The 139,855-nt window shown below is 47.5% G+C and overlaps 8 protein-coding genes and 1 long non-coding RNA gene across 18 annotated transcripts; 1 reads left to right on the top strand and 8 right to left on the bottom strand.

Annotated features, from left to right (window-relative positions):
- Positions 1-13,286: 13,286 nt before the first annotated feature.
- On the bottom strand, positions 13,287-19,825 carry LOC130530261 (pancreatic progenitor cell differentiation and proliferation factor B-like). Its single transcript, XM_057041289.1, has 5 exons — positions 19,643-19,825; positions 18,845-18,935; positions 18,460-18,537; positions 13,784-13,868; positions 13,287-13,711 (listed from the first exon to the last, which is right to left on the bottom strand). Exons 2-5 carry the CDS (start codon positions 18,897-18,899, stop codon positions 13,603-13,605), a joined length of 327 nt encoding a protein of 108 aa, XP_056897269.1. The 5' UTR covers positions 18,900-18,935; positions 19,643-19,825; the 3' UTR covers positions 13,287-13,602.
- A 1,779-nt stretch (positions 19,826-21,604) lies between these two features.
- On the bottom strand, positions 21,605-28,907 carry tpd52l2b (tpd52 like 2b). Of its 7 annotated transcripts, none has more exons than XM_057041271.1 (9): positions 28,694-28,907; positions 26,911-27,068; positions 26,150-26,298; positions 25,106-25,153; positions 24,558-24,659; positions 24,351-24,377; positions 23,484-23,528; positions 23,219-23,267; positions 21,605-22,852 (listed from the first exon to the last, which is right to left on the bottom strand). In XM_057041271.1, exons 1-9 carry the CDS (start codon positions 28,710-28,712, stop codon positions 22,766-22,768), a joined length of 684 nt encoding a protein of 227 aa, XP_056897251.1. In that variant the 5' UTR covers positions 28,713-28,907; the 3' UTR covers positions 21,605-22,765. The 7 variants fall into 7 exon arrangements, with proteins under 7 accessions (XP_056897251.1, XP_056897252.1, XP_056897253.1 ...); XM_057041272.1 differs by having other exon boundaries at positions 23,484-23,525; XM_057041273.1 differs by having other exon boundaries at positions 26,911-27,041; positions 28,694-28,885.
- Positions 28,908-29,367: 460 nt separating this feature from the next.
- Positions 29,368-40,760, bottom strand: LOC130530242 (tripartite motif-containing protein 54-like). Of its 2 annotated transcripts, none has more exons than XM_057041254.1 (12): positions 40,500-40,760; positions 37,981-38,214; positions 36,322-36,494; positions 35,484-35,661; positions 35,306-35,401; positions 33,469-33,546; positions 33,167-33,322; positions 32,878-32,900; positions 32,674-32,798; positions 32,106-32,468; positions 30,888-31,006; positions 29,368-30,457 (listed from the first exon to the last, which is right to left on the bottom strand). In XM_057041254.1, the coding sequence occupies exons 2-10, from the start codon at positions 38,170-38,172 to the stop codon at positions 32,215-32,217; spliced, it is 1,275 nt and encodes a 424-aa protein (XP_056897234.1). In that variant the 5' UTR covers positions 38,173-38,214; positions 40,500-40,760; the 3' UTR covers positions 29,368-30,457; positions 30,888-31,006; positions 32,106-32,214. The 2 variants fall into 2 exon arrangements, with proteins under 2 accessions (XP_056897234.1, XP_056897235.1); XM_057041255.1 differs by lacking the exon at positions 40,500-40,760 and adding an exon at positions 38,676-38,858.
- Positions 34,031-34,612, top strand: LOC130530272 (uncharacterized). The gene is made up of 2 exons (XR_008951784.1): positions 34,031-34,120; positions 34,500-34,612. It is a non-coding gene; the product is annotated as an uncharacterized LOC130530272 (long non-coding RNA).
- A 1,803-nt stretch (positions 40,761-42,563) lies between the features above and the next one.
- Positions 42,564-48,252, bottom strand: LOC130530247 (dnaJ homolog subfamily C member 5-like). Of its 2 annotated transcripts, none has more exons than XM_057041259.1 (5): positions 47,995-48,252; positions 45,978-46,099; positions 45,612-45,825; positions 44,408-44,579; positions 42,564-44,237 (listed from the first exon to the last, which is right to left on the bottom strand). In XM_057041259.1, exons 1-5 carry the CDS (start codon positions 48,235-48,237, stop codon positions 44,146-44,148), a joined length of 843 nt encoding a protein of 280 aa, XP_056897239.1. In that variant the 5' UTR covers positions 48,238-48,252; the 3' UTR covers positions 42,564-44,145. The 2 variants fall into 2 exon arrangements, with proteins under 2 accessions (XP_056897239.1, XP_056897240.1); XM_057041260.1 differs by having other exon boundaries at positions 45,978-46,095; positions 47,995-48,130.
- Positions 48,253-52,567: 4,315 nt separating this feature from the next.
- Positions 52,568-98,232, bottom strand: lama5 (laminin, alpha 5). Its single transcript, XM_057041291.1, has 80 exons — positions 97,793-98,232; positions 95,971-96,123; positions 87,979-88,096; positions 85,668-85,786; positions 85,117-85,287; positions 84,260-84,357; positions 83,197-83,312; positions 80,174-80,292; positions 79,887-79,977; positions 79,648-79,782; positions 79,348-79,410; positions 79,132-79,272; positions 78,819-78,956; positions 78,554-78,688; positions 78,318-78,452; positions 78,097-78,234; positions 77,961-78,013; positions 77,764-77,863; positions 77,620-77,672; positions 77,442-77,547; positions 77,266-77,365; positions 76,844-77,000; positions 75,517-75,646; positions 75,270-75,412; positions 75,079-75,182; positions 74,814-74,967; positions 74,575-74,738; positions 74,364-74,472; positions 74,116-74,213; positions 73,838-74,051; positions 73,568-73,694; positions 73,356-73,495; positions 72,829-72,944; positions 72,537-72,748; positions 71,904-72,105; positions 71,681-71,825; positions 71,447-71,587; positions 71,215-71,376; positions 70,768-70,875; positions 70,611-70,694; positions 69,317-69,547; positions 69,124-69,237; positions 68,742-68,872; positions 68,526-68,606; positions 68,056-68,270; positions 67,880-67,980; positions 67,596-67,779; positions 67,374-67,514; positions 67,139-67,290; positions 66,955-67,065; positions 66,641-66,752; positions 66,278-66,451; positions 65,981-66,177; positions 65,709-65,825; positions 65,460-65,614; positions 65,259-65,388; positions 65,077-65,179; positions 64,883-64,996; positions 63,931-64,113; positions 62,470-62,612; positions 62,194-62,373; positions 61,951-62,090; positions 61,422-61,581; positions 60,550-60,683; positions 60,297-60,462; positions 60,082-60,216; positions 58,306-58,457; positions 58,095-58,227; positions 57,109-57,252; positions 56,896-57,026; positions 56,654-56,824; positions 55,656-55,788; positions 55,383-55,528; positions 54,929-55,121; positions 54,221-54,358; positions 53,986-54,145; positions 53,783-53,913; positions 53,569-53,662; positions 53,371-53,490; positions 52,568-53,223 (listed from the first exon to the last, which is right to left on the bottom strand). Exons 1-80 carry the CDS (start codon positions 98,063-98,065, stop codon positions 53,075-53,077), a joined length of 11,064 nt encoding a protein of 3,687 aa, XP_056897271.1. The 5' UTR covers positions 98,066-98,232; the 3' UTR covers positions 52,568-53,074.
- Positions 98,233-100,863: 2,631 nt separating this feature from the next.
- On the bottom strand, positions 100,864-102,788 carry rps21 (ribosomal protein S21). The gene is made up of 6 exons (XM_057041290.1): positions 102,652-102,788; positions 102,260-102,342; positions 102,120-102,183; positions 101,171-101,242; positions 101,015-101,070; positions 100,864-100,911 (listed from the first exon to the last, which is right to left on the bottom strand). Exons 2-6 carry the CDS (start codon positions 102,307-102,309, stop codon positions 100,902-100,904), a joined length of 252 nt encoding a protein of 83 aa, XP_056897270.1. The 5' UTR covers positions 102,310-102,342; positions 102,652-102,788; the 3' UTR covers positions 100,864-100,901.
- A 1,883-nt stretch (positions 102,789-104,671) lies between these two features.
- LOC130530228 (cryptochrome-1-like) lies at positions 104,672-123,291 on the bottom strand. Of its 2 annotated transcripts, XM_057041233.1 has the most exons (15): positions 123,115-123,291; positions 120,615-120,778; positions 113,348-113,456; positions 113,128-113,270; positions 112,562-112,746; positions 111,930-112,018; positions 111,247-111,387; positions 110,772-111,083; positions 110,407-110,558; positions 107,847-108,049; positions 107,487-107,600; positions 107,254-107,400; positions 107,107-107,187; positions 106,905-107,026; positions 104,672-106,675 (listed from the first exon to the last, which is right to left on the bottom strand). In XM_057041233.1, the coding sequence occupies exons 2-15, from the start codon at positions 120,770-120,772 to the stop codon at positions 106,667-106,669; spliced, it is 1,965 nt and encodes a 654-aa protein (XP_056897213.1). In that variant the 5' UTR covers positions 120,773-120,778; positions 123,115-123,291; the 3' UTR covers positions 104,672-106,666. The 2 variants fall into 2 exon arrangements, with proteins under 2 accessions (XP_056897213.1, XP_056897214.1); XM_057041234.1 differs by lacking the exons at positions 120,615-120,778; positions 123,115-123,291 and adding an exon at positions 120,401-120,419.
- An 11,270-nt stretch (positions 123,292-134,561) lies between these two features.
- On the bottom strand, positions 134,562-139,553 carry tmem81 (transmembrane protein 81). Its single transcript, XM_057041292.1, has 5 exons — positions 138,584-139,553; positions 138,367-138,512; positions 138,189-138,304; positions 135,936-136,123; positions 134,562-135,860 (listed from the first exon to the last, which is right to left on the bottom strand). Exons 1-5 carry the CDS (start codon positions 138,788-138,790, stop codon positions 135,765-135,767), a joined length of 753 nt encoding a protein of 250 aa, XP_056897272.1. The 5' UTR covers positions 138,791-139,553; the 3' UTR covers positions 134,562-135,764.
- Positions 139,554-139,855: the final 302 nt, after the last annotated feature.

Raw genomic sequence — 139,855 nt, 5'->3', positions numbered from 1 at the left:
CTGGCCGAGGAGATCCTACCGTCACCTAGGCGGGACCAAGTGTATTACCTGCTGTCTGCGTGCATCCTCCTCCACACATCCATGGAATGGTGGAAGTTGAGTTTTTTTGCAGATTGCTTGGGCGTGGTTTGCTGTTATGGTCTTGCTTCCTGGTAACGTATTGCATCACTTCCTGTGTGAAATGTTTAGTTACTCCTCTGCCTCCCTTAGTGAAGGGAATAGGTGTAGAAAGTGTAGTTTATTTACGGCTATCGAGGCGAGCTTGGAGTTAGCTGGAGTTGCGTCAGGTAGCCAGGAGAAGCTAGCTGCTGCGGAGCCGCCTAGCGTAGCTTCAGCTAGCGGTCCCCCGGCAGCAGCCGGAGCAGACGGTTCGCAGGAAGCGTAGCCCAAAACAAAGGCCGAACGTTGCACCACCACCCGTTTCCCGTGGCTAACCGTTTTTCCCCACTCGGTGACACACCCGTTGAGAAACCGACCCTGGTAATTGGCGACTCTGTTTTGCGCTACGTGAAGCCGACTCCAGCGACCATAGTCAAGTGCATTCCAGGGGCCAGAGCGGGCGACAGAGAAGCAAATTTACGGCTGCTGGCGAGACGTAAACGTAAATTTGGTAAAGTTATTATTCACGTCGGACTCCGTAGCATTCTCTGGTCCCCTCCCCAATCTGGCCAGCGATGAGATGTTTAGCCGCATGTCGTCGCTTTGCCGCTGGCTGTCACGGTGGTGCCCCGAAAACCAGGTGGCCTTTATAGACAATTGGAGCACTTTTTGGGGAAAACCTGGTCTGATTAGGAGAGACGGTGTCCATCCCACACGGCATGGTGCCTCTCTCATTTCTAGTAATTTGGCTAATTTTATTAGACCCAAAGTGACCTGACAATCCAGGGTCCAGACCAGGATGCAGAGCTGTCTTACACACCTCTCTGCTGCTTCCATAGAACCCTCACCCACCAACAATAACATGTTTAACACTATAGAGGTAGTCTCTGTTCCACGGTTAAAAGTTCACCAAGCACAGAGCAGGGGAGCGGCCAATCACCATCATCTTATTAAAATTAATACCAAAGCACAAGTTGGAGGAACTAATATCACAATTAAGTGTGGACTGTTAAATATTAGATATCTTTTGTGTAAATCCCTGTTAGTGCACGACTTGATAGCGGATCATCACATTGATTTATTTTGTCTTACTGAGACCTGGCTTCAGGAGGAGGAGTATGTTAGCTTAAATGAATCTACTCCTCCTACCCATCTTAATTATCATATTCCTCTTGTTACTGGTCGAGGAGGGGGAGTGGCAGCAATCTATCACTCCAAGTTATTAATCAATCCTAGACCAAAATATGGCTCCAGTTCATTTAAAAGCCTGACTCTTGGCATCACCCATCTGAACTGGAAGGCAGAAAAGCCACTTCTGTTTGTAGTTGTATATTGGCCCCCTGCTGGGCCACATTCAGAGTTCCTGTCTGAGTTCTCTGATTTCTTATCTGACTTGGTCCTTAGAACGGACAAAGTCATTATCATTGGAGACTTTAATATCCATATGGACGTTATAAATGACAGCTTTAGAAATGGCTTCATTTCATTACTTGAGTCTTACTATCTTACTATAGCAGATGTCTTTCAGATAATGCTGTAGCTAAGTTTAAGGAAGCAATCCCTGGGATCAATCATTATAATCTTAGCCCTGCAGAGGTTGACTATTGCTGAAGGTGCAGCAACCTCACTGAGAATCACGCTTGATTCTGTTGCCCCCCAGAAAATACTAGTAAATCAGAGGAGGTGTGCCCCCTGGTATAATTCACATATCAGGACCCTCAAGCAGAAAGTGCGAAGACTGGAAAGGAAGTGGCATTCTTGTAAAATAGACAGCTATCATGTAGCCTGGAAAGACTGTCTGGTAGTTTACAAAAAGGCCCTTCGCAAAGCTAGAACAGCTTATTTTGCTTCTTTAATTAAGGAAAATAAGAGCAACCCCAGGTTTCTTTTCAGCACTCTGGCCAAATTAACTAAGAGTCACAGTGTTTTAGATCCGTGTATCCCTTCTTCTCTTAGTGGTGAAGACTTCATGAGCTTCTTCACTGATAAAGTTCTAGCTATCAGAGAGAAAGCTAACCAGGCCATCCCAACAACTGGACCATCACCAGACGTGCTGACTGTGGGAACATACAGGTTCTCCAATGAGCCCTTAAACTCCTTCAGCCCTATATATTTTTCTGAGGCGTCTTTGCTAATTCAGAAATCCAAGTCCACCACGTGTCTTTTAGATCCCATCCCAACACACCTGAAGGATGTTTTACCATTGATAGGCAGTTCTATCCTGGACCAGATCAATGGTTCTTTAGTGACAGGTTATGTACCCCGGTCCTACAAGGTGGCAGTGATTAAGCCGTTGCTTAAAAAACCATCACTGGATCCTGATGTCTTAGCAAATTATAGGCCAATATCCAACCTTCCTTTTATCTCTAAAGTTCTTGAGAAGGTGGTGGTAATTCAGTTACTGGACCACCTGCAGAGGAACAGCCTGTTTGAGATGTTTCAGTCAGGCTTTAGAACTCATCACAACACAGAAACAGCACTTCAGGTCCTCAGAGGCCTAGCTCCATCCTACTTGGAGGAGCTAGTGATACCTTACCAGCCCAATAGACCGCTCCCCTCTCAGAATGCTGGTCTACTTGTGGTTCCCAGAGTTTCTAGGAGTAGAATGGGGGCCCGAGCATTTAGCTACCAGGCCCCCAGGCTATGGAACCAGCTCCCTGTCCAGGTATGGGAGGCTGACTCCATCGCTACTTTTAAGATCAGACTTAAAACCTTCCTCTTTGAAAAAGCTTATTTTTACGAATTCTGTAGTTCCAGTTACTATCATAGACAGACAAATTATCACACTTAGGGGGTCGTCTAATCATTAGGTCACATCTTAGCTATGCTGTTATAGGCCAAGGCTGCCGGGGTCCAGAAACATGATCACCTGACAGGCCTCTGTCACCCCACTGGGTCATGGTTTCTCCTCTCCTCTCCTCTCCTCTCCTCTCCTCTCCTCTCCTCTCCTCTCCTCTCCTCTCCTCTCCTCTCCTCTCCTCTCCTCTCTCTCTACACCCACCCACCCACCCACCCAGCCGGCCATCAGCAGGAGGGTCCCCCTACATAGCCTGGTCCTGCTCAAGGTTTCTTCCTGTTAAAGGGGAGTTTTTCCTTGCCACTGTTGCTTGTCTGGGGTCAGGCCCTGGGTTTCTGGAAAGCCCCTTGAAACAATTTTGATTGCCATGTTCATTATTGTGACAACATCTTCCTACTCTAAAGAAGCCCACCTGCATCCAGGAACTCCTCTTGGTCTTAGAGGTCCATCCTGGCCTGGCAGACCCTGATAATCAACAGGTAAAAAAAAGATATTTTATATGCTACCCGGAGCATTAGGGTAAAGCCACAAGGGGAAAATGGGATCAAAACAGGAAGATTTTGAGTGATGCAAAAACTCACAGGAATCCCTGGTGTTCCTGGAAAACTTGATAATCCAGGAGGTCCCTGTCAGGAGGTAAACAATGAATAACTCAGTTGTTTTGGCCTGCAGTTTGACTTCAGGCTTTAAAATAAGGTGACGCCTGCTGGTTGGGAAAAGTACTACAAGTCATGTCAGTTCGGAAACAATTATTCCAGTACTATTTTGGCTAAATGCGTGTTTCTATAATTAGCCATGCAATTACCTGAAATATTACTGTATAGTATGACTGTGTATATATATATTACTGTAAATATTACTGCCATCGCTGCAGATTTCTGTATTCTTATATGTGAGTGCACATTGTTATAGCAAAGCTTTTGAGGAGAAATGGTCCTTTACAGGTTACAATGAAGACATTGAGGAGAAGACATTGGAAGTCTAAAAAATGCACAATATAATGCCAATAAAATCAAAATATTCCACCATTTTTGCAGCTTGAACCTGTGTCGTTCATCATGATTGTGACCTTGGCTCCTTTGACCCCACTGCAATCACATTTGGATCCCACACATCCGTGTCAAGCCTGCACCCAAACAAAGCACAAGTTGCAATTTGGATCTTTCAAAACATCAACTACGAGTGTTGGTCTTCATTGGGGCGTGAAGAAAGAAGCTGATTCTGAGGACATCTCTCTGTTTATTCCCGGTTTGTTCGGTAATGAGACACAAGAGGCTAAAGACAAACACAATTATGTCGTCACTACAACAGACAAGTGACTTTGTTCTAAACACTATTCACCCACTGATCCGGTCCTTCCTTGAAAAGATGACCACACAACAATGGAGATCATTCCTGTCTAGTTCAGCAGATGATGCCACTAAAGTTTTAGTTGCACAGTTGATTTTAGAAATTATCGCTGCTCTTTCCAAGCATCAATGAAACTACGGACGCCTTAGACTGAGGAGCATCTTCTGAGCTGGAAGTCTCTCTTCCTCAAACATTTTCGGAAGCTTTGGGAATTCCTGACGAGGTGGACAACAGCAGTTTGAAGACCCTGACAGGCATAATTCACGAGGAGGTCAAATACAACCTCATCAGTGGTGGAAAAGCTGGAGTCACCAAACATTTGACACCTGTATCCATACTAAATTCCATGACCGACCAATTTATTCACCTTTTCCAAAAGTTCTCAGTAAAGATCAAAACTTTTATTGCTCCTCGGCCATGAAAAAGCATAACTGTAAAAGGAGCCAAAAACACAGGAGATCAGTAAAATCAACGCTGAGTTGAGTGACATCATCAGTCCTCTTCTTGAAGATATTCCCAACTCTGAGGAGCTGCAAAAGGAAGTCTCTTGGGAAATTCAGAAGGTGGCAGATAAAGCAGTTTGCACTCTCTGTGGAACGAGGTTGAGAAAATCATCTGCCTTTAAAAACACAAGAAAGAAAATGCAATCAGTGTTGATAAAATATTTCGCCAAGGTTTGCCTAATGAGGACGTTGACCCACCTAAAGAAAAAACTTTCACAGGAGACTTCAGCTCTCAGTGATTCAGCAGAGTCGATACTAAATAGTCTTACATCTCAGTTTGTGGATAATAGGTACCAGAATATTAAAAGTGAGGATTCCTTCCTCCTCATGTTCAAGGATTTGTGCGAAGATAAGGTTCTGGATTTCAGCCAAGAACTGAGCGATCTCATTTACCGCCACGCATTACCAGAACCTCTACCTCGCTCAATTTTAAAATCCTCATTTGAGCAGAGCTCATTTGCGTTTCCATCACAAAGTAAAGTCCACGCAGACGTATGGAGCAAAACATGGATCTTTATAGTCTTAATGACCTGGTTTCTGACTACCCGGATAAACTCACTCACTGACCGGTTGACATTACCATTGGTGGGCAAGAGTGCATCGAGAATGATTGAGTTTTCAAGACCAAGCTCACTGAGATTGAGGATGCACTCAGTGAACAAGATCCAGAGAAGAAGAAAAAATATGTAAAATTTATTATTGAAAAGGTGGTTTTCACCGTATACTCTGATGCAAACATGGTACCAGAGACAAGAGATGAGATCATCAATAATCTGATTGAAACCGTGTGGAAATATGTCCAAGATGAGGAGTTTTACATCCGCAGGGACGTCTTCAAAAACATAAAGAAGACATTTAGGAAGAGCTTATACAAGAAGGTGGGTTCACCAGAATATGTTTTATTTTTAACCATGCATGAAGATCTAATCATTGTTGATCGAATCATGTTGGTCATCAACAAAATACTGTTGAGGTCCCAGAAAGAAAAAAATGCATTTGGCAAGATCTTCTCATTTTTGGGCAGCACAATTGACAGAATCTTCAAAAGAAAGACCAATTAGATATTTGTTGGCCCAGACTACTGTTTCACCCTCAGCCTGGAGATACCTGATGGTTATCATCTTACATATCCACAACCTCAGAAAGAGACACTACCTGACAGAAGCCGGATTTTGGTCCAACGAACCTGAGACACCTGGCAATCGATGCAGCATCACCTTGTTTTAAATGTCCTTTGTCCTTTTTACATTCTTTAAAGGATATTACAAAGTCAAAAAGTATGACTTGTTGGGGGTGGAAATGAAAGAAAAAATGCAAATCTTTTGTATTCTGTTTTGACAGACTAAATGTGACAATTACATTTTGATATTAAATACATTTAGTGATTCTCCAAATATCTCTAGGATCCTAAAGCTTACGTATGATTTTATGGACCATCCGAAAGCATTTTAGTAATCACAAAGAAATCTGGGATTTGTATTACTTCAACAAGATGTTGATAAACGGCTTGCAGACTCTGACACTCAGTACCTTTACTTGCACAATGTAAACAAGCTATGCTAAGAATTGGACTTTGGCGTCTCGCCAGAATATGTTCCCTGTTTATGGATGGTAAAAGTTGGATAACTGACAGGAATGTTGGGGTCCAGGCTTCTGGGTTGTTTTTTCCTGCTGGGGGTGCGGTGGAGCCATGCTCCGGCCACAGGCTGATGCACCTGCAGGCTATCAGCGATCAGCCGCCTACTTAAGGACTAAACTCCTGCCTACCAGTGTCAGAGTAATTTGGTGTTTTGGTGCTTTTGGAATTTTCTGGTGTATTTGGTATCTTGTGTATGGTACATTTCCCTGCTCGTTCGAGGTGTCCATGCTATCCTGCTGGACTCATGAAACGTGCAGAATCCGACTCCTGTGATGGCCCAGCGCTGGAGCTCTCTGTGCGCCCCGGAGGTTTGAACTTGTGCTTCCCTGCAATCCAGGAGGACTGCCGTTTTGGTGTTTGATGAATTAAACCTGGTTTTGGACTTTTCATCACTGCGTTCTTGCCTGCTTTCGGGTCCTGTTCAAACCCAGAACGTAACAGCTGGGCTTTGCTGTAAAAAGAGGGCCTGAGATATTGTGATTTTTTTGTGCCCCTAAACCTTTAAATCCACTTTCCGAACTTTGAATTTCTACCTAAAACTGACCCACTCTTCACACCGGTGGAACATTGTTGATGTCTATCAGGTTTCCTCTCCCTGTCCTAAGCCTAACCCTATGTCTGCAAAAGCTCTTTCAAAAACAGGAAGAAACATTGTCCTGTTATTTACTTATCTTTGTTTTCCAAGACTGCTTTTTGGATTGCAATTTCATTAATCTGGGGTGCCTTTTTTTTTCTCTTGACCTTTTTTTTTAAATTAAAATTCATATTATGTTATCCAGAAGTTGTTATAAACTTTAATAACAAAAACTGCTGTCCAAATTTCATTCTTTGGAAAACACTTTCTTCACTTTCTTCTTCATTGTAATAAAGGACATATACTGTTCATTTACAGAACCTTTGTTGCACTAACCAGCTTTTTTTAACAAAAGAAATATAGTCATCAATTAACCAGATATGATATCAATAAATAAAAGTATTGAATATTTTTATATTATAAAGCTGAGGAAAAAAGCAATAAGTTGATCTACACACAGGCGTTAGGGTTACCGGAAGAAAGGCTTTTATTTTTGCGGCCATCCTGGTTTGTGGTGCCAACTCACTTGGAATTTTCAGGGCAGATCGTTAAAACCAGCCAAACCAGTCAAACTTTTCTGTCCTTTTAGGAAGGGCCAATGCATCTCCAACCGTCCTTAGAGTATTCACAAAGCAGATATAATCCAAGGTGTTGTCCTCTGTCTGGAACCCATCATTCAGCTGGTCTTCTCCAGAGTTGTCTGGCTGGACCTCTGCAGGGTTCTCCTGAGAGACAATTGTCTCTGGTGGGACATGTTCTGGTTTTTCCAGCTGGTCCACTGCATAGTTTCTCAGCTGAATGTTCTCTACACAGGGTTCCTTTGAAGTTGCTTCTAATTCTTTCACTGTTTCCTCTTTTACAGTGAAGAACGGATGCTGCAGAGCCTCCATGGGCGTAATTCGCTGGTTGGGGTCCACCTGTAGCATGTTCTTGATGAGATCCATAAACAGGTCCAGACCAGTTGCATGTTCTTGCTGAACTAATAGCATCCCTACAACATCATCAAAACAGCTGAAGTCCTCCTCTTTTTCACTGGTCCCGTCCTCTTCTGCTGTCTTAATTGTCCACCTTGGATGATCATTTGTTCTTCTATTGAAGAATTCTTCAGTTTGCTGGCCCTTGTCCAGTACATGGTCTGGTGGCTGTCCCAAAATTTTGACTATCGAATTTATTATACTGTTACACCTGTTGTATGGAAACAGTACTGTTCCAACAGCCAGTTCGAAAGCAGTAACCCCCAAAGACCACATGTCCAAAGCCTCATTCATTTCAGACTCCAGGAGTACCTCTGGAGAGCTGTACACCTGGGTGAAAATGCAGGTCTCAAAGTCAATATTACCGGACATCTGGGCCCCACCAAAGTCCACTAACTTTACTTGCAGTGGTTTTTCATGGTGGTCCACAATCATGACATTTGCTGGTTTAATGTCCATATGTATAATCCCGATGGTTTTTAAATGGTGAAGAGCCGTAACGAGTTGTTCTGTAATGTGTCTGACCTCTGGTAGAGGGAGACACGTTTTACACGGACTCATCTCAGAAATGTAGGTGTCTAGGTCCATGTCCAGGAACTCAAAGCTTAGACAGATGTCTTCCATGTTGAAGAAAAAGCTGTTAAATCTGACCACGTGACTGGTGTTGGGATCCAGGCGCCGCAGCTGCTTCAGGATTTGGATTTCATGCTTTGCAATTTCAATGACATCAGTGCAGCTCTTCATTACCTTCACGGCCTCCATGGTTCCTGTTTCAAAGTTGCTACATTTTAAAACTTGACCAAAACTTCCTTCCCCTAGAAACTCGACCACACGGCGTTGCTTTCCTAGTAAAGTACAGCCGTCTTTTCTGGACTGGTGGACATCAACTTTGTTTGTGAACACTCCCATGTTTTTGCTGCTGAGATTTGCTTTTTTCTCTTTCTGCTGGATAAGTTTGGATACACAAACTTGATTTTTGTTTGTAGCATATGCAGACATGAAGGCTTTGTCAGCCTTTGATCAGCAGTGTCTTTGATGTAGCATTTGTGGATGAGTTTGACGATGCAACAAGCTATATATTGTTCATTATGAACAAAACTGGAGTTGTCAGGGTTTTTTTTCTTGTATTTTGGAGGCATTTTCTTTATTTTTTGTTTTACGCCATACAATTTTCTTAATCTTGAGCCTATGTTCTTTGCAAAACATGAGAAAGAGTGCTATAACAGTGCCATGACCAGCTTTGAATAATAAAGTACTAGCAGAGCTAGTTTAAAATGTCACCATTTTCTTTCACTTTGACTTCGGAACATCCAAAACAAGAGATGCACTGACAATGAGCTCTCCTTAGTGAGACTGACTGCCTTTTTTTTATTACTAGCTCTTTTTTAGCAACCACACGTTCTCTTTTCCCGTACAGTTTTCTGTTGTTTAATGTTACATTTGGTGGTACTAACCCTGCTGGAGCCTGCCCTCTAACGAATAGCCCACATCTACTTTATCTTTCTTCTTTTTTAAGTAATTAAATGTGTATATTTTGTAAAACACTATTTTGTTTTTAGTGTATTAGATCTTAAATCTGTAACAGTTCTTTGTTTCGCAATATTTTTCCAGGTTCTTTTAAATTCACACGTTGACACATTTCGCATGCAACCACACAAGCACTTATTCATTCATTTTATTACTCACTGACACACACCTCGACTCAGATATTGTACAAAGGCTTTATGAATGAAACAGTATTTTATATATAATAATTATATATTTTAAAAAAGAGGATAAAGTTTATAAAAACTAAATTTGGCTGTGGAGAAGAATGTTTGCTGTTTTCACATGAAAGGTTCAGACATTTCACCAATAAATAAAGCTAACTACTGAGCAAAGAAAGAGCCATTTTCCCTAAAACATTTGAGTCGTGTAGAATTTTAATGCCAATCAATACAAACATTTTGTATTCAATCAATCAATCTTTATTTATAAAGCGTCTGTTACAATCAAAATTGTTTCTAGGCTCTTTACAGAATTCCAAGGCCTGACCCCCAACAAGCAAGAGTGGCAAGGAAAAACTCCCCTTTAACAGGAAGAAACCTTGTGCAGGACCAGGCTATGTAGGGGGACCCTCCTGCTGATGGCCGGCTGGGTAGAGAGAGAGGAGAGGGTGGAGGACAGGTAGAGGTCCCAGCATGACCCAGTGGGGTGACAGAGGCCTGTCAGGTGATCATGTTTCGTGACCCCGGCAGCCTGGACCTATAGTAGCATAACGAAGATGTTAACCAACCTAATCCCTAACATCTAAGCTAATTCTAACGTAAAACAGAAACATACACAAAAAAAGCAGAAACAATTCTCTTCAGGAGGAAGCTATTTAAGGCCTCTTTATATATAACATTCACCATTGAACACTGGGAATACCAGGTGCTGTAAGCTTTTTGCACTCCTCCACTGGACCAGCAGAGGTCGCTAGTGCCACTTAGTGCTGCTTTTGATACAGTTGATCACAGCATCCTGTTACAGAGACTGGAACATGTGATTGGGATTAAAGGGACAGCACTAGACTGGTTTAGATCATATTTATCTGATAGATACCAGTTTGCTCATGTCCATGGTGTTCCCTCCTCATACAGTAGGGTTAGCCATGGGGTTCCTCAAGGTTCTGTACTTGGACCAATCCTCTTCACCTTGTACATGCTTCCCTTAGGGAACATTATTCGGCAGCATGGGATAAATTTTCATTGTTATGCTGATGACACTCAGCTCTATTTATCCATGAAACCAGAGGAGACAGAGAAGTTAGTGAAGCTCCAGACCTGTCTTAAAGACATAAAGTCCTGGATGTCTTCAAATTTCCTCCTCCTTAACCCAGGAAAAACTGAGGTCCTGGTGTTTGGTCCTGAACCTCTCAGGGATAGATTAGATCACATGATCACTCTAGATGGTATCTCATTAACATCTAGTCTCTCTGTGAGGAATCTAGGAGTAACTTTTGATCAAAATCTCTCCTTCAACTCACACATTAAATTAGTCTCTAGAAGTGCCTTTTTTCACCTGAGGAAAATCACAAAGATCAGGAAGCTGCTGACGCGGCATGATGCTGAAAAGTTAGTCCATGCATTTGTTACTTCCAGGCTGGACTATTGTAATTCTTTATTATCAGGGTGTCCAAACTCCTCTTTAAGAAGCCTCCAGTTGATCCAAAATGCTGCAGCCAGAGTTCTGACAGGTATTGACAAAAGAGATCACATAACTCCTGTAATGGCGTCGCTTCACTGGCTGCCCGTTAAATTTAGAATAATTTTTAAAACCCTTCTTTTGACCTACAAGGTCCTCAGAGGCCTAGCTCCATCCTACCTGGAGGAGCTAGTGACACCTCTCCTCTCCTCTCCTTTCCTCCTCCTCATCAAGCAGACTAGTTCTGATGATTCCTGTGCAGTTTTTCTGCTCCCCCCCCCCCCCAATTTATTTCCAGGTATTGCCGCCTTCGGAGCTGCATGATGACCTTCGGCCCCGCTGACCCATTGTATAGTGTATTTTTGTGTGTGTTTCTGTGCTCTGTACCTCTCCTCTCCTCTCTCTCCTCTCCTCTCTCCTCTCCTCTCTCCTCTCCTCTCTCTCTCTCCTCTCCTCTCCTCTTCCCCCTCCTCCTTCTCCTCTCCTCTCCTCTCCTCTCCTCTCCTCTCCTCTCCTCTCCTCTCTCTCCTCTCCTCTCCTCTCCTCTCTTCTCTCCCCCTCCCTCTCCAGACAAAGTAAATCCAGACAAAGTGTATAACTGTCCACTCCAGTCTGCATTGATGTCAAGTGTGGAGGAAAAACCTCACAGAGGGCCCACTTATTACACCAGTCAACATCATACACCCTCAATGGAAGATACTGTCAAACAATGTGCAGATACCAATCACACACAACTATGGCTAATGCTATTTTTTACAGGTGTGAAGTAGGGACATTTTTCAAAATCCTGAATGAATCGAAAGTGAGACACATGATTTCTCTTCTTATTCTTCTCTTCTGTCAAGTTCAACAGTTTTTCTCCAAATAACTCGTGAAAACTGTTTGTTGGCAACGTGTTCAATTCAATCAAATCCAAACGCTACGCTGCTGCATTTTTGTGTAGTACTACACATACTGTGCCACCGCTGCTGGACTGCCTTCCCTCACCTGCCTCAGCCAGTCTTTGATTCCTCTCTGATCCACTGGCATTTCACTGACAGGGGTGGACATCCTTGACTCAACCACCTTCAATGCTTTGAAAACAGCCATAGACTAGACATCAAAGTTCACTCCACCTTCTGTGAGTGCAGAATCATCACAGACTACAGGAAGCATAGAAATCTTCAGGACCTGCTGGTCCAGGCCACGGTGAACCCTGTACTGACTCCAAGACCTGGAGGCTGCGGTGATTTCTAGCTGTAGAGTCAGGTAAAAAAAATGTTTTCAATGGGGAGAGTCAGGGGAGTCCCAAAACAAGAAATGGCCTTTATTTAATCACCCGTGGTGTCTGTGGTGTGCAGTACGTGGGAGAGACCAAAAACACTCTCACCTGACACTGGTGGAAATTATACCAGTGTTGGGAGACCCACACTCCTCTAGTCCACCTTTTTTTATTACCTGACATGGGTTGCCATCCCTTCAGGTGGCCGTCGGTTCCACTGAACTCAGGTATGCGTTTGTGGGTTTGTATATAGATGTTTTGACTTCTGTGGTGCCTTATTAACATTGTATTATTAGTCTTGTATTTTTATTAGGTTGCAGTAACCTCCACCAGTCAGCAGTCTTCCCTGCTACTGTAGTTAGCTAAACCCCTGAGGGTTCGTACGATGGCTGCACTTGACCTTTTCATCGGAAGCAAATTACATGAATTATTTTTATTATTTTTATTTTACCTTGCATCATGTCTGTATTAACCTTAAACCTGTGCATGGCTGGTCTCCAGGAACCCCTCAAAGAAAGTAAAAGTTGAACCTTTAGGTGCAAATGCTAATCTGGCGTTGTGGGCATTACGTAGCTTTCTGACACCTGCCTCATAGTTCGTGGGTCATAATTCACACATATACACCCGTGGCCAACTGACCTGCAGCGGTGGACCGAGCAATGAAGGAAGTCGTGCTATTGCTGCTTTGTTTGGCTTTCCCGTCTCTCTCACTCACACACACACACACACACACTTCCATTTAGCCATTTTTCTAAACATCGTGTCAGTGAACATTGGACAAGGACAGCAGGGAGAGATGCATCACCAGAAACGTGTGAGGGACGCCCTGAGTTCTTACTTTAGGAACGAGGCAACTGTTTTTGTTGTGCTTGACAACCTCCAATTAGGTTGTTCAGTCTCAACTTTTCCTCAAGAAATGAGCCATTTCAGGTTGCAACAGTCAACTTTATTTTCAGCCACAGATGGTGAAAGTGAAGCACATTAATCAAAAGTGGAAAAATGGCCAGTTTAACATACAAACACTGTATAAATGTTAAAAAACAACAGCTCAGTAGTTACAAGTTTTTACTTTTATACATTTAAGATGGAAAAAGTTAATGAAAGATAGCATATGGCATATGGCAGCTAACTCTACAATTACAAAAGAAAAAAAAAGAAAAAAAAAAGGAAATGGGACGTCATCCCGTCACCTAGCGTTGCTCACTGATCAACCCCCCTCCCCCCACCAGTGCAGTGTTGATCAGGAGGAGGCGGGACTTCCTGCATCACTGCTCTCGCTCGCCTGACGTTGCATCACCATCTCCCTGGCAACGCAGCTGATGTTCGTCGCCGCAGCCGAGACACCCGCCCTGAAGGCCAAACGGTGTAAATTAACCTGATTTATGGGATGGATCCAGAATAAAAAGGGTCCTTGTACTCACTTCTCCTCAGTCAGCGGGCTCATCCCGGGTTGCTTCCCGAAGAAGAAGCTGGACCACCAGTGACCTGAATCCTGCTTTGGCAGCCCTGCGGAGACACCATCCATTTGGTTATTTTTAAACATCAAATTTTTAAGTAGTGTTCAAAGACTCAACTGGACTTCTCAGCTCCTCTCCAGAGCTACATGTCCTCTGCTGGTTTACTGAATGTTGTTTGTTGGTAGTTGGCATTATTAGAAGGTGGCTTCCCTCCCTCCTGACCCCATACCTGGGCACAGACCTGCGCACAGACCTGCTGCCCTCTGACCCGCTCAGCTCCAACTTTGATTGGGTGTAATTACCGTATTTTCTGGACTAAAAGTCGCTCCGGTGTTTAAGTCGCACCAACCAAAAAATGCATAATAAAGAAGAAAAATAGATACAGTGGGACCTCTACTTACGAAATTAATTGGTTCCGGAAGTTGTTTGGTAACCTGAAAATTATTTAAGTAGAGACACGTTTTCCATGTAAATGCCCTAATCCGCTCCAAGCCCCCAAAAATTCAGACATAATTCTTTTTGATAAATCACAAAAATGCATCAAAACATGTAACAAATACATGTTACAATTAGATTACCGCACAATAAATGTAGGAATTCAGTGCAAGGCTTCTCAAGGAGCAAAATGAACTTTATTACAGGAAAGCTAAGAGGAAATGAGGGGGCATTGTGATGTTTGGGAACGATAGATGGTGTAACCCAGGGCACATCAGGGTGAAGGAGCAGTACTGCAGCAAAGACATTGAACTGATAGCGGTTAGCATTCGGCCATATTACCTCCCAAGGGAATTCTCGCATGTTATCGCGATAACCGTGTACATCCCTCCATCGGCCGATGCTGCTGCTGCCTGCGAGACTGTACACACCGTAGTTTCCAAGCTTCAGACATCGCACCCCCAGTCCCTCCTCTTCATCTCTGGTGACTTTAATCATGCTTCTCTGTCCTCCACTCTCCCAACCTTCACCCAATATGTGAAATGCCACACGAGAGACAATAGAACTTCGGATTTAATGTAAGTAAACACCAAGGATGCATACACCTCCTCTCCCCTCCCCCCACTGGGCCGTTCTGATCACAACCTGGTTCATCTGTCCCCTGCATACATACCTATGGTGAATAAACAACCACCCACTAAGAGGTATGTAAGGAGCTGGTCTGAGGAGACCAGCATGGCTCTGAGGGACTGCTTCAACACTACAGACTGGGATGTGTTGACATCGACGGCCTGACAACCTGCATCACGGACTACATCAACTTCTGTGTGGAAAATACCGTGGCTACCAGGAAGGTTTGGTGTTTCCCCAACAACAAACCCTGGGTGACCCCTGATCTAAAAGCCCTGCTGAATGAGAAGAAGAGGGTTTTTAAATCTGGGGACAAGGAGGAGCTGAGGAGAGTCCAGAAGGAGCTGAGAAGGGGGATAAGGAGAGGCAAGGACAGCTACAGGAGGAAGCTGGAGGAGCACCTCAAGGGGAGCAACGCCAGGGAAGTCTGGAGAGGCCTAAAAACCATCTCAGGCCACACAAAGGACAGCGGGAGGGGCCCTGAATCTGGGGACCTGGACTGGGCAAACAAGTTGAATTCCTTTTTCAACAGATTCGACTGTGCTGCCCCTGCCTCTCCCACTCATCAAAGCCCAGACCTGACTGTGCTGTCACATCACCATCCCCCCTCTCCCCCCGTAACACCTCCGGCACCGGCAGCTCTCTCACACCACGCCACCTCCCTCCACCCCCTGCCAGATCGACCCTCACACTCCAACTCCCGTCCTTAACCACCAGGAGTCACACCTCGCCTCTCCATAACAGCTGATCAGGTGAGGAAGGAGCTGAGGAGGACCAAGACGAGGAAAGCTACTGGCCCTGATGGCATCAACTCCAGACTACTTAAGAACTGTGCAGATCAGCTCTGTGGGATACTCCTGCACATCTTCAACCTGAGCCTCAGTCTGGAGAGAGTTCCACTACTGTGGAAAACATCATGTGTGGTTCCGGTTCCTAAGACTGCGCACGCCAGGGAGCCCAACCACTTCAGGCCAGTGGCTTTAACCTCTCACCGGATGAAGACCATGGAGAGGATCGTTCTCACCCACCTCCGACAGCTGGTGGAGGCAAGATGGACCCTCTACAGTTTGCATATCGACCAGGCAGTGGTGTGGATGACGCTGTCATCTACCTGCTGCACCAGTCACTCTCACACCTAGAGGGCACCGGGAGCCCTGTGAGAGTCATGTTCTTTGACTTCTCCAGTGCCTTCAACACAATCCAGCCATCATTGCTGAGAGGGAAGATGGAGGGAGCCGGAATCGACTGTCACCTGGCTGCCTGGACCACCGACTACCTCACCAACAGACTACAGTACGTGAGGCTCCGTGACTGTGAGTCCGACGTGGTTGTCTGCAGCACGGGGGCACCACAGGGTACAGTTCTCTCTCCCTTCCTCTTCACTCTCTACACATCAGACTTCAGCCACAACTCAGACAGCTGCCACCTCCAGAAGTTCTCCGACGATACAGCCATCGTTGGACGTGTGTCTGAGGGGAACGAACTGGAATACAGGGAGGTCATCACCAACTTTGTCGCCTGGTGTGAACTGAACCATCTGCGCATCAACGCCAGCAAGACAAAGGAGGTGGTGATCGACTTCAGTAGGAAGGCTTCTCACACTGCACCCGTGAACATCCAGGGTTTGGACATTGAGATCGTGGAGGAGTACAAATACCTGGGTGTTCATCTCAACAATAAACTGGATTGGACTCATAACACAGACGCCCTGTACAAGAAGGGCCAAAGTCGTCTTCATCTGTTGAGGAGACTGAGGTCCTTTGGAGTGTGCAGGACACTGCTTAGGACTTTTTATGACTCTGTGGTGGCATTGGTGATCTTCTACGCTGTGGTCTGCTGGAGTGTGAAAGCTCAGAGAGGGACAGGAAGATACTTAACAAACTCGTCAGAAGGGCTGGCTCACTCCTGGACTGTTCTCTGGACTCCATTGAGGAGGTGGGTGAGAGGAGGATGTTAGCCAAGCTGACATCAATTATGGACACCCCCTCTCACCCCCTACACAAGACTGGTGGGACCTTAAGCAGCTCCTTCAGCAGCAGACTGTTACACCCACGGCGTAAAAACGAACGTTACCGCAGGTCATTTATCCCAACTTCTGTCAGATTGTACAACATTCACAACTCTTAATGTAGCACCTATAACCCAAGGTTGGCATATTTCTCTGCAATAACTAATCATCCTACCTCTGGAATGTCTTATTTCCACATCTCTTATTTGCACCTTCATTTTTCTTCATACTGTCCAACATTCCTTCTGTGTATAATTTTTAATTTCTGTATATACTGTATAATGTACATAGTAATGTACATAATATAAGAGTCTTTTTTTTTTTTTCTTTTAGTACTATACTGTACTGTACACCACAGGCTACCGCTGTAACGTGTAATTTGCCCAATGTGGGATCAATAAAGTTTATCCTATCCTATCGTATCCTGCAGGCTAATCTTACATTACCCGTCATTACTAGTAACGAACATTAACACTTGTGGTAACACCGCCATCTAATGGACAAACATTCAAACACCAACAATAAATCCCGGTTACGGCCATATTCTTTGGCAAGATCAACCAAACGCATCCCTTTTCATGCTTTTCTATTATTTCTTGCTTCGTTTGCGCTCTTTTTTTCTTCTTTTTCACTTTTCTCCATCACTTTCCTGGGGTCCATAGCGAATAAAAGTTAAACGAAGACAACGCTGGGATTCACACATACCTGTACATATTGACGTCCTTCCTAGCCAATGGGATGACAGGAAGATGCTAGGCAATCGCCAGTTGCAGAGCAGCTACAAGCATGTCTACGTTCGCTAAACTCCGCAAGCTGCGAGTAGCAGCAGTAGCGTATTTTTGCCTTTCGTATACTGAAATTTATTCCCCATATAAGTCGCGCCGGAGTACAAGTCGCACCCCTTGACAAACTATGAAAAAAAGTGGACTTTTACGGTAATCTATATGTAGGGGAGTTTTTCCTTGCCACTGTTGCTTGTCTGGGGTTAGGCCCTGGGGTTCTGGAAAGCTCCTTGAAACAATTTTGACTGTATAAGACGCTATATAAATAAAGATTGATTTGATGTACGTAGAATTTATGTGTTCCCTCTTTTGCTGTCTCCTCCTCTGCCCAGTCTGCCATCAGCAGGTGCCCTCCCCCACCCCAAAATGAGCCATCTTCATCCTTCTGTGAAATTAAGAAACACGAAGGGTCACCACAGCTTGTAAGAGCTCTCCTGATGAGGTGCCACTTGTGCCTGAGGATGATGGGAGTCAAAAAAAGATACTGGATGCTCGTGAGTTTTGGCGAGATTGCAAAATTCCGTCCTTTTCTGGCTGGTTCAGGGACCGGTCAGAGAGGTTTCCAACCCAACTGTTTTGACCCGGTGTGGGTGCGCTGTGGGTTCTTGTTTCTCCAGTTGTGTTGTTGTTGTGTTACTGTATTCGGTTTGACGGCTCTGTTGAATTCTGGTTGCATGGGGATTATTTTTAAAGGCTTTATGTTGGTGTTTTTATCAGTCAGTGTTTAGGGTGCAGGTTGGATTTCCCCTATGCTTGTATGACTTAACAGAAGGGATGATTTTTACCTGGGTGGTGTGGGATCACCTCGCCGCTGTACTCCGAACTGCCACATGAGCTGCTGCTGGATGTAGAGCCAATGCGCCCTGTGTTAACAGACAACAGAACACTGGCTTAGCGACACGGGTTCTAGTGGGTTGTCAACCCTAACCCAACCCTTCAACCCTAACCCAGCTCAGTGTGGAGGGGACGCGTCTGAAAAGCAGAGGCAGCGCTGGTCAATCCACAAAAAACTCGGGAGGTGTTCTGGTAGCAGTTAGCTTGGACGCTTTGGGGCAGAACTACAACTGCCACTGAAGGCATCAGTGCATTTCCAATGAGGAAAAAGCATCTTGGACCTGGTGCTATTTTTTAAAATGGAGACGCATGTGCAGCGATGGCCGCGTCACTCACTTCGGTAGTAATCGGTGGTCGCCACAAGAGACCCGCCTGCTGGAATCGCTGCCATTCCACTGCTGGTTCTTTAACACTGCAGGACAGAAACCTGCAGAAACAAACAGCAACCACAACCACATTAAATGAGAATAATGGGCAACTTTCCCATTGCAATTTAGGACCCGCTGGAAGATAAACAGTGTTTTTTGTATTGATGGATCTGATGGTTGTTGGACACTTTATGGTATATTTGTTAAAGCTCATTTTTAACTTTAAGTGTTCAAGGTTTCTCACAAAGCCATTTAATGAAAGCTCAGCTGTTCAAACACAATGAACTATAAATGTAAATATGGTAAAAATCCTCCCGCAACAATGACGTCATTCCTGTTTACATGAAGAGCTGCGATCCGACATTTTGAGGTTCTTATTTTATACCACAAATGATAAAAATCACGGTCAAAACCAAACCTCAAACCACTGGATGAAAACATGAACTATGTATGCAAGTAGACTTTACTGTGTTCTGTTTAGTTTGACGATACAAAATGGCATATTTAAGTGTACATATGTATATATAGGGTGTATATACGTATATAGGAGGGTTCTGTATACATATATATTAGAATTTATTGTGTTTTGCCGCCCTCAAAATGACATTTGTCAACAAACAATCTAATGTAGATCATTCTCACACCCACTAAAAATAAAAAATAAATAAAAACTACAGAGAATGCAGCGCTGCGGGTAACAAAAGCGCAGATGAACCGTTAGCTTCGCCGTTAGCTCGGAGAGCATCGTGATTAAAGCTCCGCTAACCTTCGAACGGCCCAGACGTGCGGATGTTCAGGCCACCAGATTCAAGCGAGTCGGCGAGGCTGCAGGGAGGGAACGCTAGGCAACGGGGCCCATTTGAACGGAAGATTTGGGTTAATGCGACCGTTTGAGGTCTCGAAGATGTCCACGACACTGTCTCTCTGTCGCTCCGAACTGGCGCTTACCCCTTTTATCACCTCGGTGACGTCAGAGGCGGGCGGGGTGTATATCACATGACTTCCTGCAGGGCCTCAGTTCTGCCTGGTGGGGTCAGGATTGCTATGCAAATGAGTGAATTATGTATTATTGTTAGCATTTACTTATTAGCCGCTCCACCTCCAAAAGATGACAAAAACCAGTACAGACCAGTGAAGGATGACTTTTAAGGGTTGTATTCCTAATAATACCGAACAAAAGACAAAGAGCCTCCACCCCAATAAAGGAGCAAGTGGTGACCAAATAGCATTTCTCAGTTTCTGTGCTTTCTGGCTGATCTTTTGGTCACTTTTGAGTGCTGGCGGTGTTTTCACTCTGTAGCGTGGGACGGAGTCTCTGACCCACACAAGTGGTTCAGGTAGTGCAGCTCATCCATCAAGGTTTGCTTTATCTGTCAGCATTGCGTCCAGAGGCTGGAGGCACTACCAGGAGACCGGCCAGTCCATCAGGAGATGTGGAGGAGGCCGTAGGAGGGCAACAACATGGACTGAATCCAGTTGAGCCCATCTGGGGCATCATGTCTGACTCCATCCACCAACGCCACGTTGCACCACAGACTGTCCAGGAGTTGGCGGATGCTTTAGTCCAGGTCTGGGAGGAGATCCCCCAGGAGGGAGGTCATGCAGGCGCGTGGAGGCCACACACACACTACCGAGCCTCATTTCGACTTGTTGAAAGGATGTTACATCAAAGTTGGATCAGCCTGTAGCATTTTTCCACTAGAATTTTGAGTGTGACTCCAAATCCAGACCTCCAGGGGTTAATAGATTGGATTTCCATTTATAATTTTTGTCTGATTTTGTTGTCAGCACATTCAACTATATAAAGAATAAAGCATTTAATCTATCTAGGACGTGTTAATTTAGTGTTCCCTTTATTTTGAGCAGTTGTATATATAAATCTACTTGTTTTATTGCACATTTCTGTACCTGATTATACGGTTGCTTCACGTTAACGTTGCTGTTAACACCTCCATCATTCTAGTCCAGGCATGGGCAAACTACGGCCCGGGGGCCACACGCGGCCCGTTAAACGTTTTAATCCGGCCCGCCAAACTTGAAAAATTAAATGAATAAACCTTGTTAATGTTATATTTTCACTGCAATTCTGGTGTTTTCCCACTAGAAAAAAGACAGTCAGGAGGAGAGTGATGGTGATATCCTGAAGGATAACAGAACTTTCAGTGCTTTCAAATAGAAATGGTTATTAATTTTTTTTAAAAAGGCACATTTTATTCATTTGATTTTAAGTGTTTTAAGACTCATTCCAAAGTCAGATATTTTGTTGTAATGCTTCTCTTCATTTTCATTTGAAATTAAAGCACATGTTTTCTCCATATCCCAAGATGTGTATTTTTTCTCCAATGAGGTGAGGTTACCAAAGCACTCCATCCATCCATCTGCTCCTGGTCCGGCCCCTTTGTCAAATGTTAGAACCCATTGTGGCCCACGAATCAAAATGTTTGCCCACCCCTGTTCTAGTCTCTCAGTGCTGATGTTGCTGTGTGGGCCTGGAATTCTTGTGTCAGGTGGGGGCACCGAGACGCTCCAGTTGTGCACGTTGCCGTCAGTGACTACTGAAGCGCACATCAAGAACACAGCTGGAGAAAATTATTTAGAAATAAGCTTATGAAAAAGCAGCTTTTTCTAAATAAAGGTCTCCTAAGTTCCCGCGTAATTCTTCTATTCGCCTGGACGTCCTGGTGGTTCCAGAAAGGTGATTCAATGAACAATGATCACTTCCTTCACGTGTGTTTAAAGAAATGCTTTATTATAACAAAACCAGAGTTTAGAAATGGTTGCTCTGCCAAATCAAATCCCTTTAGTGCCTAAAATCATCCCAAATCAATCCAAAGTTCTGCTCATGTGCTGCTCTTCATTCACCAAGACCCACAGGACATCGTCATCATCCTCCAGCAGCAACAGCAGCAGCAGCATCAAACAGTGTTTTATCAGAGAAAAATGTAACATTTGAAAGAATATTACAACATTAAGAGCCTGAAAAGAAACTTGCTGAACAGATTTTTGTAAATATTGGCAACTTTTATCTGTACAAATGATCCATTTTCTCCCAAGTTTACCCAGACGACAAAAGGAAACCAATAAAAAGGTAATAATGAAAAAAAATAAAAGTGTTTACACATGGAGCGAGCGCCCTGCGTTTAGATGAGCAGCAGGGAAAAAGATCAGCATCGTCAGCCTCTTTTGTTAGGACCTTTAATGATTTCAGCACATCAAACTTGAGTTTTGTCCATGCAACACACCTTCAGTGGGACGTTGTTGGGCGTATTCAGTTATGTCAGCTGTAACAGGAGGGTTGGAGGAAGTGAGCGATGGCACTGCGCGCGTGTGTGTGCGTGCGCGCGTGTGTGTGTGTGAGCAGGAAAAGCTGCGGGCACTGGCAGGAACTGACATGCAGCAGTGAAGCCAGGATTTCCATGGCAACATACTCCCAGATTTGTACATATCCATAAGTTATGTAAAAAGATTATGCAAAGCAGTGTAAAATAGTTCTATAGAAAATCTTTTTTTTTCTTTTACACGTCTTGATGGTGCAGAACCCATTGAAGGTGAACCCCTGCACTCATGAGCAGTACTTCCTGCTTTCTGTGAAGCTCCGCTTTCTTGGTAACGCACGCTTGCTGCGCCCCAATGTGGCTGAGCGGCAGCAGTAGGTGGCACTATGCAATTGTGTTTTATAGAAAAGCTTCTCTTTAGCTAAAGATAAAGATGATGACAGGGTAGGAACCAGGTGGGACATGGGACACGAGCGAGCCAGAAGCCACACCCTCCAGATAACGGTGTAGCGTAGGTGTGTGTGTGTGTGTGAGAGAGGGAGAGTGAATGTGTGTATGTGTGTGAGCACTCAGGTCATGTCGTCAGTCTCAGGTTGCAGGAAGAAGGAAGCGCTTCAAAAAGGCGGGTTTTCCTGAGTGGGGGTAGGCTCGGTGGGGGAGTTGGTGGCATCGCCGTTCTCCCGGGGACCGACCACCTTATGCTGGGAAACACACACGGTTAGTGATCACGGCTGTCCCGTGCTGGCAGAAGCAAATACACACATCACGCTTGCAAGCGGTGACGCCGCATCAAAGCAACAGATGAGGCCCACCTCTTCCTGTGACTGCTCAACAACGATGCATGACTCTATGCTAACCACGTGCTAATGCTAATGGCCCGTTTAATGGTGTAAACAGATAAATGAGGACGTTCTTGCGTGACAACGCTGTCAACTGCGCTGCTATAAAGTCCCACTGTTTCCTTCCAGTCTGAACGGGTCAACTTTAACATTTTCATCATTAAGTTACCAACATCCCTCAGCTGACCATAATAACCAGCCTGACACACAGCAGACAAATGAACCCACCTTCAGGTTCTCCATCTTATCTTCGAAGGTCTTGAAGGCTGCAGAGCTCCTGTAGAACACACCCACCATGTCAAACACACACAAACACCCTGAGTTCATATAAGGTTCCTCAAAGTAAACGATTCAAAAATATCACATTCAAGATTTACACACTAAACTCTAAAAATCAACAAATGAAGCTGACTTTTTGTTTACCAACACAGTATTTCAGTAATGCAGGAGAAGAATGAAATAGTGAGAGAACAGAAAGCAGGAGTCACTTTACCTCATGGCAGGCATACTTATTGAGTGTCTGATGGAATAGCTGCTACTTTGTTAGCATTAAAGAGAAGAGACAAGTATTAAAAAGCAAGCCCCCCCCACACACACACACACACACCATGTTCTCACAGCATGGTAACATTTATATCTACGGTCCCTGCACGAAAAAAGCGGGCATTTCGTCCCAAAATTAGCGATTAGCTTCTTATCAACTTCGCAAGGGAATAGTTCTAAGGCGGCTCAGCACTGGCTCCGCCTCCTGAGCAGCTCCAGCTCGCCACCTAGTTGCGCCACCGGTGTCCTCAGGCCTGACCGATGAACGACCCATAGAACATTTGTGACCCTCTCCCACCACTGACTGGAAATATTAGACAACAGTATGGGGAGGGGGGCAGGCAACAGGCAACAGCCACGCCCCTCTCAGCAGGAGGTCAGACCCGCTACTCCTGCCAACGTGGACACGCCAGAATGGCCAATGTGTTAATTATTTGATTCAATTATAATAATTATTGTCAGGCAATAGTGAAATGGACAGCATCGTGGGATCCATGCGGGAAACATGACTCTCTATTCCACTAGCAGCCTGGTTTGGCCCGGTTTGGCCCAGCACTGGTGAAGGGAAATGGTTGCCCGTGTTGTAAACGCTAACTCAGGGCGTCGCTAGCATGCCGCTGCATTTGGGTCAAAGCTAACGCGAGCAGACTGAAGCGCCACACATGCATCATCAACGTGTAGTATTTTAGCTCCACCACTAATATGTAATTTATGTGTATCGTGTCTTTCTGAAGCCGAGGCCACTGAGCGGAGGTGTCACGCGAGTCGGCTCGACATTGAAAAAGTGGTGAGTGGAGAAGGGCCGCGGGGGTCTTACCTAAAGGAATTAGAGAAAGGAAGTGCTCTGCACAGCAAAGCCAGGCAGCATTAAATGGAGAGAAGACAGTCAGCAACAACAGCCAGCCAGCAGAAAAAGCGTCAAATATTATATATTAAATGTGTCCCTGATCAGTTTCTTTAAACTTGCTCATTGGTGATGGGCCTAAAGAGTGTTTGGGGCCGCCGCGGCTCTGCCGTCGCTCACCTCATGTCCCCCAGCTTCCTCGTCACCACGTCGCTCACGGTAGAGAGGGCAGCGCTGGTCTTCTGTCCCGCCTGGGAAAAGGTCTCCTGAGTCTTCTTATATCTGCAACAGAGCAACAGCAGAGAGAAAAAAAAGGTTAATATTTTAATGACTGGTATGTGAATAATAAGACAAGAGAAGGGGGGAGGAACATCAGCCAGTAGATGGTGACGCCACCCCATAATAACCATGATGGTGAGACACTTTCCTGTGTCCAAAGACACAACCGTGGAAATAAAAGCCAACAGAGGCAGCCGGCACGTAGAGCGCCCCCTGCTGGGCAGCCTGCGCAATCAATGAGCTGACTATGACTTCAATAAGCAGCCAATTCTTCAGGCACACACACAGGCACACACACACAGGCACACACACGGGCACACACACGGGCACACACACACCAACAGCCACCATGGGCACAGGAAAAGGAAAACTGCCCAAAGGTAAAAGTCAAAGTGCCATGAATGAAAACACATTTTAGAAAAAAGGAGAGAAAATAAAGATGAACTCACACGTCTGAGTGGGCAATTTCATCCAAAGTGGCTGATGCAGACAAATATCTGAAGATGACAACAGCAGGAAAAATCACTGTTCACGTCTGTCGGGCTGTTGCCGAGGGTGACGCGAAAAAAGAGGCGGAGCCGCCGCGCAAGTTTCAACACATCATTTCACATCTGATTCAGGCCCCCTGGAAAAGAGCCACTTTAATAACAGCAGCGTGTTTACCTGGAGCCCGTTTAACTGAACAGCTTTGTTATTTTCAGTAGTCCGTCACCATCATTTCGGCATCCAATGACACCAAACACAAAACTAAAGGAAACTTTAGCAACAGCCATGAAGAAGAGGCTCCTTCTCACGCTAAAGGGGGGGGGGGGGGGCACTTGTCTGTCCCAGCTGCGATTACGAATAATAATTCAGCTAATGCAACTTAGACAGAACAAACATCTAAAAAAACAACCCCACCTGCCCAAACAGAACGGAGAGAACCAGCGTTCCAGCTAAACTAGATCAAAGATGAGCGTGTGGTCACCTAAAACAACAGAACCTTCTCAAGGTTGTCCCGGGAACCCTCTCAAAGCAAAGCTCCCTGTCCATCCTCACTCCACGCCACCGCTGGAGGATGGGCCGTGGCCCCGGTGCCGCTTCCCAGTTTCAATGTGGTGGGTTTTTCTTCAGCGATTTGCTGATTCCTTGTTCGGCTCCTTCTTTTGGGTCTACACCTCCTCCTCACGTCCTGCGTGTCTTGTGGAGGAACTGACCTGACTGAGTGGTTATTCTGTATCGCGGGACCACCAACTGGGACGAGGGGGGCGCACGCCCCCTCTCACAACCCTGCAGCACCACCCTCTCGGGGTGGCTCAGAGCACGGACGCTGAAGCTGCACGCAAACCAGTCAGCAGGTAAGAACAGCAAAAACTCGGGTAAGGTTCGAGAAAGGGACGGAACCAGAACCTTCATGGACGTCTTGGCCAACGTCATTTCCCTGGCGAGAGAACGCCCACTGCTGCCCAGCTGTGTGTGAGTTTGGTGAACGGGCAACGTTGTGCAGCACTTACACGTTGGAGGTCTGCACCTCCTGCCAGCCCTTGCTGAGGTTCTGCTTTAGTTCGTTGAGCGGGCTCAAGCCCAGTTTCCTCTTGAGCTCTGAGGCGTGTCTCTCTTTTGCAGACAAGACCTGGCGTAAGGTGTTGATCTCCTCCTCCACCTGAAACAGCGACACAAGCATGACGAGCGTGCTCACCGCTGCTGGGTCCACAGAGGAGCTTTGGCACGTGTTCCCAGGTGACCCTGGACCCAGAGACCCAGGGTCTCACATGCTGCCCCACTGAAATTAATGCAGCAGAAACCCTTTGATGGTGGCACAAAGGCCCGCGTTAAGCTGGGATTCGTGTAAGCCCGCTATTCTACTGTGTGTGAGGTGTGTGTGTGTGTCTATCTCTCTCCCTCCCTTGGATGTCATATCTATATTCTGTGATATTAATATCTTGAATTTTGGGGCCCAGTAGAGCCCCAGTCATGGCTCAAAGTGCGACCAGTTCACGTGCTGGTCACGTGCTCCTTGGTCATGTGGGGTCATTTTCCACCCAAAAGAACCCGGTGTTCACTCAGACCCACGTCATTTAGTCAACACAAGACTTGGTCATGTGACTGTAGGTGTGCTGCAACCTGCTGGGGGTAGGGCTAAGAACTACCCCACACATGACCCAGCATCACCGCTTCTTGGTTCTGACCCCCCGTTTAGCCCAGCTGGGCAAGAGTGGAGTCCCTCCATCCAACCGTGCACGGTAACATTCAACATTCAGACCGGCCCTCAAACCTTTGACAGTTCGCAGCGCAGCTCCTCGGCTTCTTCCTCCATCAGGGCAGGTGCGAGGGGGGCGGCAGCGTTCCCCACAGCCCCACCAACAGGAACATCAGAAAGGCTCTCAGAATGATCCACCATGAAGCCTTTGTTAGGAGAGTTCAAGTTAATATCTGGAGGAAGGAGACGAGCTTATGAGTTAGGAAATACATTTTTCCAAGTCCAATCCAGTCTGAACTGGAAATTTCAACAGTAATCTTTTTCCATTGTAAGTTAATGTAATGTAAATGTAATGCCTTTTCTTCTCTTCTACTTTCTGGCACCTTTGAGTCATTTCCAGGTGCTTGTCTTGGTGTTGTGTTTTATAGTGTCACCTGTTGTTGTTCTCCTTGTAATGCTCATTGGCTCCACAAGGAAGACAGGTCCGTCTTTTACACATCTAAACAGATATTCTGCCTCCTACCTGTTCAGAAAGGTCCTATATTCTGCCTTTCCTTTAATCATTTTTCAGAGGGGTAGTGCCAGAATTAGCATTAGCATATAAGGTCGCTATGACTACTTCCTCTTTCTTGGTGGTTGGCAAGCCACATACTGTATTGGTGCATTACCACCACCAGCTGATGTGGAGTGTGGATTTTCACACCAAAACACCAGCAGAGCATTCTGGTACTTGTAGTATTAGCACATGCACTTTAAAGGATAATACCAGTGGGCCAGCTCTAATAGTCAATTAGACTTTGCGGGCCAAATATAATTACATTGCGGGCCAAATTTGGCCCACGGCCCAGAGTTTGACACCTATGCACTAGAGGGTTGAGGGTGTCTAGGTGCAGCTGGAGGTCAGGGTTTGAGATGGCCGCTGCTGTTATCCTGATTATTACTGGTGGGTTGTCGAAGAGACTGGACACAGACAACCTGGACTCTGTCCTGGTCAATTTCCTGCTTTTACAAAAGGCCTGTGAGCGAAGAAAAAGACTCAACAATCTGAATCGAGCCAACTTTTGGTGAACCCTATATCGAGCTGAACGGGTGACATCAGTTGCTGGAGGATCAGTGCGTTGGTGGGGCACACACTTTAACCATAACTCACCCACACTCCTCTATGGACAGACACTTAATAACAATACTTTATACACCATCTTTGCTGCTGTTCCTGTTGATCTTTACGTGCACGTTGGTGCCCAGTTGCGCCCAGACAACCAGTTAAATGGCTTCTATGGGGATCATATTGGAAGCAAACATTAATGTTCAGCAACATCTGCAGCTTTCTGATAAGCTGATCCAAGACTGCTGACTCAGCTGCTCTGAAGGGCCGATTCTGGAGTCCCAAGTGATTAATCCTGATAAGAGGAAAAACTAAACTACACTGACATTACCTGATGTGTTCCACTACCCTTTCCATTGATGATTCACCTCTACCCGCATCTAATAAAGAATCCAAACAGGGGTCCGAATCTTCTGAGCAAAAGAGACAACATCCACAATGAATACGCCCAGAAAGGATTAAAAAGACGAGCTTTGATGAGACAAGGAAGATCATTGTGATGTTTTGAGTGATGGCAGTACCGTCTTCCTCATCCCGGTCCCGTCAACATTCTTAGATTATAGCTTTGGGGCAACTTGTCCTCACAACCCCTCAAGTATTCACTTTTATTCGACCGGAAAACCTCAATCTTCAACCCGAACGCAAAATTAAGACACTTTAACTCACCCGAAACGTTAAAACAAATACAAATACTTCCGCCCTCCCACTTGCTAGCGAGAAGCTATGCCGCAGCTAACTTGAAATAACATTTACCTTGACTGGCAGGATCCATGGCGTCGTTCTGCTGCAGTTGGAACCCTTTTTAAATAAAACGTATATTTGTCTGATGGACTACAGACCGCTAAAATGCGCGTTTACCAGGCGGATATGAAGCTCACTGGACCCAGAGGCCGTCGACAGCAGCAGTCCAACCAAAACAACAGCCTAATGACGCCACCCTTTTCTTCTTCGCCTTCTTTAATGGCCGGTGGCAACCAGCGCCTCAGCGCATTACCGCCACCTACTGTCTATTCGAGTAACTACCCCTTGAAGACTACTCAAGACGCCAGGCTGAACTGCAAGCCTTTAATTTTTTAAGAAGGAATGTAAACTCTCTATCTACTAGATTGATTTCTTTTAAAAAATAATAATTGGCCTCAGCTTCTCAGACTAGCTCCCAACAGGCTGTTCTACCACTGCCCGAGAAGCAGAGAGTTCCTATTTCAAGCCCTTGTGCAGACAAAAACATGGAAGGTGTCCTGGTAGTAGGCAGTGGATCCAAAACACCTTCAGAGCACTGCCAAAATATCCTTGAACAAGGTCGGGAAACCATTAAATGCTCACACAGCCCTGGGATGAGTTGGCGACCAATCCTCGGGCGTACCCTATATGTGAACCCTCCCCATGGCCCCAATAGGGAAAAAGTGGTAAATAAGACAAGACGACAATTGGCCTTTTTTTTTTTTTAAACACTTCCCAGGCGAATGGGATTGCCATCAGGTGCTACATTCCCCACGTCGTCTGCAAACAGATGATCAATAGGTTGACACAACCAAAAATGAACAGTGTGACATTGTTCAGCAGAAACATGGTCAACTGTAATCACTGAGTGAACTAAATACTCACCGACTGAAGCAGAATTTAAATATTATTTTAATTTCATGCTGTAGCTTTGGGTGTGCCCAAAGAGAAAGTATTCCTTTATTACTTTAGCTCCATAAAGTTCCCTCTATTGTCCAACAGGTGAAAAGTCACCTAAAATGCATTGACAAATGCAAAAAAACAAGATTTTTGTGGAACTTCAATGGGGAATATAGACTAACAAGACAGATAACAGCATTGAAAACAACGCAAACGGTAATTTTATTGTCCATTTAGGCAATTCATTTTCTCAGTGACACAGATCCAATGAAAACGTTCCGGATCCGACGTCAGAGGTACTGGAACTGGCTCAAATTAAGCCCTGATTGTCCATAACATACCATGACCCCGCCGCCACCAGGGGCCACCGACCCACTACGTTGACTGGCGTCCGGTCGAGACCCTGATGGGGACGTTGAGCATCCCTGAGATGGTTCCTGACGGTTTGAAACTCTTCCTTCCAAGTTCTCTGAAATGCCTTCAGAGACGACTTATGGCAGAAAAACGCACATTCAGCTCACGTGCAACAGCTCTCGTGGAGTCCCTCAGCATTCCAAATGCACGCTCAGTCAAACCGTCCGGCATCTGTGGCTGCTGCCACGTCATAAAACTTCCCATTTTAGAGGCCCGGAGCTCACCTGTGCACTAATCATGCTGTCTAGCAGCCGCATCTGTGAGGTGGATGGATAATCTTGCTGATAGACACATTTAGACAGCTTTGTGGACAATATCCTGTTTTCTACATAGAAAAAGGCTTTGATCTTTGAGTTAGCCACCAGCGCTAACTCCATCCGCTGCTTGCCTCTTATTCTGTGAGAACAAAAAAAACCCGCGTCGAGCATCAATAAGTGTGGGGATGGGGGTGGGGGGGGGGATGTGAATAGTCCTGATATCCATCTGCAACAAAGCAGAAAAAATGAAACATTATACAAGAACAGGCCAGTTGTTTCAGTAGGCAGCAAATCTTTGGTTTGGCTCATTTTCATACTTGATAAATAAAATCATCATTTAGAACCTGCATTTTGCATGTACTGTTTATGTGAAACGTTTTCACAACTACCACCCTTATTATGGAATAAAAAAGGTGAATAAGGATGACAGGAGACCTTAATGTGTAAATGGTTCATTTAAAATCTTTGTGCGACATGTTTCAGTTTGTTTATATGTAGGAACCATAAATCTAGTCTGTATATGTGGAGCTGGTTACACATTTCATCTCTCATTTAATTATTTTCATCTTATATGTGATACCTTAAGGTGTGTGTGTGTGTGTGTGTGTGTGTGTGTGTGTGTGTGTGTGTGTGTGTGTGTGTGTGTGTGTGTGTACCTGAGTAAGCACACAAAAGTCTTTTGTTTCTTTTATGTGCAAATGAAGCAGCTGATGTAAAACCAAACTCTTTTCAGGACCAGAAGTAAGGTGAAGAGGTAGAAGATCAGAGTGATAACCTGGAAAAAGATCAAGACGCATCACGCAACAGTACACCGTTCAGTTGCCAAGGTGATGAACTTGATGCTCTGTCTGTATTGTCTCGCTACGAGATGAGACGTTACGCTCGCTTACAGGAGATCCTTCCTCACAAACTGCTCGTTACTTCTGACAAGAGGACAGTGGAAGTCGCCACTTCCCACATGGGCTCAGAGAAACATCCATAAACTGTTGGGAAACCGGTATTCCAACCAATCAGAGGGCAGCGGTGATTTTGGTTCGGATTAGGGTTAGGGTTAGGGTTTGGGTCAGAGTCAGGGGCAGGGGCAGGGGCAGGGGCAGGGGCTTGAGGGAATTCAGTTGGACTTTTTGTTCAGCTGGACTTTTTCACCTCTTATCCAAGGAGCTTCCTCAGTTCTTCATTTAATGTGCTGCTCAACTGAATGGCGTCATTAGTGGTCGTTGGTGGTCATTAATGGGTGGATCATCCTGGTCAACGCGATGTTGGAGGAGAACAACCGTAAAACGTTCTGGGGAGGGATCCCAGGGCAGCACTGGAGGTGGCTAGCAAGTGGTGTGGTAAGCTCCTCTTCCCATTTAGCTTAAGGTTTTTGCAGTTTACCAAGGTTTTTTCTGACCCAGTTCGAGGGACAGAGGGTGTCAAAACTGTGGCAAACAATGTTTGTGATGTTGGCCTCTACATAAATTTGATTTGGACCATTTTATGCAGAAATACAGTTATTTTCAAAGGCTGCACCCACTTTTTATTGCAACTGTCAACTTTTTTGCGTGTCCCATAGGCATCGGCACTGTGGCACAATATATCTATCAAAGGTTCTTGCTTCCAACTCAAGCTGCAGATTTCCATCTTTCCAATTACCGTATTTATTATAAATACTGATCTACATGCACCCTCGAGCAAGGTACCGAAACCCCAAATGGTCACATGGGGGCCCTGCATGAGCTCGCAACTCATCCCATCAACTCAACTCATCGCACCCTTTCCGTGACCCGAAAAGGGATAAAGTGGTCAAGAAAAATGAATTGAAATCCAAGAAAAGAGCTTTTGTAATGGGCTAATTATGGTGTTTTGCAATTATAACGATAATAACGCTCTACCTGTTGTGTGGTCATCCCTTCCCGATGTTCACATGCGTTTCCTTCTTTAACTGGATCAGAAGATGGATTTCCCAGCATCTCCTCATGTTTGTGTTGATCTGGTTCACCTTCAGAGAAGGCCAGAACCTTTCTTGGAGTTTCCACAGGTATATCCAGAGGTACTGCCTCTTGGTCTAATGTAGGTGGTCCTTCTGGGGGGGAGATTACTGCAGCTGCTTCTCCAGCAGAGTCCAGGTCCTGGGTATTTGGGGAAAATCACTTCTGGGGTTGGCTCTAGAGCAGAGTCCTGGTGGTGTTTGGGCTGGATGTTGTGGATGCAGGGTTCTTCTGAGAATGTTTGCTGTTGTTCTTGGGGAACTTGTTCTGTCATTTCAGAGGGAGCAGTAACCAGTTTTCTTAACCTGACACATTACCACAAGAAAGATGTCGACATCTACATGGATATCAGTTTCATAAGTCCAGTTGAGAAGAAAATCTTCACATCCTCCATTATCAGTAGCTGACTTGCTTGACTTGCACCCATATGTAGTTATGGATTTTCTCCATTCAAGCAAAATGCTGATGTCACCTTTGTGGAAGCTGATGCTCCTCAGGGCCCGTTCCTGTCTGCTGAAGTTGTATCTATACTCAGTCAAACGCTCAGCAGCTGGTTCCAGGCTTTCAGGGGGCAAACGGTGGCTTGCTTCTGTGACTCTGAGCAGACACCATCGAAGAAATGCACAATACACAAGTCTTATGCTAAAAGAGGAAGTCTTCATGTGATGCTACTCACTTTGCAATGAGCTCTCTTGAACTCTGCAGGCAGGACAAGAGGAAACAAAAGAAAAGAATTTTGTTTCAGCAGTGAACAAACAGCAAAAAAACCAAGATGAGCACTGACGTACGCTCAGCCAATCACGCAGAGTCATGACAAAGGCCACAAGTCTTCTACACATCTGATTATTAACACAGGATTTTAACCACGAGCAGGTGAATTGACTTTTAACTCTACGATAAACTCTAAGCCACACTTGGGCTACATTGCTAGCAAGATCTTCAGAAATCACTCAGCATCTACACACCTGGACGAAGGTGACCAGGTCCTCTTCCTTAATGCTGTGAGAGGCCTGCTCCAACAACTTCCTGTTTGCCTCAACATGGTTTTCATAGCAACGCATCAATGCCTGGATGCGGCTTGTCTTTTCTTCCTGCTCACTCTTGAGTTGTTGCGTCATCACCTGTGATTCAATAACAGTTATTGTACATGTGTATAAAGGCGAGGGCCTTTGTGTATGTTGAACAATGATTGTAGATTGACCCATATTGCAACCGCAGTGTGAAGAACACTCACCCGATGTACAAACCCACCCACAGAAACACGTACCTGTTGTCTTTCCTCCAGGATTGAAAACACCTGTTGAAACTTGTCACACACTCTCTGTTTTTGAAGGTCACTACTTTCCTGTACAAAATATTCAACACAGAAGATGTACAATATGTTAGAGCTCAGACAAATAAACCAAATCCACTCCAAAAGGCTGATATCCAACCTCTTTTTATAACAATAATAATCTTTTTCAGCCTTCAGGAGAGGGGCAGGGTTCACTGCCACTCGCTCATTGTGGGGCTAAGCTAATTTGACAAACAACCATTGACACCATTATATGGACACCCAGACCTTCAAACCCCCCCAAAACCAAGTGGCAGGAAAAAATATTTTCAGAACTATGGTAGAGCCTGTCTCTCCTGCTGTTGGACATTTAGCTAAAGGAGAGGGTGAGATAGGGCGAGGGGAGGGAAACTATGAAACAAAATAACTGTAAAGCCAAACCCCTTGTTATTTGCTCGGCACTCTAGTGGTTCCTGGTGGCGGGTAAGTGTAATTGCAAGTAGGATAGGGTAAAGGTTTGTGACGTCGCCATGCAGAGGCGTGCTTTCCACACCTGCAAGGTATTTCCAATTGTCCTCACTCCCAAGCTAGAAAGCAACAAAACCATACTCGAGGTGTTTGCTTGCAAGATCTGGAGGGACAGTTGGTAAGCCCCATTTTAATTTGTTTTAAGCCTTAAATGTCAGTGTGTCGGAAGAAAGACGTAGCACTGCATTGTGACTGCGCTCATTGTTGAATTGGAACGTTCACTTTCACAAAGTAGCGCTGCTTACAATTAGGATGTTGCCGTTCAGTGAGAGGCGCAGGCCCAAACAGATACATTGTTGCAGTCTATAGCGACTGAAACACAGTTAAACCTGGTTGTCTTAATGAAATTATGGTGTAGCCTACTTGCTTGGTTACATTATTGCGAGTTTGCACATTTATATTTATGACTATTGGGTTTTATGTGTGAGTTTCTTAAACATGTTCATTTCTTCATTGTCGAACAATTCTATATGTTTACATTTCTTTTCTATTTCAAGGTTTTTCACCTAGTGGTCACTGGGCTGCCTGCTATTGTGATCTTGGGCTGTCTGTAAACTAAGAAGTTACCCTGATGGAAAAATTATAATAAAAGAGAAAACGGAAACCCAAACTGCTGCCTCTGAGTGAAATCCTATTCAACCTTCAATCTTGCAATTCCTTTTCAAGTTGGGAAAATAAGGGCCAGTAAACCTGAAAGGAAAAAGAAAAACCCTCACCTCAAAAAAACCCCAAAAAACTTGACAATAACTATCATGTGGCTAAGCTCAAAGGGCTTCAGAGTTTAGCACACTGCTCTGGAGACAATGACAGCTGCTGAAGGAGACTACATGTTGTCCATGTCCACAAACTACATGTTTTCCATGTTGTGATTGGTGCTTCTATGCCAACTAGGGCAGCACTGACGTGCTACAGCAAATGTTCAGAGGGTTGCTGTGGCTGTTAGCTGGGATTTGTGCCTGCAGACAGACATCCTGGATTCCCTTTGACTCTGCAAACAGTGAATGACTTCTGCTTCTATCTTTAAACTAGATCCTCGGTGTGGGGCCATCATATGCAGCTCATTGTCCTAGATTGACCTTTGGCAAGTCCAGTACTTCTAAGTCTAAATATGGAAGTGTGTGTATATATAGGATCAGAAAATGTTAATATGATCTAAACTATGGATTTTAGACTGGAATTGATTTTGAGTTTTGGATGTATTATCAAATTTAACATCTTTAACTCAAATTCTTTACAGTGATTAATGAATGTGATTTATTTATTTATTTTTTTTAAATAAAAATTCTGAATGTATCTGACACACCGTGACGCTGGCGCAGGTATCCTCCAGCTGCTTGATCACCGACTGGATTTTGTGGTTGAGCTCAGTCAGAGACGCGACATGATCATGTAGCTCATCCTAGCACACAGAAGCATCTTTAAATGAGCAAGATGTCACGATTTCATCTGTAAATACCCCGTCTAGGAGGGGAAGAACTGACCTTTTTCTGTTGGCAGATATGTGACAGCGGCGCTACCTGGCAGGACTGGTGAGCTCCAAACACTTTACACAGGGAACAGGTGAGAAGGCCACAGGTGAGGCAGTAGATGTTCACCCTCTCAGTCTTGTGGATGGAACATCTGAGCGGCTGATCGGGAGACACGGGCGAGGGGACGCAGCTGAAAGCAAGAAAGAACCCAAACATTTAGCTGCTGAAACTATAAATAAAACAATATAACATCTTATAGAATTAGGCCACCGGTTCACCGGGCTAATACAGGGGCCCATCACACATGGGCCCCAGGGGGGCACAAAGCTGGAACCTCCCTGCTGTAAGGCAATAGTGCTAACCATGCTAATCCTTGTGACCCAACAGTCAGTTTTTTTAAACCAAACTTGATGGGTTTAAGAGGAGGATCAGACAATCCTAACACCTGAGGATAAGGAGACAGAAAACCTTTCCAAATGTGGAGACATGTCACAACCTCAGTTTTGCCTCTTGACATGAAGAATTTGGCAGCCAAAATTTGTAAATACTTTTGTTATGAAGGAGAGTGTTCATGGAACTGATAATGGACCCAGCAAAGAAAGGCCTTCTCATATCAGTACTTCTACAGCAAATATTAGCATCAACTTTGGGAATTTCTATAGCAGGTTGCGTTCAGATGAAAACTATTCTAATCAAAGACCAGATGTTACAGATGTGCTCAGGCTGCTGACACAATCACAATAATCACAGCAATGACATTTATTCAAATGAGACCGCTTCTTTATTGTACGGAAGGGCAGGCCTACATCTTCATGTCAGCCTTCTTCACTCATTTCCTGTTTCTCCTCACCTGATGTTATTGCTAATTTCTTGGTTGTAGATGTCAATGATGCTCTCCACAAGCAGGTTTCTCTGCAGACCATAGACCCCATGGCGGTCCAGCACCACTTCCTGTCTGCAGGACGGACAGCGGAAGTGTCCACTGTTGACTGTCATGGTTGTGCGAGCCTGGAACAAAGAAGGCTGATACAAACACATCAAAGGTTACTGTGAAAATGCTAAAATTCGGCATGCTGTACGCACATTTCACAGTAACGTCTCCAAACACGAAAAACACAGGCGCCTCCTGTTTTATGAATCCCATCTTGCTGTGGAGACAGCAGCCAAAGCTACTATAACCATCTATCCATCATTACGCCCGCCAATGAGGTCATGTGACATCCAGCTTTTACATTTCTCTTTGTGAATAAAATAAGTTCGGAACAGATTTTAATTAAATTTTCAGAAATTGTTGGTAGCAGGCCGACTCGGGGTGTGTGTGTGTGTGTGTGTGTGTGTGTGTGTGTGTGTGTGTGTGTGTGTGTGTGTGTGTGAGAGTGTGTGAGAGTGTGTGAGAGTGTGTGAGAGTGTGTGAGAGTGTGTGAGAGTGTGTGAGAGTGTGTGAGTGAGAGGAGTCAGATGTCTACCTATTATACATAGTACGCCTATCTCCTGTCGCCCTCCACGGAGGTGTCATGTGATGTGACCAAGTTTCTCACATCTGGGAAACAGTTCTGCACAAGTTGGACCAGATGACCCCCCCCCCCCCCCCCCCCCAACCCCTTCCATCACACCAACACCACGAGACACTCGAAGGCAGCAGGACACAGCTGAAACTGTCAGGTATGACAAAAGACAGAGGTGTTCCACACGGACCCTTTAAGATACAGTAGACCGGAAGGCTGAGTGAACCGAATCGGAAAGCCCAGTAATCCTGTTGGCAGCAGGCAACATCTGTCTGCAGCTCCCGTAACTTTAGGTGACACTTTCAAAAGGAATTATGGCCTCAGTCTCAATCAGGCAACTGGCCAACTGGAGAAGATGGAAACCCATTAGTCCAACTGAGATTGCTGCTCTTCGTATCCAACTCGGACAGCCAGATACTGGACCAGGAAATCAACGAGCCGGCAGGTGACCCAGGAACAAACACATTCAAGAAAGTGTGTTGTGATTCTGAGCGGAGCTCATTTCTATGTCGCTCTTCATTGGTATTAAACTTTAGGTCCAGATATTGAATCCAAAAGGTTGTTTCCTTGTGAAGATTAATAAATCAATTTAAAATGGCTTCTATTTTCACAAAAAACTGCTGAGTTTTGAGAGAATAATAAATTATTGTTACTGGTTGGACTGGGTGGAAGTCAAGTGACTAAACGGCGTCCTCTTGACCTTCCTCTTGACCTTCCCCTTGACCTTTAAAACCTAGATCCTAAATCGGACCTAAATGTTTTAGTGATATGACCTCAACCTTCACCTGGTGTAGTCGAGGGCAGCGATGTTATAACACGTTGGTCACATTTCAGGTCAACCTGACAGTATCTAACAGGTGGAGATTGCTGTTGTCCAACACAGGTGCATGCTGGGTATTCAGCTGGATTGAGATGGCTTGTCCAGAGGAAACTGTATAATGCTCGGTGTGTAGCATCAACCCCCCCCCCCCCCCCCCCCCCACACCCCAAACACACACACACACCTGGTAGAGCTGGTTGGCACATTTCCTGCAAAGATTATGCTGACATGGCAGAATGACCACAGGTTTGTTGAAGACCTCATGACAGATGGGACAGATGAGATGTTTGTGCAGCATTGTGACTGCTGGGCCTCCCTCTGCGCTGCCCCTGCTGCCTCCATCCTGCAGGCTGGTCGGCTCCGCTGGCTCCGACATGGCTGTTGATCCACACTTCCGTCTGTCCTGGTTGCAGTTCGGCTGAAAGTCAGACAACAAAAACTCTGTTTAAAAAAGGATTTTTGTGCCAGCGAGGTAGCTGGAGGTGTGTTGTCAGTGGTTAGGTCTCCTCAAGTAGCTTTAACCACATTCACAGTTACTTTATTTTTATATCTTGTGTCTCATGGTTCCTCCTTCAATCCCGTATGGAATTTTCTGTCCTGTTATCCTGACAAAGAAAATTAAAGAGTTTGAATTGAACCTTTTCTTAAATATACCCTGGTTACCATTTGCATTTCTTTCTTTGTGTATTTGATTGTCGCCCATAAAGGTTTCTGATCATCACACACCACCAAGGTAACCAGAATAAATAAAAAACAGATCTTTATTAGGGGAAACTATCCAAAGCCATGTGAGGCTGCATGACAGAGTGTCCCCACCTGTTAAATCAAGAGTTAACTGTTCTCAACTCTCACTGGCCACACCCGGCCCTGATTACTGACCTGCTGAATGAAGGAACCAGCAGACCACAAGATCGGGAGAAGAAACACACCCTGCCACCATCCAGAGACCTTTAGGAACAGACTGAAGCTGGTCAGTCTGAAAGGGACGCAGAGTCCTTTCTAAGGCTTTGGGTTTCCAGGGAACATTTGAAAGTACAAGTCAGTTGGTGGTCAACCTGCAAAATTGGCTGAGTCAGCACCGTTCTGTGAAGAGGAGTGGGCCAAAACTGCTCCACAGCGACGTGAAAGAGTCACCACATTTTTTTTACTTGATAAATTACTTTAAAAAAAATTACATTTGTGTATAAAGGTCTGAGCTGCCATGAAGGTCTGGAGTCAACAGCATTTCCAGGGCCTCTCACTCGGGCCTGTTCCTGAGGAAGGATCGCTGTATCATTAAGCCATCTGTCAGTCTTGCTTGGGAGCTGTACGGGTGTTCATTAGGGATCGGTATCCCTAATGAACACCCGTACAGCCGGATCCCTTTCAGAGAAGCCCAGAGTGCAGCAGGGTATGCTGACTCTGTGCTCCAACAAATTTACTGAGAAAGTTTAATACTTTAACGTTGCTCCGGGACAGCACAACATTACAGCACATCAGAAGACTGTGATAAAAGCTCTCCATTTTAACGAGGGCAACTCCAACATGCTTTACAGAAAATCCAAATCCATAGAGGCAATGGGAAGTATTTGCAGACCGATCAAATGCGCTCCACGATTCCAACAGTTTTCCCATGTTTGTCTTCGGTGGAAGAAATAGAAATGAATGTACCTCCCCTGACCCAGGACAGTACTAAGGCCTCCAGACCGTGCCTTAGTCCAAGCCCCTCTGACCGAAGCCCTGGTAGATGAACATTCCTCCCCCTCCCTGGCAACAACAGCATATCATCTGAGAAGCCCTTTAGGCTTTGAGCCCATCCAGCAGCTCAGAGAGACACAAGGGCCTCCAGCATTTCCTATAGTCTTACTAAAATACTAAAATAAACATCTTCTCCAGTTCACACACATCTCTGTGTTGGGGGCAGCTATGACTGAAGTGCCCCGTCCAGCCCTGAACAGCTCAGTACAATATACTGAATATTTTAGTGCCCTGCTTTTACTTATGCTGTACTTTTTCTTCTTCTCCGAAGTCCCGGTCTGGCCTGAGGTCTCCTCCTGGATGGACATGCCCAAAATACCTTCCCCGGGATGGCATCAAGGCCAGATGATCAAAAGGATAAAATCTAGGTCCATTGAACCTGGCCCAACTCCCCCAGCAGGCTGCTCCTAAAAATTATGTCCATAAAAAGTCCAGAGCCCTCATCTGTGTTCACGTCCCAGGGCCCCAATGTGCATGGTTTTGACCCAGGACCCTCACCTGCCTGGTCTTGACCCAGGGCCCTTACCTACGTGGTCTTGACCCAGGACCCTCATCTGCATGGTCTTGACCCAGGGCCCAAGATTGATTACAGCTCAATATCTGTCTGAAAGAGACTTCATTACATCAGTGTTTTGTGTTTCTATTTGTGTTTCCCTGATCTAAATCCATGTGGAAACATTTGGGGATGGACTGCAAGGATAGTTTTCAATGACATGAGTTCCAGCCAGTGGTTCTCCTTCATGGAACCATCTTCACCACTGAGAGAAGCGTTCCCATCGGCCTCCTGGAAACATTTATATCTGTTTGCCTTAAGGAAGTTTGGATGTAAGAAATCTCATTAAACTAGTCATTACTGAGACCTTTCTTTTTGAGGCTTTAATTTGATTTTAAAGGGGTTTTCAGGTGGCTTATCTCATCTGTGGTCTTAAACTGTGCATCAGCTGATGAACACACTGCTTAACTTACCTTTCTGGACTTCAGCAGGAAGATGTGTCTATTCCAGGAATCCAACGCTGACGTCGTTATGAGAAAAGGTCAGAATATTTCACGCGAGTCCATGGCGGTTGGGTTGTCCGTTTCCCGGCTCATTGGGAAAACGTTCCGGACCTGCTGCCAGGGGCCCCTCCAGCGTCAGCTCTGCCTCAATATTCCAATCATGACACGTTTGAGACACTTCTCTTCCTGACTGTCAACCAAAGAGTCCAGACTGGAGCAAGCGGTGGTCTGGTCAGGTTACACCCCCCCCCCCACACACACACAACACACACCACACACACACACCATATGTGGCAGTGTTGGTATGTGACCAGATTAAGCTTCAGCTGCTGGTTCTTTGGTTTCAGAGAGTCCTATTAAAGAACCGCAGAGTCAGAATCTGCTTCATTCACACGCAAGTTCGATTGTTCATTTTTAGATTTTATGCTTCCATTTTTCCGTGCAGCCGTGAAATTTAAGCTTCACAGTGACGTTAAAGAGCTTCACGACCAGTTTGTCCAAGTCTGAACAGAACAAATAAAAGAGGACACATGAAATGATTCATAAATGTTTGTATATTCTACATGTTCTGCAATTAGAAACCATTTAAATACTTGTTCATCTCATTATAACAAACATGAATAAACAAATATAAGAATGTTAATTGTTTACTGACTAAAAATAGATTTAAATGTGTTTATTTGCTGCAGTTTTAAGTAATGTCTTGATGTTACTTGTGGCAACGATCCACATTGTGTAACTTTGGTGCAGCACGATGGTGCAGAGATCCACGATGGTGCGTCACAGTGAGAAGGTTCTGGGTAGGGGCTTTCCTGCGGAGTGTATGCTCCCCCACCCACCCTAAAGTGACCTTTGGAGTCACTTACACGTGCTGATGGCTGCCGAAGGCTTCAAGGGAGCTGTTTTAGACTCACCTGTACGAACGTAAAAGTGGCTGCTTCTAATGGGTTTTAGACCTTTTTATTGTTAGGATTTGTTTGGTTTGTGTGTTTCTGTTCTTCCTTCAGGCTGGTCTCAGGCTGATCTCAGGCTGGTCTCAGGCTGGTCTCAGGCTGGTCTCAGGCTGGTCTCAGGCTGATCTCAGGCTGATCTCAGGCTGGTCTCAGGCAGATCATCAGGCTGGTCTCAGGCTGGTCTCAGGCTGATCTCAGGCTGGTCTCAGGCAGATCATCAGGCTGGTCTCAGGCTGATCTCAGGCAGATCATCAGGCTGGTCTCAGTCTGGTCTACGCCCCTGGAGCTCATTTGTCTCAACCACCTTTAGAGCGGGGCTGGGCTGAGGAGCGGAGGGTTCCTGGTTCGAGCGCAACAGCAGATAAAACATGGAAGCTGTTCTGGTAGCAGGGGAACCAGATTACCTTCAGAGCACTGCCGAAGCACCCATGAGCAAGGCACTAAGCTCATAAATGTCCAGGGCCCTGTAATGAACTGGTCTTCCCTCCAGGGGTGGACCTGCCTTCACCCAAATGTGCCCCCTCCCTGCGACTCCGAAAGGGTTGAAGTGCTTGAGAAGACGAGAAAAACCCCAAAACTTTCTTTATTAAGCTTCATACAAGGAGGGGCTTTTCCTTTACTTTAGAGCTCTTTGTTTTGCTTCTTGTATATTCTCGCATTAACGCAGCAGAAAGTAAAAACAAGTTAAACACATAGTGCAAACCTGCCGAGTCATGAACTATCGGCAAAAAAATGTTGTTACATTCGTTATGTTGTTTCACATGTAGAATTTAGTAGGCTGCTAGCATTAGCCAAGCAACTTTGGATTCCTTTGACTGATTTTATCTGAGACTCTGTTGCCTGCTCACATGGTGACCACGGCCCACAATGCATTGCAAGATCATGTCCCCCTTTCAAGTGTGATGAAAACTACTGAACAAATAACGTTGTTGCTCAGGGATTTAAGGTCTAACAACTTACTTTGACAAAATATTCTTCAGGAACGGAACTCCTCTTCTTCTCATTGATGGTTTACTTGAAATTCCATGGAGATTCAACACGGTTGTGCCATTTTAAAATTGAAATATTGCAAAAACAAACATTTATCTGGCAACAGATACTTTATTGATTGTGAGATCTGCCTCATGACAGAAACAGAAGCCGTGGATGAGCAGGACAGGCTAAAACAAAAACTAGCTCAGTACGCTGCCATTTACTTGTACAGAAGCAACTAACTCCAAAAACAAACATCTGACAAAACCGCTAGTTAATCGAGTATTAAAAACAGAAAAATAAATATAAATAGAAGAGTGCTTCACATGATTAGCGGGACTGTTCACCCCAGTTCTTGTGCTGTTAGACTGGTGGACTAAACATCAAAGAAAACGAGTTTCGGTCAAATCCGCTCGACGAATAAAACTCCTTGATCCCGGAGTCACTTGAAGGAGTCATGAGTGTGGAGAAGGATGGGATTTATCGCAGCTGGAGATTGTCTAAAACAAACCAGATAGGACGAGCCATGAATGGGAGAATGTGAGTGGGTGACAGGGACAGGGACAGGGACGGGAACGGGGACATTGTTATCTGCCCCCAAAGGGGTTTTCAGATAAAACCAATGACAGATTGCTGAGTTACTGGGGGCCAAAAATCAAAACTCCCACCTGAAAACTTAGTTTTCTTCCAAAATGCTATTTGTGAATGATAATAAAATAAAATTGTTTTGGACTATTGGACTAGGTTATGCGTTAACAAGACCCACTCTGTATTAGTGCACGAGGGGGGCGTCCCCAGGGTTCCTCGGTCACTTTATTGTCATTGCTGGTGATCGGGGGGAGAGGTTTTTCTGCTTAGATTTCTATTTCTTATTCTTTTGTAGAGAAGATACAATGGGAAGAAATCCTGATTCAGTCTTTTTCTAGCCTGACTCGCTGGTTTAGAACTGGGGTAAAATCTTCATAAAACCAAACAGGATTTAGTCCGAGAGTGTCTCTGAAACATCTTTGAGGATGGGGGATTCAATCCCGGAGATCTGGATGGATTTTGGTTTCCAGTTCACAGTTTGGTTGAGACAAAGATGATGAAAGTGAAGAAGAAACGTTCTGACTTAAACACGTCATGGTTTTATGATGGTTCAATGAATCCGGACAGAATGAAACAATCAGCTGCTGTGCTGCCAGAATCCTTCCTGGGGATCTGATACTGGGGTTCCGTCTCAGTAGATCAGCAGATTATTGATTACCTGAGTTGAGAGGTAACGTTCCTGTGACACGCTGAAGATTATCTGATGTAAATTAATGCAGTAGTTCAATTTCCTATCTTTAATGTAGACAACAAAAGTGATGATTTAAAACCCTTTTACTTACACACACAGATGGTCTTCTGGTGCGAAGACCCTCGTCTAACACGCTCACCGATCACAAAACAAATAACAACCAACCGACACGCTATGGCTTCGGATTAGCAAATGATCGATATTTAAATTTGCTTCCCTAAAGTATAAAAACAACTACAAATGCTGAACTGGAGTCATTCAGGATCGATTCAACCTCTCTTTGCTGCTCTTCACAAACCGCTGCTGGTGTGTGTGTTCTGTTGAGTCAACAGAACACAGATGAACTGACAGGAAGTGACTGTGTCTGTGTGTGTGTGTGTGAGAGTGAGTGTGTGTGTGTAAGCACACGTGTTCAGTAAGAGTCAGTTCTGTAGCTTTGGTGGGCATCAGAAGTAAGCTGGGTGGTCTCTGTTGCCGAGGAAGGCTGCATCACGATGGGCTCATCTGTGGACACACACACACACACACACACACACACACACACACACACACACACACACACACACACACACACACCACACACACACACACACACACACACACACACACGTGTTAAACAACAGGGATTTAAGCCTCAAAAAGGGTGACCGGTAAACTGACAAAATCAACCCCACCTCGTTCTTCGACGTTCATCTGGGCCTCGAGATCCTCGGGGGACACATAGAACTCAGGCTCCTGGTCCATGGGGGGCCGAGGTTTACATTTACCACAGCAGCAGTTACAGCAGCAACACAAGCAACAGCAGAAGTAACAGCCAGTTGCCAGGCAACAGAAGACGAACAACGCCTGTCGACAACAAGAGACAGTGGTTTTAATACAACTATCAGCAGCAGGTGGACATTAGCGTCCTCAGTGGGACACAGATCAAGTGTCAAAGCAGGATTATTTCAAAGTAATGTGCAACACAAGAGCTGCTAAAGCATCTTGATGCCATCTAGTGGCCGACTGCAGTAAGGCCGTCAGTGAGGGTGGGACCAGTTCCTCACACTCTCACCTTTTGACTCTGTTCCTTCTTTGGGAACACGTCCGACTTACTGCTGACAAGCTGAAGCAATGTCTCAAAGCTACAGTTGCACAGGGACCGTACAGTCCTGAGCAGAGGGCCCCCAACCCCATACTCTCAGAGCACCTCTCCCAGACCACAACCAGGGCCAAAACCGCATCGTTCCTCCGAAATCCAAGTCCCCTCAAGGACCCTGGAACAGCCTTTCCCAGGGAGGGAGAGGCTGATGCTGCACACGCATGACAAACCAGGCCAGCGTGGTCACCCTGGCAACACCCTGGTGTCTCATGGGGTTGAGGACCGTTGGGAGGCTCTTCCGTCATCTCCCACAGTAGTTAGTAGCAGCAGCACCATTTCAGAGGGGAATAAACCTTTTCATCAGTCACATTTTGTGAGGCGTATTTGTTTCATATACGTGACTCAGATATTATGACTGAACTTAAATTGTGGAGCGAGTCAGAACAGGAATAAAGACGTGGCGCTGCATTCTAGCGGAGCTTTGATTAATAAAACAAATGCATCGTTAATTAAATGTGTTCATTAAAAAAGGGAATACATCCATAAATGTGCGATTAAATGTGTCAGAAATCATTAAAATACCATTATTATTATTATCATTGTTATTATTGATGAAATCCAGTCTTACATTAACTGTTACTCTAATTACTAAATGACACATTTAAGAAACTCATTTATAGATGATTTATTTAGGTTATTTTAGCAATTTTGGTCCTCTAGAGTGAAAAATGGGTGAAACGTTGAAGTTTCTTCAGACAGAAAGCGCTCTGTCGCCCCCAGGTGGTCATTTTTCCTACCTTGGCCCACCAGCTGGATAGAACAAAGTAGGTGTTGACGTTCTCTTCTCCGAACTGCTCGGCCACAAACAGGCCCAGCGAGCCATACTTGTCGTAGATGTTCTTCTTGGTGGCGTCGCTCAGGATGGCGTGAGCGTTGTTAATCTCCTTGAACTTTTCTGCAGCTTCTAGGTTGTCGGGGTTCTTGTCGGGGTGGAACTTCAGCGCCAGTTTCCTGAGATTTCAAACAAAAACTGGCGATGAGGAAAGTTAAAAAACAACACAAACATCTAGGGGTTCACACACTTTCAGCACAGACACCCAGACACTGTGGGGGGTCAATTCAGAGGCGGGCTGTAGGGAACTTGTAGAGGGGTCGGAGGTTACCTGTAGCATTTTTTGATGTCCTCTGTGGTGGCGTTCTTGTCAACTCCAAGCACGACATACAGGGATTCTCCAGACGTAGAGAGAGTTCTCTGTCTCTGAGGGTCCATGGCTGCTCTGCCTGTCTGATAAATACAACTGATTTTAGTCTGTTCTGGCAGTCACGGCTCATTTATTCCACCTGGAGCAGGTGAGACCATGGCCGCCGGTTGGTGGACGGTCGGTGTGCTGCAGCCTCGACAGCACAGACGCGATCATCCCGCCACAAACGTGAGCCATTAAGGGGAAAATGAAGGGGAAAATGAAGGAAAACACAATCCTAGCTGCCTTTATTTACCAAACACCTGCACATTTTCAGTGTTTTGGCTTCATATTTCAGGTAAACTGTGAATACCTGACCTCTGTAACAGCATTTCCAACTGAAGATAAAAACAAAATAATATTATAAAGTGCAAAAGCGTGGAGGCACCGCCCAGCGAGTCCAGAAACTGACGGCTCGTAGCTACAGTTAGCCGCTGTGTACGTGGTCGCTCACCGTCACCACCAATAACGTCCACTGGAAACCCGAAATGCTGCCACATTTAAGGTTTGTACGTGGGGGGGGCATCTTCAACAAGGGTTCCCCTTCAGATTCTGACCTGCTGACACCCAGCAAAGGCGCAATGCTGCCCCCACAGGTCAGCAGAGGAAGTGTGGCCCATACATCGTGAACGTCACGACACGTCGTGGAACGATATCACGTCACGTGAACCTCTGTGCCCACAGGGGACAGACATGGACAACAAACACAAACAACCGCAAATCCAGAAGAAAACTGCTCAAAAACCATAAAAGTTCCAGCCACATCGGTGCCGTGCTGAGTCACCTTTAGATCTCGGCCTTATGACCTTCAGTGACCGTAAACACTGATGCCATCGTGTCCCTGCTGATTGTGAGGGGGAAGGAGTGGTGCTGTGCGTGTGTGTGTGTGTGTGTGTGTGTGTGTATGTGTGTGTGATACACCACCATACTCTACAAAATTGACACGATTACTAGGGAAACCAGGCAAAACACTAGATTTAAGAGTTCATGGCCCACCCACCTCAGATTAACACCCACCACCAGAGATTAACCGATGCAGACAATTCACCATCCTGGGATTATCAACATATTAGCGCACGTGTGCTCGTGGCTAAACTGAAACCCCCACCGCCCTACCACCTGAGTGAGTAAGCCAATAAGAGTTAGTCAGTCAGAGGCTGCAACTGTCCATTCACTGCAGGCTGACATATGGTGTGTGTGCGTGTGCGTGCGTGTGTGTGTGTGTGTGTGTGTGTGTGTGTGTGTGTGTGTGTGTGTGTGTCGATTCCAAAGTTAAGATTTAATTGTGGGAATTGCAAATGTAATTGCAAATGTGACCACAATCTGTCAGGCAACACTTCCTAGTTCTAAATGCACACGCGCGCGCACACACACACACGCGCACACAACTGTCCTACCGTATTTAAATCTGAAAAACGGTAAAATAAACGTTCCCAGGTTGTCATGTTGCACTTTTTTCTCACAACCCTCAGTCACACGCACGCACGCGCACCCCACTATAATGTGTTTTACCCATTATAATCAATGAAGACTCAATGAGAAACTAATGTCAATTTCGTCGGTCCATCAACATTGACAACATCCAGGGTGACAGCCCCCGCTCGAGCCCTCCACTTGCTTTTATTTTCAGATTGTAAATCTGGATTTATCCCAGAATCGGATCATCTGTCTTCATTTAACCAACTCGACATTTGGACCTGGCGGTGTCCATGTGCCCCCGGAGATTGAGGACGCTGTAGGGCGACCCGGTTCGTGAGCAAGTGTGGATAAAGCGGATAATCTCTGGACACCGCATCAAAGAAACACACCAACCATGTTAGTTAGCATACAGGCTAACCTGCTCCTAACCCTGAGCTAACCAGCGGCTAGTGGCTCACTAATCCGAGGGCAACAGAGTTGACTGCTATTATTCCATCGTCTGCCTCTGGGGATTTCTTACCTGGTCCTGATCACACGAACACTTGCACACTCCGGACTCTGTAGTGAAGCGGGAACCGTCTTCTTTATAATCTGTGCATCCCAATTCAGCGTCAAGTTCAGGACCCTCTGTGCTAACGGCTAAGAGGACTGAACTGTCAATCTTTGGACGTTGGGGCGGGGCGATGCGAAGAAACCCCGCCCACTTTGCACTCGTGATCTGTGTGTCAACAGACATAAACAGGAAGTCTTTTTTCCCCCTCATAATACTACAGTACTTGCACAGGGTCTTAATAGGAGCAAATATTGCATTATCTTTAGTAAGGCAACAATTTCCATGGATAAAATCTTCAAGATTTTTTTTATGTGGGAAAAATAAATAAATGTGAATCAAACTACAGCCAGGCTACATTGAATAAAAACAGAACTGCTGGAGATATGGAATTAAAACATAAAATGCTTGTGAAATTCAAGGCAAATAGCATAAAAACAAATAGCTAAAATAAGAAGGGCTAAAATGTAAATGACTAAGAAAATAGCAATTAGCATGCCTTATATTTAAATATTCTGAGCAACCTTCAGGTTCTCAGACTAGTCCACAAACGGGGACTAGGTCCTGGAAAATATCTTGGTCCTTGAGGGATCATATCGCGAAAGCAATTCTTACGGAGAGTTTTTGCAGTTTGGATAAAAGTTTCTCTTTCTGAGCCCCAGCATCCATAATTAAAACATTAGTCCTATGCTAGGAAGTTTTCTGCCATCCAGGATCTGATGTCTAAAATAAATTTTAAGGTTTAATCCTAGAGACGTGGAAAGTGGGGTGGACATGGTGGAGGGAGGGTGGAGGGAAGCTTAAGTGGAACTGCAGCAGGACAAATAATCTTCACAATTGGGTAAGTGCTGATGAATCGGGGAGCCAGCTTCCGACAGTCAACCTTCAGGGGAATGTCCCGAGTGTAAAGCCAGATGAGCTTTTCCCTCACAATGTGGTAGTCTTGGAGCGATACTGGCCAAGATTAGCAATTCATCCTGGCTGAGGCCTGTTGTAAGGCAGTTCATGCCCCCTCGGGGCCCAGTGGCACACTGACCTCCACCTCCTGAACTGGGACTAAGGTCCAAATTTTCATGTGGGATGGCAAACCGGTCAGGAAATTCTTCAGTTGAATCCTTGACAAGAAGGATTGGAGCATGGGCTTGGCGAAGGTAAGAGGACAAGAGAGGCTTCAACCCAGAATCTTGTTGACCCAATCCATGTGCAGGTTGTGATTCCTGGGGAGATCTAGTACAACTGGGCCATGAGGGGGTCAATGATGTGGAGCCAAACAAATTCATTATCATTGCCAGAAGTAAGCAGGGACACAAGGGCAGAGACATGGGTGACATCCGTCAGCTGCCTACCATTAAGGGATTTGGCCACCGAGGCAGAGTGAAGAGGCTGAAGTGAGAGCTCCAATTTAGCAGCTAAAGTGCCATCAATAAAACTCTTATCAGCCACAGAGTCATGAGTTGTTGTCGCTGACCCTCCTGGCTCAATCAAATCAAATCAAATCAATCTTTATTTATATAGCATCTTTTACAATCAAAATTGTTTCAAGGCGCTTTCCAGAATCCCAGGGCCTGACCCCAGACAAACAACAGTGGCAAGGAAAAACTCCCCTTTAACAGGAAGAAACCTTGAGCAGGACCAGGCTCATGTAGGGGGACCCTCCTGCTGATGGCTGGCTGGGTAGAGAGAGGGGAGAGGAGAGGAGAGGAGAGGAGAGGAGAGGAGAGGAGAGGAGAGGAGAGGAGAGGAGAGGAGAGGAGAGAGAGGAGAGGAGAGGAGAGGAGAGGAGAGGAGAGGAGAGGAGAGGAGAGGAGAGGAGAGGAGAGGAGAGGAGAGGAGAGGAGAGGAAACCATGACCCAGTGGGGTGACAGAGGCCTGTCAGGTGATCATGTTTCTGGACCCCGGCAGCCTTGGCCTATAACAGCACAGCTAAGATGTGACCTAATGATTAGACGACCCCCTAAGTATGATAATCTGTCTGTCTATGATAGTAACTGGAACTACAGAATTAGTAACAATAAGCTTTTTCAAAGAGGAAGGTTTTAAGCCTAATCTTAAAAGTAGCGATGGAGTCAGCCTCCCGTACCTGGACAGGGAGCTGGTTCCATAGCAGGGGGGCCTGGTAGCTAAATGCTCGGCCCCCCATTCTACTCCTAGAGACTCTGGGGACCACAAGTAGACCAGCATTCTGAGAGGGGAGCGGTCTATTGGGCTGATAAGGTATCACTAGCTCCTCCAGGTAGGATGGAGCTAGGCCTCTGAGGACCTTGTAGGTCAGAAGAAGGGTTTTAAAAATTATTCTAAATTTAACGGGCAGCCAATGAAGAGACGCCAGTACAGGAGTAATGTGATCTCTTTTGTCAATACCTGTCAGAACTCTGGCTGCAGCATTTTGGATCAGCTGGAGGCTTCTTAAAGAGTTCTTTGGACACCCTGATAATAAAGAATTACAATAGTCCAGCCTGGAAGTAACAAATGCATGGACTAACATTTCAACATCATGCCGTGTCAGTAGCTTCCTGATCTTTGTGATGTTTCTCAAGTGAGAAAAGGCACTTTGTGTGAGTTGAAGGAGAGATTTTGGTCAAAAGTTACTCCTAGATTCCTCACAGGTCCATCATATGCAAACACAGACCTCGTGTTGTTGAACCTGCTCTGTCCCAAAAAGATGGGGGTCACGATGTCTTGGCTTTGCGCTACTCATGCTGTCTGATGACCAAATGCTCAGTATGACCGATTTAAAAAGGTGCTTCATATCGCTACACAAGCTCTACATAAATGATCCCTGATCAGTGGGATTTCCCGATTATGACGTAGTTCATGGATGTGCTTCCATTAAATATCGCGGAGCCACGTATTTGATTTGTTTGACTGGAAAAACAGCAAGTCGCTTCAGAGATCAGACTCTGGACAGCAAGAACATCAACGTAATGGATTAACCTCGTGGAGAGGTGGGCAAGTCCAGTCCTTGAGGGTTGGATCAAGCCGGGTTTTGTGTCCTACCAAGCAGAAACTGCTTTCACCAAGGTAAATGAAACCCCAGGTGAAAGTGTTGTCTACCTATAGGACAGAAGGTCTGGCTTGAATCTCGCCCTTGTGGACTAGATTGGCCCACCCCTGATCTAGTGACTGTCAAGGTTCAATCGGAGTGCAAGGTGGGACCTGAGAATGCAGAGAGGAGGTGAAAAGTGTGGTAAAATGTCTATTTATAAAAGTGCAGGTGTGTCTCGGGTGTAAAGGGACATGTGAAGCACTTGTCTGTGGGGGAACATGGTGACCTCGGGAGGAGAAACAAAGCAAATTTGAATTAGCTTTGGCAGCTTCAAATAGATTTCTACATACATAAGTTACCACTGGCAAAGACAAAATGATCTGATGGGGGTGAAACAGTGTCAGCTGCGTAAAGGGTCGCTGAATAATCCCAGTCAGCTGCAGGTGTGCTGGGGCCACCAAGCCCCCAGACCGAGCTCCTCCCAGGCACATAACCTCCAAAACATTAGATTAAATTCAAGAGCTGGTGGCTGCTGAAATTAAAATTCTGATTCAGCGTTATGGGCTGTTCTACATACGTCAGTTACAACCACATAATTTGATTGGACAAGAGGCGTTCCATGAATGCTGACATAGACAGCAGCACTGGGACCTTTGGCAGATATTATCACTCTGCTGCACAGGTGTTAATGACTGATTAGCAGCAGTCAGTCTCCGTCCAGCTGTGGAGCCAAATAAATGATTCAACAAACAAATCAAAGCTCTTCTTGCTTATTACTGTTACCTATTAAAACGCACCTGTAGAACTTTTGTGGAAAAGCAACATCACACTCAGTGTTGTGCTGGTATTTAATAAAAAAGGAGAACTCGTTTGTGTGCTGCGGCCTCCGCTCTGCCCAGGATCACAGCAGCTAGCAGCTTTTCTCAACCTGTTGTTAGTTTGACATCGAAGAGGTTTTGTCTAAATGAACGCGCAGTTCTTTACTTTAACCGGTTCTTCCTTCATAAGTTAGGGAGCTAGCTTGGTTGGAAGAGTCCGTTCCCCTTGAGTCCCACTTTTTAACATTTTGTTCTGAATCTGGAGCATGGTGGACAAAGAGCTTCTCTCATTCAACTTCTTTATTTTATTAAATTTAACATGTAATGTGTGTATATATAAATACCGAGTGTGGCATGCCCAGCTGAGGGCTTTCTGGGCCCACTTGGTGCAGAGGTGACACCCTAAAAACCCAGCCATCCATCTACTGTATGTTGACGCCTCTTTAGCTTAGAGTTCCTTCAGTGAGACTCCTCAGAGGTCAGAGATCTTAAGGACCTCCTGGTTCCAACGATCCAACCCATGCCTACCTGCTATAAACTGGTGTTACGTTCCAACCTGTCCTGCTCCAGAGTTCTGGTCAAGTCTGGATAAATGTTTTTTTATGTTTGCGGAGAAGAGCAGATGAATGAGGAGGCGTAAAGAAATGTCACTGTGGTGAAGAAGACTTTACTCTTTCTGTGAGTAAAGGCCAAAGCCAGGTCTTGGAAAAAGTCAGTGATGCTTCAGAATACGACAAGTGTGTTTTTGTGATAAACTTTATTTATAGGTGTGTTAATATGCGAGGGTGGGGGTGGGGTGACAGGAAGTAGCTTATTTTTCTGTGCCTTAAAAATGTAGAATTTACATCCATTCATGTTTGGTTCATTTTGAAGTTTCTGACCAGGTCCTGGTGTCCCAACCTCCTAAAATCAAGCTAAAGGAGCGTTATTGCCTTTTTAGACTCCAAACAAATATTTGTTTAATTGATTTTATAGCATTTTTCGATTTTTATACATAAAGCACATCACAAATAAAAGGTAACTTTATTAATATCCAAACTTCTGTATCACGATACTGTAATTTGATAGGACTTTTGTCACTGGTCACATTTTTGGAGACACTGGCAACATGTCAGACTTCAGCGGGGAAACAAACCAAACAAGAAATCGTGTTTGACGATACAAAATAAATATGAGCCTATATTTAAATTAACTGGAGTGACCACATGCCCATCACCAAGAACCTGTAGCTGAGAATATGATTGTCTACATGTGGGGGCAGCCCTGCGTTCCCACGGCACCATGCACGCCCAACGGCTTGGATAACATGACCGGTCTGTGGTTGATGGTCACATGGCGAACACAGCCGTGGAATGGTGGCAGGCTGGCGTGTAGACCGGCAGGGGGGATCCCATCTGGTGGACAGAGGTTCAACCATCAAAACAGTACAGGAGGCAGTTATCAGCAATCCAGATCCTTCCCAATCTGATGGAATCACTGTCGGAACTGAGCACCATCATCTCCATGGAGACGGAAGTGCCCCCCCCCCAGGTGATACTCACTTGGAACTCCTCCCACATAGACGTTCTGTTTGGCCCCAGAGGAGCGGCTCTGTTTGGGCCCAACCCTGTGCTCACTGACAGTGTCCACCTGCAGCTGAAGGATGTTGTTCTTCTTCATCACTAACAGAAGACAGGATACCATCATCATCATCATCATCATCATCATCATCATCACCACGGTAACAAACCAGAACATACCTCTGATCGTGTGCCAGTGACCATTGCAGAGAGCTTCATCAGGAGTAAAGGATGTTGAGAAATCACCTGTACCGCTGTTTACTGAGACAATCACCTGTTTACACACACACACACACACACACACACACACACACACACACACGCACACACACACATAGCTTGGTACTGGATTCAGTCTTTTTGTACCTCCTGTTCCTGAACAGGTTCTTCTTACCTCTCCATGACTCAGCACTAAACTCAGGTGTTGGTCAGGTGACATCCCAGCATGCAACAGTAGCCCGGAAGCTGCAACCGGCCGAACCTCCAGCTGGATTTCCAGGTCCCGACCCAGAACTAAAGACTGATCTGCAGACAAACAGAGCATTAGCCGCCCAGTCACACAGCTGAAAAACCACAGAAAAAGAGTGATGTCACCACCGATGATCATGTGACCCCCGAGGCCTGGGAAGTAGGCTCCTGGCAGCAAAGGACCCTGGAAACATGGTACTGTTCCCTGGCTGTGGGTAGCCCTCTCCGCAGGTGCTTGGTTTAGAAGCAGGTCTCTAATGCAGCCGATGAACCCTCCAGAACCTGGAACCTGAAGGTCAAACCAGATCCGTTCATGTTTCACCTTTGACCTTCATGTTGATGCTGTCTGGTTAGTTTGTTTTACCTTCAATGCAAATGGAACTCCACCCACATAGAGGTTGCTGGTCAGTCCAGGTGGATCTCCAGCTGGGACCCTCTTGGACTGAGCATTGATCCCGTCCACGATCAGACTGATCTTCTCTCCTTCTCGTTTTATAAATACCTGGACACACACACACACACACACACACACATACACACTTCCACGTTAATGAGACTCAGTGCTCCAGGCAACAAACCAGCATCAGGTTCTGGTCCTGAACTAGTCAGGAATAGATCAGCTGATCACGTCACTAATCTGGATCTAGTTTGTCTTCATCAGATCAAATTTCATATTTCTTGGGGTTAATTGTCTTATCTATGCCGCTATAGGCCGAGACTGGGTGACCTCGGACCCCAGTGACCTGCTCAGTTTCTTCTTTATCCATCTGTCCACCAGGAGGAGGAGGCCCCAGATGGACCTGGTCCTTCTCAAAGTTTCTGCCACTGTTGCTCGTTCGGGTGGAAGCAATTACATGAAACCAGCTGTCAAATTTGTTGATTTTGCTCTTCAGCAAATGCTCCGCTCATGCGTGAGTATATATAATAAATGAGAGGTCTAAAAAGCTGAATTCAACTGACTTGAACTGTTGTAAACCTAAGCCAGACCACGTGCACAAATCCTCACAATAGGAATATTGTTGCACCCCCACTATTGTGCCATGACACACTGGACTGCGGCGTGTGACCTCACCGTGTGCCACTGGTCATCATTATACTTCCTGCGGCTGCGCAGGCTGACCTTCCTCCTCCCTCCATCCAGTAGAAGCAACAGGTGGCCGTCTGAAAGGCCCAGTGACATCATGGCACCACTGCGCCCCCTGGTGGTAGCGTACAGCACCAGCCCATCAGACGAGTTGATCCTTAATTCCATGGAAATGTGAGACCTGCAGAAAAATAGGCGCAAAACTTGAAAGGTGACTTCCTGCTCCTTGCTAACAAGCTACTGGCTAACAAGCTACTGGCTAAACAAGCTTGTCAGTCGCTCCACCAGGACCACTTTTCCTGCTGTGACTCACATTTTTATAAAACTAGAATGTGACACAAACATAAGTTAATGGGTCAACGTCAACATGTAACATCCGTTCACGACAACCTTTTTCACTTTCAAGTAAATGTGTGTTAAACTTGTTTTCACGGAAACTCACAATGGAGTGGGCGGGGCCTCGTAGCGTTCAAAACTGTTGGAGGAGCCGCTGAAGTGTGTCGCCCGAAGCTCCTGATGTGACGGCTCGCCATGACACGAGCCACGCGTGTTGCGACTCCGGACTGCCGACGCCTTCCTGTTCTTCCCCTGGCGAGTTAGAGGGAGACTGTTGACATGACAGTTGTCTCTGTACTGGTGTGTGTGAGTGTGTGAGCTGTTAGTGTGTTTTTGCTTGTTGCCGTGTGTATTTTGGTGTGCGTTCCACTGCAGAAACCTTGTGTTTATTGTTGTGTTTGGGTTGAGCGCTGATGATTTGCTGAGGTTTCTTGGCAGCAGGACAGTTCAGGGGAACATTAACATTTTCTTTTGCCTTCAGCAGGTTCAGAACCATCTGAGGGTTGGTTGTCCTGACAAAACAAAGTAACAAAATAAACACAGAAGCACATCCATACGTCAACATGACAACATCGGAGACGCGCAAATGTCTTTAAGGGAGAGAAGTGAGCAAGGACAGGAGGGAAGGAAGTGAGGAGAGGAGGGAAGGGAGCGAGGAGAGGAGTAGGAGAGTGAGGAGAGGAGTGAAGAGAGTGAGGAGAGGAGTGATGAGAGTGGGGAGAGTGGGGAGAGGAGTGAAGGGAGTGAGGAGAGGAGAAAATGGAGTGAGGAGAGAGTGAAGGGAGTGAGGAGAGGAGTGAAGAGAGTGAGGAGAGGAGTGAAGAGCGTGAAGAGAGTGGGGAGAAGAGTGAGGAGAGGAGTGAAGAGCGTGAAGAGAGTGAGGAGAGGAGTGAAGAGAGTGAGGAGAGGAGTGAAGGGAGCGAGGAGAGGAGTAAGGAGAGTGAGGAGAGAGTGAAGAGAGGAGTGAAGAGAGTGAGGAGAAGAGTGATGAGAGTAAAGGGAGCAAGGAGAGGGGTAAAGGGAGCGAGGAGAGGAGTGAAGGGAGCGAGGAGAGGAGTAAGGAGAGTGAGGAGAGGAGTGAAGAGAGTGAGGAGAGAGTGAAGAGAGTGAGGAGAGGAGTGAGAGAGTGAGGAGAGAGTGAAGGGAGTGAGGAGAGGAGTGAAGAGAGTGAGGAGAGGAGTGAAGAGAGGAGTGAAGAGAGGAGTGAAGAGAGGAGTGAAGGGAGCGAGGAGAGGAGTGAAGGGAGCGAGGAGAGGAGTGAGAGAGTGAGGAGAGGAGTGAAGAGAGTAAGGAGAGGAGTAAAGAGAGAAAAAAAGAGGAGAGAATGACGAGAGGAGAGAAGAGAAGAGGAGAGGAGAGGAGAGGAGAGGGTCAGACCTCTTGATAAATACGTTGCTGATGCAACCAGTTAAGTTGGTGCCCAGTTGGTCAGGCATCCCTCCTAAGAATGTGCTTCCTTCCAAGGATGCCGCTCCACCGCGCCCCCTACTGTCCAGTCTGATACCCTCTTTTGATTTCTCCAGCACGTCATCCATGTACAGACGCAACCTGGTGTTGAGGAACAGTCTCAAATTTCCATTTTAATCAGCACTTTTATCTGCTTAAATTTCCACGCGTACCCATTCAAGTTGTTGTAAATGGAGATATAGTGGCTGTTGTCATCATTGTAGGTCTTCTGCGTCTTAATCTCACTGTTACCAGCTCGAACCACAACGTGTCCTTCATAGAGGAACACCTGACACACTCCGTCCTGCACGGACAGGAACACACTTCTGATGAAGCCCTGTTTTAACGGCAGCCGGGATTGAGAACAAACAGGAAAGTAGTCCGACCTGATCGTGGTGGTAGAACATGAGTCCATCCTTCTGCTCGGTTCTGAAGCTGAAGCTTGCATAGAAGTTGTTTCTGAGGGTAGGAACGTTGCTCACGGACAAATCCAGGTAGCTTTGACCAGAGAAATGAGCTTCTCGAGCCACCTGTAGCATCAAACAAAGAGGAACATTCAGTGGAGGCTGGTATGTTGTCCTTCACTGAGATGTTCTCTCTGCTGATGAAACCAGGTGAAAGGATGACAAACACTGCACAAACACTGTGATAAAACACAATATAACCCTTCATGTCAGCTGATGTCACTTCCAGGAGAAAAATCTCCTCACTTTATTGCCTATTATCCTTGAAACCTCCAGTTTGAGCCTGACAGAATCGGACTGTTTTGGTGTCTGTAGCTTTAAATGTAAATGAACTGCTCCTTTCCACGCCCCCTCGAAGGCCGCACCCCCTACAGGAAGAAGCTGCTTCTTTTAATTCATACCTTAAAAACCACCTGTTCAGACGTCACTGTTTCTCCTTTTACAACTCTTACATGGCTTAACTTTTTTTCATTGTTTGTTGTTGTCTGTTCCCTACTAATCATTATTGTTGTTGTTATTAATATTATGTCAATTTCAGTGCAGAATATTGTTTACTGCTGAGAAAAACCTTTGTTTTTAAGTTGCTTCTTCTACACTCTTTAATGTTATGCCAGAAAAACGTACATTTTAAATTGTTCTGGCTCTAACAAGCTCATCCAATATATATCCACCATTGCTAAATGTTTGAAATTCATGTTTCAATTCAGGTGGGGAGTGTGACTGGTTGGGGGTATGCAGGGTAACCCAGCCTTTCACCTGGAGGCAGCTAGGATGGCTTCACCCACCCCATGAAGGAAAAAACATGGATGGACAGACAGAATCACCAAAACAAAACAAATGAGAATTTATGGAAGGGGGGGTCAAAGGAACCAGGAGAGAGCACGAAGAGAGTTTGAACATTTTCCTACCAGCAAGTCACTGTTACAACCAAAGCTGACACCCGAGCTGGCCATCCTCTTCAGGTCAATGTGAGAGTTCTGTGCCTTCACGTTCCTGAAACAGCCCTTCAGAGAGCCCTGCTTTGGAAAGAGCTTCTTCAGCCTGAAACAGAAACACACGTCCACTTGTTACTGCTACCGTGTGTGTGTGTTTGTGTGCGTGTGTGTGTGTGCTCCTTACTGAGCAGGCATTTTTTGTTGTGGTACTCCTCCCAGATAATAGCTCCCACTGAAGGAAGGGATGTTTTCAGTGAACTGATGGGTGTAGAGGCCGACGCGGTTGTTCCTCACCACAATGCGGTTCGTGGAAGATCTCAGGATGATGATCTCAATCTAGAAAGCATTGAAATCATTCCATCACCTGATCATTCATCCCTGATCGGTCCGTCATTACATTTAAAGAACAAATGAACTAGTTTCGAGACTGCTGATCCCAGCCTATAACCCTGTGATCTGGAGGACAAGACCAACCACCACAATGGTCCATAAAAGTATGGACCGATGAGACATGTCCAGCATTACGGGTCTGCTTTGAGTGGACCAAAGGGGGAGTGGCCAAATGGGGCAGAAGTGGACGGATGTCTGTCATCGGTTCTACCCAGGTTCCGTGCTAATCCTGTCAAAACCAAAACCCAGAGCTGGGCAGCACAGAGAAGCCCCAACGCAAAGCCCACGATACTGCCTACAGGTCTGGTGAGAAGCTGGCTGACAGAAGGGCCTGGAAAGAGCTGGAAAAGAGCATTCCGTTGGCAAAATGCAGGTACAAATAAACAACAACTCAAACTATGTGGGGAGGCATCAGGATTTTGAACGGAGCTGGCACGCTGCTTAACCATGACTCTATTCTCCCCAACACCCTGAACACCTTTACTCGCTTTGATGCACCTGGGACCAGAGAGAATGTTAACCTTGAGCGGCTGGAAGACCAGTGGTCTCTGGCCCTGCGGCGACACCACGGTGCTCTTCCATGAAGAGAATCAACATCGTGGAAGCTGAAGGACCAGATCAGGGTCTTTTGGGTCTCACTCTGACGTGTGCAGACCAACAAACTAGAAGTCTTTCTGGACCTTTTCAACCTGCCTTTGCAGCTGTCCACCTTTAAACCTCCATTGTGGAACCTGTGCCTGGTACCTGGTCGAACAACAATCCTCCTTGTTGTCATACCTTCGGTGAGCATGAAGACCTTCGGGAGGATCGTCCTAAAGCACATCAAGCAAAGACCACCGTAGTGGATCTCACGTTGGACAATGGTGAAACATGCTGGACTTTTCCTTCAGCGCCACAGACAGACGGATAGAGAGAGAGAGCCCCCTGTGTCCCGGTGCAACAGTGTGTCCAGCAGCAGCACAGCCCAGGTCAGAAAGAGCTAACCTTAACCTGAAAATGGCACAAGGGATTGTGGGAAATCCCCTTCCACACCAGGACTCAATATGCAGGCCAAGTCTAGAGGAAAGCCACACCTGTCAATAGTGACACCCCCCCAGGGAAATGGGCTGTTTGTACACACATCCATCCATCCATCCATCCATCCATCCATCCATCCATCCATCCACAGTCAGAGCTGGATACAGGGCCCAGGAGTCCCCAATAACTCCAATGAGCCACACCTGCTGGATCCTACAACATGACAGCAGTTACACAACACTCAGAAGATGTGTGTGAGGGTCGTCTCTCTCTCTCACACACACACACACACACACACCCATGGAGAGTCCTGACCAGGGTAATCTGCCTTTCTGTACATTGGAGCTCCAGATCTGCATGAAAAGCAATCGTAGAGACCAACTTTGCAGTATCACACGTGTGAAAGGTTCACTGGCGGCTGAAGGCAGATTGTGTTGGTTGTGGTTGCTGGTTTTCAGTGCTGCTGTGGTCTGAACCTGTTTATCATCACCATCATGGGCTGTTGAACGATGTTCACGAGTATCAGTGCACAGCGTCTTGAAGGGAAACCTACAGTTTTTGGGTCAGCATCACTGATCCTCATGAATTCCGATGAATGATCTTTGGGTTCCAGTTCCACCAGGGTACCAGTAAAGTCATAGTAGACCTTGAGTCGGCCCTGAAGCACCGCCAGACACAGAAACTGATTCTGATGGAGGAAAACAACGAAAGGTCAAAGCTAAGGTCAGATCTTATGTCTCTGAGATGAACATTTCCACGATGCTTTACCCCATTGTGCAGAAGCAGCAGGATTCCATTGTGAGACAACAATTTAACTTCCTGTTCAAAGCGCTGCATGCGAGCCGATTCCTCTCCGAAGTTGATCTGAGCGAAGCCGGTACCATCGAAATAGGCTGCGTCGTTGACCCAGGCCTGAGTCAGAGCAGGTTTGGACCTGGGTTTAATGACAGTTGGCCCGAGGTTATTTCCGTTTTCAAAAGAAAACATTCTTCTTGCAGGGAGGACTCAAAGTGACACTGACCTTCCACAGGGTTTCTCCTCCGTGGTGTTCAAGGAGAAAATTCTTTCAAAGTTATACAAGCTGAGAACATCTTCATTCAGCGTTTCCAACTCAATACAGCCCTTAAAGTTTGGCAGCGTGAGCTGAGCTGGAGGCTGAAAGAGAACAAACATGGACATACTTTAACAGGAAGTGGTCATCATCAAAGGACAGCATTTCCTGTCGGACATGTCTTCAAGCACCCCCTCTCAGTCATTGACGTGTCTACAGCGTAATACAGCTATGCTCAGAATGGGACATTGGTGGAATTTGTTCCTTGTCCCAGTGTACATGCAACAAAGAAAGTTGGATAACTGAGGGGAACATGACGTAGGTGGCCGCTAGGTGGCGATGTGCATCATTTCAGCAGGTTAATACGGCCTCCTTTCTGGTTGACATTTGGCAAAGCCTAAACAACTGGAGTCAGGCAGCAGAGCTCTCTAACAACAGGAAGCTGGATTACGCTCCAGCTTTGTTCACCTCCTACCTAATGTACACTTTACTTGACGCTCGCTCTCCCTCTTGGTCATGTTGATTTCAAGATGTAAACAAGAACGCCGTATGCTAACACTGGCGTTCATGGGTGTTTTTGCTCCGGGGATCATACATGAGCGCATGTGTTGCCTAGTTCCCCTCTGATTAAGGGGTAACACATGAGCACTAACACATTTACATGCATATCACTGTCCATCTATGGTTGGGTTGAGGCAATAATTGGATTATTGGAGTGTAAACGAGTAAACGTAGTGAACGTGAGAGGACTGTCAAGTAAGGGCTGCTGAAGTTGCGTCTGTCAAACAGCAACCGTCAGCCTCTCAGTCGACGCGGGACCGATTAGGCCATTTTCAACTTACACTGAAGGTTTTCGGATATCCCCCGACGTAGAATACGGTGTCATCAGTCAGCAGGTTGAGGAGCCCCTGATCTCCGCCCGCCTCCACAGAGGCTTTAGTTACTCTTTCCTCCCCCTCAGTGGCCTCAGAAGACATGGACATTTGACCATACTGAAGGATCCTGGAACCCCACGCACACGTGCACACACACACACACACACACGCACACACACACACACACACAGCTCATTGACACAATTCAGGCTGATCCTTGTTTCTATTGAAATGTGACTGGCGCAGCCACTTATTCAGTCATGAAACTGCCTTTCCTGTTTCACTACCAAAGAGGAGCAGAGGACATGCTACTGATGGACAAAGACATCCAACATGGCGGATTGGTTGTCTGCGTTTATTTGGAACTCTTCCTCTGGCTGCAGGTGCACCACAACAACAACGACAAGAACTTCTGCTCTCCCCTCCAAAATAGAATCACCACTTTTCCACTGTCAGTGCTGGACCGGAAGCAGAAACGTAAAGACGGACTAGCTACCTCTCCAGTACGATGCTGTTGAACTTTCCGTTGGATTTGACGTCTTCAGGCATCAACACCTCAGCGGTTTCTCCACCAACGTTGAAGTACCAGCGCAGCCTCCTCCCCTCCAGGGTCATTCCCAGGAACTCTTTACTGGACTAGAATAATAATGATGTGAATTATTATTATAGTCAAGGACATCCAACGACCAACACAAGAACTTGAAAAAAAAAATGTCTTTGTTGCTATGGTAATGCTTACATCCTTGTTACCAAGGTAGAAGACAAACTGTTTGTTGCCGTCATCCTGGCGCCTGGCTCGTGCTGCCTCCGGCAAGGTAATGTAGAGCTTCAGAGAAGTGTAGGAGGCCAGGTCGGCCAGGTTCGGAGGAGTCCGGACTTGGATGCCGGATACACCGTTAAATTTCACCGGAACACTAACCTGTGGAGGAGGAGCCAAACCAGGAGGAGGAGTCAGAAGACGTGTGAGGCGCTGCGTTGCTATGCGATTGTGTTGGAGTGTGTGTGGAGGGTCAACCTTGCTGGCAGCGTTGCGGGCTTGCTGGATGAGCTGTCTGATGTGGTTGATGTTCTCAGAGATGTTTGGGGTGTGTGTACTGTGGTTCTGCAGTTTTTCCAATTTCTTCATGAGAAGAGGGAGGGTCTCCCCCAGAGAGTGGACTAAACAGATCAGATCAGATCAGGTTAGACGAGACCAGAGAGTTGAGACGATCATCTGTGGGACCTAAATCAGGGTCTTTGGGTGCAAATCCTCGGTGAGTTTTGGTGAGCCCTGAAATTGTCAGGATGCAGGGTCAAACTGGACCATCACAGAGGTTGTAGGTGCAGCTACATTAGGTTTTTGCTCCTTACGAAACCTTCATGTGCTGGAAAAGGTGTCGATAGGCACCCTGTCAAACTCCAAAGGAATGGAGTGGACTGTGAAGAGGCCTGTCTGATGAGAAGTGGGTTTCCTATCAGACCTTCTAGAGTTCTTAACTCACAGAGAGCCAGAGATAGAAAGAAGGTGCTCTAAGAAGCAGCACTGAACTGATCCATTAGTTTGTCGATCGACTGTGGATATGTGCACTCTCCCACATATGCATGCACGTAAAAAATCTTATCCTCGGAGTTGGTGTGTTTTGGTCCTGAACCTCTCAGGGATAGATTAGATCACATGATCACTCTACTACTTCCAGGCTGGACTATTGTAATTCTTTATTATCATTGTGTCCAAACAACTCTTTAAGAAGCTTCCAGTTGATCCAAAATGCTGCAGCCAGAGTTCTGACAGGTATTGACAAAAGAGATCACATAACTCCTGTAATGGCGTCTCTTCATTGGCTGCCCGTTAAATTTAGAATAATTTTTAAAACCCTTCTTTTGACCTACAAGGTCCTCAGAGGCCTAGCTCCATCCTACCTGGAGGAGCTAGTGACACCTTACCAGCCCAATAGACCGCTCCGCTCTCGGAGTGCTGGTCTACTTGTGGTCCCCACAGTCTTTAGGAGTAGAATGGGGGGCCGAGCATTTAGCTACCAGTCCCCCCTGCTATGGAACCAGCTCCCTGTCCAGGTACGGGAGGCTGACTCCATCTATACTTTTAAGATCAGGCTTAAAACCTACCTTTTTAATAAAGCTTATTGTTACTAATTCTGTAGTTCCAGTCACTATCATAGACAGACAAATTATCATGCTTAGGGGGTCGTCTAATCATTAGGTCACATTTAGCTGTGCTGTTATAGGCCAAGGCTGCCGGGGTCCAGAAACATGATCACCTGACAGGCCTCTGTCACCCCACTGGGTCATGGTTTCCTCTCCTCTCCTCTCCTCTCCTCTCCTCTCCTCTCCTCTCCTCTCCTCTCCTCTCCTCTCCTCTCCTCCTCTCCCCCCTCCTCCTTCCTCTCCTTCTCCCCTCCTTTCTCCCCTCCTTTCTCCCCTTCTCCCTCCTCTCCTCTCCCCACTCAATCGCAACATCCCACATGTTCTTGTCCTCTACCTGTCTTGTTGGCCTCCATCAGAGCCTTGCTGATGTCATCATTGCTGGCGTTGGTGTTGCCGAAGCTCTGCTGCCATTGGTCCAGCTGCTCTTTAATGGGCCGCAGGGCGTCATGGACTTGCGTGGCGGTGGCGTTGGCCAGCTCTGCCTCCCGTTTGGCATGGAGGATCTCCTGACTGATGTCTGCTCGGCAAACACAAACCGAGACATGTGTGAAGAGGCTGAAAAGGCGCCTGACTGGCCCCTAACCCTTTTCTTAGAATTTTCCCTCAGTAAGATAAAACTGATTGACAAAGCATGAGATGCTCCTTGAGATACTCCTGAAGGTGGAAACTGAGAAGAACTCTTCTAAAGCCTCAGACCAGATGGTGAAGATCTTCTCCGAACATTGGCATGATTATACAGTAATATATTACTGGCACCCGTCTATGCAATATCCATAAAATAAATCATGTATATATAAGAATCTATATAAATATATAGCCTGTATCAAATATGTAACAATTTCCATATCAATAGATCAATTACATGCATTGCCTCCATAAATAAAAAAATAAATAAGAAAGTTTGAGGAACTAGTTTGTGCGCTGCGGCCTCCGCTTTGTTCTCCTCCACCAGCAGCTCTGCTGTTATGTCCACTTCAGCTTCTCCTTCTTTTGTGTGTCTGTGTGTGTGTGTGTGTGTGTTCTTGTACTTGCTCCAATATGAGTAGCAAAATCCTTATTCTTCTGCCAAAGCGAGTACATATGTGAGGAATGAGGACACTTCAAAGCACTCTGAGGGTTAACACTTGGTTCTGAGGTGGGGTTAGAATTGGGTTGGGTTAGACTGATAGTCGGGGGCAGAGTTGAGTGGGGGTTAGAGGGTTAACCCTGGTGGTTAGGGGCTGGGTGATGCATCGTTCCTGTGAAAGTCCTCACAAAGACAGAAGTACAAGGATGTGTGTGTTTACTTGTGGTGAAGTTCATGTTGTTCTGGACTGTTTCCAGCTGCTTCTTCATGTCCGTGTGTTTGTCTCGCACACGGTCCAGTTGCGTCCGAGCCTGGTCCAGCTGAGGTCTGAGTTCTGCAGTGTAAAAACACACACGTGTGGAACTCTTCATGGCATGACATCATCACATGTAGGAGGATTTACGCGACACTGACCATCATCCAGAGTCCTCTGTAAAACTTCCACTTCGTCTTTGAGCTCCAGACTGTGGTTCCGCAGAGATTTAGCGAGTTCACTGAGGTTCTGGTTCCTCACGTTCTAAAACAGACACACTGGAGGTTCAGCAACAGCCTGAGGCTGGTTCTTCTGTGCGTCTGTGAGCTCACGTGTCTCGTACCTGGAAGGCGTGCTCCGCAGCCTTGTCCGCCATCTTGGCGGCATCACCAGCCTCCCTGATGCTGCTGACAATCTTGCTGTAGGCCTGCGAGACATCCACAATCCCCGCTTTCTTGGTTTCCTCCACCAACCTTCAGACAAGCAAAGACTCGGTAGCATCTTTAACATTCGTTAGCATTAGCGTCCTTCGTGTTGTGCTCACCTGCTCAGGTTCCTGGCCAAGATGTCCAGCAGCTCAGCGTGTTTCTCTGCTTCCTCCACCAGAGGAATCTTAGACTCCACCCAGCCAAAGTCTTGAACCTTCTTAGCCAGCTGCGTCCTGGCACCATCCAGCTTTGCCGCCAGATGCTCGTACTCCTGACAACACAGAGGGTTCCGTCACTCTGAGAACGTCAGGTTGTTAATTGTGACGTGTTTTGTTCGCGGAGCAGCTCGGCTGCTTTGTTCTCACCTCTTTGGACTCCTGCAGCACTGACAGCAGATCGTTGACCTGAGCCACATCGTCTTCGGACATCTGGATGTGCTCGTTCACCTCCGCCTGTCTGGACAGCAGGTCTTCGATCCTCCTCTGATGAGGAGAACATGAGACCAAAGTGAACAGGTTCAAAATCAAACATCATAGCAACTACAGAGAACCTAGCGAAAACACAGGAGACACAGAGAACATGGAGACCCAGAAGCAGATAAGTAGAGGTGTTGGAGGTCCTTCATGTCCAGGCTCACCTGGTGGTCCTCCAAGTTCTTCTCATTGGCGTCATTGACCTCCTCGGCTCGGGCCGTGTTGTTGATGGCGTCGTTCAGGGCATCTCGGAGGTCCATCATGTCAGAGTGCAAACGGTTCAGAAGGGTTCTGATGGCAGCAGCTGCATCATCGTTCTCCTGCTGCCGACCTGTTAGATGCTTGTGGACCCGCTCCAGCACTGAAGGAGGAGAAGGTCATAAACCATCCAACAACCATCCGAACATCCGAAATCAAAATGTGTTTTTGTTTTTTTTTATCGATATGTGAATCCACGTTACGTTTCTCCGCCTCCTTCTTCTCCCTGTCGGCCATCTTCCTCTGGGTCGAGCAGCTTCTGTTCCTCATCTCCATCAACATGGCCTCCACCTCCTCCAACTTCCGCTCACGCTCGCCGTCATCTGGGTCCACCTCCGTCCCGTTCAGCCTCGACTGGTTCGCCAGCAGAGCGACGTCTGTAGAAAAACAATCAATACGATCGTGATCACATCGCTGACTCCATCACTTCTAATCAATAACTAACAGGTCGGCATTGTTGCAAACCTCATGTCTGGTTAATAATGTCCTGCTCTGATCTAAATGTCCATCATCAATCACAATCTTTCTGCCGCCTGATCGTCTTTATTGATGAACTGATTTGTTACCATTGATTTGTTCCGTTATGTTATGGATGAAGTCCAGCAGGTCTTGCGCCCTCTGCAGCGTGTCAGTGGTATTGCTGTTCAGGATGCTGGCACTGCTCAGCATCACTGCCGCCTAAGAACATGTGCAAACACACCCACCCACACACACACGCACAAGTGCACACGCAAACACACGTACATTAGAAGAATTAAGTGATGAATAGGTTTATTGACTGAGGTTTGAACCCCACATTTACTCACCAATGTTACAGCAATAATTATGTGAAACAGCTGTGTGTGTGAGTGTGTGTCTGTGTGTGTCTGTGTGTGATTACCTTCTCCTGCAGCGCATTAATGTCGGTTTTCATATTCCTGATCTCAGTTTCCAGTGCGTCAGCTCCATTTCTGCTGTCTTCCAGTGTGCTGTTGTAGCTCTCGATGGTCCGCTGGAATCACCGTCAGTCATTGAACGCAACAGTCTGGGCAGCAGCAGAATACTGTGTGTGTTTGTGTGCTTACAGCAGCATCCTCCAGGGATTTGTTGAGCCCGTACAGTTGTGTCCATGCCATGGCGCTGGCGTTCAGGCTGCTCAGTTGATCCGACACCGAGTGGAAGTTTCCCTCCAGTCGATCAAGATCCTCCAAGAGGACGACGACGCAACTATCACACACTGAAAAACAAACACACAGATTATAAAAGAAGTGTGTTCTCCCCACTTTTACCCAGTGGCAGTGTGTGTGTGTGCGTGCTGACCTTCACAGTGCATCACATTGTGTTGCTCCACAGGGATGCTGTAGGTGTGTGTGCAGGTGTCGCATTGTTTTCCCGTCATGCCCTCAGCGCAGCGACATTCTCCCGTTCGGGGATCACAGTGGCCTCCTCGACAATCGCAACCTACAGAAGCACAGACAAACCTAGCAAGAGATGCTAACACTGAACGCCGTTGCTAATTTAGCAGGTCACGTCTGCACCCACGCTTGCATCCGTTGGGTCCGTAGTCCCAGAATCCTGGAGCACACTGCCTGCAGTTGGGTCCATTGACCCCATGCTGGCAGGCACACTGACCGCTTCGGGGGTCACATGGCTCCACAAGGGCAGCAGACGCATTACAGTCGCATGAATGACAACCGGAGCAGGAGTCAAAGCCAAAGGAACCCTCCTAGGAAACAGGTGAAGAAGCTTCTAAGCTAGGACCATCTCCTGACACCTACACGACAGCGGTGTCTGTGTGGGAATTGGTAAAGGACTGAAAGTGTTACCTCACAGCGGTCACAGCGGCTCCCAGTGACTCCAGCTTTACAGTGACACTGACCAGTGTGACGGTCACATGACTCGGTTCCACACAGAGAGCAATCGCATTCTGAAAGGAGCAACGACGTGAAAAGAATTGCATTTTTTGTGTCACATGACCACGGCTTCAAAATCCATCACTCACTTGTGCAGTTTTTGGCAGTGACGGCGTCGCCATAGAAACCTGGAGCGCAGACGTCACAGTGAAGCCCGGCTGTGTTGTGCATGCAGTTCAGACACTCGCCGGTCAGGGGGTGACAGTCGGTGAACAGCATGTTGGGGTCCGTGTTGCCATGGCAATGGCATGGCTGACACTTGCTGCCCAACACCATGGGGTTGCCGTAGTAACCAGGGGTACACCTGTATCCACATCAGGCTTGTTAATAATATAAGAAATTTTAATAAATGAAGCAAATCCAGTCGAGGAAGCCAGCGCAGATGTTAGCTTTAGCTTTGAAGCTTTAGCTTCAATCAGACCATCAAAGATCATCAATGATCATCAGGGACTTGCTGGACTTTATCCGAAATGGGAAGGCATGGTGACGTAAGGTGTTGGGATTTATTTGGCTGTCATGGTGACGGCGATGTTGCCACGGTGATGTCAGCAGGATTTACCGTTCACACTTGGCTCCAGTGTAGCCGGCCATGCACAGACACTGCATCCTGTCGCTCTTCTGCACACAACCTTCGGCAAAACTACACACACACACACACACACACACACACACACACACACACACACACACACACACACACACACACACACACAAGCAGGGGTTTTACAATGGCTCTTCACCACCAGGAAATACAGATGGAAGAAAAAGGACCCACTTGTTGGACGGGACTGTGAGCGGACAAGGACAGCTGGAGCACCACACCGCCTGGCCATCCACACTGCCGTTGCCATGGAAACCACCCTGACACTTCTCACAGTGGTCTCCGGCCGTGTTATGTTGACAATCCTGTTGGGTGATGAACAAGTGTGCAAAAGTGGTCAATTGTGAGAAATGTAAAGATGTAAATACATATGAATTTCAATCTGAGTGAAACCAAGAGAGAGGAAGACTGTAAAGTCCTGGTGTTGCGGGTCAAAGGTCAAATATTTCACAGATGTTTTCTTACAGCTCTTTATAGGTATTTTTTTACTCTCCTGATTGAAATAATGTGCCGTGATTGGTGAAGCTTTTGCGGCTGCGAGCGTTTTTTTTCTCACCACACAGGTTCCAGAGCCATCCAAACAGCGGTCCGAGTGACCGTTGCAGTTACAGGGAACGCATTTTCCAAGAAACAGACCGATGGTATCTCTGTAGTAACCTGGAGCACATTCCTGCACCAACATCACACAAGGATTTCAGTCCAAATCCGTACAAAAACACCCAAACTTGTTAAGAACCAGCTTAGTCTACCTGGCACGAGTCTCCCAGGTAGTTGGCGGGACACATGCAGATTTCTACGTTGTTCGCGTGGCGGCCGGTGGGGAGTGTTTTGGCGCCCTCTAAGACGGCGCCGCGGAGCGACACCGTGTGAGCAAACTGAGAATGAAGAGCTCGGATCAGGAGAGAGTCCAGAGCTGCGAGAACCATCATCAGCTCCTCACGAGACACCACGTTACCAGTCCGGGCGTGACGGAAACTTCCCTGTGGTGGGAGGCAGAAAGAATATTGATGTCAGGAGCTGGCAGCTCTATTGGCAGCTCTAATGGCAGCTCTAATGGAGCTCTATAGGCAGCTCTACTGGCAGCTCTAATGGCAGCTCTACTGGAGCTCTATAGGCAGCTCTAATGGCAGCTCTACTGGCAGCTCTAATGGCAGCTCTAATGGCAGCTCTATAGGCAGCTCTAATGGCAGCTCTACTGGCAGCTCTAATGGCAGCTCTATAGGCAGCTCTACTGGCAGCTCTAATGGCAGCTCTACTGGCAGCTCTAATGGCAGCTCTATAGGCAGCTCTAATGGCAGCTCTAATGGCAGCTCTACTGGCAGCTCTAATGGAGCTCTATAGGCAGCTCTACTGGCAGCTCTACTGGCAGCTCTATAGCAGCTCTACTGGCAGCTCTACTGCAGCTCTATAGGCAGCTCTACTGGCAGCTCTAATGGCAGCTCTAATGGAGCTCTATAGGCAGCTCTACTGGCAGCTCTAATGGCAGCTCTACTGGCAGCTCTACTGGCAGCTCTATAGGCAGCTCTACTGGCAGCTCTAATGGCAGCTCTAATGGAGCTCTATAGGCAGCTCTACTGGCAGCTCTATGGCAGCTCTATAGGCAGCTCTACTGGCAGCTCTAATGGAGCTCTATAGGCAGCTCTAATGGCAGCTCTATTGGCAGCTCTATTGGCAGCTCTATAGCAGCTCTAATGGCAGCTCTACTGGCAGCTCTAATGGCAGCTCTACTGGCAGCTCTACTGGCAGCTCTATTGGCAGCTCTATTGGCAGCTCTACTGGCAGCTCTAATGGCAGCTCTAATGGCAGCTCTATAGCAGCTCTAATGGCAGCTCTACTGGCAGCTCTAATGGCAGCTCTAATGGCAGCTCTACTGGCAGCTCTATAGGCAGCTCTAATGGCAGCTCTACTGGCAGCTCTATGGCAGCTCTAATGGCAGCTCTACTGGCAGCTCTACTGGCAGCTCTAATGGCAGCTCTCCATCATCAATGCTCAGTAACAGCTTTGCTTGGGACCGTTGCTGCTGATCGCTGAGAACCTTCCTACCTCAACGATGTGGACGATCCCCAGGTGAGGTTCTTCGGGTGTGGAGTACTCTCTCTCCATGAAGACCAGCGTCATCTGATTTCCCTGAAGAACCAGAACATTTGCTGTTAGAACATTTTGGTTTGACTGCAGTGAGACCCAGGACTCTGTCCAGCACCTTGAGGAGGATGTCCGGTCTGGAGGCCTCTGCCGGCAGGGACAACACGTCTCCTCTCATGGTCTGAGTGTACAGACGATACCTCAGGTAACCTCCATATGATGACACCTGAAAAAAGCAAAGAGGGTTTAAAAGGAAGATCCCAGAAGAGCAAAATCCATCTGGTCTGCATTCAGGGAAATTCTTTACAAATTTGTGGACAAACTTGTCTGTCAACTGGAAATCCCACAGGTGCATCGTGGCGAGCTAACATCCACCTGTGTTGTCAGTGTAAGATGAGCACAACCAGGTGGTCCTAACTTCTAATTAGTTACTCTGCTGCGCAGGCGTGTGTGTGTGTGTGTGTGCGCCTGTGTGTGTCTGGTGAACACATGCATTGACCATCACGACTAGCTACAGTGGTCATTGCCTGCTAGCATTGCTCCGTCATGTGGCTGCCCCTCTCACCTTGTCACCCAGGTATGTCTTTGGAGCGTGCCAGTAGAGATCTTGGTAAACATCTGGAATGTCACTGAGGTCAGCCTCTACAAGGTCTTGGTCAGGATACACTGTAACCGGGACTTCCTGTCTGTCAGCTCCAAGCAGAACCCATCCCTCCATATTCATGATCTGCAGGACCCCAGATCAGAGATCACGTAAACATGTGTGAGAAGAACAAAGATTAAAGCAATAGTCAAACCTCGGTGCGTCTCTTCTCAGAGCTGCGGCAGCGATCAGTGGCGCCAAAACAGAAGCAGCTGGTGCAGCCTTTAGGGTTGGTCGGGTCCAAATGGAACGTTCCAACTTTGCACTGATCGCATCGAGAACCCTGAACATTCTCCTGCAGCACCAAAGGAGACGTAGAAATTAGTCAACCTGCAATGGACGAAGATCTGGACCAAGTCTGTGGACTTGGACCACGTTGTGGTCTCACCTTACAAAGACACTGTCCTGAGACAGAGTCACACACTTGCTCCTCGGTTCCTGCCTCATTGCAGTTACATGGTCTGCAGTTAGGGTAACCATGGAAACCAGGAGCACAGCGGTCACACTGACGACCAATAACGTTGTTTTTGCATCTAAATATGGACATAAAAGTGAATATTTACCTTCTTACAAGGACACAAATGTTTGTTTAGGGTTTTTAACGTTTTTACCTGCACTGTCCGCTAACCCTGTCGCAGTTGATGTCAGGCAGGGTGACGCCTGGGCGAGAACAGTTACACACCTCGCAACCAACCACAGGGTGGCATCCGAATGTCTGTGGCTCACACTGCGTGCACTCAGGCTGCAGGGTCCGAGGAGGACAGATGCAGTTACCAGACACCGGTTCACACAACCGAGAGCCACAGTCACAGGCTGCAGAGAACAACAGCTGGATTACTACAACACCCACAATCCTTAGAGGCAAAACAACAGTTATGGGCTGTAGATAACGACAGCTGGATTACTACAACACCCACAATCCTTAGAGGCAAAACAACAGTTACGGGCTGTAGAGAACAACAGCTGGATTACTACAACACCCACAATCCTTAGAGGCAAAACAACAGTTACAGATTGTAGGGAACAACAGCTGGATTACTACAACACCCACAATCCTTAGAGGCAAAACAGCAGTTATGGGCTGTAGGGAACAACAGCTGGATTATAAGAGTTGGGGAGGGATGAAAATAGAAATTACCATTATTGGAACATGTTTCAAGAGTCTTCTGACATAAATGCTCATGATGTCATCATTCATACTCAGTCACATGACTCCATGATAAAGGTCAGAAGATGAGACTCACGTCTGCAGTTGGGGAACCCCCAGTAGCCTGTGGCACATGTGCTGCAGTCTCGACCAATCACATTTGGCCGACAGTGGCACTGGCCGCCGAAAGGCTCGCAGGTATCGCTCTCCGCTCCGACCTCGTGGCAGCCACACGGCAAGGCGCCGTTATTAAAGAACGCCGACAGAGACACAGCAGAAGCGAGGCAGAAGGGCGAGGAGGTAGAAGGACTGTAGGAGAAGAAAGAACTGTTTTCTATGATGAACCCACGAGCACAAAGCTCCTCGTCCTCACAGTTCCTGCCACAGACCTGATGGCGAAGCTGTTCTGGCCACAGCTGCTGATGAAATCATAAGATCTGTCCAGAGGTTCTTCGTTCAGGAAGCTGGAGCTGTAACTCGCCTCAGGAACCACAAGCACAGAATCCTGCACAAAAAACACACTTGAGATGATCAAAGGTGGCCATGATGATGGTCTGGAGACGAAACTGTGGAGAGCAGAAGGATCAGCAGAAGCGCTGGAAGGTTCTTCTAAGGTTCTTATTTCTGCCTCTGTTACAGATTGAGGATGTTCTTTAGAAGCCTTGCCTTTACTCTGCCCCACGATGGCAGCTGGAGCCTGACCTCCTTTCTGACATAAACACCAGAGCCAGTCAGACAGATGAGCAGATCATTTGCTCGCTGTGATTTCGAGGCAATATTGATATTTACAGATGTTTGGAGTGAAATCAATAAATTTCATTACGGAGACCATTGCAGGTCAGCTGTGTGTGTGTGTGTGTGTGTCTTTAAGAACTGCAGAGGAAGAAGAGCAGATGGACTGTTGAGTGGAACCCACCAGCCAGAGTGTTCTGTTAGCAAGGATCTGGACAGTGACCAGGAGCTCATGGTCCGTCACGTCCAAGATGATCTGGTTCTCAGAGACCAGGACACTCCGACAGCCGTAGGCGTGTGGACAGAATGAGGCATTGAATTGTCCTGGAGGCAGAGAAACACACGCGTGTTCACTAGCTAGCATGAATCGAACCCCCAAACATGATGTGGCCTTACCCTGCCAGATACGCCCCCCGTTGATGTAGACCTGGACGGCGTAGGTGGGGTGTAGAGGCTGGTGATAATGGATGATGAAGACATAACGGCCCAAGGCGTGGATCCGGCTGGAGTACACCACTGCATTCTGGGTAAACACATCGTGTATGACAGCTTTGTGTGTGTTTGTGTGACTTCCCGTTGTGTGAATGCTCTCAGACCTTTGGGAAATTTGCCAAAAACTAAAAACTAAACTTAAACTTTGGTCAGGCTCCCTCCCAGGATGCGTACCTGCGCCGAATCCAGCCGGATATGGTCAGCGTTGTCTGCTGCGTGCGGAGGCGTGTCCCCACCTCTCCAGACGGGGTCATCGCTGAGGTGCGAGGCAAGCGGGGGCGGAGCCACAGGGACAGATAGCAACGCGTCCTGAACCAAGGAATTCTGGCCCTCTTTCAGGACCACAGAGTCCGACGGTGTCTGGAACCGTGAGGGGATGCACGAAGAGCTGGAATGCAGATTGATTTGGTTCAGATTTAACCCTCACATGATCCATATTTGTGGCGGTTTACCTGTCAGGTGAGAACTGTCCATGGGTGTTAATGCAGTGGACCTTAGGTTCAATGAAGTCCATCTGGAACTGATCTTTAGGCACCAGGAAAACTTTGTGCTGCACAAACAGATATCAGACTGATCAACAGATCGAATACCAGGATCAGGTCCCCATCAAGATTCCCTAATTTAGCATTTATTGTCTCTAGCCGCTCTGTCATGTGACCAGATCTCTTCTGTCATGTAACCAGATCCCAGCTGCTCTCACCAAGAAGAATGTTGCTCGCTCAGAGGTGATTCGGATCTCCGTGTCTGCAGGGAGGGACAAGACTGCTACTCTGTTGTGGTCGTCGATGGCAACAGCTCGACACAGGAAGCTACAAGTGCGTGCGCACACATACACACACACACAAGTTGTCTTGATATAGTAGGCTGAAAGCAGCAAAAAGGTGATCTCGGGGTTGGGGGGGGTTTCTTGCCTGTATCTACAGTGTAGCAGTGTCACGCCGTGATGATGCCTTCGGGCTCCTGGCACGTTAGCCGTAACAGACAACGTTTGTGGCAACTCTTCTTCACTGGAATATTCCATGACCAGCACATAGTCGCCAGCAGATGGCAGACGGCTTCGCAGCTCAACCGTCAGCTGTGCCCAGAAACACCAGTCAGTGCCCCCCAAGAGTCAAAACAACCCGGACACTTCCTGTCGGCGCTCACTCACATCGTTACCGCTACACACCGCCATGTCGGGATGGCGGGGGGTCACTCTCTCAGTTGGGCATGGGTGTGGCAAATGGTTGTCATTCACACAGCTGGCGTCGTTTCCAGAGATGGAGGGGGCGGAGTGAAGAGACAGATACCTGTACAGCAGACAGCTGGAGACACGCCCACCAAAAAAACATCAGCGTTTCAGACTTTCTCCTCAAGTGAGAAGAAGAACAAACGAATTTCGAGCTGTGACTCCACAGTCACAGTATAGTTTGTACTTTTGGCTGCTGTCAGGTCCAGAGACGTAAGAACAGGGGTCGGTGACTCGCATTTGCAGGATGGGGGCTTCGTAGTAGGCGCTGGGCAACAAGACCAGGTAATCCTGATGGAGAGGAAGAAGAACAGAAAATAATCACAACCCTGAAACAGAACTGGAGATGATCTTGAGGTGTCCTGGTAAAACGCTCACCAGCAGGATTCCTTCTGCTTCGATCACGACAGTCCAGGTTCCAGGGTTCAAAACAAAAGGTTCCACAAAGTTGTTCTGGGGGACATTGACGAACTTTGGTTCCAGGCTGGGAGCAAAGACAATCTGCTTGGACTGTTCAGAACCTGAAGCATGTAAAACGTGAGTCACTGATTGGTTCAGATCTATTGAGAAGAGACGTGAAGGTCAGCGTCATGGTGATGCTCTGCTGTGATTGGTGGAGACCTACCTGTGCGCTCGGCCTGAGAGGCTGTTATTTTACCATTGGAGGTGGAGCCTTCAAGGTTCATGTATCTGAGAATGAAGCGAGTCAGAAAGACGTCTGCCTCGCTGATGTGAACCTGAAGCTTCACTGCAGTCTACAGGAGGAGCAAAGAGGGGGAAGGTGCAGAAAGACAGAGGAGAAAGGAGAAAATGGGAGTGGAGGAGGTAGGAGAAGGAGAAAGGAGAGTAAGGAGAAAAGGAAGGAAGAGGAGATGGTGCAAGGGAAGGAGGACAAGTAGAAGACGAGAAGAACGTGAAGGATGGGCAGAAGAACAGAGGAACATGGAGAGGAGCAAGGAGGGATAAGACACAGTGAAGAGGACAGGAAGAGAGACACAGTGGAGAAAAGAAGATGGAGGTGGAGAAAAGAGGAGGAGCAAGAGGAAAAGAGAAGAAGAGGAGCAGACAGAAAGGTTAACGTCCTGAACTGATATGTGAGCGAGAAGGTTTTGGAGGAGAAGGAGGAGAAAGTTGAGCAGCAGCAGCAGAGGCAGCAGGAGGATTTGCAGAGGCCACGCCCACTAAGACTAGCCACGCCCATCGAGACTAACCACCAATCACCACAAGAGCCTGGCAGAACACTTCCTGTTTGGCAACACTCACAGTTGGCACAGTAGGAGCTCCATTCACCCTCCAGAACCAAAACCCTTCCCAGAACTTCTGCAGAGGCCCGGTTAACATAGTGCAGCACGACATGGAAGAGGTCCGGAGAGCCAACCGACACACACACCAACACTCTGGACTGCCAGAGGACCGGTGAGCAAGGCAGCAGGAAAACACAGAGTGGAGAAGAGAACAAGAGAAAAGCAGACCAGAAGCAAGAGCTTAAATCCTTCACCATACAAAGGAACCTTACGGCGGGTTCACGCTGGACAGGAGGTGCCGCCAAGCGCCGCAGGCGCCGGGTTTTTTTTATGTCAGAGTCCACGTTAACGGATTGTGTCATTCACACCAGCCGAAGCGCCGCCACTGGCTGCGATTGCCGTGATTTTGTGCGCGAGCCATGAGCGATGGCGTCGCCTGGCAGGAAGTCAAAGTCATTTTTAAAATAAAACGCCGCAATACTATTTTTGGTGTATCCAAAACACACACGCGGAGAAATTGGCTGAGGATCGAGCGGGAATTTCGCTATGCTTCCGGGTCCAGTGTGAACCCGGCGTTTGTCTTCTCAGAACCATGAATTGAACGGGGGAGGGGAGGGTTATTTCATGCACCATGATGGGTCACAGTCCTGTCCTAACATGGTTGGTTGGGGAATTATTAGTGAGACGCACACCGAGCCGTGGTCATACCTGGATGGGCGACATCTGAGCGTAACCTCGCCAGCTGAAGTCAGGGAACTCCTGGAGGTTGTAGCCAAACCGCACCGGTCGGCCGTCAGGTGTAGTTCCCTCTTCAATCTCAAACTTCAGATGGTGGAGGTCAGGGAAATAATGGTCCCTCCGAGGTCTGCAAACACAGAGCTAATGCTAATCCAAAGGCTAATGCTACAACAATCAACGTTCCTGCTGAAAACGGTCAATCAGGCGTCTCCAAGACAAAAACTCAAAACCTCAGAGAAGAAACAAACCAAGTGTGCAGGAAACAACAAGGAGGTTTCCTTTTCTCTCTTTCCACGAATCCTGAGGAAAATAATCCTTAAAATTCCTAAAACAGTCTAAATTCTGAGAAAACTCTCAGGGGTTTCCAGGCAACAGGAGTCTGTTACACTCACACGTTACACTTGGGTCCCTCCACGTTTGGTCGGCATCCACAACGGCCGTTTCTGTCTCCACATGCTCGACCTTCGGAGCCTCCAACATCACACTGGCACCCTGAGGGAACACACACAAGAACATTAGTACGCTAACGTCGTAATCTGACGAGATCCCAAGCGTGAAGAACACCCACCCTGACAGCCAAAGTAGTTTTGCTGCTGCAGGTTGTAGAAACCATCCTTACAGGTGGAACAGGTCCCACTGCAGGCGTTGGGCTTACAGTGACACTGACCACTGTCCTGTTAGCAACACCAGCCCAAGTTAGCATGACGCAACAGTAGCAACAGTGGTTGACCTTGTGATGAACTCACCTGTGCACACTCTGCTACACCGCTCAGAGTACCTGCAGTGTTGCAGTCACAGTCTGCAAGGACACACACACACATACACAGAGTTTAGTTTATGTCATTAACTCATTGAAACTGTTGCATGTGGAGCGATGGAGTGTGTCTGACCAGAGCACCCATCAGGAATATCAGGTGACAGCTTCCAGTACAGAGGTTTACATCTGTCACAGGCGGGACCCTCGACGTGACGACGGCACTCACACCGGCCCTGAAAACACCACAAGTGCACACAGCCGGTTGTACAGAGGTCGCCGTTCGGCGCAGCGTTGAACAAGGAACGACGGAGATGCAACGGGCAAACTTACCACGGGCGGCTGCAGAACATGCTGCACCGAGCCGGCAGGATGGCAGGTAGCAGCTGGCACAACAACGACATCCATTATTAGCTTGTTGCCCCCCCCCCCCCCCCTCCGCCTGTGTGCTGGGTGTGGGCATTGTTACCGTCACAGCTGGGGAAGCCATACGATCCCTGCGTGCACGCGTCGCACCTGCGTCCGACCACACCAGCTCGACAAACACACTGACCGGTGACACCGTCGCAGCTGCTGTAGTGGGAACCCTCTGCAGAACACTGGCAGGCTGCACAAAACACACGACACGCTCAAGGAATTTGCCTGGCTCCACCACAGAGCGACCCGTGACCCACCCCCTTTAACACGTACGTGTGCAGCTGGGGTAACCGTAGTAACCAGGAGCACACTGATCACATGATGCACCGCTGTAATTGGGCTGACAGCGGCAATGACCTGATGTGGTGCAGCTGATGTCCAGTGAGGTGTGAGGATCACAGGTGCACACTGGGAAAACAGGAGACGCAGCTGAGAATAAAGCCCACGTAGCTCCTCGACGTGTGTGTGTGTGTGTGTGTGTGTGAGGGGGGGGGGGGGGGGGTACCTACCCTGGCAGTTGGGGTAAGAGTGGAATCCAGATTTGCACTGTTCACATCGAGGACCATCAAATTCTGGTTTACACAGACAATGACCTGATGCATCACACACCTCAGGTAAGGACCCCACAGAGCTGCAACCACACACTACACACACACACACACACACACACACACACACACACACACACACACACACACACACACAGGGATTATGTGACATAAGCGCTCGTGGAAGCTCAGACACACACCTCTGCACAGCTATTGTTGGACTCACATTGACAGAGAGGGTAGTTGTAGTATCCCGGTGCACACTGGTCACACTCATGACCCTGGAAACCGGTCCGACACACACCCTGCCCGGTCAGTGTGTCACATAACCCATCCAGACAGCCAGGACCAGAACACTGACAGGCTGTGTGGCCAGACACAAATCAGATCAAGAGTGTGTCTCTGGGGGGGGCGGAGCTTATCTGAGACAATGCACTGTCTTGGTGACAGAAACCGAACACTCGTCTGACCACAAACCTTCTGTTCAGTTCCGTATGTGTGTGTGATTAATTTCCTATATCTATGTCGGAGTGTCTGACCCTGGCAGTTGAGTCCGTGGAATCCTGCAGCGCAGGTGTCACAGTGGTCCCCAGTAAAACCCAGTTTGCAGATGCAGGTCCTGGTCTGAGGGTGCGGCCTGCAGGAGTTATCCACGGTACCGGCTGCGCTGCACTCACAGTCTGCACAGAGCAAATGTCCGCCGTAAATACGGAGAGTTCACCAAAACCGATCCAGAGAGGAGGGGATCCACTCACTGATGATCTCTCCAGCTGGCTTGGCCTCACCGTTGTTGTTGTCGGTGGGGTACGTGGGGATGGCTGAGTAGAAAACAAAAATATACCTTACGTGTAAGAAAAATTGATCGATGCTAGGCTAGTGCTCGAGCAGCTGAAGGCTTTCTTTCTGCTTTTGCGCTCTTTAACTCCGCCCATTTATTTTAACTTGTCATCACCACTGGTGATAAAATCAGCAAAACACCAAACCCAATAGCTCAGCACTCGTGAGCCAAGGAGGAAGAAGACTGGACGGGCCGTTGCCACGGCAACGTCACTCACGGTAACAGTGTGGGAAGTTGATGAAGCCGCTGGCGCACTGGTCGCAGCTTTCACCGCTGAAGTTGACCTTACAGAAACACCGACCGGTGAAGTCTTCACAGGTACCGTCCATGAACTCGGAATCACACTCGCAACCTGGAGAACACACACACACACACACACACACACAGAGTTGGTCTTCCAGACTCGTAGCGGTTGGCGGCGAACGAAACATGATCTGACTGACAGCTGTCACTCACGAGAACAGGCCAATGAGGAGTCCAGGGTGTAGTCAGGTGATCTGTAGTAGGTGGGGATGCAGCGCTCACAGTTCACCCCAGTTGTGTGATGCTAAACGTATGAAAGACAAAAAACAGAGATAGATACAGAAATGCTCAATGAACTACAGTAATAACCCTGTTAGTTATTGAACTTAGCCTCCATTCATACAACAGTTACAATTTTCTTTGATATTCCCAATATTTTATCCTCCCAGAACAAAGAGCAGAAGATGGAACCGCTATCGTGGCTATGCTGTGCTGCTAACCTGACAGTTGAGACAGACTCCGCCCCCTCTGTAGTGTCCATGGGCATCCAGACTTCCTCTCCTCTGATCCACCTCAGGATCGTAGTAACAGTCGAACGAGTGGCGGTGACAGTTGCATGCTGGGAAAAACATCAAACGCAGTCAAGACCAGGAATGATGACAAAGATGGCGGCCGACGCCACCGCTGGCTGACTTCCTGTTTGCTGCTTCCTGGCATCAAACAGGAAGTGGCCATTTAACTGTTCATCCCAAGGAAAGAAGAAACTTTATTTCTGATTTTCGCACATTTACTAAAACGTAATAAAATGTTTGTTTGACAACGAAGCCCAAGATGGAAAGATAGATGGTTTTATGACGTGAACTAACAAACACGCTCTGGTGCTGGAACACCTGCTGCGTGTCTGTTGCAACATGTGACATTTTTTACTTCACAGACGGAGCAGAACCTAATGATGAGTTCCTGGGGAGCTCTGGGAATGAGTTCACAGTGCTGCCACGTGACAACAGCTGTTTCTACAAAGACCTTTTTTGTAGCGGACCTCAGGATTTCACTGCCGACCCACCAGTGAACACATCAGTCAAACATGTTGATGACGAACGCCGAGAACTTTGCAGTTCAATTCGGACCCTCCCAACTGTCTTCTGGAACCACTTGTGTATCTGTAAAACCTCCACATTTCCTCCATCGTGCTTGGCTCTAACTAGACAGGGGCGTCTGAGAGGTGCCAGCTGAGGAACGGCAGCTCCTCCACCGAGAGCTCCACGAGAAGTCAAGCGCTTCACTTTTAAACAGACGAATGAAGATAGAGTAGCGCCACGTTTGTTCACCTGCTCCGGCTGCAAAGAGCGCCTTGTTGATTACTTGGGAGGCTGACGCAGACGCTGCCCCCCTCAGGACAGGAAGGGGAAAACCCCACAGCTGCGACAGCAAAGGGATCAACGATAAAGTTGTTTGGTTTCCTTCCAGACTTGTTACCAAGAAAAAAGCTCAGGTCCACATTCAGTGCTGGTGTGGTTGATGTTATCAGCCCCCTGCCTGTCTGCCATGTTGTGCTGTGGTAAATTTAACTGCAGCAGTGATAACAGACGTGTGAAGGGAAGCAGAGTCGTGATAACACCAACTCTGATAACCAATCAATATACAACAGCTGTAGAAGACAGCAAAGCTCATTACTGTTTTTACAATCCAGATGCACCACTGACAAAACTACTGGCAAACTACTGCAAGTTCTCAGCCTTGGCAGTAACATTTACCAGAGATGACCAGACTTCCCTCTCCCCAGACACTTCCTCCAGCTCTTCAGGGAGTATCCTGAGGCCAGCCGAGAGATATAATGTCTCCAGCATGTCCTGGGTCTTCCCTGGGGCGTCCTCCTGGTGGGACATGCTTGGAACACCTCCCTAGAGAGGTGTCCATCCAAAACAGATGCCCAAGCCACCGCAGTTGACTCCTCTCGAGTGACTGAACTTCTCACACTATCTCTAAGGGAGAGCCCAGCCACCCTACACACGAAACTCATTTCAACTGCTTGTATCCATGATCTTGTTCTTTCGATCATTACCCAAAGTTCATGACCACAGGTGAGAGTAGAGCATAGACTACCGGTAAATCGAGAGCTTCGCCTTGCAGCGAAGTTCTCTCTTCACCAGGACGGTCCAGTAAACCGACTGCATAACTGCAGAAGCTGCACCGATCAGCCTGTCAAACTCACGCTCCATCCTTCCCTCACTCGAGATACCTGAACTCCTCCACCTGAGGCAGGACTTCTCCACCAACCTGTAGAGGGCAAACCACCCTTTTCCGGTTGAGAACCATGGAGGTGCTCATTTTTATCCCACCTGCTTCGCACTCAGCGGCAAACCGCCCCAGTACATGCCGGAGGTTCTAGTTTAAGGAAGCCAACAGGACAACATCAGCTGGAAAAAGCAAGGATGAAATCCTGTGGTTCCCAAACCGGACTCCCTCCGGCCCCTGGCTACACCTAGATATTCTGTCCATAACCCTGTACTCATGGAGCACCTCCCATAAAATACACCCAGAGACATGGTCAAATGCCTTTTCCAGATCAACAAAACACATGTTGAGCAATTGGGCAAACTCCCATGAACCCCCAAGCGCCCTGTGGAGGGTATAGAGCTGGTGCAGTTTTCCACGGCCAGGAACAAAACCATATTGTTCCTCCTGAATCCAGGGTTCAAGTAGAGACTAAATTCTCCTCTACAGTACCCTGGCATAGACCTTCCCAGGGAGGCTGAGGAGTGTGATTCCCCTTTAGTTGGAACACACCCCCTGGTCCCCCTTTTTAAAAAGAGGTACCACCACCCCGGGTGGCCACTCTTGCAGCACTGTCCTCGACTCGAGACATGTCAGCCAGGACAGCGATACAACATCCAGAAACTTGAGGTACTCAGGACAGATCTCATCCACCCCCTAAGCCTTGCCACCTAACTACCTTGGGGACTTTGGCAGAGTCCTCCTCAGAGTCCCCAGCCCTTATTCCCTCAATGGAGGGACTTTGGCAGAGTCCTCCTCAGAGTCCCCAGCCCTTACTCCCTCAGTGGAGGGACTTTGGCAGAGTCCTCCTCAAAGTCCCCAGCCCTTACTCCCTCAGTGGAGGTACTTTGGCAGAGTCCTCCTCAGAGTTCCCGGCCCTTACTCCCTCAGTGGAGGGACTTTGGCAGAGTCCTCCTCAGAGTTCCCGGCCCTTACTCCCTCAGTGGAAGGCGTGACAATGGGATTGAGGTGCTCCTCAAAATCTTCCATCCATCGTCCAAAAATATCCCCAGTTGAGGTCAGAACGTCTCCGTTGGCACTACACAGAGCGTAAGCAGAGCTTCCTCCTCCTGAGGCTCAGGATGGTTGCCAGAATTTTTTCGAGGTTGGCCGATAGTCCTTCTCCATGGCTTCCTTTTTATTTCCAATTCCAGTTGAGTTAAATACTTTCACAATATGTGATGTTTATTTTATGTTTCAAACCATGTTATCGAATCAGACAGACACAAAGGTGTTGCAGTGTACTCACGTTCACACTCATTGGCACTGTAGGTCGTGGCTGGTTTCCATGGTAACTGTCTGTATCCTGGACAGCACTGATCACATGAAACACCGCAGGTGTTGTGCTGACAGTCACATTGTAGCCTGTCAACAAAAAGAGGAACATGGGTGTGTGTGTTAAGGAGTGTGTGTAACAATATACAAATATTTTCCAATACTGCACAAAATGTTTCCCCACGCTACCACTGGACTCCTAAACAGTCAACTTTTTAACAAGTTAAAATTTCCCTTTCTACCTCACTCGCTCTCTCTTTCTCTCTCAAACACACACACACACAGTCTCCATCCAACGTTTCTGTATTTGTCCCCAAGGGGAAATTTGGTGTGTGTGAGGTGTCATGTTCAGCTGATGATTGAAAGACATGTAATGGACCTGTTGTAGAGTTCTGTGAGGTTGGGTGTGGTCAGTCTGACCCTATTGATGGTAGGAAGCTTGTTGAAAACAAGAGGGACAAGGCACACACACACACACACACACACACACAAACACCCCCCCCCCCCCACACACACACACACATCAAAGGAACAGTTGATTGTCTGCTTTATGGTAGAACAGCCTCTTTTTTCCGAAGGAAGACTGTTGACAGAACAGGCAGTGATGAACCACCTGTACATCCGCCTGTTTTTGTGCATACAGGATTAATGACAGAGCCCCCCCACAACACGGAAAGATTAAAATTATAGCACTGCCTCAACATGCCTGTGAAGTGAGTGTGTGTGTGTGTGAGAGAGAGAGAGAGAGAGAGAGAGAGAGAGAGAGAGAGAGAGAGAGAGAAATAATTGTGGTGAATGTTAGAGTCTGACTAATATAATGACAGCTTAAACCAAAAGCCTGGAGCGCGCACACACACACACACACACACACACACACACAGACACACACACAGACACAATATTTAGTCTGTAGATCATAAAGTGAAAAACACATGGATACATTTTAGTAATGACACACTGTACAACTTTTTATGAGGGACTTGCATGTCTTTCTTTTACACACACACATACACACACCGTTTTGCGCTCTGTCTTACTTGTAGGGGTCGTTGGGGTCCTTGGCATTGCAGGCCTCAGCGTGTCCATTACACACACATCTTCCTCCGATACTGATGTCTTTGATACTGTAGTAATACTGCAGTAGAAATACTGTGTGAGTAATAGTCATCTAACTAACTAACTAACTAACTAACTAACTAACTAACTAACTAACTAACTAACTAACTAACTAACTAACTAACCAACCAACCAACCAACCAACTAACTAACTAACTAACTAACTAACTAACTAACTAACCAACCTGCACCTTTTTCATCTCATCGTTAAAGTTTCTGAATAAAATGTGGAAACATCCTGAACATGTATATTACTGCAATGCTGGTCCAGAACCACAGTGATGCTCCAGAATCACAGTGATGCTCCAGAATCACAGTGATGTTCCAGAACCACACTGATGCTCCAGAATCACAGTGATGCTCCAGAACCACACTGATGCTCCAGAACCACAGTGATGCTCCAGAACCACAGTGATGCTCCAGAACCACAGTGATGCTCCAGAACAACAGTGATGCTCCAGGTTACACAGATGAACGTGGGTAGCATGTGCTATGCTAAGTAAACTAGCTTTCATGACTCTTTGATGACAGAATAGAATCTTTGTTCGGTTCTTCCTTTATGGTGTCAGACATGAGCCTTAAGACACAGAGTTGGTCAAAATAATTAGATCTTGGCCTATTGAAGAGGTTTGAAACGTTTGTCCACTAAAATAGAGATTCTTCTAACTGTTACTGGAACTTCTGGGGACAGAAAATAATGGACTGACCCCTCAAAGTTGAGACATCACCCCATCCAGCAATATTCCAGTGGACTTTCCGAAGGAGTCGTGTTTCTCACCCGGCGAGTGACGGTGGGGTCTCGCAGGGCTTTACCCATCAGGTGGCCCAGCAGGGTGTTGGTTCTCAGGAAACGCAGACGGATGTTGGTGGCTTTGGTGAAGTCGCGGAGAACCGGTGAGTAGGAGAAGTTCAAGGCTCCGGGCCGACCGTTAACCAGAGACACGACGATCTAAAGGGGAGGATCAGGATCCCGCCATCAATAAAAAAACAGGTTGACAACAAACACATGTCCAAAGAGTGAGCGTCTGGCTCCCGATCACATGACCACGAGTAGCAGCGCCATGAGGAACACAAGGTGAACCAGTTCATGGGATCGGGTGATCAGCAGGAACGTGTGATCCCTCGGGTCAGAGGATCCCGTTATTATAGAAACCCACGAGAGCAAGACCGGCGTGCCGTAAAGACAAGGATCACATGATCACCCCGTCAGGAGAACACAGCATTAATATGGCCCAAGATTGGCCCCACGTCATGTGGATTACATGATCATGGATGAAAAACAGGGTCAACATTATTTATATGAAGTCATTTGAAGCCAGAATATTTTACCTCTCCGTTTTCCAGCGGGACGATTCGGGAATACTCTGTGGTGCAGATGATGTCATCATCATTGTTGATCCTCTCGATGGTCCTCTGCCCAAATCGTTCAATACACTCGGTCTTAGAAGCTACACACACACACACACACACACACACACACACACACAGGTTAACTTCGATATCGTCGCAACAACAGCTGACTGACATCAGTACCAGCGTACTTGCCCGTCACTACTTAGGGTACCGATACTAATACCAGGTATCAGTCCGATACCAGCCTTATTTCAAAGCATCGGTACTCGGTACTCGCACTGATACTTAAGGCAAAAAACATGTGTCGAGTCTGTAAACTCTGCAAAATTAACGTAGCAAGAGGCGGTATGAAGAGTAATTCATTTTTGGCTCTCATCGTCTACAGTAAATCGGATATTTGGCATTTAATGTAATCCGGTCCGTAATCCAGTCATGATGTCATTGTTGTTTTTGAACGTTTTACAGACGACTCCCGTTTGATCCTTCTCATTTCGTCCAAAGAAGTTTCTTCACCAACGTGTTTGCTAGTGGATCTGTTGCTAGCTAATGATTCAATTCAATCAGTTCTAACAACTTTGTGTGTCACGTAGTGACAAGTCAAAACATGAACGCCACAAAGACTTTAATGACTGATTTCATACATTAGGTAAAACAAATTATTATTTTCTCCTTAGGGTAATAACAAATCAATGCTAACATTCAGTACAGCTAGCATTAACTGTTAGCATGGCCTTCGATACTCTGATGGTGCTTCAGCATCACAGTTACACTCAAACATCATTGATGGCGTGTGTTGCACAACTCCTTCAACTGGTCAACAAGTCAGGAACACAGCCTGATGCATTCTGGGTCGGCTAAAGAGGTGCTAATCACAACAACATGGATGAAAGAGCTGAGATCATTGAATATTTCTGAATGCGGCAATCCAGTTCCATGGAAGCGTCGGACCATTCACAGATGTCTGTGGAAAAGCAACCAGATGCCAGGAGGTCCAAGACCTCCAAGAGTTCCATGGACAAAAGTAGGAACGGACAGTTGAGGTACAAAAAAAAGAAGTGAGAAGCTCAACGTTCCAAAAACAACATCAAGCTTTTACCTGTCACCAATCAGGCCTGGACGTTCTGGTCAACACACCTAGACTAAGAACAGACACACCCACCCCTCCCCAGCCGATGGGCTGCTCCGTTTGTTCTGTTCAACCCCGAAATGAAAGGAAGAATTTAAGAGAAACCCCTGAAGAGCTTAGCAAAGCATGAAGAGACACTCATGGAATCTGACTGGGAAACATCTGGACGTAAGGACTTGTGTGTGTGTGTGTGTGTGTGTGTGTGTGTGTGTACTTACAGGCAAAGAACTGCCAGGGTCGGTACGTCTGCCCAAAGTCGACTGACCTCTCCAAAACCCAAAGATCAGGACGAGGGGAGTTTGCAAACTTGACCAGCACGTAGGCAACGTGGAAAAGCTGTGGAAGGAGCGGAGACACATGATACAGCTACCAGCAATGTGAAAGGATGAAAGAAGGGACTTGTGAAAGTTTTCGTTAATGGACGAAAACAACATTTCAAACAATTTTTTTACAGTGGGAAAAGATCAGGAGGAAATGAAAGAGAAGATAAAGATGGTCAGGACAGAAAAAGAAAGGATGAGCGAAAACAAACGTGGCGTTTAACCTGTTTGTTTAAAGTCTGGCTGGTCTTTTATTAAGTTATCATCAGCTTTAACGAGCACCAGCTGCTCTTCCATCACATCATCCCTCGTTCATTTCCTGTCACTGGCTGATAACAAGTGACTGCTGCCTGCAGACCTCAGCCCCGGGTCAGACAGAACATGCTACATGCTACATGCTAATGCCTGCAGACACAGGAGAACCGCACCAACTCCAAGTCAGCTCAGTAGGAACATTTAATGAGTTAAAGCAGAGTGCGATTAGCGTTTTTTATCATCACACTTTATCATTCTAAAGTTGGACGTGAAGAAAGCTTGCGCTCGTTGGTGCCCCCTGGCGGTCAAGCTCATAAAGACAGCCTCAATCTTGGTCCGGCGTCACGTCAAAACCGAGTTCAAAACAAATGTTACCATAAACAGAGAAGTGTGTGTTGTGCCGCGCTGTGTGTGAAGGCATGATGGGAAATAAATGAATGGACAAGAAGGAAAGAGGACAGAACATTGTTGTCTTCCTCTCTTTTGTCCATCTTCATCTGTGCAGCATCACTGCCACTGAGAGGCTGCAGCTGTGTGTGTGTGTGCGCGCATGTGTGTGTGTGTGTGTGTGTGTGTGTGTACTTACAGGCAAAGAACTGCCAGGGTCGGTACGTCTGCCCAAAGTCGACTGACCTCTCCAAAACCCAAAGATCAGGACGAGGGGAGTTTGCAAACTTGACCAGCACGTAGGCAACGTGGAAAAGCTGTGGAAGGAGCGGAGACACATGATACAGCTACCAGCAATGTGAAAGGATGAAAGAAGGGACTTGTGAAAGTTTTCGTTAATGGACGAAAACAACATTTCAAACAATTTTTTTACAGTGGGAAAAGATCAGGAGGAAATGAAAGAGAAGATAAAGATGGTCAGGACAGAAAAAGAAAGGATGAGCGAAAACAAATGTGGCGTTTAACCTGTTTGTTTAAAGTCTGGCTGGTCTTTTATTAAGTTATCATCAGCTTTAACGAGCACCAGCTGCTCTTCCATCACATCATCCCTCGTTCATTTCCTGTCACTGGCTGATAACAAGTGACTGCTGCCTGCAGACCTCAGCCCCGGGTCAGACAGAACATGCTACATGCTACATGCTAATGCCTGCAGACACAGGAGAACCGCACCAACTCCAAGTCAGCTCAGTAGGAACATTTAATGAGTTAAAGCAGAGTGCGATTAGCGTTTTTTATCATCACACTTTATCATTCTAAAGTTGGACGTGAAGAAAGCTTGCGCTCGTTGGTGCCCCCTGGCGGTCAAGCTCATAAAGACAGCCTCAATCTTGGTCCGGCGTCACGTCAAAACCGAGTTCAAAACAAATGTTACCATAAACAGAGAAGTGTGTGTTGTGCCGCGCTGTGTGTGAAGGCATGATGGGAAATAAATGAATGGACAAGAAGGAAAGAGGACAGAACATTGTTGTCTTCCTCTCTTTTGTCCATCTTCATCTGTGCAGCATCACTGCCACTGAGAGGCTGCAGCTGTGTGTGTGTGTGCGCGCATGTGTGTGTGTGTGTGTGCATGTGTGTGAAACAGGAAACAGAAAGTGAAGACTCTACACGTCCCTCAGGGCTGAATCAGACAGACGGAACACTGAAGAATTCCTCAGGTTTATGAAACATATGAGTCAAAACACAGGCTGGACGTTGTGGGATCTATGACAAAAACTTCAAAAATGAAGAAGGAACTCTTGACGAACCCAACAGGCGACATGGACGAGGACCCACGAGACAAGGGAAGGAGGGACTGATGGTGGTCTTTACATCTTAGAATGAGCTAAAGACCATGGAGGACGTCCTGGAGGCAGCGTGAACCTGCCTGACTGTTTTTACAACCACTTCCTTGTTCCTCAATCAGCTCACGTCCCGACTGGCTACATTCCCGGTCCACTTCAGAGAGTCCAGACTCAGAACCCGGGTAGTCTTGGGAAGGCGCGAAATCGGGATTCTGGGTGTGTGTGGTCCCCCAACAACAAAAAAAGCACTTGACCGAAGCAGAAAAACAAACTGCCAAAGGAGGCGGAGTCTCGTCACAAATGTGGGACATCATCACATGTCCTTGCGGGACAACTGCCACCACCATCGAAGACAATGACATCATCACTCCTGTGAAGGATTTTGATATACACACACATTGATATAAATACATGTAATAGGCTCTGTGTGTGTGTGTGTGTGTGTGTGTGTGTGTGTGTGTGTGATGGCGGCGAGTGAGAGACTGCCTCATGTATCCATGGAGATCCACCAAAAGATGAATGAGGTCCTCCATGAGGGTCATGAAGGCCTCCCAAGCACTAGAGAACAAGGCCTGTCCTTATCTGTCCATCATCCCTCCACTTCACATCACCAAAACACACCATTCTCATCAGACACGTCCCGACAGGACAACCTGCATGGAGAAACTGCATTCCAGGAATATCAGAAACACTGAATTTCTGATCAGGGATCCCTGCGGAACCCTTGAGAGGGAGTCTGATTCCAACGAAGCTCATTGACCTCCAGCTTCAGGTGACGTCACGATAAAGAGACACGTTCAACAAGCCTCTCTGGTCATTGACACGTCACAGGTTTGACCCTGGACAAGAAGCCCCACAGTCAGGACAGAAAAGACACAACAGAGACACAGAGTGGACATAAAGACATAAAAAAGTCCAGATAAAGATTTGAAGACACAAAAACATAACTAAGATATTAAAAAGACACCATAAAGACCCTATAAAAACATGAAAACACAATGAAGATATGAAGACAGGAAAAAGGCATGACAAAGACAGGACAGGAGGACATGAGGACAGAAGGATAGGATGACATGAGGACAGGAGGGCAGGAGGACATAAGGACAGGAAGACATGAGGACCAGGGGACAGGGGAACAGGAGGACAAAAGGACATGAGAACAGGAGGACATGAGGACAGAAGGGTAGGACATAAGGACAGGAGGACAGAGGGACAGGAGGACAGGAAGACATGAAGACAGGGGGACAGAGGGACAGGAGGACAGGCGGATGGAGGACATGAGGACAGAGGGACAGGGGGATGGGAGGACAGGAGGAAGGCCCCACACCCACAAAGAGAAGACATGAGGACCTGAAGGATCATTATCAGTATTTTTGGATAAAAGATTTCAAAATATCGTAAAAATGCATTCATGAAGGTGATGAAAGAACCACCAGATCCTTCAGAACCACCAGAAGCTTCAGAACCATCAGATCCATCAGAACCACCAGAAGCTTCAGAACCATCAGATCCATCAGAACCACCAGATCCATCAGAACCAGGACCTGGAGCTGCCAGGGTGAATCAGAATGCCGACCAGGAATCGGCGCCTCACATGAGGTTCTGATCATCTTCAGTAAAAATAGTGATAAAATGTGAACTCTGACAGATCAGAAGCAGATGAAGGTTCAGTTCCCTTCAGAACCACACTCCTGTTAGCAGAGGCAACCAGGCGCCAGCTGCTGAAGCTTCACCTCCTCCCACTTGTCTCCCTCAGTCCTGCTGCAGCTGGCGGATCATCAAAACCATCATCTCTAATGGACCATGATGGCTTCAGTCCACATTTAGTTAAAGATGTTTACTCCTGACAAAAGGAGGGAACGCCTGAGAAAGGGAGGACAGGAGGAGGAGGAGGATTCTTCCTCTCTGTGACCTTCTCCATGTGCCTCCATCATCAGAGGAGGAGAACCAGACAGCTGCAGCAAATTAGTAGGAAAGGCTGATAAGAGAGAGGAAGAGGAGGAGAGGAGAGATGAAGCAGCAGGAGCTGGACTAGATAGGCCCATTTTGATCCACCAGCAGGTGGGCCCGGACCCACCAACGGTCTAGTGGACCCACCAACGGTCTGGTGGCCCCACCAACAGTCTAGTGGACCCACCAACAGTCTAGTGGACCCACCAACGGTCTAGTGGACCCACCAACGGTCTGTGGACCCGGTCCCCCCAACGGTCTGGTGGAAACACCAACGGTCTGGTGGACCCGGACCCACCAACAGTCTGTGGAACCGGACCAGGACCGTTGGTGGAACCGGGTAAAGGCAGAGAAATCAGTGACTTTAATGAAGTCCAGATGGTGAATCTGATTAGAAGTGAAGAGGCTGAGCTGATCTTCCATCAAACGCTGACAGCAGATTTACTGAGAAGCTCCTGAAGTGAGTGAGTGAGTGAGTGAGTGAGTGAGTGAGTGAGTGAGTGAGTGAGTGAGTGAGTGAGTGAGTGAGTGAGGGAGTGAGTGAGGGAAGTTTTCTGAAGTTTACAGATTTGTTCATGTAAAATATGTACAATTAATGTAAACTGAACAATAAATTAGCTTCAAATCAGTGGATTACACTCAACTAAACACACACACACCTACTCACACTCACACACACACACACCCACACACACACCTACTCACACTCACACACACCCACACACACACAAACAAACACACACACAGTTCTATGAGCTGACAGTGGGAAACACCCCTGTGTTTACTGTCCTCCCTCTGACATTCTTGCTGTTTTACAACTGGAGACACACACCTACTCACACACACCTACACACACACCTATACAGTACATACACAGACACACACACACGCAGCAGCTGGGAGGACTCCGCTACCATCAGAACCTGGTGTCTGTGTGATGACAGCAGCAGCAGCCAGGAGGCCTGAGTCTTTCTCCTCCAGCCTGCAGAGGTGTTTTCTCCTCTGACTCGTCTCCATGGAGACCAACTTTGACTTCCTGACCTCCTGCTGTTTCCTCTTCATTCCTTTTATTCAGTGAAGAAAAGAAGTGAAACTCAAACAGTCGTCTTTGAGCTGCTCAAAGTTAATATTTACTCCCACATTAACCTGGAGAACCTTTGTCCTCGTGCTGCTGCTGCCCCCCTCCTCCTCTTCCTCCCCCTCCTCCTCCTCCACCAACACTCACCATTTGGTCAACAATTAAATCATTTCATCAGTTATGATCTGTAAATAACAAGATGAGAGGAGCAGAAACCGAAGGAAAAGAACCCCTCAGAACTGTTCAGCTGCTTCATTGTTCAAACGTTTAAATCAGGCTGCTTGTAGTTTGTAGCTCAGAAACATTAGCATCCATCATTCCGGTCCTTCCTAAAGGTGAGAATCCCTTTTTGTTTGTTTGGTGAGAATAGTCCTGTTTATCCGTTATACAAGTGTGAAAAAGAGCCACATGTTTCTCCTTGTTCAGCTCAAGAACTGCACCTCGGTATTAGCGGCGCTGCGTCGGTCCTTCCTCTGTGGTATTACTGAGGTACGTGCGCACCAGGTGCAAACACTTGTGCCATCACCTCGCTCCAATGAGGTCATCTAAATTCCACATCTCTCACCAAAAGCAGCTTCTGCCGTCTTGTTCTAAATTTGAAGAAGCACCCGTGACTCACACAGCTGCTATGCTAGCATGGTTCTGAGGCACATGTGGACGCTCTACAGCTCTTCAGTTGTTTGAGGAGCAATCAGACGTTCCATCCATCGAAGTTCTCCTCACGTCACGCAAGCGTGTTTGTTCTCTGCTGTGTCTCAATGAGCTGACGCCGCCGTGACGGATCCGTTCAGACGGGAAGTCTTTAAGAGGCTCAGGAGGAAAAACCGCATCAAAAGAAGGTTGTGGGGGTGAGCAAACACCGCCGCCACAGAGGCCGCGATCCGATTGGGCGCTCTGAGCTGCTCTGCCGGAAACCCGACATGTCTGAACCCGATCGGAGGTTTAAAGTTCTTCAGTTCAGAGCAACCGTCAACCCCCCAGACCCCCGCTCAGCAGGACTGACGTGCACATTCCTGCACTTGCAGCGTTTACGTGCACACGTTCAAAGAGTTGTGCTTAAAATGGCGTCTCTTTGGGGTCTGGACTGAACAGGTTTCTTGTCCCAGGGCAACAGAGACAGGGACTGGGACATGTCCTCCTCCTCAACACTAGTTGGCGGTAGAGTCCTCTTTGTGGTTGACCTAATAAATGACGTAGGCGATGAAGTCAGCATCAACAGGAAGATGGACAATCGGACTTCATCTCCTAAGTCATGTGGGCGCTGTTTACTGTGGACGTCAGATGCTCGCTCTCCCTCACAGAGCGGCTGTCGGCGTATGAGGCCAGAAAAGCCAAAGTCCAGGGAGGACACGTGCAGCGGACAGGTCAGTTGACCCCAGCGCTGCTCAGTGCTAACCCGCTAGCTGCCTGGTTGCGCACTAAAGACACGCCTCCATTCAGGAAATCCGTTCCACAGTTTGCAGCCAGCTAGCAGACTGGCCGGGAGGAATCCTTTGTGGACTCATTTCAGCAGAGCAGGTTCCAGCACAGACCCAACTCATGGGTCGTAAAGTGGACCCTGATGCCGATACTGTATCGGGTTGGCCCCGTCCGTCTGGGTTGGCCCCATCCGTCCGGGTTGGCCCCGTCCGTCCCTATTGGAAACGCACGGATTTCATAGTGATTTCAAGACTTTAGGAGGGACTCTGGGACCATAGTCCTGGGAGGGGGGTCACAAGCTCTATCATGGGTGCCGGTCCTGCTGGAGCTCTACCAGAACCCTGAACCTCTGTGGTCCTGTTAGGGAGGCTTATAGGATTTGTTTTGAAGCTGTTTGTGAGCAGCTGAACCGGACCTGGGAAAGGCCAGATTGGTTTCCAGGTTAGAGCCTCCTGGTATTCCACCGTGCGTCTGACGCTCACGGCGCATCAATGGCAGGAAGTGTGGAAGCAGGATCACTGGCACAGATCTGGATTTCATGCTCAGAGAACAATGGAGCTGCTCCGATGTGCCGATGCTTCATTGTCCTGCAGGGAAAAGCGCCAACGCACCAGGAAAGCTGGGTCACGTGATCAGCTGCTGATGCTGCTGCTCCACTAATATTAGATGAGGACTCCTGAACACTCTCAATGTGCACGGAGGTGGTCCCTTAGTGGCCCAGAGTTGGTTCCACTTAGTGGCCCAGGGTTGGTTCCTCTTCACCACAGACCCGCTGTGATGTTCAGGTCAGACCAGCCCAGCTCAGGGACACCATGGTCCTAAAGGAACTTCTCATCCTGGAACTTCAAGCTCTTCCTCCAGACTCTGGGACCACCAGTTCTTTCCCCTTAGCGGGTTGTTCTGTCATCCCCTGACCCCTAACCCTGCCCCCCCACCACCACCCACATGTCATCACGGACTCGTCCACACCTGAAGGAATGAACAACACCCACTGTACAATGTTGGCCTGAGAGCGACCTCATGGGATGATGGATCCCTTCATCCTCCTGCAGCTGCAGCTCCTCCCCCACCTCCCCCTACACCCCCCGCCCGGCACCTCTCCCCACCTCCCCCTACACCCCCCGCCCGGCACCTCTCGCCACCTCCCCCTACACACCCCCCCTGGCACCTCTCCCCACCTAAACCCTCACACCTTTCTCGACTTGGGACAAACCCAGTTGAAAATGATATAATATCCAGAGAATAAACTTAGCTTAGCATTAGCAAAGGTGGAAATCTGACATCCAGGTGCTTCAAGCAGGTCTCACAGGGATTCCTAAACAGCTCACTGGGAAACTATTTATGAACAGCTACTTGATATCGCTCTGACCTGAAACTGGCTTTATCAGACACCACATGACCCAACACAGTTTCCACGGCAACTGTCTGGTATCAGTCATTGTTATAAAACTGACTGATTAGATAAAGCAACTGGAGAGGAGAGGAGAGGAGAGGAGAGGAGAGGAGAGGAGAGGAGAGGAGAGGAGGAGAGGAGAGGAGAGGAGAGGAGAGAGAGGAGAGGAGGAGTGGAGGTGAGAGGAGAGGAGAGGAGGAGAGGAGAGGAGAGGAGAGGAGAGGAGAGGAGAGGAGAGAGAGGAGAGGAGAGGAGAGGAGAGGAGAGGAGGGGTCCTCCAGGTTTAGTTTTGAGGAGAAGGAATGTAGCTCAATGAAAGAGACTTTGGAATGCCTCTTAACCTGTTTCAACCTGTTACTTTACCCAGAACCCCCTCTCCTCTCCCCTCACCCCCTCCTCTCCTCTCCTCTTTGATTTAAATGAACTTTATTCTTTATTCAAATTAAACTCATTTATGTTGCTGCAGGTAATAAGAAGAATTTCAGTTGAGACAAAACAAAACATTTAAACCATATTATTGCAACAAGGATTATAAAGACACACACACACACACACACACACACACAAACACGCCTTCCTCAACCTTGAAAGAATGAGAGAGAAGAAAGTAAAGAGCAGGAGGGAGAAGGAAACTAAATGCCAGGACAGAAAACACACAGAGCCGGTGGTGACTGAGAGGCTCTTCAGCAGGAGAGGCGGCACAAAAGAGCTGCGTTCAGCAACATAAAAGGCTGCTGAAGAGCGACAGGAAACTGTGTGTGTGTGTGTGTGTGTGTGTGTGTGTGTGTGTGTGTGTGTGTCCAGCAGTAGCAGGAACAAACTGCTCCTCCTGCCAACGTCAACAGTGTTCGACGCTGAAGAGCCGACTGAGCTCAGATTAAATCCTTCAGATTAAAACAGCGAAGGACAAATGGGACAAAGACGTCCTAGGTTGACGACAAAACATGGAGGACATCACGCTCATCTGGATCCACCCCCTCCCCCAGGTGAGCGGGAAACAGGGCGACCTACCTGTCCCAGGTCCAGCGTGACGTTCACCTCGTTGTACTCGGTGCTGCGGGACAGAGGCGGGCTCTGCCACCAGCGCTCCGTGCCATCGATGGCGTTGGTGATGGGGTGGGCGCGGTCATTGTCCCCCCTGCTGCAGATGTCGCAGTACTGACCCTGAAAAGACACGTGGACGTAAATAACGCGCTGATAAAGGCTAACGGGATGCTAGCAGCCGAGGATGCCACGGCGTGGGGGCTCTTTCTTCAAAACCTTTTCCTCCAATCAGAAAGGAAAGTTCCCCGGGTTGACCTCTGACCTTCCCGCTGATATGAGAACAGCAGAACCGATCCGTGGACGAGTCCCAGCCAGATCTTTGGCCAGCAGAGTGAGAGCGGGAGCATTAGCATTAACTCAACAAGAATAGCTCTGAACAAAGACCAGGTCAGGAGGAGTTATCAGGGTGGGTCACAGTCCAGGTCAGAGGTCAGCCCCCCCACCCCCCAATAATAAGGTCATCCAACTACTTATTTGACATTTACGCCCGTGCGCGTGCACGTGTCCGTCGGTAGATTCCTGAAGTGACTGACTGAATCATCAAACACCCACACTCTACTTTTCCTCTTCCTTAATGACACACACTCCCATCGCTGCTGTCAATCACAACAGGGAAAAGCCTCCTCCTCGTCCTCCCCCTCCTCCTGCTCCTGCCCCCCCCCCCTCCTCACCCCCCCTCCATTCAGTGGCTGCAGATGAATGAGATAAACCCTCAGAGAAGAATTCAGGTCCTCAGGCCACAGACAGCTTCAGTCAACTGTTAAAGCAACTCCGGCAACAACCAGGCAACTTTACTCAGACCTTAGTGATTCATCCAAAGCAAACACACACACACACGCACACACGCGCACACACACACACCAGTCTAAACCCTGCTGATTTTAATTAATAAAAACACTCTCACATCTCGCTGTCAAATCACAACAGGATTAACTTGAACACAGGAATGTGTGTGTGGGGGTGCGTGCATGTGTGTGTGTGTGTGTGGGGGTGCGTGCATGTGTGTGTGTGGGGGGGGGTGCATGCATGTGTGTGTGTGTGTGGGGGGGGGTACTGTTGCTTTGAGGTAATGAGCAGATTTCTTGGTTTTTGAAGGTTTCCTGAAGTGATTTAATTAAAGCAGCAGTTTGCCGGGCCAGTCAGGTGGTGGTGGGGGGGGGTTCTGGGCGGGCTCTAATCCTCAGTGTGGAGGAGATGAAGTGGGTCAAACAAAGCCACCATCACACCAGTGACATTGGTTATTAACCATGAATAATAATGAAAACTAAGAGAGTTTCCATGTGAGTTTTCCGTCTGGACACAAACAGGACTGAGGAGACAGGAAGAGGAAGTGGAGCTCAGGTAGAGACAACACGGGTCAGTCAGCGCCAGGAATGTGAAGGACAGGTGGAGGAGGTTCTGCGCCGTCTAGCCCAGAGGCCGAGTGTGTAACCTCGCCGGCTCTTATATAAGTGACCACATTAACGGGTGCCACGACCTACAAAACAACTGGTCCATGAAGGAGAGCGCCGCTCGCTGCTGCCCCTGCTGGGCAACAGAACACAGCCAACCCAGTGGACAGAACCGTGAAAATGGACTTAATCCTCAAACACATGGGACGGAACCAGGAACTTTAGATGTCCTCTCCATGAGAAGGTCAATATTTTGATCTGATGATCTGATTTCCAGACTCAAGTCCAATTAAACCCAAAAGGTCTCGCAACTGCCCCCCCCTCCCCCATAATTCTACTACCTACTGAGAAATGATCACTGTGGTCCCCTGGAATAAGACATCCAACCCTGAACTCACCTGGATGGTCTGGCCCGGGTCTCCGGACACCGGGCCTCCGACCAGTTTGCAGTAAAGGTCGCGCACGGTTCTGCCGCCCTCGTCCTCCCCGCAGGTCGCGGTGGCGATGATCTTGGTGCTCTCGGCCAGGTTGAAGTAAGGCGGGTGGAGGCTGTAGCCGTTGCCCCCGCTGCTCGGCAGCTCCTGGCAGCAGCAGCCCGCCAGCAGCAGCAGCAGCAGCAGCGCGGCCGGAGCCCCGGAGCGCAGCGGCGGCGCGGCTCCGCTCACCATCATCTCCACCTGTTGGAGCGCTGCGAGCCGAGCAGGAAGCCGAGTTCGAGCGCAGCGACGCGGACGCAAAGTCGGCGAGAGTCCGCTGCGGAAGAAGAGGAGAACGGGGGAAACGCACGTTTGCGTCGCTCCAGCAAGCACCTATTCTCTCTGCCCTCTTCCTCACCCTCCTCACCCTCACTCTGCTCCCTCCCCCTCTGCGCTGGCCCGTCCCCACGCTGCAGGAGGAGGTGCAGGAGGTGCAGCAGACCGCAGGTTCCAGGACCTTAATCCCACTCTGGATCCACGCGTGTTTAACCTTCATCACATCTTTTCATCATCGGTTCAGCATCATCTCTTGAGAGAAAGTCACGGAAGTCTTTATCTTCCTGTTTTGTGTCTTCTTGAGGACAGGACAGGTGTCAAAACAGCAAAGGGAAGCACAAACAAAACTTGAATTCTGGGGTGTGGGTGGACCGGGTCCGTCCAGGTCCTCCGCGAGTCGCACCTGTGGTCCAGCAGGGCTGTTTTCATCAAGACCAGTACCGCCCCTTGCTGGCTGGGTCCAACTGGGTCCATTTCGGCTGTTCTGTCCCAACAGGAGGTTGGAAATAAATAAGAGATACTTTTGATTTACCATGGAGCTACATGCTAATGGAGGAGTTAGCATTGGCTACAGGAAAAATGCCCGTGTGTGTGTGTGTGTGTGTGTGTGTGTGAGACACAGACAGACAGGCTGAGAGTGTCTTCAACTCGCTGATCTTCTGCTTTCTTCTGCTAATCTACAACTAAGCTACTTCCTGGTTACCATGGAAACCAAAGAAGAGCCGAAAAACAGGCAGAGAGTTGTCATGGTAACTGCTAAACTGCTCCATTAAAATCAAACGGACACTCACACACACACAGAGGCCATCAGATTAAATAAAACGGTTGCTGCTAAATTTTGGACACAGACAGCTGACAAACAAATGTGTCCAACCCAAGAGGACAACGTTCCAGAAGGTCCTGGAGGTCCGACACACGGACGCAGCAGTCAGGGAGGTGCGTGGTTGGGGGGGGGTTCACATGAGAGAGAGGACAGGTCTCGTGGACGTGGACGTCCACTGACTGTCCCCATCCACCTGAGACATAATAAAAGTAATAGAAAAGCAGATAAAAAAAATCCCAGTTGGACATGAGGACAACCACAAGGGTCTTTACCCATACTGCTTTATGAGGAGTGTGTGTGTGTGAGAGAGAGAGTGTGAGAGGAATGCAGTTCTTAAAGAGCCCCTCTACAAGATGCAACTTGCCACAATCTCCTTGAGAACCACCAACACACTTTGTGTGTCTCTGGTGTGTGTGTGTGTGTGTGTCCTCTGATACACACCAGTTGCAGCACTGGTGTGACTGGTGATGTGTATATTAAAGTGTTAAAGAAATCCACACACATTCAACGTTATTTGATGGTTCTTCTACTTTGTTTCTTGGATCTGTTTTATTGTGAAAACCAGGTGTTTCCTGTTCTGAGGCCACCAGGTGGTGCTGAGCTGGAAGCCTTCGGTGCCTCCTGAGGGCTTCTCACGGTGCCGGGCTGTGGGAACCCTCATGGCTCTGTAATTACCTTCAGACAGCAGGAGATGAGATGGTTCCAGGTTCCACCACAACAATCAGACAGGAGGGGTGGCTCCAGCCAGAGGCCAGGAGTCAGGGCAAAGGGCCCTGCTGAACCATCCAGGTCCAGCTCTGCCCTGCTGACCCATCCAGGTCCAGCTCTCTTCTGAACTGAAGGAGCTTTTGGGACAAGATCAGAGATGTCTCTCTGTCTCACCCATCCAGTTGAGTCTTCACTCAGAGGACAACTGTGACGGAGGAGAACTTTTGTGGAGGTTAATGATGTCATGAGAGTCAGCCCACGTAACCTGGACGATGATGTCATACCTGGTCTGACATGAGGACAACTGGGAGGATGATGTGTGGAAGGTCCCCCCCATCATCATCTTCTGTGGTTCAGTCTGACCTCCAGAACAGAAACATCTGGATCAGTGGTGAGACGCAATCTTCCATCCATCATCTATCCATCATACATGGTCCATCCATCCATCATCAATCCCTCCATCCAATCATCTGTCCATCATCAATACCTCCATCCATCCATCGTCCTTACAGGGTCACAAAAATGTTGGTGTGAAACGACTGATGGAAAGGAGGTAAAACTGCTAAATACATCACTGAAAAGACAATTGTCATGAGTCAGGGGTAGTTTGAGGACCAGGGTTGGACCACCAGCTGGTGCGGACATCATCCTGCTGCCAGCCCCTCTAGAGTAGAGGTGTCTTTCGCGATTCCAGATGTTTGTGTTTACCCCTTAGAGTACACAACACAGCAGAGCTCACCGCCACCTGCAGTCATGTGACCCAACAGGAAGTTTTCCTTTCAATGATTCAAGGTGTAAACTAAAAGTCACATCGACATTTACTGTTAAAGAGTTGTGATGAAACTGCTGTCCTAGCATACATTCTAATGATCAATATTAAGTCACTGGTTGGGTGTCACCCTGGACTTAGCCCCGCCCATCTCACAAGCAGCCTGGGTCAGCTGTGGTAACCATGACGATGGAGTCAGACAGATCCAAGCCCGTAAACCCTGATGAGGACCTTCTACGGCAACGTCCTGCTAAATTGTTGCTCCAGGTTTTCCGGTGATCGTGGACCGACTCCAACCTTGGCTAACCAGCCGTGATGCTAACGCTGCCGTGGCGCCTCGTCGTACACGGGACACTAGTGAAACCGTCACCACACCAGCCTTTCAACAAGACGCCAAAGATCAAAACATGACACAAGTTTGTTTTTAACTTTTATTGTACACATTTTGCCATCATTCAGAAGTTCCTGCAGAGAGAAAAACAACACGTAAGTCATCAAAGTGCTGTGGAAACGGCAAAAAAGCCAGAGGAGCTCTAAAGTGCTCCGCCCCTTTATCCCGAGACCTTACTTGGCAATGACGCCATCGTTCTTGGCCAGTCTCAGGATGGAGTCGTCCGATTCCCCCTGCAGGACACAAACAAGTCAAGGTGAGCAGGGAGGAGCTGTGAGGCTCAGGGGTATGATGCCCTGAAGGGCCCCATCCTGATCCCTGCTGTACACTCACCATCCTGCGGATGGCGCCACAGATGGCGTAGGTCTTAAACTGACTGTTGAAGCGCCCGGTTACCTTGTCGACCTGCAGGAGGAAGAGCAAAGGGTGGGAAAGGAGAAAACATCAGGAGCTTTGAGGGAAACCTGGTACACAGAGCAGCATTTCCATTTAAATATGATTGTGTTTCTGCTGTTGCTATGGTAACTACACTGGGGTTCTGGTTTCAATGGACTTGCAGCTCTTCTCATGTGACGACCTGATCCCAGAGCTCCAAGTATTAGAGTCAGAACCATGTCCTCCAGCTCTGGCCGGTTATACTGGGTTGGGTTCATGTCGGGGTTCTGGCTGAACCACTTCAGGACCTCCAGAACGTTTTAAACGGCTCCGTTAACAATTACTCAGTATGAGGAGAATATTCTGAATTCTTGGCTCCGCCCCATTAATGGGTGAATCATAAGGAATGGTTCTGGTCTGGGTTCCTCCAAATTATGCTTTGAATTAAGGACAGAACATCTTGTTCCTCACAGTCCAGTTCTTTAAGAGGAGAACCTTCAGATCAGAACAGCCCCTGGAGTCTGGCTCCAGGTCAGACTGAGCTCTGGAGACAGCACATCACCTCATTGTTTGGTGTTGACTGATCAGAAACCCTCTGTCAGACACGTGTCCAGATGCAACAGCATGATCTAAAGGGAAAACATCCCCACCGTACTGTTCTGAAAAAGGTCCAGTTTTAAATGCTAACAATAGACATTTCACAGGATTAACCTCAGAATTCTCTCTAGCTACAGCAAAAATGGGAGTTTGGCTTCAATCCACATCTGATCTCAGTCAAATTCAGAGTCATTATTATCCTAAAACTGATGTGGTGTGATCTCACACCACATTCCTGGACCATCATACCTGGGTGTTCAACACTGGTGTTCAACACAAAACTGCTCTTTTGAGATCAAATCCAGTTTACCTCAGCAATGTTGATCTGGATGGACGCATGGTCCTTGGCTCCGATGATTCTGTTGCTCGCAGAGCTTCAAAACAGAGAAACACGCCGTCATCCGGGTTGCAAGTCCCATCCGTTCGCACCAGTGTGTGCTCAAAACTCACCATTTACGAGGGACGTACAGGTCCACAAATTCACCAGCGTCGTTCTGCATGTTGTCGCCTTTGACAAGTGATCGCCAACAAATCTGAGACAAAGACAATATCGACGATAAGATGGCACAAAAGACCTGTTGCAACGTCAAAAATATTAGATATGAGACACCAGCAGGAGCAGCTAGCTAGCGAATCATTTAGCATGTGGAGCTAACAGCACGGCCGCATGTGGCGAAAAGAAGGTTCCACTAATTCCCGGCTTTTTAGGCACACATGATTTAAAATCCGTCTAAAATTACAGAACCACTTTACGCCCGAGAAGTGTGTTTAAAAAAAGGGTCAAGCAGCATTTATCTGTCGTCTTTTTCCAAGTTTTCAAAGAGAGCTCAACAGCGACTCACCGTATCCGACTAATGGCCGACCGGAAAGAACGACCCGTCGTTCCGGAAGTGGAAATAGCAGTGAGAGATGGTGGCGCTCCCTGCCGGCGCCGCGGGGAAGTACAATGCAGCGGCAGCAAGGCATTCAACAATATACTAAATATTATCGATATAAAACAGAAAAAATACGATATATAAGTATGAACAGTATTAAAAAATGTGTATACAACAAGTACAGAGAGCCAGTAATTATAGCTCATAGTGCAATTAAACCGTATGGTGCAGTGAACTGAAGGTGCATGTTATGAAGCTGATTTTAAAAATCAAGGAGCGTTTTTTTTTAAAGTGCAGGAGCAGGAAAGATCTCCTGAGCTCATCTCGTCAACAGTAGCGCTGGATTAAAGTCTTTTTTCTTCACTGATGATGAGTTCTCTGATTTTAAAAGTCTTTTGGGTCCATCTGCTACTAAAAACACAATTTCTTTAGACTTTCATTTGTCTCCAAAGGGGAAAGTTTACGAGTTGACACTTCTCCTGGCTGATTCAGCAACAGTGAGGTCTCTCTGATGCTGATCAAAGGTTCTCTGCAGACCTTTTTCACTGGACAGAAGAAAATGTCGGGAATCTCAGTAGATCAGCAGAACATTCAGTTTTCATACTGAACTTCTTACTCCCAATTATGTTCTGCATTATGTCCTCCAGTTTCCATAATGTAGTGGTTATCATATTTAGCTAACAGTTTCCATAGTGTAGTGGTTATCACGTCTAAGAAGGTCCCTGGTTCGAAACCGGGTGGAAACATCATTATTACACTTAACCTCACTATTTGTTTACACGACACTTCATCCTGCTCCAGCCTGTTCCTCACAACATACCAAGTGAGGAAGGTCCTGAAGAAGAACACGCTCCTGAAGTCCTGCGCAAACCAGCTGTGTGGGATCTTCAGTCACACGTTCATCCTGAGCCTGGAGCTGGGCAGAGTTGCAGCTGTGGAAGACGTCCTGCATCGTCCCAGTGCTGAAGACACCGCACCCCAAGGAGCTCAACAGCTACAGGCCGGTAGCTCTGACGTCTCATCTGATGAAGACGCTGGAGAGACTCATCCTCGCCCACTGGTGAGCTCCATCATGGACCCGCTGCAGTTCGCCTACTAGCTGAGCATCGGGGTGGATGATGCCGTCATCTACTTCCTCCACACCTCCCTCACTCACCTGGAGAAGACTGGAAGCACTGTGAGGATCATGTTTTTTGATTTCTCCAGTGCATTCAACACCATCCAGCCCAGGCTGCTGGGGGACAAGCTGTGGATCACCACCTCAGAACATGGATTCTGGAGTACCTCACACAAAGACCACAGTTTGTGACGGTGAAGGGCTCCGAGTCAGATCGGCTTCTCTGCAGCACTGGTGTCCCACAGGGAACAGTTCAGGCTCCTTTCCTGTTCACCCTCTACACCGCGGACTTTTCATAGAGTTCATCATCATGCCACCTCTAGAAGTTTTCTGATGACTCTGCTGCTGTCGGCCTCATCACTGATGGGGATGATACGGAGTACAGGGGACTTATTCAGAATTTTGTGGACTGGAGCCTCCGGGACAACCTCCAGATCAATGCCAGCAAAACCAAGGAGCTAGTAGTGGATCTCCGCAGGCGTAACAACCCCCCGTGGTGGCATCTTTTATGGGATAGTCTGACCCCTGATGCTGGTCCAGTAGCATCACGGACAGGGACAGGAAGAGGAGGGCCAGCTCTGTCCTGGGATGTCCCCTGGACTCAGTGGAGGTGGTGGGAAACAGGAGGATGATGGCTAAGCTGTCATCCATGTTGAACAACACATTTACATTGATACCTTTGATTAGCGAGAGGCTAAAAACAAGGCCAGAGGAACTGAAAAGGCCTTTGGACTCTTTGGAACCCACCAAACTCCTCATCAGCCTCTCTCTCTGCTGTGGGTCCATCTATCCCTCTGAGGACCGCCAGCGTTTCCTTCGGTGGCAGCTCGTGGAAGCGCCGCGGTGCCCAGACTCAAACACACGCACAGAAAAGGTTGCAATGCCTTTAATTTGCTGTCATGAGCTTGATGAAGCACAAAAAGCCTTCCACAACACAATGAGACAGAAAGAGCTTCATAAACAGAGATGATACACCTGTTGTCACCTTTGTCACAGAAGAGATCAGACCAGGACTAAAAACCCGGCTGATTTTCATAATCAAAGCTACAAAAAGAATACCGATGATACAGAATTATAATACAGAAACACTCACATACTTGCTGTTATTCTAGCCCTGCCTCCATCTAAGCTACCCCTGAAGCTGATGATCACAGATGGACAAAGAACAAGTTACTGTACACAGACGACAGCAGAACCTTGTGAGAAGAACCAGTCAGCCAGCACCAGACCTCATCAGTGCACGTTCCCCTGGTCCCGTTGACCTCGGAGTCTTCTCAACGACCCACAAAGGGTTTGAGCAGCTCCTGACAGCTGTCAAACATGGCTGTAAACCCGACTGTGTGCTGGTGAGGGTGGTGTCGCCTGATGACCACAGGGAACCCATCATACACGTAGAGAAGAACCATCGAAGCAGGGCGCTTCTTCAAACACGGCCCGTTTTGGCAGGTGGGGCACAGAGGGGGACTGTGGGCCGACCACGGTCTCGCTCCGTGTGTGTGTGTGTGTGTGAGGTTTTAAATGGTCAACACTGTTCACGGTTTCTGCCTTCCAGCTAATTTTTAACGATCAAACTCAAAGTCAGCAAAGCTGAGTGAAGGATGAAGGTGGAGGAAAGGACTTGTGGGAGATGATGAAGGTCACAAGGCTGCAGAGGAGCTTTCCTGTAATGCCACGGGTCACCACCGGAGGCAGCGTGTGCCGCAGGACGGAGACAGGACCTTCACCACCATCCCAAACATCTGGTCCCGTCAAGGTTAAAAAGCTCTTCATCGCAACGTATTCAGGCCAACTGGAGGCTGCAGTTGAAACACTAACTTCTTGTTTTGGAGTCATCGGCATCAAATGGCTTTATTAGCTGTTGTTGTGGAGGAGGGTTGGGTTTACTGCCCCCAAGTGGCCACATTCCTCGGTGCCTAAATAAATAGGTGTGTTCCTCTGACTCTGAGAATCGGAAAGGCATCGATAGGAGAAGCTGTGTGTTCAGTCTGTGGTTCACTGCATCCGATAGAAGCCCAAACCATCCCAGCACCATCACACAATTCTATAACCTGGTGAGTGTCTGTGTGTGTGTGTGTGGAATGTTGTGGGTCTGCTGACAGTTTGGCTCCTTTTGATCGGTCACCATCAACGATTGTGCCTGTTTACCTAGTTTTTGTCAAGTTTTTGGTTTTTATAAGAAATGTTAGAAAAGTGGGGGCCGCTGTGAGGAGCAGCTCCTGCCAGCGGTGGTGCCTTCACTGTCGGCTTTGAAAGGGGAGCTTCCAGCCTCCAAGCAGGTTCCTTTTGCTCTCAATCTTCTAGAGTGATGACAAAGGTGCTGCCTTGGTGGAATTCACACAAAATCTGGTGTTCTGACAATGTCCTTGGGTCACGGTGGTGAAAATGTGAATATCGTGTTCAAACCCGTCCTGACGGGAGGATTTCTGCTTGGAACTTTAAAAAAAATGGCGTCGCCATCCAGTCAGCTTAGTGGCGTTAGTGCAGAGTCTGGAATCGCCCTCCCGACACAGCTCTTTTACCCATAATGCCACACGTTCGTTCAGGTCTCTTAGCTGCCGCACTGACTCGGAGCAGGCGATTCGTTTCAAAAAGATAAAGAACTGGAGGCGGAGCTTATGTTCCATGTAAACGCCACAGGCCGCCAACAGGAGGTCGTCCCGCTCATGGGTGCAGCACCGGGGAAGTCATCCGGTCAGAACAGCAACAGAAATTCACATTTTCACCCCTGCGTTGCCCCCCCATCAGTTTCAGAGTGACAAGACGGGCGGCAGCGTCGAATGTTGGGAGAGAACGAGCGATGTCCGCTCACAGGTGGACACGCTGGGATGTGCGCTCAGTCAGGTGGATCTGTGAGCTCCGCCCACTTTAGGATGCCTGGGGAGGAAAGGAGACATTTACACATTTCAGTCTCTCGGCTGTTATATCAAGAAGATCAGGCGGAAAACGGGCTTTATTACACATGATTGGACTCTTCCGCACCTGACCTCCGACCTTAACACCTTTAATGACCTCAGCAGCCGTAGCATTTTACTGGTGCTGCTGCTGATGTATTAGCATGTTAGCCAACGCTCAGTCCATATGGACGCCCTGATTGAACCCTGACCTCTGTGCTCTGCCTCTGCAGCTTGTTGAGGGAACACGCCACGCCGTCCTTCTCCCCGGCGCCGTCCCGTTCCGATTCGCGCTCCCTCTTTCCCGTAATTCCTCGGGTGTGCAGGAGGAGTCCTGAGGGTCAGATTGAGAGGGGTCACTCAAGCCCACCTGTACTGTTTCCAACCTGGCAGTAGGTGGCGCTGCAGCGTTACCTGGGTGTTGTGGCACAGCGAACTCGTGGTAGAGTAGACTACTGGTGACGTTCTGACTGGGCTCCGGGGCTGACTGGTATCCTGTAACACACGCATTAAAGTTCCCATGGAAAGTTCTCTGTTAGGGCATTCAACTGTCCGACCTACCAGGCTGCTGTGGCGGTGGCAGTGGCGACGGCGGCTGCCTCTGCTGTCCAGCGCCGATGGATCTGGCCGGTTCTTTGTTGTCAAAGTTAAGTAAAATGCTGCCGCTGCCGTTTCCCGTTGCCACGGAGCCCCCGGACAGACCAGGCACTGCCGAGGAGCAACGCAGGCGATGAGGCGGGGGTGAGGAAGGAGCAGAGTAACGTGCACGAGTGGCGGGCGTGGCGGGGACTTACAGTGTGAGTTGGTGCTGCTGTTGGGCCCTGGAAGCTGCTGCTGCTCCCCAGGAGAGTACGCCATCAGTCCTCCGCTCCCGTTGCCATTGGTGGACGGCACCGACGCCAGCAGACCTGACAGCAACCAGGCAGGAGGACTTTTAGTGTGAAGGCAGGTCCCACCAGAGCGCGGCTGCTCTCATGTGGGCATTTTCAGACTACATCCTCCCTTCTCCAGCCTTTCCAACTACCCCGTTGAGGGCCAGTGCTGGTGGAGGAGAAAGCCCCAAAGAGGCTGGAACCCACTTTAATGGTTCCTCTCCCATCAAGGAAGGCATCCCGATCATTTTAGTTTAAGGTGCTGGGGTGCAGGTCTCTTACCCAGCCCCCTGTAGCGGCTCAGCTGCTGGTAGATCTGCTTCATCCTCTCGATGTTGAGGCGGCTGGCTTCTGCGTGGTTGACCATGGGTTTCGGGTAGTGGACGCCGATGACACATTTGGCAGCCGCCTGCACGGCTTCCGGGGCGTTCCAGGGATCGTAGATGTACTTGGCGGGGAAACCTCGGAGGATAGGTAAGTATCGTCTGAAAGTACACAGACACATTAGATTTGCCGGCGAGGGTCAGCAGGAAGAGGACTTTCATCGGAAATAGGTAGGAATCTGGTTCTAACAGTGGTAATAATATGAAACGTCTGCGTGAACATTTAGCTAACGATAATAAAATATGGGTAAAGTTGAAAGAAATGCAATGGAGGAAATGTCCAGTGTAAAGAAGCGACCTCGATAGACCCCGCATGCTTTTGTTTAACCTGTCTGACAGATGAAAACACACACGGCAGCAGTGCACTCAGATACTGAGGACTTGAACAGGGCACAGGAGCCGGTTTGCGAACTCTGGTTTTAGCCGCCGTCGCTCTGACAGCAGCGCTATACTTTACAGGATGGGTGGAAAGAGAACGACAGACGGCCTCGAGTGTTCCTGCACCACAGCGGGTGCCCAGCTCCACACCACAGAAGAAGAAACGGCTGACTGTCATGAGGTGGCGCCATCTGCTGCCACTCTTCCTCTCATCTGGGTGACAAACAGAGAGCACCTACCTACTGCACCAGGTCCCGCCTTACCGTCACGACGAGGGGGTGGAAGAGGGGGACGGGAACTGTGGGAGGCGGCACGGTGCAGCGCTGCCAGTCAGAGATAGAGAGGGGTGGAAGGGACGGGGCGTGGCAGCATCCTTACCGAAGGAGACCGCCCCCCCCGCCCCCGTCGCTAGAGACACCGCTGCTGCCGATTGGCTGATGATGCTAGGAGACTTCTACTGCAACACGCGGTTAGAAAGCAGAGTGTACTGGCCCTGAACCCCCACCAGCCCCCACCCACCCCAACCCTGACCTGGGCAGGAGTACCGTGGGAAAGTTCTGCTATCGCCCGAGAAGCAAACACCTCCTGACGGGCCTCACGTGTGTGTGAGGCCCCGTCAGGAGGGTCTCGTGCGCTAGCTGCCAGGACGGCGATGACAGAAGTCTTCCATTATACCTCACAGTTCCAGGACCCCCCCCCCCCCAAACTGATCAGACAGTGGAGCAGCAAGAGAAGAGCTCAGACCTGCTGCCCCCGTCCCTCAGACTGTGGTGGTTGTCTTCTAAGTGGTCTGAATGACCGTCCCCCCTCGGCCACAGCACCACGCCCTGGGCTGGACCACTAGGGGGCTCCCTCATTTCCCCAAAAGGGACGACAACCCTTTTGCCAGGAAGATCCGCGACCTGCCAGCGAGCAGGTGGTCCAGTGGAGGTTGGCGGCTGGGATCAAGCAGCAAATGGACTAGATTTGTCCGTGTGCACGTTCCCCAGATGAAACTAGCTTCTTATACATGACTGGCAGTCACCATCACAGTGTCACTCTTAATATGTGCCGCACATCACATCTGTTGCTGACGGGACAACTCCATTAGCAGGAACAGTCACATGACTTTCTCTACCTCAGCACACGTGTAATCGGGGCGCTGTTGTGCACGTTCTTGACGCTCCGCCACTGCTCCAAGACCACCTCAACTGACAAGGCTGCATTCACATAAGCAGAGCACCACTGAACATTTCACAAAGGGTCGGACTAGGGGGCTTTGTCCAGTGCCTGGACAGTGGACCAGCAGGCCTGGCGCCTCCCGTCCACCCTCTGAGGGATGTTTCACAGCCCCCTACCTAACGAATGCAGGCGAGGTGCTTTCATTTCCCGACCAAGCGGTTAGAATCCCTTTTGAAGAAATGAGACGCTACCGAGTTACGAACCCACCCAGAGGGTGCTGCTGGGGCGGCGGGTCAAGTCCCGCCCCCTCGGGGAATCAAATAAAACACACCTCCCCCTCTGACCTCCGTCCAAGGTTTCCCTTGGGCGGGGGAGGGGGCCTGAGAACGGCCAATCCTTCTTAAAAGCAATCAGCTACAATCTGCAAGGACGGGGATAGCTGAACTTTTCCCCCAGTGCCCCCCCCAAAAAAACCACAGTGGCACGGATCCACAAGCACAGGAAGAGTTCATCGGCTGGAGCCTCAGAGAATCACCTGTGCAGCAGGTGGAACTACAGAGAGACGCCACAATCACCAGACATTCACAGACAGGTGAACAGGACAGGTACATGCCAGATCACTCCAGAAGACTACAGCTCCGAGAAAACAAAGAGGTCCTTCAGTCACTTACCTAAAGACCTGGATGGGGGCCACCTTCATCCCTCCATCTCTCCCTCATCCAACTAACTCTCTCTCTAACCTGTGCATGCTGGTTCTTTACACTGCGGAGCATCTTCTGCGTGTTCCCCTGGGAGCTAGCCTCTACCCTGATGCTAACCTCAGCTATGTGCTGGTCACAAAGAGACAGAGGGAGGAGGCTCCATCCAGCTGCGAGGCTCAGCGGTCGTACCAAGGGGGCGACGTCGGCGAGAGTACCCACCTGATGAAGTCCCCGTTGGGGTCGGTGCGCCGTCCGAAGCCCACGGGGCAGTAGCAGTGGAAAAACTGTTGAAAGAATGAACTGCAGGACAGCCACATCCAGCTGCCCGCGTTCACGCTCCAGTCAGCATCCAGGAGCAACTCGTCGAAGACCTGAGGAACCAGGGACACAAGCAGAAGCACGCCGTCAGAGGCTGAAACGCTGCTGCAGGAGCCACGTTGCCTCCCGGAGGACTACAGTGATCCGCCGTTAACATGGATCTGGATCTTCGTCCCACGTGAACATGGCTGGTGTAAAACACCTGCCCAACATTGGGCGACAACCCATTAAAGCCCGATGACATCAAGCCTACGATGCCCCCTCACCTTCATGCCTTCCTCCCAGCTGATCCACAGGTCGCCCCTGGTGAGGAAGCAGGCCACGGCGTGCCGGGCCAGGTGATGGATCCAACCTTCCTGGCGCAGCTGTGTCATGATCGCGTCGATCCAGGGAAAGCCCGTCTTGGCCTCCGCCCACTTGGCGAGTGCCTCCATGTTCCTGTCCCAGGGGATGCGGACGCAGATGGGATTGCCCTCCATCTTGTCGAAGCGTGGGTTGTTGGTCGCCGCCGTGTAGAAGAACTCTCGCCACAGTAGCTGACCGTACAGAGAGAGAGGAGGAGAGCTGTTCTTCTTCACCTGCATTAAAGAACAACACACAGAAGCTACGTCACTGGACTAGCATTAGCTTTAGCCACCGCAGACTTTTCAAATGCTCCTCAAGGTTCTGATGCACATCTGCTCAGCTCAACAGCAGCCACGACAGTAACAATGAGGCCATAACACCAGATGGTAAACTCACCTTACGGTAAAGATCAGTGAGCTTAAAATAAAACAGACGGCAAGAGAGGCAACCGAAGCGCAGATACGGACTCAGGCCTGTAGGACTCGCCAGCAGAGAGTTGGCGTTCATCCTGGGACGCTCAAAGTTTGCCACCCAGGCCTGGAAAAGAGGGGGGGGGGGGAACAAAAGTGAGCCAGTGAGTGGGAGAGAGGACAAGGAGAAGGGAGAGAAAGGTGAGGAGGGGGAGGAGAGAAAGAAGAGAGGAGAGGAGAGGAGGGGAGAGAGAGAGGAGGGGAGGAGAGAGGAGAGAGAGGGAGAGGAGAGGAGGAGAGGAAGAAGAGGAGAGAAAGAAGAGAGGAGGATAGGAGAGAGAGGAAAGGAGGAAAAGAGGGGAGGGGGGGAGGAGAAGGGAGGAGAGAAAGAAGAGAGGAGGGGAGGAGAGGGGAGGAGAGGAGAGAAGAGAGGAGGGAGAGGAGAGAAGAGAAGAGAGGAGAGGAGGGGAGGGGAGGAGGGGAGGAGAGGAAGAGAGGAGGGGAGGGGAGAGAAGAGAAGAGAGGGGAGGGGAGGGGAGGAGAGGAAGAGGAGAGGAGAGGAGAGGAGAGGAGAGGAGAGGAGAGGAGAGAGAGAGAGGAGGGGAGGGGAGGGGGGAGTTTAACTCAGATGAAGCTGCTCTCTGGCTGTGATGGATGTGAAATACTGACTTTTCTCTCTAGGTGGCGCTCTATCCTGGTCAGAGCCTCAGTCTCTCCTCCTGGCCACACGGCTGACGGCAGACCCTCAATGTCGAAGCCTGAAAAGCAGCAGGTGTCCATTCTCATCCAGGTGATGGATCACATCACATAATGTATATTTATATGTTCGTGATCTTCCGCACACATGCACAAGCATGTTTGGACACTAGCAGGACAGAGGACAACAGCAGGATGATGATACAGGACGAAGGTGTGTGGTGACATTAGCGCCCCTGTTCCGCAGGTGTGACTGTGTGAGCAGGTATTTTCTGAATGAAGAGCAGACGGGTTCTGACAGCTGAGCAGCAGGTGGTGTCTTCTAAAAACAGACCATAAACACCAGCTGGACAGAAAGGCTCAAGCGTCCCCTGAATGAGGTCACGGAGAGAGACAAGCTAGCTCATTAGAAAAGGATTCATTCATGACTGTTGACAGGGTGACTTGGTTCAGCGGACAGGAAGAACAGGTAGCCTCCACAGAAGGGCGTGTGGACGAACACTGCTGCATTGTGGGTGGTTTGTATGTGTCTGGCCCCCCTAGTTTTCCTGTTCTGGCTCTGTGATGTCACTCAGTCTGCTGATGGGGTGTGTTGGGGTTCTCACCCAGCTCCTCCAGTGAAGGCACCCCGTACTTCTCTCCGTGGTCCTCTGAAATGGGGGTCACACAGCGTCCCATCAGGTTGCCCGACAGCGTCTCCACAGGCATCTCAGGAGGATCCATCCGACTGATCAGGGTCTGGAAACGCTTGTAGGTGAGGGGGGGGTGGCCCCCGTTCAGCTCGATGATTCTGAGGACATGAAGATCGGCCTTGTTCAGGACGGAGGGACAAAAAAGTGCTCCAGTGTGTGTACGAGTGAGTGAATTTGTGTGTGTAAGTGTACATGCATGTGTGTATATACTTGTGTGTGTTTGACTGCTTGTACTTGCTACATATGAGCACCAAAATACTGATTCTACTAGCGAAGCGAGGACATTTTTGGGCATTTTGGCTGGTCCTCACAACTGCAAAGGACTGTGTGAGGGTCAAGACCTGGTTCTACGGTTGAGGTCAGATGAGTTTAGGGTTTCGGGTCAGGGGGTTAGTCGGAATGGTCAGGGTAACAAACGTCCTGACATAGACAGACCTACAAAGGTGTGTGTGTGTGTGAGAGAGAGCCAGTTTCCTCACTTGTCCAGGTCATAGAGGGTGTGTGATATCTTCACAATGACCTCTACACCCGCCTCCATTGCCAGCTTCTTGATAGCAGCATCTCTCTCCTTCCCAAAAGGCTCCGAGTCATACTCAAAGGTCAGCCGTGAGATCTTCCATTCCTGAAACACACACACACAGGAAATAACATCTGAGGAGTCCTGAAACAAAACCCACATTTGCTGGATGATATGCTGACCTTAAAGAGGCGCGGGAACACGTTGGCTGGTTGGCCTCTGATGACAAAAAGGCGAGAGTTGAGCTTCCGGAGGTTAGCGTCCAGATCCTCGAGACACTGGAGGAGAAACCTGAGGAAGACGAAGAAGAGATGTTTGAGCTTTGTCTTCAAACTTCTGTCCGACGTCCCCGTTTAAATGTGTTGACGACTAAACATGAACAACATGAACTCGAAAATTTCCTGAGCCGCTGAGGTGGAACCGGAGGCTCAAATAACCGATTCAGGTTATTTCATTTTTGGATCAGAACTCCTGGGATGAACAAGCCCAGACACCATCTTCAAAGATTGATGCTTGCAGAGCCAGAGGGTGTGAGCTTGTTGCACGCCGCTCCGGTTGGAGCTGTTGTTGTCAAGCCTGAACTATGCACCCGTGTTGAGACTCCCCAGGGGAGGGTTTCGCTGCTGCCGCCTCTGAAGGTCCAGGTGAAGGTCAAACGTGACATTCACGCCTGAGCTCCGAGCATGAATATCAGCGACACTGACAGATGAGGGAACTTCGAACCTGCCACACCGGCAGCGCCTCATCTCAGGTTGCAGGCAAATGTGGTGGAATTGGATTGTGTTAGCAACAAGCTAAAGGGTCAACAAGGAGACTTTAGCTTTCTGCCAAGAAGATCCTTTCAAAACAGTTTTTTTGCACTAAAACCTCTCACATTGCCCACATGGCTGCGCTAACTTTGGCATCTTATTCTAACCCAACATCAAACCTGGGAATACTCTGGTGACAGCGTGAGCTAAATGATCAGGACGTTCTACAGCAAAAACTCTCTAAGGGATGTTATTAAAAGTGTTTCGGGCCTTCGTGAAGACTTTGTAGCGTTGGTGTAAGCAGCTGCGACATGTGTGGACAGCAGAACCACAGAGCTGTAGATGTAGGAAGAGGAGCTGCGGAAGTCATGTTGTCAAAGCCAAATGGTGCAACTAATGTGGCAGTACCAACGCGACCTGTAGGGGCAGCGCTGAGCAGGTTGATCGACAATTGACCGGACAAAAAAGTTTCGCTCAAATATAATCAAAGAAAGCACAATCAAATAACCCTTTCTGGATTCTTCACAGAACAAAACCCTCTCTACTAACTAATAGTTAATAATGAAAATAGTTCATAACTAAGGAACATTTTTTTTAAAAAGTCCAACTTTATTATCAAATACAAATATATATGAAAAAAATCAAAATGCTTTCTGGTATTGTTCAGGGACCAAATGTGGAGGCGGGCCGTATTTGGCCCACGGGCCGTAGTTTGGGGACCACTGATCTATACCATAGAGCAGAGGTGGGCAAATCCAGTCCTCGAGGGCCGTATCCAAGCCAGACCTTCTGTCCTACAGGTAAACACGTTCACCTGGGGTTCCATTTACCTTGGTGAAAGCGGTTTCTCCCTGGTAGGATGCAAAACCTCCTTCATGGATTGGACTTGCCCATCAGAGGAGGTCAAATCCCTTCCTTGAGGGTTGAATTCAAGCTGGGATTTACATCCCACCAGGCAGGAAATGCTTTCACCAAGGTAAATGGAACCCCAGGTGAAAGTGTTTACCTGTAGGACAGAAAGTCTGGCTTGGATACGGCCCTCGAGGACTGGATTTGCCCACCCCTGCCATAGAGCAATATTTAATGAGATCTCCCTTCCAATCATCAACATACCATCACCATTACATTATGTGTTGTGTTTAAGGGTTAGTTTTTCCATAGAATGGACCCATATCAGTTAGGAATGCGGTGGCCCGCCCAGCCCTACGGCAGCCTGTTAGGGTCATACTGAACAAAACAAGAAAAAAAAATACAGATATTTCTAAAACGCTTTTCGTAGTAAGACATAACCACACGTTCCACAATATTTCAAGACTTGATTCCAATTTCTTTGACTTCATAGTATCATTTTCTAATTTTATTTGTTTTATTAGATTAGTTTTGCAATCAAACTATGTAAAGGCTGTAAAAAAGAGAGTAAAAGTTGACTTCTCGTGTGTTCTCCCAACCAGAGCCCCACCCATCAAGGCCTGTGGGCAATCTGGAGTCACACCCTCGTTCCCACTCCCACGTTCTTAAATGCTGTTCTAATTATTATAAAACAAAGCATCAGCAACACATGAGCAAGTGTGTGTGTGTGTGTGTGTGTGTGTGGGGGGGGGGGTCATGCATTAGTCCTTATATAACTGTGCTGGCCTACATCTGTCAGGAGACTCAGTGTGGACAGTGACATACTAAAGTCCCCCCCCACACACACACACACGCAAACACGAATGGAAAACAGGGTTTTCAAGTAAAATGGAGAAAGAGAGAGAGAGAGAGAGAGAGAGTGAGCGAGCCAGACTGGGCACATGTAGGTCATGCTCACGTAACGTTTCTGATGGTGGCACACTAACCTACATCTGCTGCACAGATGATTCTTCTGTTTCAGCTTTAGCAGATGTGTGATACAAAGTCCCAAATGTTTCTCCATCTTCAGAAACAAGACCAGAAGCAGGACAAGACCTGACTGAGGACACAGATGGTGGATCACAAGGCTTGGGACAGGGTTTCGTGAGGGCCTTTTTATAAACTAATAGACAGTCTTTCCAGGCTACATGATAGCTGCCTATTTTACAAGAATGCCTCTTCCTTTCCAGTCTTCGCACTTTCTGCTTGAGGGTCCTGATATGTGAATTATACCAGGGGGCACACCTCCTCTGATTTACTATTTTCTTTTTCAGGGGGGCAACAGAATCAAGCGTGATTCTCAGTGAGGTTGCTGCATCTTCAGCAACAGAGTCAACCTCAGCAGGGCTAAGATTATAATGATTGATCCCCCACACACAGTGGTCCTGGGAGTAGCACAGGGATCACTTCCATGGAGTTCCTCAAGGTTCTGTACTTGGACCAGTCCTCTTCACCTTGTACATGCTTCCCTTAGGGAACATTATTCGGCAGCATGGGATAAATTTTCATTGTTATGCTGATGACACTCAGCTTTATTTATCCATGAAACCAGAGGAGACAGAGAAGTTAGTGAAGCTTCAGGCCTGTCTTAAAGACATAAAGTCCTGGATGTCTTCAAATTTCCTCCTCCTTAACTCAGGAAAAACTAAGGTCATGGTGTTTGGTCCTGAACCTCTCAGGGATAGATTAGATCACATGATCACTCTAGATGGTATCTCATTAACATCTAGTCTCTCTGTGAGGAATCTTGGAGTAACTTTCGATCAAACTCTCTCCTTCAACTCAAACATTAAACTAGTGCCTTTTTTCACCTGAGGTACATCACAAGGATTAGAAAACTACTATGACAGGTATTGACAAAAGAGATCACATAACTCCTGTACTGGTGTCTCTTCACTGGCTGCCCGCTAAATTTAGAATAATTTTTAAAACCCTTCTTTTGACCTACAAGGTCCTCAGAGGCCTAGCTCCATCCTACCTGGAGGAACTAGTGACACCTTACCAGCCCAATAGACCGCTCTGCTCTCAGAATGCTGGTGTACTTGTGGTTCCCAGAGTTTCTAGGAGTAGAATGGGGGCCCGAGCATTTAGCTACCAGGCCCCCCTGCTATGGAACCAGCTCCCTGTCCAGGTACGGGAGGCTGACCCTATCGCTACTTTTAAGATCAGACTTAAAACCTACCTCTTTGAAAAAGCTTATTGGGCCAGATTCACGAAGCGTTCTTACGAACAAATTTGTTCTTAAGTCCCACTTACGAACATTTTACGAAGATTGTGGCATTCACCAATTTCTTCTTATCCTGGATTTATTCGTAGGTAAGAACAAATCCTACGAACACTCAGGAGTACTCTTGCGCACATTTCAGTGCCGACATGTTGGCATGGTTGTGTTTTCTTCTCTTGTGCAGTTCAATAAAATTCAATATTACAATGATAATTCTGTCATATTATTTATTTATTTGTTTATTTCCTATTTTTGGTGATTTACGGAGAATTTTAAAATTACGTAAATGTGCCAATGACTTAACATTAATCAACCAAATTGGAAACCATGCCAAAACTGTCTTTTTATTTGATTTTATCTTGATTTATTTTATTAGGGGATCGAGGATATGCCCTGGTTGTTGACACCACTGACCAACCCTCAGACTCCACAGGAGTTTTATTCAATCAGATGCATGCGCGCAGTCGCTCCACCATTGAACGCACCATCGGCATGTTAAAGGGGCGCTGGATGTGGACACAGAGCCACAACCCCGTGAGGATGTGCGTCCTGACGCAATGATGGGGCCACACTGCAGGCACGCGGTTCACGTTCGAGCGCGATTAATTGCCCGTTTGTGAATAAAATGCATTATTGTCACAATCCGAGCACAGCTTTTACACGTTTATTTTTTTACATTCTTCTTTTTTTTACATTCTCGTTGATTTCTTTAAGCGTGTTGGCTATAGTCATCAGGGTTGAGGCAATTTTATCAAGCGTGTTAGCCATCCTTTCCTGATTGTTCAACACGGTGTCAGAAATCAGGCGTGGAGAGAGGGAAGTTGGGCATTTCGCTTTGGGCATTTGGCTGCTTTTTGCTCTGTCTACAGGGTCCTGCTGCAGTTCCTTTTATGGGCATTAGTGGGCGGTGACTTATGCTAATCGTATGTTAATTAGACTCACCTGGCACGCGCTTTCAACTTACGAACAGATGGCATTCATCAATCTAAGAACACAGCTGCGAACAATTCTGGGGCTTACGAACGCGTTGATGAATCCGACGTAGGGTTTTCTTAAAAAACTTCTTAATAACAACTTAAGAAAGAATCTAAGAAGATTCTTAAGAACATATTGGTGAATCTGGCCCATTGTTACTAATTCTGTAGTTCCAGTTACTATCATAGACAGACAGATTATCAACTTGGGGTCGTCTAATCATTAGGTCACATCTTAGCTATGCTGCTATAGGCCAAGGCTGCCGGGGTCCAGAAACATGATCACCTGACAGGCCTCTGTCACCCCACTGGGTCATGGTTTCCTCTTCCCTCCTCTCCTCCTCCTCATCAAGTAGACTAGTAATGCTATTTCCTGTGTAGTTTTTCTGCCCCCCCCCCTTCTGTATCCATTTACAGGTATCGCCGCCTTCAGAGCTGTATACTGACCTCCGACCCCGCTGACCCACTCAACCAGCAGCTTATTCAATTCAATTTAATTCAATATAATGTATTTTTGTATGTATTTCAATGCTCTATGCCTCTCCTCTTCTCTCCCCCTCTCCTCTCCTCTCCTCTCCTCCTCTCCTCTCCTCTCCTCTCCTCTCCTCTCCTCTCCTCTCCTCTCCTCTCCTCTCTCTCTACCCAGCCGGCCATCAGCAGGAGGGTCCCCCTACATGAGCCTGGTCCTGCCCAAGGTTTCTTCCTGTTAAAGGGGAGTTTTTGCTTGCCACTGTTGCTTGTCTGGGGTTAGGCCCTGGGATTCTGGAAAGCGCCTTGAAACAATTCTGATTGTAAAAGATGCTATATAAATAAATATTGATTGATTGATTGATTGATTGATTGAAGGTCAGCCAGATGTTCTTCAGACAGCAGCAACCCAAAGCAGCCACAGGTGTGGTTGGACGTAGCGCTGGCCCATATATCCAGACTTTACCTTATATCTATAGGTTTTTAAACAACAAATGCTGTGTTTGGCACAGCGCCCCCCCTGTGGTGTGAATGATAAACAGAAGAGGAGTTCTAGTCTGAACTGAATTAAATCAGCTTCCATCTGGGAGTCTGACCCCGACAATCGGGAGCTTGTTGTGGCGTCTGTAGTGAACCAGTAGTGATGGTGAACCCGGGCTCAGAATGAGGGGAGCACATGCTCAACACCAGTCAGGACAAGTCAGCGGATCGGTGACCAAGAAGCCCCCCATCCTGCCCCGGAGTAGCCTGTTGCCCACCACGGGGGTCAGAATGGATGAATCCTGGGTTGATCCAGCGCCACCCCCCCAACTATGTTGGTTAGTTGTGTTGCTGGACTGGATCCAGATGACAGGAACCAGTCTGCACATCTGAAGGTTCTCCTCTGAAAGACGGGCAGACTGTGAGGAACAAGATGGAACCTTCTGTCCTTAATTCTTAGCATCACAGCAGTCTAATCTCTGAAGTCGGATCAAAATAGCTCTTGTAATTGGATGTGGACACACGTGCAGTTGTGAAGGACACCTGTCCGTCTCACCCGTCTAGCTCTGTATGGGGGACGGGCTCCTCTGACCATCTGGGTCTTTAAATAAACGCCAGGCCAACAGGGAGCAGACAGTCGCTCTGCTCTGACCTGTAAATGATGTCTGCTCTGCCAACAGCCATGTGTGTTTCCTGCTCCGCTAAAGCATTTTAGTATCACGACCAGCTGGAACATGAGCGGGTCGTTCAGCTCTGCCTCCTCCGTTGCCATGGTGACTATACAAACAGTCATAACCCTGGAGCGTCAAATTACTGACCAATCCGAACAATCTGAAGAGTTTCAGTACTTTACAGCACCTGACATCAGCCACACACACACACACACACCACACCACACACACACACACACACACCACACACACACACACACACACACACACCCTGCTGCTCTTCAGTCAGCTTCCTCCCCCTCCTCTTTCTTCTCAAAATCATTCTCCTCAGTCATCCTGCTGCTCCTCCTCTTTATATTACTCCTCTTCCCACTGCCCCTCCTCCTCATATTACTCCTACTCCTCCTCATATTATCCTACTACTGCTTGTCCTCCCACTGCTCCTCCTCCTGATAATACTCTTCCTACAGCTGCTCCTCCTCATATTATCCTACTACTGCTCCTCCTCCTGCCGTTCCTCCTCATATTATCCTATTACTGCTCCTCCTCCCACCGCTCTTCCTCATATTACTCCTCCTCCCGCTACTCCTCCCACACCATGAAGCCTGTCGTCAGACTGTCACCTTTTTCATCAATAATCAGTAAACTGATGGGACGTCTCCCTTTGATCATCGGGAGATCACCAGGAGATCATGAGGAGATCACCAGGAGATCATTTTGTCAGTGTAATTACAGATAACTGGTGATGGCTGTATCTGAGGGTGTGATGTCACAGCCGTACCAGGATGGATCTGTGTGTCTGGAGGTGATTGGTCTGTCTCAGCACCTCCTGTTTAGTTACTGGGTGTGTTTGATTGATCCAGTAAGACAAACATCACACAGCCATGGTGGGTCCAGACCGCCATAAACCCTGAGGTGTGTCCTCCTCTGTGCGCTACAAGGTCTGCTCATCTGTGCGCACAGAAGAGACGTTTCACAAGAATAAAGGAACTTACCGCCACCTGTTGACCCCTACGTTGGAGGAACCTGCAAACCACGGGTCCAGGAAGTAAACACAGCGCACTGTGCCCGCTCCTCGGACCGCCTCCCGGAGCGCAGGGTTGTCATGGAGGCGCAGGCCTTTCCGAAACCAGTGGATGGAATTTGGGGCCATTTTATTCTGAAAAGAGAGAAAAAATGTGCCGATTAGGGAGAGGAGGTGCCAACACCGGAGGGGGAACATCATCATCCTATAAGTTCCTGGGGAGACACCCTCTAACAGTGTGTGGGTCAGACCTGGAGGAGTCAAACTTGAGAGCATTGACATTCCGGCAGAATAAGGAGAACCCATAATTCCTAATTCGGACCAGGACACCCCAGGAAACAAATGGTTCAAACCAAGCAGTCAAGGCAATAGCTCAGCCTCCACAACATCAGACACCTTCACTGTGGTCAACACTGGGACGATCTTCCTGCCTCTCCAGAAGGGATGGAGCTTGGTCTGTTCCTCAACCCCTCCTCTCTTTTCCTCCTCTACACTCCCTATCCTCTTTCCCTCTCTCTCCCCTCCTCAAAAAAATCCTCTCCTCCTCTCTCCCCCCCGTCTCTCTTTTCCTCTCCTCAACCCCTCTCTAACCCTTTCCCTATCCTCTCCTCTCTACCCCGCCCTCTCCTCCTCCTCCTCCTCCTCCTCAACCCCCTCTCTTCACGAGCCTCCCCTTTTCTTCATCTCTCTCTCCCCCCCTCCCTCTCTTTTTCCACGAGCCTCCTCTTCTCTCCATCTCTTGCCCCCGTCCTCTCTCTCCCCTCCTCAGCACCCCCTTTCCCTCTCCTTTCTCTCCCCTCCTCCTCTCCTCAACACCCCCTCTCTCTCTCCACGAGCCTCACCTTCTCTCAATCTCTCTCCATCTCTTCCCTCTTTTTTCTCCCTAACCCCCTCTCTCTCCGTCTCTCTTGTTCCATTTCCTCTACCTCTCACTTCAACCCCCTCTCTCTCGCCCCCCTCTCCTCTCTCTCTCCCCTCCTCAACACCCCCCCCTCCACAAGCCTCCCATTCTCTCCATCTCTCAATCTCTCTTTTCTCCTCTCACCCCTCTCTCCACAAGTCTCCCCTCTCTCCATCTCTCTCCTCTTTTTCCCCTCACCCCCCCTCTCTCCACAAGTCTCCCCTCTCTATCTGTCTCTCTCCTCTTTTCTCTCCCCTCACCCCCCCTCTCTCCACAAGTCTCCCCTCTCTCTGTCTCTCTCCCTCTTTTGTCCCCTCACCCCCTCTCTCTCCACAAGTCTCCCCTCTCTCTCTCTTGTTCCATTTCCTCTACCCCTCACCTCAACCCCTCTCTCTCACCCTTTCCCTCTTCTCCTCTCTCCCTTTACCCCTGTCTCTCTCCATCTCTCTTGCCTCACTCGCTATGACGCTAGCAGACGCTACACTCTCTCCTTAACATTTACATCGGCTGGTGAAACAGTCAGTAAGGGTCAGATCTAATGGGATCTAATAAAGATCTAATAAACGCTCTTTATGACAACCGTGATGGGGTCGAAGCAGCTCTGAGCCTCCGTCAGACCGTTATTACACATCACAGCCCAAAATAACACATCACGGTTAACAGTGATGGTTTTTTCGGAAGTGAGACATCCACAACAGTATGAAGGAGTGCAGCAGCCGGCGCCGATGACCGGGCAGGAGAAAACGCCCACGATGCTGCCAAAAGCATCCAAAAAAGCTCAACGGAGTCCACATGCTTGTCTTTTCACCTCAAACACGGAGAAGTCTTCCCGCGTCCAACCAGATCCCTCCTGGACTGGCTGATCCAGGGTGGATCACATCCCACAGACAGGACTGAGGAATTATTAGTGAACAATTAGTGGTGTAGCAGGTGTGTACCGAACAGAAACCACGTCCCAGTCCACCTAGTAGGGTATCAGAACCTTAACTTGGGTGACATTTTCTTTATTGTCTCTGAGTTTTGGAAGCTGTTATTATGATATTGTCATTTTCTGTCTGTGTGATGTGGACATGAGGTCTAACAGGGACACTTCCTGACTTATCTGAGCCTCTGGAAAGACTAGTTTGGTAGATGAAGGAGAGCGGTGATCCACTGGAACCGTCGGTTAAAAACGGAACCTGAGATGAGTGGGATGAATGTGTTCTTGTAAAGATGAACGAATGTGTTCTTGTCCATTAAAAAGCCACCGGGCTCCTCCTGTCTGAGCCGCACTGACAACAGACCCTCTCAGGTTCTCAAAATGAGGTCACAGCGTCTTGTCCTCCTAAAAACTGTCCAACCGCAGCAGTATCGTCATTAAACTAGCCAGGACGTTGACCACGGGCCACTAACGTCCTAAACCTGGTCCAAAAGGTTCCTACATTTAATGACACCAAGCCAAAGTTTGTGGCGGGCCGACAACAAATCTGGATCCGAAACGGGGTCAGCAGAGCAGCTTATGTAAGCGGCGGCGCTGTTCGGATCACTTCGCGCAGTTCCCCACAGAAATATGCCAGAAGAATGGCCCTACCTGTCGCTGGCGCCCCGGGGGTTGTGCTTATGTCAGGCCCAGACACAGAAGCATTTCTCGGCTGTGTTGCTGAGTTCCGTCGGTGCTTCTAGCAGCTCGGTGGCCTGTTGTTAGTCTGAGCCGCACTTCCCTCCGCGCACCTACCTGTCCACTGCCGCTGCGCTACTTGTTTCATAACGCTTTCCCGCATCGCGCATGCGCCAAACACTCGCGCTGCCATTTGGGTGCGTTGACGTGTTATCGTAAAAAAAAGTCCCCCTTACACATCACATTGAAATAATTTAGCAAAAAAGTAAATTTATTTGATTAAAACGAGTGTATACAAATACTGAACACCGGGGATGTGTTCACGAATTTCTGGGATTAAGACGTGGAAAATCCAAAATCAGTTTTATGCTGTCACTTGTTATTGGTGATTTTTCTACAACAACAACAACAACAACAACAACAACAACACAACAACAACAACAACAACAACACAACAACAACAACAGTGTCGAAGGGAATCTTAGTGAAGGTGTTTCGGTGTTTTTCTATAGAAACGTTCCCCAGTCTGTGGGGTCTGTCTAAATTCCAATAACCATAAATGCAGCACGAACCTGGCCCCACATGAACGTTGACGTGCTCGTGATTCTGCGTTCCTATTGGTCGGTCAAGCATCCAGAGCGGGTCACGTTTAACAGGCGTGGGAATGCGGAAGTGCTCCCATTTCTTTGAGAAACGTTCTGCATCGTCGGCTGATCGATCAGCCAGGTCTGATTGATCCTTAAATGAATTAGTGAAGGAACGCTCCTTATCTGGAGCTCAGAAGAAAAAGGTTGAATGCTCTTTGTCTCACAATCTCCGAAGAGATAACATCAAAACAAATATTTTTATGCTGGCTGGAAATGTTTCACCCAGCAAATGTTACATCATTAAAGAAATAAATGCTGTTTGATCAGGGGGGCTGAATATAAACAGTGTGAACCTAAAATAATAGCAAAAAGCAGTTGGGGATTCTTACGAAACATGAAAAGCTGAACGATTAAATATATGAACATATTGACAGTTAGATAACTGCAATGTTTTGTGTTGCCACAGCTGCTGCGTTTTTATTTCCCCATGAATTCTATCAGAAGAAATATAACAACGATGCCAGCCTTATGGTGATGTGATGCTGTTTGAGTCATCACAACACATTTAAAAATGATTCTTCCTTAGCATATGGAAACTCAAGGTTAGCGTTTAACAATAATAATAATAAATAGGCAATGCACACTGTCACAGTCGAGGGCACCACACTTTGATTCCTCCACTCTTATTTCAAGAACTCAACTTATCCAAACTCTCAGATGTAGAATCTCACTCACTCACTCACTCACTCACACACTCACACACACACTCTCACACACACTCTCACACACACTCTCTCTCTCTCTCTCTCTCTCACACACACACACACACACCACACACACACACACACACCTCTGGCCTCCTTCGCCCCTCCTCTGGTTATTAGTGGACAGGGATGTTTATTCTGTTCTCTGCTCCTCTTCCAGCCAAAGTCTTGTCTGCTACAGATGATACAGTTTTCCTGGCTCTGCTCTCAGGACCCCCGGGACCTTGGCTCAGTCTTCACACTCTCTAACCTGTCTGCTGCACTCGTCCCCTTCATGGAGACTCTTCATGCCCTCCTCGAGTCTCTGACCAAAGCCACGCCCCTCACCTACGTACATGAGGGAGATTCTCAAACACCTCTACCTGGCTTCTGAACCTATGGCGGTCATGTATTGGAACAGCAACAACCTTACCAACTTCCTTTTTCATTCTCCAGTAAGTTGAAGCCTGTTATTATCATAATAAATATAGCTAACAAACTAACTCGTAGCTAGAAAGTTAGCGGCATGGAGGTTACATTTGATTCATTAGTAGGCACTTCTTTAGCAACACTAGCTAATATTAATATCAACACCACATTTTAGTAGAAGCAATGTCCAGTGAATTTATATTCTTTGTTGTATTGCCAGAATTCCAAAGAAGGAAGTTTTCAAGAACCTGTTGCTCTACTGACTGTCAGGGCCGTTGGTCCCCCGGCCAATCAGAGGGTGACCAGACAATAATGCGCTCGGATCCCTTGGTCCTGGTCACCTGCCAGACCGTTCCATGTTGAGTTGAGCTGTGTGTGTGTGTTGTGTGTGTGTGTGTTGTGTGTGTGTGTGTGTGTGTGTGCCTTTTAACATTCTGGATGATGTCAGTTGTTTCATCAGAACACATTAGACAACTGAGACTGTGTTTTGCTACTTTCTGTGGAGGTCTGAGCTAATTTCAGTGAGTGGATGTTCTCATGGATGAGCAGCTTCGCTCCACCAAGAGCATTTGACCTATTCATTTCGTCAGTTTCCACCATTGCTGCTGTGATTGGCTCTTTCTCTGTCTTATCAGCGCTTCCAGCAGATGGTGGAGGATCTGTTGATCTGAAAACCAGCCAAATTGAGGCTTCAATACGTGTTGTCACCATTCAGTCAAGCACTTCAATCACCCACAGGGATGATTCAAGGTGCTGACCTCTCATCTAAGCACCTCCCCAAATGTTTAGATTAAACTTCTGCAAAGCTTTTCTTTAACATTTCCTTCAAATATGGAGGCCCTCAAGGTGAATCGCTCCAGAATTCTACCAAACACGGACTCTCTTTCACAGTAGAACGGTTGGTGTGAGAGACCTGCAGAACACCACCGATGGACCAAGATACTGTAACACAGAAGGGTGATGACAAAAAAGATGACAGATCTTCTAAAACTGTCTGATTGAGACCTTTGATGCCACTGCAGCTTTCTACACACCATCTGCTAATTCAGCGGCAGCATGTTCACAAGTGAGGAATTGTTTGAGTGTCCTACCGCAGTCCCCCCTGTCCCCCCACAAATCAAAAGATGGTCTATCCTCTGGAACTAAGCTGGTCTATCCTCTGGAACTAAGCTGGTCTATCCTCCGGAACTAAGCTGGTCAATCCTCTGGTACTGTAGTGGTCTACCCTCTGGAACCGAGCTGGTCTATCCTCTGGAAATGAACTGGTCCATCCTCCGGAACTAAGCTGGTCTATCCTTTGGTACTGTACTGGTCTATCCTATTGAACAGTACTGGACTATCCTCTGGAACTGAGCTGGTCTATCCTCTGGAACTGAGCTGGTCTATCCTCTGGAACTGAGCTGGTCTATCCTCTGGAACTGTACTAGTCCATCCTCTGGAACTGTCCTGGTCTGTCCTCTGGAATTGTACTGTCTATCCTCTGGAAGAGTACTGGTCTGTCCTCTAGAACTGAGCTGCTCTGTCCTCTGGAACGTCTCATGGATGCTGCTTTTACAAAACAAAATTAACAAAACCATTTTAATTTCCTAATTTTCTGTGAAAAATCCTCTTGTTGAAGAGCTGAAATATGAGAACATTTAGTTTCTTAATGATTTAAAACAAATAGATTTGTCTCTTCATTTTCATCAAATATTCCTGAGAAATAAGGCTAAATTAAAATAAATGATCACGTTTGGTTCTTAACATGTACAGTCACTGCCAAAGGTCTGTCTTGACAGGTGTGTGTGTGTGACGTATATCTCACACGCATATACTCGGCACAGGGACGCCATGTGTCTGACTCACTCATCAGGTGGGAGGAGGCTTGCTGGGTCATCAGAGCACGCTCCTCACCACGTTCTTCCACCACACACCCTCATCCTTCCTCTTCCTCCTGCTTTCTCTCCCACCATCAATCAAAGTCGGCCTTGGTTGGTTTGCGATAATTTGCGATACTTTGATCTCCAGCTGATAATACTGAAGAGTTGTTGAACAGTCAAGGTTCTCTCACTCTCCAGTTTGGGTCTGTTGCCCTGCCTTCAGCATCATCAGCTCATTGCAGTGGTGCAGTGTTAACCTGATGTTTCCTGGAGGCAGTTTGCTTCCATCCATCAGCAGGAGGGTCCCCCCATATGAGCCAGGTCCTGCTCAAGGTTTCTTCTTGAAAACAGCAGTTATTCCTGCCACTGTGACTTGTTGGGGATCAGACTTTTGGTTTCTGAAACAGTAACAGATGCTGTATAAATGTAGCTGAATTGAACCAACAGTTGGCGATCAAACCTGCTTATTTACAGTTAACAGGAAAAAGCAGCTATTACCGCAATACCACACCTCTATTTTTAGTTTTAACACTCGTTCTCGCCCCAAGACTGTCTTACATGTTTCATTTTTTATTATGGTTAACCCTCATATCAAAGTGAAAATTAGGAAATTTGGTTTCCTTATCACTCAGCAGCTCAGGACAACCCAAACGCAGAATTTAAGAAATGTTTGCAAATTAATAGTAAAAAAATGAAAAATCCTATGAACATAAGCATGCAGATTCTTAGCTGTCTCATTCATGCAGGTCATTACTGCATTAAATTAATTCTTGGATCAGACCAGATTTAGTCATCCACATGAAAAGGGGTTATGTGGAATGTGTGAATCAGCACGACCTTTTAATACCTTGACAGTAGCTATCAAGCTAACCTCATGAAGAATACAGGTGTATAGGTTTATTACATGCATAGTGACTAGAAGGGTTTTTGGATTAACATCACAATCTTCTAAACACTTCAGTAAATCTGTGGTGTCTCTCAAGTAAGAAGGAAGAATTTTAATGATAATCCTCAAAAAAAGGATTTTTATCTACCTCAGGCAGCCCGTGGACAGGCATGACAGGAAATGCAAATGGGAGTTATTCAAATTCAAATTTTAGGATACATTTATTGTCAAGACATTGTTTTAATGTTGTTTTAAGAAATTATCAGTGTAAATTGATAATCCCACCGGTCACAATAGTGACCGTAAAAAAATGTTTTATTTCTAAGGCTATAAAAATGTTACTGAACGATCTATCAATGCATTTCCAGCAGATATTGAATAAATAAAGGGGTCTCAATGAAATATGTGCAGTGTCACACGTTTACTGTAAATTGTCACATGACCAGAGCTGTTTACTTCCTGTTTGCGCCAAGAGAAGAGGATGGCGGCAAGAAAGCTCCCAAAGAAAAGGTTAGTAAAATATGTTAACATAAAGATAGGAGATAGATTTTTGGTACACATCATGTTTAAGGTGTCTAGTATTGATATATGCATTTGCAATTACTCAACTTTGTTTAATATGGTCATAGAACTCACAAACATGTCACCGGCAACAATAGTGACCGGTGGGATAACCCAGTATCTACATGCTAATACACATAGGCTAACTGTTCTACTTACTTTCTGCAGCTACCTAACTTTGTACCTAATTGTACACACAGACACACACACACACACACGACTAGCTAGCTAACTAATTCTACCTAACTTTCCACACATGCACGCACACACGCAATTACAGGTAGGCACACACACGCACACCACACACACACACACACACACGGACCCCAGGAAGACTAGCTAGCTAACTACCAAACTTTCTGCTGTGTTTTCTTTTAGATTTACTTTGAGTCAAGTTCTTGATTTGTTGGATCAAGATGAGTTCCCAGACAAGGCATGCAGCATTGCAATCATCCCTCAAAATGAAAAAGATGCTGTACTCAGTGATTGTGACAGTGATGGGTCTGACATGGACTATGAGGGGGAAACAGGTCATTTGCCAGCAAGGCTGTTGAATACATATGCTGAGGTTATGCAAACAGAACATGATTGGAATGATGGCCTCCCCTTCACCACACCCCCTTCCCCTCCTCAACCTCCTTCCCCCTTCCCCTGTTCCAGCTCCCCCACCTCCTGCCATAACAATGAAGGCCAGCTAGAAGACCCAAGGGCCTCTAACTGAATCTAAGTATGGATGAGCTCCTCACCTTCTATGGGATCCTAATTGCAAGTGGATACAGCTCTGTCCCAAGAAGACACATGTACTGGTCAGTTGACAATGATGTACACAATAAGAGCATTTCAGGTGCAATGCGGAGAAACCGCTTTGATGATATAATGGCCTCAGTTCATGTGGTTGACAACACCAAGATCACTGATGACCCATTTTTTAAGGTTAGATCCATCTTCTCTGAGCTCAATCACTCATACAAAATCATGCCATTTCAGGAATGGCTGTCAGTGGATGAGAGCATGATCCCATACTACGGCCGACATGGATGAAAACAGTTCATCAAAGGCAAACCAATTCGCTTTGGTTACAAGGTATGGAGCCTCGCCTCATCCAGTGGATACATGTACCACAGGGAGCCATACTGTGGATCACACACTCTCCTCCCAGAGACAGGGTTGGGTCAGGGACCCAGCATTATCATAGGTTTGGCAGAGCAAGCTCAGGTGCCTCAAGGTTGCAAGTTCTTCCATGACAACCTCTTTACCACTATTTCACTCATGGATGAGATGACAAAAAGAGGATATAGGAGCTCTGGAACCATGAGGCAGAACCGCCTGTTTGATGTCCCATTCACACCACTGAATGCCTTCATGAAGTTACCCAGGGGAACCTCTGAGGTTCTGTGCCAAGGAGAGAAGTTGCTGGTCCGTTGGAAAGACAATAACATTGTCACAGTGGCAACAAACATGGATGAAAAATACACTGAGACCTCTGTCAAGAGATGGAACAGGCATCGACGTGCCTTTGACAACGTCCAACAACCAAAATGCTTCATATCACGCAGCTTTTTATGGTTCATGGCAGCCAACGGACAGATCAACAGATCCACCATCTGCTCTGTGGGGAAGAGACTCAGCAGCAGATTTCAGCTTCTGTGCTGCTCCCAGTTATTGACACTGATATTAGCAGCCTGGGACACACTGAGTGGCTTTATCAGCAACTTTGCTAATGAAGCTATGGCCACCCAGGACTGGCTAAACCTCCTGAGCGTATCTTGCTCTCAGCTAGCAGCACCAGTGCTGTTCTTATTGTCCTCTGTTGTCAGGAGTTTAAGACATAAGAGCACGCGGAGAAATTTGCAGGAGTTTTTCAGGTGTCACTCTTTCTCTTAGAAGCCTGATCACTGGAGCCATAAATTAGACGAACTAGTCAAATGACCTCTGTTAGCATCTCTCCAGATCAAATCAAATCAAATCAAATCAAATCAAATCAAATCAAATCAAATCAATCTTTATTTCTATAGCGTCTTATACAATCAAAATTGTTTCAAGGCGCTTTCCAGAATCCCAGGGCCTAACCCCAGACAAGCAACAGTGGCAAGGAAAAACTCCCCTTGAACAGGAAGAAACCTTGAGCAGGACCAGGCTCATGTAGGGGGATCCTCCTGCTGATGGCCGTCTGGGTAGAGAGAGAGGAGAGGAGAGGAGAGAGAGGAGAGGAGAGAGAGGAGAGGAGGAGAGGAGAGGAGAGGAGAGGAGGAGAGGAGAGGAGAGGCACAGAGCATAGAAACACACACAAAAATAAGATATACAATCACTTCAGCGGGGCCGGAGGTCACTATGCAGCTCCGAACTCTCAAGTGGAGGAGTTCGGGGCTCATCAGTGAGGGAAAGACTGACAGGCAGATTGGTGCAGCCTCTGCAGTGATGCGGTCAGTCTACTGGGCTGTTATGGTTAAGAAAGAGCTTGATTTACCGTCAGCCTTTGCTCCTACTCTCAGCTATGGTCATGATCTTTGGGTAGTGACTATAAGGACAAAGGGCCAAAAGGAATTTCCTCCACAGGTTGTCTGGGCGCTCCTTTAGAGATAGGATGAGAAGCTCAGTCACTTAAGAGGAGCTTGGAGTAGAACCGCTGCTCCATCACATCGAGAGAAGTCAGCTGAGGTGGCTTCTGCTGACCTGTTTCAGATGTCACCTGGATGTGTCCTTAGGGAGGTGTTGCAGGCATGTCCCATCATCCCATATCAACTAGCCCCTGACCTCCTTCCTCCGCAGGCAGGTAGAGGACAGCTGCCCTTACCCCGTGCCAGCCAGACCAAAAGAAATCCAGGATAGAAATTCAAAGATCTATCCTGGCATGAGCCTGTGCCAAAGTGTTGAGATGACCAGAACTATTCCCCTATATGGCAACTGGTGCAGCAACAATCTCCACTGAAGTTGCCTGGCACACACTTTCTTCTTCCCTCCCTCACACCTTTTCCTCTCATATCCCTCTGTGCCAAAGTGGTCTGCAACCTTTATTATCAAAAGAGCCATTTTCCCTCCTTCTTTTGCCAAGTAAAAATAGTCTAGACCTGCAAAAAATATAGAACGTATGAACTTTTAATCTTTTTATGAACAATTTCTCATTTGTTTTTAAAGTCAGGGAATAGAGCTGATCTATATCTGATATTTTTATGAATGACTCTTTTATGTGTTCACTGTCTGTGAATGGCTTCCCCCTCTTTAAGATCTCCTGAGCTAACAACTAAACGACCAGCTGTAGTTGACTGGGAGCCGAGCCACTTCTGGAGATAGCTGCTCTCGTTCGCTTCTTGTCTTTCAGCGAATGCTGCTCATTTTGAAAATGTCTTTCAACGTTCCTTTTTTATTGTTTGTTAATTTCTAGCCACATATCAAGCACATGTTTAGCAGCATACTTACACTGAATTAAACTCTCTTTTCTTCTAAGACTTCTTTTTTGGGATTTTTCATGGTTATTGCAGGCGAGGACTATTGCAAGTGATGTGACCTTTATTCTAGTTGACATAAAACTAAAAAAAAATCTTTTTTTAAATGAGATGGTATTAACTCAAAATCCAAGAAAGCTGTGGAACAAAATAAACAAATGATAATAACATATAATAAAAAATACATTCAGAAAGAACCTTTATTTATTTTTGCGGGCTGTTTTGTCAAGACCAAAGGGAGCCACTACAAGGAGGCCCAAGGATGTGGCTCTGGTGCCGCTGGGATCTGCGCTCAGCCCTGTTTACATTAAAATATCTACAAGCATCAATTGTGTCTTATTAAAAATGTTGGACAGAGCTCTGGAAAAACCTCTATAGTTGGTACAGAGGAGGGCCACTGGCCTCCAGTCCTTCCTGGGGAGGGGAGGTGATGGGAGGAGAGGAGAGGAGAGCAGAGGAGGGGAGAGGTGAGGAGAGGAGAGGAGGAGAGGGGAGAAAGAAGAGAGGAGGGGAGAGGTGAGGAGAGGAGGAGAGGAGAGGAGGGGAGAGGAGAGGGGGGGTGAGGAGAGGAGGAGAGGGGGGGGGAGGAGAGGAGGGGAGGAAGAGAGAAGTGAGGATAGGAGGAGAGAAGAGGAGAGGAGGGGGCAGGAAGAGAGGAGAGGAGGGGGGAAGAGAGGAGAGAGAGGAGAGGAGGAGAGGGGAGAAAGAAGAGAGGAGGGGGGAGAGGAGAGGAAGAGAGGAGAGGAGAGGAGAGGAGAGGAGAGGAGAGGAGAGGAGAGGGGAGGCAGCCATGACCCAGCAGGGTTCCAGCATCCTGGTGATCAGGTGATCATGTTTCTGGACCCCTGCAGCCTCGGCCTCTAGCAGCAGAACTAAGATGTTAACCTAATGATTAGACAACCCTCTAAGTATGATAATTAGTCTGATTAGAATAATAACTGGAACTACAGAATTACTAACCATCAGCTTTCTCAAACAGGAAGGTTTGAAGTCTGATCTCAGGCTTCAGAGAGAAGATAAGCAGGTGCAGTCATGAACATCAACTGATTTGACAAATGAGAGATGAAGCCACGTGTTTCTGGAAGATTGAAAGCATCTCTTCCTCTGTGGCCACGCTGTGACTCCCAACCTTCTCTCAGTCAACACTGCCCCCTGCTGGCTAAAGGCTGCTGAGGTTGGGAATGCCAGGAAGGCGGTCGAGAGGAAGACCTTAGGGGACATTTATGGACGTAGTTAAAGTGGACATGAAGGTAACAGGCGTGAGAGAAGAGGGTGCAGACAGAGGAGATGGAGGAGGATTCCCTATGGAGACCCCTGAGGGAAGCCATAGAAACCAAATCATGATGCTGAGATCTTCAGCATGCTTCATCTCTACCAGCTGATTTCAAAATCCATCAAATGTTGGATTTGATGGACAACCATAATGGAAAGACGAGAGAAAAGATGAGAGCGTTGGAGTTCTTTTGGTTCCAGTTCCCCCGTCACTGAGCTCGAGCATGAGCTCGACTGCAGGATCTTGATATCCAGCCAATTAATGCAGTTTTAAACCAGGACTTTTCTGTGTCTTTGTGTGTTGGTAACATGTCTGTGTGGGTCCTCCCAGGGTCAGGGTCAGGGTACAACAGCAGACAGGTCAGGTGAACCAACGATGTGAAGACATGATGTGTCCACGTGGTGGCGCTCTAGAACTGCTGAAGAACGGATCCCGATCAGGGACGGAGCAAATCACTTCCATTCCAGTCACCACCGTCAATCTGGATGGTTTATTTACTCAAGAATGCACATTTATCAAGATTATGAAAATGAATGTACATTCATATTTCAGATGCATATTTCAGGCTGAAGCAGTGTTCAAAGAGAGTTGTTTAAGGAGCTCCTCAAGGAACTGTGCTCTCCCCATTCCTGTTCACCACCTACACAGCCGACTTCCAGTACCACTCTGAGACATGTCATCTCCAGAAGTACTCGGATGACACAGTCATAGTCGGGTGTGTGGAGAATGGACAGGAGGATGAATACAGGGACCTTGTGGAGAGTTTTGTCAGGTGGAGCAGGGAGAACCTTCTGCAGCTCAACGTGACCAAGACGAAGGAGATGGTGGTGGATTTCAGAAAAAGCAAGTCCCCACCCTCCCCAGTCTGCATCAGTGGGAAGGACGTGGAAATAGTCCCATCTTACAGGTTCCTGGGTGTTCAGCTGGACAATAAACTGGAGTGGTCCACAAACACCGATGCTGTCTACAAGAAGGCCATGAGCAGACTCTATTTCCTCAGGAGACTCAGGTCCTTCAGTGTTTGCAGCAGGATGCTCCAGATGTTCTACCAGTCTGTTATGGCTAGCACCATCTTCTTTGCTGCAGTGTGCTGGGGTGCAGGCATTAAAGCAAAGGATGCCAACAGACTCAACAAACTCATCAAAAAGGCAGGATCTGTTGTTGGCTGTAGACTTGATAACTTGGACGAGGTGGTGAGGGACAGGATGGTGTTGAAACTGCGGACAATCATGGACAGTCCCTCCCACCCCCTCCATAACACAGTGGACAAACTGAGGAGCAGCTTCAGCAACAGACTCCTGCAGCCTCGCTGCTCCAAGGAACGGTACAGGAAGTCATTCCTGCCGTCCGCCATTAAACTGTACAATTCACTCAAACCAACTCAACAATAATTGTGTAATGTTTATGTTGTAATTTTATTTCTAATTTATTCTATATTTATGTATATATGCTTATAATGCTTATAATATGTATATATTATATTATGTATATATATATATATGCTTATAATATATGCTGTATATATGCTTATAACATTCTAATCTATCGGTATTTATTTTTTTCTGTCTCTTTACTCTGCATTCGCTGCTACTATAATTCAATTTCCCCACGGGGATGAATAAAGTCCATCTTAATCTTAATCTTAATCTTAAAGCAGGAAAATTTAAAAAAAACAAAAACCTGTCACACATGAAAAAGGTGCGTTGTCCACGTGAGTCAATTTGGCAATGTGAAAGGGTCCTTGTTGGATCCCAGGCCGAATGGCCCTGCAACTGACCGGGGAAACAAGTGGGGCAATGCGGGTCTCCTTTCAATATTAACGATGTCCCACGTTGTCCCGCTAAACTAGCCGATGATGTCAATGTTTTTTTCTTTTGCGTTGTGATTGAGCCACTGGACATCCTGTCCACAGAGTCTGATCTCATCACAGAAACTTTAGCTACTCCATCTTTAATGGAAGCTCATCCATCCTGCCGGGAGAATCCCGCCCACGGGATGCTGTAGCCATATCACGCAGCTTTTTATGGTTCATGGCAGCCAACGGACAGATCAACAGATCCACCATCTGCTCTGTGGGGAAGAGACTCAGCAGCAGATTTCAGCTTCTGTGCTGCTCCCAGTTATTGACACTGATATAAGCAGCCTGGGACACACTGAGTGGCTTTATTAGCAACTTTTCTAATGAAGCTATGGCCACCCAGGACTGGCTAAACCTCCTGAGCGTATCTTGCTCTCAGCTAGCAGCACCAGTGCTGTTCTTATTGTCCTCTGTTGTCAGGAGTTTAAGACATAAGAGCACGCGGAGAAATTTGCAGGAGTTTTTCAGGTGTCACTCTTTCTCTTAGAAGCCTGATCACTGGAGCCATAATTTAGACGAACTTGTCAAATGACCTCTGTTAGCATCTCTCCAGATAAGCCATAAATTCCGTCCTCCTACTCTTCTAAACGAATGTGGACATCATTGTCTTCGCTGAGCTTGGAATCTTTGCCAATGGGACTCACCGTAGACTCATTGACATCCATGCTGTCCATCCATTATTTACCTCATAGCGTTCTAGCACAGGTAAAGGTGGAATGATGACGTTGTTGAGGTGATGACATATGAGAGTGAACAACCACACCCCCTCTCAGGGAGTTCAGACCCACTACTAGTAATGTGAACATGCCCAACCAGTACAAGTAACAGTTTATAGAAGGTGTTATTGTTCTGTCGTTAGGGACACCTGCGTTAGCATATTAGCATATTAGGGTTAATGTAACAGTAGCAGACACATGTTGGAGTGGTGGACACTCGCAGCTGTGTGAATTGAGTCAGCTGGGCTGAGTCTACCAGTCTACCCCCCTAATTCTGAAGGCAACCTTTCCTTTTCTGTAAAAAGTAGATGCCCAGCAGGATGAGTCCAGCTCCGACGACACTGATGCTGAGACCAGTCAGTAGCTGTGGGGTGAACAGACCCACCATTACAGACATGTCACAAATGAGAGGAGCCCACAAGGTGAACTCAAGCCTTACTGTGTAAAGAAGAACGTGCCGGCCGTATCCGTCTGACCTCTGTTCCTGCTGGCTTTCAGTGGCGTTCCACTGTTCCGCAGAGCTGTCGTAGTCCAGATTCAGAATTCCCACGGGCAAAACACGGATTCCCCAGTAGATCCGTTTCACCCTGCGGTGAGAGGTATCCTGCACATCACAGCGATAGGTACCTGAGGAGACAGGGAGTCCTTCAGGTCAGCTTTTCAGAGCTGTTTCACATCCTGCAGGTCAGAGAGTGATGTTCCCCTCCAGCTCTCCTTTCCACCTGTATCTGCTGAGTGAGCTCTGTTCTATAGCGACCAGCAAGTCACACTAGGATCTTCTTACAAACTATTTCAGTCTTGTCCTTGGGCCTTGTAGGACCACTGGGTCCAACCGTAGGAACTCGGCCAAACTTGTGCACAGTGAATCGCACACTAATCAAATATGCACCAAAACGTGCAGCTCGATGAGGAGGATTTTCATGTGTGGTTTCAAAATACTATGCTAACATGGCTTTCTTTTCTTAAGCTTTGGAGTACGCCACCTCCCGCAAGGTTTGCCGTACCGGAGTGGGGTAGGTATTCGTATTCGTATAGGTATTCGAGAGTAACACCCCTCAACAAACCGTTGTAATAAGAATAATAGGAGTGGGCTCGAAAAGGTCACGCCTTATGACCCCGTTTGAAGGTCCACAGCTCTGCTATACTGTCACCCTGTATTACCATAAAAATGTTAAAATATAGCCAAAGTGGTCTAGATTCACTTGCGACCCTTCAGTATCCCATGTCTCCTGTGGGGGCATTAGTTTAAGGCCTGGATTTTCCCTCCTGACTCATTTAACATGGTGTCTGTAGGAGAGACGTGAGTGGGGGACCACGTGACCAGGTGGGGGGGCTGGACCAGGAGCAGGCTGAAAAACCGCTTTAAAACTTTTTCGAACAAATTGTCATAACTCTTCCCCAGAAGGTACTAAAAACATAAAAATCCATCCTTTATTAGCCACAAGCCTCTGCTCTCTCACAAACGTCACTTTCTTATTTGCTTAATTAATCCTCCCCCCGTAAAACCAGCTGCTGTGCCGATAGATCCTCAAGTCTCTCATTAACTCCCAGAAGCCTGTGGGAGAAACCGTTCAAACTGAAAAAAGCTTTGTTCTGAACTCGTGTTACTCCGACATCCGTTAAGCTAATTTAATGCCATTTCTCACGTATATATTTGAAAGTCTTCTGGTTGGTAAGTGGTAAACCTTCTCCTGGGCAGTTTCTGCCTCTCACAGACCTGTTCAGCTAACGAGCTCTCAGGCTTTGCGTGACGCCACTCATTTCGTGTCTGCTACAATTTAAACTAATTTTCCTCCAACATCCTTTAACATAATCTCACTAAAATTCACATCTATTTTAGTACAATGAAGTAATATGAAGCAGCGGCCTGAGGGATGGACCACCTGCCTGTATCACAGGCTCAAACATGGCAAAGAGGGTTGAGGTCTTTGTGGGAGAGACAGGTGGTCCATCAGGACCCTCCTTCAGGCAGATTTTAGAGCAGATTTTTACAGTCCTGCAAAGGCCGTTTGTGTCTTTTACAGACAAGGGAGAGTGATGCTCTCCGTAAAGGACTTTCTACACACACACACACACACACACACACACACACACACCACACACACACACACACACTCACAGGCTGACTTCCTGTTCGTAATTACAGGCTGTTGATTTCTGTCCTTGCAGAGCTCTTTGCTCTCAGCACCTCCATATTGATTTTCAATGTTGTTTTCAGAGTTCACTTTAGCTTTTACTATTTCACTCCTCACTTTTCTGGAGAGGCCATTTCTCAAGAAGAGTGGCCACGAGGAAGGTGCTCTTCTTTGTTGCTAAAAGCTCTGTTGTTGACCCTGTTTGGGTTGTTGTTGGAATAATAGAGTTGTGACAAAGCTCATCAAACAGCTGCTGGGCCTGGACAGGTGGGAGACTGTCCTCAACCACAGCCTGAAGACAGGCATTAAAACCACCCTTGTGGTCGGAAGCCCCATGAGAAGGCCTGGGGAGGGACTCCATCGCAGGGTTTCTAGCGGTAACAACTCTGGTAGGTTATCGAGCTTAATCTGATCTGGTGGTCGTGAGTTATTTCTATTCTATAATAACCTGCTCAGAGCAACAGCTTTCAGTTTCTTGTAGTTTTTGACCCACTGACCCTCTGACTGTCCAAGAAAACCTCTTTTGTTATGAGTGTTAGTGAATCCTCAAGTTGTACCTGAATTCTCCTCCCTGATGGGGTCCAGAACCACTTGGTCCAACTGTAGAGCCTTCCACTGGGCAAAGAGAGAGTCATCTGAGGTGATTATTCCTCGAGCGTATCGCCACGCCACCCTGGACCATGAAGAATGTTCCAGTTTTAACAAGCAGAGGAGTACTGGTGCTGCCATCCTTACCTCCAGGAGAACCTTCCCATGGCTTTCATGACTTCCCCCAGACAGTCCAGCTCCACCCTTTGCCCAGATGTCATGGTCATGGTCTGAAGTCCACACTGCCACGACTCCAGACACTTTACTGTGCGGACGCGGCACTTCTCTGACACCTACAGGAAATTATTTCGGAGTCATCAGGAGTTTGTTACCCCACATGGTTCTTTTTGTTGAGCTTTCCTACCTCAGCATCACCTTCGTCTAACGCTGCCTGGCTGTCCTTTAGGAGGCACAATGTTTGATTCCTGAGTCCAAGCCCACAGGTGGTGCTGCAGTGGGTACTCCCTACAATGACCTCCACTTCAGGTTCTACCTCCGCTGGGCTTATAGGGTGGAAGAGGAAGAGGAGGATCACGAAGAGCAGCAGCCTCGTAGTTTTGTGTTGAGCCATTTTATGATGAAGGATCTTCAAGAAAGTTTTTAGAGATTTAAATATATTTGTCTTTATTTATTTATTGCTTACTTGAAGAGTTGTGCATTGACCTCTGACCCCAATGACCCCCTCTCTCATACATCTAGAGGATAACAAACTGTGACCTCTACATTTCTGTCTTCTCTCCTCATCTCTTGTCTATGAGTTGCTGTGAAGCACCTATAGAAAAATTACTCTGAGCAACAAAACTACTTTACCTCAAAGATGCAATCTGCCAGATTCAACGCAGACATTTATTAATGTGATCCAGATTTACAGACTTATAACAGGAAATTGCATCAAAACCACAAGTCTTTGACCAAAGCCAGACCTTTGATCAAAGCCACATGTCTTACATCAGCTGGGGGGGTGACCAGGGGTTGGGCTCTAGTGAAGTGATGATTCTCTGCAACTTCCTGAAGTTGGAATCAGAATTTAGAGGTGAAGAGGGGCAACATTCATTACTTTTATTGACAGCCATTTTGGATTTAGCTACAAAATGTTCGATTAGCAAACAGCTCAACAATACATCGTTTGTGGAAAAAGCAGTCAGAAAACACCTTTATTTACTGTAAACTGATAATGAAAGAATTTAGATCACCCAGCAACAAGTTACAAAACAATACTAAAGCCACAGAGGCGACATCTGATGAGCCAGTCACAGCTCCCCTTTTGTGGGTCATGAACAATAATTATTGTGTCTGCTTTTGGTGTATTAACATCAAGGATACTTTGAAACATATTAAGAGCTTTTTTTTCCACTGTAACCATATTACAGGGGCACACGCCTCACACAGTAGTTCCTCAAATGACAGTGACGCTATGATGACCACCCCTGCAGCTGCTGCTCTACTTAAGAATTTGAAATATGATGTCAAATTAAGGATGCTAGTAACATAAAATTATATCAGCCACCTGAAAATGCCTCTGGAGTGGTGAGTCACATTACCGTATATGTTAGTAAACATGTCTAGCTTGGTTATGTATCACTAAATTAGCTTTATGACTATATTTAAAAAGACGACTCAGCTTTTTTGTGTCAAA

The sequence above is a fragment of the Takifugu flavidus genome, chromosome 8 (assembly GCF_003711565.1).
Source record: "Takifugu flavidus isolate HTHZ2018 chromosome 8, ASM371156v2, whole genome shotgun sequence".
NCBI lineage: Eukaryota > Metazoa > Chordata > Actinopteri > Tetraodontiformes > Tetraodontidae > Takifugu > Takifugu flavidus.
This window is presented reverse-complemented; position numbering and strand designations above follow the sequence as displayed.

Bases quoted from the DNA above. Each gene is read 5' to 3' on its own strand.
- LOC130530261 (XM_057041289.1), bottom strand. From the start codon at position 18,899: ATGGCAGCGATTCCAGCAGGCGGGTCTCTTGTGGCGACCACCGATTAC. The intron at 18,538-18,844 runs GTGAGTGACGCG...CTGTTAACACAG, and splicing joins GACCACCGATTACTACCGAA to GGCGCATTGGCTCTACATCC. The intron at 13,712-13,783 runs GTGAGTACAAGG...TTTGGCCTTCAG, and splicing joins AGCCCGCTGACTGAGGAGAA to GGCGGGTGTCTCGGCTGCGG.
- tpd52l2b (XM_057041271.1), bottom strand. The intron at 25,154-26,149 runs GTAAGTGCTGCA...TGTCATCTTCAG, and splicing joins GAGGTGCAGACCTCCAACGT to ATATTTGTCTGCATCAGCCA. The intron at 24,660-25,105 runs GTGAGTTCATCT...GCTCTGTTGCAG, and splicing joins GAAATTGCCCACTCAGACGT to ATATAAGAAGACTCAGGAGA.
- LOC130530242 (XM_057041254.1), bottom strand. From the start codon at position 38,172: ATGTCGGAGCCAGCGGAGCCGACCAGCCTGCAGGATGGAGGCAGCAGG. The intron at 36,495-37,980 runs GTGTGTGTGTGT...TGTTTGTATCAG, and splicing joins GTGCCAACCAGCTCTACCAG to CCTTCTTTGTTCCAGGCTCG. The intron at 33,323-33,468 runs GTACGTGTTTCT...ATTGAATCACAG, and splicing joins TCCTGGAGGAAAGACAACAG to GTGATGACGCAACAACTCAA.
- LOC130530247 (XM_057041259.1), bottom strand. From the start codon at position 48,237: ATGAGGGGGAAAAAAGACTTCCTGTTTATGTCTGTTGACACACAGATC. The intron at 45,826-45,977 runs GTAACCTCCGAC...TTGAAATCTCAG, and splicing joins GACATCAAAAAATGCTACAG to GAAACTGGCGCTGAAGTTCC. The intron at 44,580-45,611 runs GTAGGAAAAATG...TGTTGTCGACAG, and splicing joins TATCCAGCTGGTGGGCCAAG to GCGTTGTTCGTCTTCTGTTG.
- lama5 (XM_057041291.1), bottom strand. From the start codon at position 98,065: ATGATGGTGAGCGGAGCCGCGCCGCCGCTGCGCTCCGGGGCTCCGGCC. The intron at 71,588-71,680 runs GTGAGACCACAA...TTGGTGCTGCAG, and splicing joins CAGGACAGTGTCTTTGTAAG to GAGAATGTTCAGGGTTCTCG. The intron at 68,607-68,741 runs GTGGGTCCTTTT...GTGTGTGTGTAG, and splicing joins CTCACAGTCCCGTCCAACAA to TTTTGCCGAAGGTTGTGTGC.
- rps21 (XM_057041290.1), bottom strand. From the start codon at position 102,309: ATGCAGAACGACGCTGGTGAATTTGTGGACCTGTACGTCCCTCGTAAA. The intron at 102,184-102,259 runs GTGAGTTTTGAG...TCTGTTTTGAAG, and splicing joins CTGTACGTCCCTCGTAAATG to CTCTGCGAGCAACAGAATCA. The intron at 101,071-101,170 runs GTGAGTGTACAG...TGTGTCCTGCAG, and splicing joins GTGGCGCCATCCGCAGGATG to GGGGAATCGGACGACTCCAT.
- LOC130530228 (XM_057041233.1), bottom strand. From the start codon at position 120,772: ATGGCCCCAAATTCCATCCACTGGTTTCGGAAAGGCCTGCGCCTCCAT. The intron at 110,559-110,771 runs GTGAGGGGGCAT...CTGGTTCCTCAG, and splicing joins GCTGGGAGGAAGGCATGAAG to GTCTTCGACGAGTTGCTCCT. The intron at 107,027-107,106 runs GTAACGCTGCAG...TCTGACCCTCAG, and splicing joins CGCTGTGCCACAACACCCAG to GACTCCTCCTGCACACCCGA.
- tmem81 (XM_057041292.1), bottom strand. From the start codon at position 138,790: ATGGCTCAACACAAAACTACGAGGCTGCTGCTCTTCGTGATCCTCCTC. The intron at 136,124-138,188 runs GTACAACTTGAG...CTGTCTCCTCAG, and splicing joins CATCAGGGAGGAGAATTCAG to GTACCTATCGCTGTGATGTG. The intron at 135,861-135,935 runs GTAAGGCTTGAG...TTCACCCCACAG, and splicing joins GGCACGTTCTTCTTTACACA to CTACTGACTGGTCTCAGCAT.